Source organism: Phyllostomus discolor, chromosome 6 (genome assembly GCF_004126475.2).
Source record: "Phyllostomus discolor isolate MPI-MPIP mPhyDis1 chromosome 6, mPhyDis1.pri.v3, whole genome shotgun sequence".
Lineage (NCBI taxonomy): Eukaryota > Metazoa > Chordata > Mammalia > Chiroptera > Phyllostomidae > Phyllostomus > Phyllostomus discolor.
The window spans coordinates 109,751,972-109,896,150 of record NC_040908.2 but is presented as its reverse complement, the minus strand read 5'-3'; the positions used below and the strand labels follow the sequence as shown (position 1 = coordinate 109,896,150).

General features: G+C 37.7%; 2 protein-coding genes across 4 annotated transcripts; both read left to right on the top strand.

Moving 5' to 3' along the window:
- The first annotated feature begins 50,209 nt into the window (after positions 1–50,209).
- Positions 50,210–82,112, top strand: EED (embryonic ectoderm development). Of its 3 annotated transcripts, XM_028515575.2 has the most exons (13): positions 50,210–50,864; positions 56,737–56,889; positions 58,835–58,927; positions 61,968–62,033; positions 63,363–63,488; positions 64,290–64,371; positions 67,199–67,290; positions 68,896–69,029; positions 71,762–71,867; positions 73,032–73,106; positions 80,485–80,643; positions 81,375–81,448; positions 81,781–82,112. In XM_028515575.2, the coding sequence occupies exons 1-13, from the start codon at positions 50,751–50,753 to the stop codon at positions 81,905–81,907; spliced, it is 1,401 nt and encodes a 466-aa protein (XP_028371376.1). In that variant the 5' UTR covers positions 50,210–50,750; the 3' UTR covers positions 81,908–82,112. The 3 variants fall into 3 exon arrangements, with proteins under 3 accessions (XP_028371376.1, XP_028371375.1, XP_028371374.1); XM_028515573.2 differs by lacking the exon at positions 73,032–73,106 and having other exon boundaries at positions 50,223–50,864; XM_028515574.2 differs by lacking the exons at positions 68,896–69,029; positions 71,762–71,867; positions 73,032–73,106 and having other exon boundaries at positions 50,216–50,864.
- Positions 82,113–97,734: 15,622 nt separating this feature from the next.
- On the top strand, positions 97,735–140,715 carry HIKESHI (heat shock protein nuclear import factor hikeshi). Its single transcript, XM_028517344.2, has 5 exons — positions 97,735–97,956; positions 102,253–102,490; positions 129,561–129,712; positions 133,196–133,314; positions 134,504–140,715. The coding sequence occupies exons 1-5, from the start codon at positions 97,927–97,929 to the stop codon at positions 134,556–134,558; spliced, it is 594 nt and encodes a 197-aa protein (XP_028373145.1). The 5' UTR covers positions 97,735–97,926; the 3' UTR covers positions 134,559–140,715.
- The last annotated feature ends 3,464 nt before the right edge of the window (positions 140,716–144,179 follow it).

Here is a 144,179-nt window from a genome sequence, read left to right as displayed (position 1 = left end):
AAAAAATGACAGGTGTCAGATCTAAAAGGGGCTTGTGTGCTAAGCTAAGGCATTTTAACTTCAAAGCTATGGCACATGCCTGAACTCTCCCAGTGGAATACAGTAGGCCATCCTGGGATATAGTTCCAGAAGCTGGGTCTGGTTATGGATAGGGTGAGACTTCCCCATAAGGTGCAGGGAATGGAACTAAGATTATCTGAATGTGAAGGCCCAGGGGCAAACCCAAGATTTATTCAAAGTTGAGAGGAAAAATCAGGAATAATGAATATGAAACATAAACCACAGGACAGAGCAAGGAGGCTGAAACAGAGGGCCAGAGGTGTGATTTCTTTTTTTAAGATTTTATTTATTTATTTTTAGAGAGAAGGGAAGGAGGGAAAAGGAGGGGGAGAGAAATGTTGATGTGCAAAAGATATATCAATTCATTGCCTCTTGTACTCCCCCAACTGTGGACCTGGCCTGCAACCCAGGCATGTCCCTTGACTGGGAATCCAACCAGAGGCCTTTCAGTTCATAGGCTGGCACTCAGTCCACTGAGCCACACCAGCCAGGGCCAGAGGCATGATCTCTGAGAGCCTCCTTTCCCCCTTCTAGGCTCCTTAAACCAGGTCTCTCAGTGGAAGAAGAATATTCTGAACTACTTTGGACCTGAGGCCCTCCAAAGGTTTTAAGCAGAAGAGTGACAGGGACTCTCACTCTCTTCTTAATTCTAAGCACACAGCATCTTGCTCTGTCCTATGAACCCTCCCCACCATGCATCAGGATCAGACTAAATCCCCAAGAAATATTTGGTGAATGGTATGCACTTGCTGCTAATTGGTAAGTACAAGAAAGCTTTTGTTTAGTCTATTCATATGTTTTGTGAGTATAATGCCACAGGAAAATTAATTTCATATAAACCCACAAGAACTCACTCTTTTGTTTATTTTTAATAAATGTCAGCTGGAATCATATGATTTAACCAGTCATTCAAATGTAACACTAACCTCTTTTTTCAACAGTGTCCCAGGCATGCAAATTTAAATCATATGCATTAAGAAAGAAAACAATATAAAAGAAACCCCCTCAAGAAGAACTAAGTAAAATATAAGGACAATATAACACAACTAGTTTGGTCGTTGTGTGGTATAAATCACTATAACAACAGGAACCCAGAAACAGTGGCTGAGATGATTGTAAAACATGAGCTGAAACAACACAAAGCTGCTCACAAATCTCGTGAGGATGTGTGTGAGTTGCCAGTCATAACCGAGTTGGGTGACTACAAGTCATGATGGCAATAGCAGAAGCTAAATCTCCTCCGGAGAAGCTTCACTGTTTGCCTGCCACTCTAAAACTGGGGGAAACGTGCACTTTGGCACAGTCCCCAAGGAGAGAAGGCTTTCTAAATAAATATCACTTGAACAGGGTGTGACCAGCTTGTACACATGTCACAATGGTGCCATCATGAGACAAGTCCATGTAATGTAAAAAGCAAAGGAGGAAATACAAAATGGTAAGAGCTACAGAGCCTCCCAGATGACATTTTTCCCAGCACAGGCATCAAATACACCTCTCAGGTATGTGCATTGTAGGTTGTGTCAACAGGCATTTAAACCCATATAATGATTTCAGTTATTTATGTGAACTTCCTGCCTAGGATTTCAGGATAATTTTTTTTATATTTAACATCAGCAGAAAACAGAAAGCAACATTATTTTTCTGCAAAGATAAGCCTTGTGGTATCATAACAAATAAGTGTTTGGCCCTGGCTGGTGTAGCTCAGTGAAATGAGCACTGGCCTGCTCACCAAAGGGTCACTGGTTTTATTCCCAGTCTAGGGCATATGCCTGGGTTGCAGGCCAGGTTCCTGGTTGGGGGTGCATGAGAGGCAACCACACATTGATATTTCTCTCCCTCTCTTTCTCCCTCCTTTCCCCTCTCTCTAAAAATGAATAAAATATTTTTTTTAAATGAGTGTTTGGTTTTTGTTCTGGGTTCCTGCCACAGAGCTCCTAGAGCCCTTAGAGTGATCAGTGTCTTTTGTACACTGATAAGATGACTGGTGGCCCTGTAGGTAACTACAGGATAGAGGTGGTGGCCAGAAAGACCAGGCCTTGATCAGAAGTCTGAAATTTTCAGGTTTACCCTCCCCCCTTCCTCCCCCTCACTGGCAACCTCCAGACAGGAGAGAGAGGCTGAAGATTGAGTTCCATCACCAGTGGCCAGTGATTTAATTAATTATACCTTTGTAATGAGCCCTCCATAACCACCCCTAAATTGTGGGTTTGAATAGCTTGAAGGATGGTGAACACGTTGAAGGTCTGGGAGGGTGGCATAGTCTCACTCCATGGAGACAGAGGCTCCTGCACTCAGGACCCTTTCAGACTTTGCACTATGTACCTCTTCACCTGGCTGTTCATTTGTATCCTTTATAATAAACCAGTAAACATAAGTGACTCCCTGGGTTCTGTGAGCTATCCTAGCAAGTTATTGAACCTGAGGAGAAGATAATGGGAATCCCTGATTTACTGCTGGTTGTTTAGAAGTACAGGTGATCTAATTCTTGTGTCTGATATCCAAAGTGAGGAGTCTCCTGGGACTGAGCCCTTAACCCTATGGAGCCTGCCCTGGCTGATGTGACTCAGTGGACTGAGTGCTGGCCTGCAAACTGAAGGGTAACCCGTTCAAATCCCAATCAGGGCATATGCCTGGGTTGTGGGCCAGATTCCCCTGTAGGGGGCGCTCGAGAGGCAACCACACATTGATGTTTCTCTTCCTTTTTCTCCTTCCCTTCCCCTCTCTAAAAATAAATAAATAAATAAATTTTTAAAAAGAATGAGTAGTTTTCATGGGGAGAGAAGAGCATTCTAAGAAAAGGAAAAGTATAAATTCTAAACTTAAGGTCTTTGAATTTATCAGTATAATTATTATTAATACACTAGTGCAGGGGTGTCAAACTCATTTTCACCAAGGGCCACATCAGCCTCACAGTTGCCTTTAAAGGGCCAAATGTAATTTTAGGACTGTATAAATATAACTACTCCTTAACTATGGGCAAGGAGTTCAGCTCTGCCTCCAGGTAGAAACAAAGCACCGGGCCAGATAAAACAAGGTGGAGGACATGATTCGGCCCATGGGCCTTGTGTTTGCCACCTGTGCATGAGTGGAAAAATGTTAGAAGACTCACTTATGAATAATACTCATGCATTTTTACTACAAATTTCTAGGGGAAATGCCCTTAATTTTGTCCATTGATGGGTAAACATATAGTAACATATAGTATAGTAACCATTTTGTTTTTATGATTATTTCTTCTACAAATTACAGATCTTTTCAGGAGAATGACATGTGACTTAGTTTGTAATCCCACAATTTGTACACAGTAGGTTTCTCAATTCATTGTGATGAATGAATGAATGATCATCTCTGTGTCATGATCTGAATAACACAATTTTCAAGCCAAGTGAGATAGGAAATACTTGGGAGCAAGCTCACCTATCAATTCCACTTGCAAAGCATGAAGGTGATTACCACAATAAAGATTACCTTTAAAAAAGAAAGTTATTACTTCTTCTTTGTCTTTCTTGTAATTCTGTTTTTGAAATATCCCAAATTTGTCCATTTACTGTATTTTTCAGACTATAAGACGCACCCCCCCCCAAATTTGGGAGGAAAATGGGGGTGTGTCTTTTAGTCCTAAAGTAGCTTACCTGGATCAGTCTGGTGGGGGGTGGTGGGTAGTGGAGCGGGGTCACAGGTTAATCTTGCTTCTAAACATCATGACCTAGAGTGTTGACAACAAATGGTTAATTTGGTCAATCCAAACAACTAACTTGGATAAGAATACTAAATTGACAACCAGAAAGTAAATCAGGATCAAATTCAAAATTAAATTCCCGGGTTGTTAGATTATGCTAAAACTAGGCCAAAAGTCTTCAGAAACTTATCAAGGTAATTCCCAAATATCATAAGTAGATATGGGAGTGGAGGAGGAGGATGGGATGGAAAACTATCCTGTAACCATCTCAGGAATGAGAGGATTGTATGATACACACCCTATTCTGTACAGGACCTGCAAATCTCCCAAGGGCAGCACCACACAGCAGCACTGGCTGAGCTGAGGTCCTTAAATGGTTCTGGCAATTCACAGATGGATTCAAAACACTGGAGTGCATGTGGAGTAATTTCTTTGGACTCCTCTTCCTTAGAGCCTGCTCTTTAAACCCTTCTCTTGGCTCCATTTGCTATCCAGGAGCACGTTAGACACAAGTGCAAGGTTTCTGTATGTATGAAATCATGACTCCCTACCTTGGGGAGTTAGCAGCAGGACATGTTAGAAGCAGTGAAAGGTCTTACCTCTAGGGAATGACCCAGATAGAAGCATTCTACTCAGGATTGGAAAGGCATCAGATATTCCAGCTCAGTCCCAGGACAGTAGTTGAACATTAATGAACAGATAATCTCTTCAGTCAGATACTCAGTAGTGCAACTCAAATGTTCCCTAACTCAGGCTGTTGGGAAGGCCACACAAGTTCCTTGACAAAGTTCTTTAAGAAACTGAGGAAATGGACCTAATAAAAATTTAACTATAGGAAGACTACAAAAGCCAAAAAGCAGGATTAGCCTATTTGGGAGACTAGTAGTCATGGCTCGCCCTGCTCAGTCCTCCCCACTACTTCAGGGCAAGCAGCCTCAGCAAGCAGGACAATATGGTTGAAGACAGGAGGCCTGAACACAATTGGTCTGTGGTACACCCCACAGTCCGAGAGCATCCCTGGGAGCCACAGCAGGGAAAGGGGGCTGAGTCTGTGAAATGAAGAGGTGGGCACTCTAGCTCCCGGGCATTTCATGGAAATCTGGGATGGGAGAGGCCACCCTAGGACTGCCTGAAAGGAAGGGACCTGGGTGGGGCCAGGATTCCTGATTGTAGACTGGGTACCATTTTGCTTCCTTACAGTGACTTTGCATTGATTTGTTCTCATCCTTTGCATACTGGGTTGTTGTTACTGTTGTTTTTAATTGAATCTTATTTCTGATGGTATCTGTGTTTTATCTATATTTACTCATAGGTGATAAGGTTGAAAACAGTATAGCAAAATGGTTAATAATTTGGACTCTGGAGCTAAAAGAGTTCAAATCCTGACTCTATCATTTACTAATTTATATGTCCTTGAGCAAGCTCCTTAAACTTGATTTTCCTAAGCTTTGATTTTCTCATCAGTAAAATTGGAATAATAAAATTTGTCACAAAATTGCTATGAGGATTAAATGAGATAATGCACATAAAGTGCTTAGATCATTATGTACAGTAATTCTCAATAAATGTTCTTTATTACTATTATTATTGTGTCTATAAAGTTAAAGTATAATCATATGTATCCCCTCATTGGAAGTATTTAGTGTTGACATACAATGCAAGTACAGACGCAAAAAAAATGAATTGATAAGGGAAGAGAGAGACTGGTAAAGCAGAGGTTCTTCCCTTGTCCTTTCTCTGGTATCTAATGTTACATGAACTTTATAAGCCATCCCCAAACTCTGGATTTTGTGTGTTCTCCTCATCTCAGCCCTCCAAGAGTTATCAACTCCCCACTCTCAACTTCTCTGTTGGAAAGTCCCACCACAAGGCCCATCACTGTTCCAGCACAGCCCTGTCTCCATTTCACTTAGTCATCAAATCTTTTTCTATTTTACTCGGAAAACAGTTGAGCCCCTTGAGGGCAGCAAAAGCACAGCCGATGGTGCTCACTCCCTAAGCAGGGACTCTCTCTGGAGGAAATGCCTAGTGCCATGTTGGCAAGCACGGGCAAATGCCTCGAAGTCACCCACAGTGTTTCCACCACTCCTCCTCCTTGCGGCCTCTCCTGTATGTGGCTGGGAAAGTCCAGTTCAGTCATCTCTGAAGACCTTTGCTACAAGAGCTCAATCTTCCACTGGTTGCTTTTGGTGGGGAGAGGTGGCTGAAATAACTGTCCCCACCCACACCCAATATTTCATACCCCTTTACTCAAACCCTCCAAAATGCTCTATCACCTTGGAGAAAAATACACCATCCCCACCCCGACCCTGTCCTGTGTGGCTCAGTGGGTTGGGTATTAGTCCAGAAAAGTGAAAGGTCACTGTTCCATTCCAGGTCAGGACACATGCCTGGATTTTGGGCCAGGTCTGGGTTGGGATTTGCAAAAAGCAACCAATTGATGTTTCTGCCCCTCTCTTTTTCCCTCCCTTCTCTCATCCCTGAAATCCCCCAAACTAATCAGAATGACAGACTCAGCCTGCAGAAGGGTGTGCACAAGGAACACTTATTTTTGGTGTACTCTTCCAAAAAGGTCCTCTACGCACCAGTCATCTATTAAAGACGATCATCCCATCAGCGTACTTCCCCTCCCACACTCCTGAGAATAGCACATGAAGAGACAGGCATGCCTGGCTTGAACATTTGCTAAGCCACTTAAAACAAGATTATTACAAACTTAATCAGTAGAATATAATCAGTAACTAGCATTAAATGAGCAGATAGATTTTAAATTTTCTAAATATTTTCTGTGCTACCAAAGTCCTTATCTTTTGAATGCCCTCCACCTCACTCATGTCTGGTGAAAAAATTAGGAATCTTTCTTTCTACAGCCTCTACCAGTGTCCTCTGATTCGTTTTTGCTTCCGGCTCTAGCCTTGGAGTACAGCTATGGGCTCCACTTCTAGTTCCGCCATTTTCAGCTGCATGTTTAGCAACTTAACATTTCGGAAATCCAGTCTACATGTCAAACACTCAAACTCCTAGCTGACAGGAAATCCAAAGCTATAGTTCAATTCCCTCAGCATAGTTGTCTTTTTCTTCTCACTGATCCAGTATATTGGCCCTGGTTACCAAGATTTTTTCCCTGCTGCCCCCAACCCAGAAATGGAACTGACTTTAGGGTTGGTGCCCTTAGAAGATCCTCCCCTAGCGCTTCTTCATTGCTTCACAGAATTTCCATCTCTTCCCAGGGATGGCAGCTGCAATATGCTGAATAATGGCCCCAAAATATCCCCGGAACCCAAAAATGTTACCTTATTTGGAAAAAGGAGCTTTGCAGCTGCGATTTAGCCAAGAATCTTGAGATGGGAAAATTATGCTGGATGATGTGGGTGGGCCCAAAGTGCAATCACAGCCTGGCCAGGATGGAGGCGTAGGTAGATATACTCTGCCTCCTCACACAACCAAAAGAAGGACAACAACAAATTTAAAAACAAAAAATAACCAGAACTGCCAGAAAAATCAAATTGTATGCAAGGCCAACAGCCAAGGAGTTGAAGAAGAAACATTCATCCACACTGGTAGAAGGGACAGAGACAGGCAGCTGAGATGGAGAGGACTCACAGCAAGGTGGCAGCTGGAGGACCAGGGCAGGCAAGGAGGTGGCTGGTGGACCAGTTATCCCACATTTGTGTGAGGATAAACCAGGAGGAACAACTGGGGAGTGAGACAGACCACGCAACCCAGGGTTTCAGCATGGAGCAATAAAGCTTCAAAATCTCTGATTGAAAAAAAACCTGTGGGGGCTGAGGCAGTGGGAGAAACTCCTAGACTCATAGGAGTTCACTGGAGAGACCCACAGGGTCCTAGAATGAAAACAAGACTTGGGAATCACCCACCTGGGAATCAGCACCAAAAGGGCCTAATTTGCTCATGGATAGCGAGAGAAGTGACTGAAAGCCGGCAGAGAGCTGAGCAAGCAGTATTGTTCCCTCTCAGACCCCTCCCGCATACACAGCATCACAACACATTCACATGGGTTGCCCCACCCTGGCAAATAACTAAGGCTCTGCCCCTTGCTCCATAACAGGCATGCCAAGACGAAAAAATATAGCCCAAATGAAAAAACAGATAAAAAATCCAGAAAAAATACAACTAAGCAATAAAGAGATAGCCACCTATAAGATGCAGAGTTCAAAACACTGGTAATCAGGATGCTCACAGAAATGGTTTAGTATGTTCACAAAATAGAGGAAAAGTGAAGGCCATGAAAAGTGAAATAAAGGAAAACATACAGGGAATCAACAGTGAAGGTAAGGAAATTGAGACTCAAATCAACAGTTTGGAGCAGAAGGAAGAAATAAACATTCAACTAGAACAGAATGAAGAAACAAGAAGTCAAAAAAATGGGGAGAGGCTGAGGAACCTTGAGGATAATTTTAAATGTTCCAACATCCAAATCATAGGGGTGCCAGAAGGAGAAGAGGGAGAGCAAGAAACTGAAAACTTATCTGAAAAAATAATGAAGGAGAACTTCCCCAATCTGGCAAAAGAAATAGACTTCCAGGAAGTTCAAGAAGCTCAGAGTTCCAAAGAAGTTGGACCCAAGGAAGCACACACCAAGGCACATCATAATTACATTAGCCAAGATTAAAATTAAGGAGAGAATCTTCAAAGCAGAAAGGCAAAAGGAGACAGTTACATACAAAGGAGTTCCCATAAGACTATCAGCTGATTTCTAAAAAAAAAAAAAAAACCTTACAGGAAAGAAGGGGCTGGAGAGAAGTATTTGAAGTTATGAAAGAAGGCAAGGACCTACATCCTAGATTGCTCTATCCAGCAAAGCTTTCATTTAGAATGGAAGGGCAGATAAAGTGCTTCCCAGATAAGGTCAAGTTAAAGGACTTCATCATCATCAAGCCCTTATTATATGCAATGTGAAAGGGGCTTATCTAAGAAAAAGAAGTAGATCAAAAATATGAACAATAAAATGACTACAAACTCACAGTTATCAACAACTGAACCTAAAAAAAAAAACAAAAACAAAAACAAAAATGAACTAAGCAAACAACTAGAACAGGAAGAGATTCACAGAAATAGAGATCAAGTGGAGGCTTATCTGCAGGGAGGGGGAGGTGGGAAAATGGGGGAAAAGTTACAGGGAATAAGAAGCAAAAATGGTAGGTACAAAATAGACAGAGGGAGGTTAAGAATAATATGGAAAATGGAGAAGCCAAAGAACTTATATGTACAACCAATGGACATGACCTAAGGTGGGGGAATGATGGTGGGAAGGGGGGTACAGGTCAGAGGGAAATAAAGGGGAAAAAATAGGACAACTGTAATAGCATAATCAATAAAGTATGTATTTTTTAATTTTTTTATTCATTTTTTTTTTAGAGAGAGGAAGGGAGGGAGAAAGAGAGGGAGAGGAACATCAATGTGTGCTTGCATGCCCCCTACTGGGGACCTAGTCCGCAATCCAGGCATGTGCCCTGACTGGGAATCAAACCCACAACCTTTTGATTCACAGGCCATCACTCAACCACTGAGCCACAGCAGCTAGGGCTAATAAAGTATATTTTTTAAAAAAGCAAAATACAATCACAAGTGTCCTCAAAAGGAGAGGCAAAGGAAGATTTGACCCAGAGAGAATATGATGTGAAGCTAGATAGAACAGAAAGATTGGAAGATGCTGGCATTGTGGATTGGAGCCACACAGCCACAGCTCAGGAATGCTGGAAGCCATCAGACACTGGAAAAAGCATGGAACAGATTCTCCCATAGAACCTTCTCCTGAGGGACAGTGACCTTGCTGACACTTTGATATCATCAGTGATATTGATTTCAGGCTTCAGGCCACCAGGGCAGCAGAGGATAAACCTCTTTCTGGTGGTTGTTTTAAGCCACCCAGATTGTGGTGGTAATTTTTTGTAGTAGCCACAGGAAACGAGCACAACTGCCATACCCCAAACATCTTTCTATGGCCTTTCACTCACTGTTGCATACTCAACTTAATTTCAAGTAATTCGAATTACCATCTGTCTCCTTCCTCTCTTTTCCAGGAAAGGAAGCCATTTTTGCAAACAGCAGCATATGACGCTTTTCAAAAGTTCTTTAGAAGATTTAGGCTTCTGAGGTAATGCTGTCTCTTTTCTCTTTTCTTTTACTCTCTCTCAGTAATTAATGGAAAAGAAAGTATTATAAAACCTAGTATGCTTGGTATTCTGTCAACCAAAAGTCTATTTTAATTAACCAATACTTCTGAGATCTTCAGTACAATAGTGGTCTTCATAAGGATGCCCTTAGGACTTGCAAAACCCTGAAAAGTTCTTTTAAGACACTGAAAGAAAGGTTAAATTTACCAATTTTTCTATATCTTTAGAAAAGGCATAGCTATTTAACCAGTCTAGATCACTGAATTGTCTATATGCTACAGATAGAGCGTCTTAAAGCCAGGAGACTGACAAACTGGTGAGAAGCGGGAGGATCAAGAGGCTGGAGATCTCAATGAGATCATGGTAAAGGCTAAGGAATGGAATAGCTGGGATGGGAAGGGACTGATTAGAGGAGTTTAAGAGGTGACACAGTGTAAGGGTCGGGGCTGTTGTGGGTGACGTCAAGGTCCCCAGGGAGGACTCCACTAGGTTAAGGAGGAGGATGGCAAAGGGCATTGGTGTCAGGAGGTCATAGAAGTGGGAGCTCTGTGTCGGGTTGGTCTTCTATGTGTGTGCAGAGTTTGTCTAGGATGCACAAATTCAGGACAGAGGGGAGACAGGCAAGAGAAGCACTGTGAACAGGACAAAAAAGTCTCAGTAAAGGAAGACTAATAACGTTGAAGGATGTCGAAGGACACCGAAAGGATGTATGTGGGCGGGGAGAGTTCAAGAAGTGTTTTGTTTTGTTTTTAATGAGGTGAAATGAATTAGAGGAGTGAAACATGGGGAATTATAAAAAGAGGCCGCTGAAATTGTGGTAAAGGAGTTACTACTGAACTTCAAAAAAAAGCAATTATCCCGTAATGACAAAAGCCAGTATTCTAGAGGCTGTTCTCTAAATCTTTCCCCTTTCCTTTCCATTTTTAAAGTGGATTGAGCCTTCATTGCCTTGAGTGCAGATGGGTTTTCCTGATTTGAACTTTATTCCATTCCAGTCCTCCTGCATTCCACCACCAGATAGACATCCCTTAAATGAATGTCACTGCATTGGTCAAAATCTTATCAGTGGAAAGTTAAAAGCATTGCCCAAAAGAAAGTGACCCAGACAGGGGGGTTTCCACAGATGCAGGGCTTTTAGGGCTGAAACTGGGAAAGTCTCAGGCAAACCAGGATGAGTTGGTTAACCAAGATAATTCATTTTAAGGGAAAAGAAGTCTCTATTGTTGTCCAAAGATCCAGTGAGTTAGATCAGAATACCTCCAAATACATATCACCAGTAAATGTAAGACCAAAACATAAACACAAGGAAACCGAAGGACCAAATCACTGACAACTGTAATATCTTATAAATAGAATTTCCAAAGCGAAAGCTGAAGCCCCAACCAAAACATCAAATTGTACGTGTAAAGTTTGTTCACTTCACTATATGTCAATGTTACTTCTAAAACAAAAAACCCAAAACAGAAAAACCAACCAAACAAAAAAAGCCGAACCCCCAAAATCTGATATACAGTCTAGAACCACATTGCTGGTATGAGTCACAGGGTGACCAGCTGTCTCAGTTATAGCATGAAAAGTCTCACGTCCCAGGTACCCCAGGTTGGTTGATTGTCCATGACCTTACTAGCTTTTGTGGGAAGTATAATAGAAAAGAGGAATCCTTTATTGACTTAGCTTCTCCAGATTTTCCATCAATCTATCATAATTGTTTAGATTTCATCTTCTGTGAACCAAAAGAGTATTTCTATCAAGAAATCACTTATGATGATGTTAAGCTAACTGGTTTATGAAATAGAAAAATATTAACCATAAAAACTTTAATCAAAATGATAAGGTAAATTTTGCAAAATTAAACACACTCTTACCATAAGATTCAGCACTCACAGTCCTTGATATTTATTCAAATGAGTTGAAAACTCATACCTACACAAAAACCTAACATGAATATTTATGGAAGTTTTTTTTATTCACAATTGCCAAAATTCAGGAGCACACCAAAATGCCCTTCAGTAGGTAAGTGGATAAATAAATTATGTTACATCAAGACAGTGGAATATTTACTATCCAGCAATAAAAACAGATGAGCTATCAAGACACAGAAAAGACATGGAGGAATCTTAAGTACACATTGCTAAGTGAAAGAAATCAATCGGTAATGGCCATATATGCATGATTCCAACTAAATAACATTCTGAAAAACACTAAACTACAGAGACAATAAAGAAATTGGTAGTTGCTAGGGGTTACAGGGAAGGGAGAGATGTATAAGTACAGGGAGATTTTTAGGCCAGTGAAACTATTCTTTATGATACTATAATTGTTCATACATGCCATTGTACTTTTGTCAAAGCCCATAAAATGTGCAACACAAAAAGAGAACTGTAAAGTAAAGTATGAACTTAAGCTAATAGTAATATATCAATACTGGCATATCAATTGTAACAAATGTACCACTATGATGCAAGGTAATACCTAATAGGGAAAATGGGTTGGGATGGTGGTGAGGGAATATATGCAAACTTGCAGCTAAATCTATCTACAAACTAAAAACGGCTCAAAAAACTAGTCTATTAATCAAGTTAAATACCAGGTTTTTTCCCCAACAGAATATTAAGCATAAATAAGAGAATTTTACAATTAAATTATCCATTAAATGAAAAAATTGAGTGATAAGTATATTTTTACAGTATATTAAAAGTGAAATAACATCAATATATCAACTCTTTTATTTTTTTAATTTTTAATTCTTATTGATTTTTAAAGAGAGAAGAAAGGGAGAGAGAGAGGAACATCAATTTGTTGTTCCACTTATTTATGTATTCATTGATTGATTCTTGTATGTGCCCTGACCCCGGATCGAACCCGCAAGTTTGGCGGATCTGGACAGTGCTCTAACCAACTGAGTACCTGTCCATGGCTCAAATGTCTTTTAAAAGATAAAATTATAAGGTAAAAAGTAAGAAACTAAAGAAAAAATGCAACAATATGACAATTGAAGGGTTGATAATTTTATTGTAAAATGAGCTATTATACTCTGATGAAATAAGCAAACATCCTAATAGAAAACTAGGCAATGAATATGAACAGAGGATTCACCAAAAAAAAAAACAACAACAAAAAACAAATGGCCAATTAACATTCAAAAGCATTCACACTGAAGAGCAATCAAATAGATTAAGAAGAAATGCCCACATTCACTTATGTAGAGAAACTGAGCACTTTCCTACAGAAGTTATCCATGTATAAATGACTATGACCTTTCATGGGGAAATTTATCAATGTACATCAAAATCCTTAAAATATGTATACTCTTTGACTAGCAATTCTACTCCCAAGGATTTATTCTTTGGAAATAATCCAGAGGAACTAGCAAATAAATAAAGGTACAGCAATGTATATTGCAGTCTTACTTATAATAGGAAAAACCCAGAAATAATCTAAATGTAGGAGATTGATTAAATAAATGTTAGGATACCATGCAATGAAATACTATAAAGCTAACAAATGGTAATGAAATATTTTATGATTCATTGACATGAAAAGATCTCTACAACATAATGTTAAATTGTAAAGTTACAAGACAACGTGTGTCAGTCAGGTGAGCTGTCAGATACAAGGGCAGTGTTACACAGTGGGTCAAGGACAAAGCTTCAGCATCAGTCACCTGTGCTCGGCGCTGTGGGCTCAGACACTTACTGACTGTGGAAACTTGGGCACTTCATGTAATTTCCCCTAAGCCTTAGTTCCTCATCTATAAATTCAAGGTAATAGCAGTATCCACCCCTTAGTGATGTAAAAATTCAATGAAATAATTTAAGCAAAGTTATCAGTAATGCCAAAGAAAATTATGTGAAAAGTTACTAAAACTTTAATAATAGTTACCTCCAGATGGTGGATTTTAGTGTAATTTATGCCTTCTATACATTTCTGTATTTAATTAAAATATATATGAATATAGTAAAATTTTTTATAGAAATGATGAGGTGATCTTTATTCATTATATGCAAAGAAAAAAGAATAAAATATTTTTGTATTATTTGAAATTTTATAGTGAGAATACATTTACTTCCTATTTATGAAACTTTAAAAAATGGATTGCCAGAGAAAACACAGATTGCCAGCATATAAACTAAAATATCAAAACCAATTAATATCTGAATGATAGAAGTCTAGTTGCCAGTTTCTTTGGTACAATTTTTCTACATTTTCTAAGCACACAACAAAGATAACACTTGTGTAATAAAAAAATTAAAAAAGAATTATAATGTAGATTATTTATTGACATTGAAATAGTCCTACAGACTATGAAGTGAAAAAAAAGCTACAAAACAGAATGCTATGATTTTAATGTTAAAATATGCTCATATTTAGTAAGAATCAGTGAAAGCACATGCACCAAAATGTTAATAGTACTTATCTTTGAGTCATAGAATTATGGCTAATTTTTGTTTTGCATTGTATTTTTTGTGTGTTTTCAAATATTCTCATTAATCATGAATTTTATAATGAAATTTTAAAACAAATATTGTTAAATAAACTTAGAAAAGTTAGAAGTACATAAATGATAGAAGAAGAGATTGTTTGAGTTGAAACCCATAGACCTTCGTATTAGAAAATCAGATAGTATGCTAGGATAATAATTTGGCTCCTATAACTGGAACGTAGGAGAGACCACAGAAAAAATGTCCTCTGAATGTAAATAGAAAAAAATAAGGCTAGGGTAAGTGCCACACCTGTGTAGGCTGTCTGCCATCCCAGGAACCTGCACCTAAATGCTGCTGCAAATTAGCAAAACTAAGAATTCACAATGCCAACATCTGTCTTCTCTAGGTCATTGACAGGACACCTTCCTTCCTGCAGCTCAAATGCCTGTCCAGAGCCTTAGATACATGCCACGACTCTTGACATTTCCATCTCCTGACTCCCAAGTTAAGTGAGAGACAGCTCTACTCATCAAGACAGGCTTCTTTTTAAAGAAGGTGTGTGCCCCCTGTTTGGCTTGGCATTTCTTCAAATTCCAGGCTTCTGCTGCTGAGACTATTCTAGTCCAAGAAGTGAGTGCCAGCCAAGGCCAGATACTGATCCCACCATGAGTATGGAGCTGCACCAATATGCACCTAAGTGCCTTTGTAGTGTTGGGTATCTCAAGGGTACTTCTGGTGCCCGAAATAGTTCTCCGCCTCCACCTATTGGTAATCACTACCTGAAGCTTTGAGCAAGATTCCCTCTCAGCAAGAGTCCCAGCCCTGAAGTCCTGCCTCCATAATCCTAGTCCCCTGTGTGACCACACCAGGTACTAATCATGCACAATTACACAGGAACTATCTGACCAGGGTCCTGAATCATGCGTGTAGCTGCACAAGCTTCTCACCAAACACATGCAAAAAGGGCAGCCAGTCCTGGCAAGTGCCCATTTTGTACTGCCAGCTCACGCTGGCCCCAAATCCTATCAGATCACTTGCTCCAGCAGCTGGGCTAGAAAATGTGGACTCCCCAAGGAAATACATTTGTCCTTCTGACTTCAGAATATCCCAAGCACTAATAATAAAGCAGAGAAGAGGTGAAAAAATAAGACCATTACAGAAGCTAACCAAAGAAAATGTTCCCAGAGATAACTGACAGGGGTAAAAATCTCTCAGCCCACTTCCATTTATTGTATGATGACTTCATTCTTCCAACAGAATTTCCTGCAGAATCAGTATTTCTATAAAATATCCATTTTGTTCTAGATGCACTTCTGAATTCCTTTTTCTTTGCCATGAAGGATAGAAACCTTGAGCTCCCCCTGGAGGTAGGAGTATGCCTAGTAAGAGTCTGGACTGTGGTTCTTGGCTAATCCCATCCAGTTCATCCCAGCAGCAACATTAGTGAACTTGGTTGCTGACTTTCCCCCATTTCCAGTCAGCTTCTAGGTGGCCTCTCTACAGCCTCCACGACACCTGATTTGGCGATTCCATCCTATTTATATTTTAGCTACTTTAGGCTTGCTAATACAAAGGGTCCCTTCTCCTGCTGCATAAACAGCACAATCTGTATTATCAGTTTTTTCTTCCATTTCCTACTTGACATCTCTTAACGTGTTCCCTTCCTCCATTTCCTCATTATTGCTCTCCATATTACCTAGAATTATTTTCCTCCCCTCAGCCCTTAGCTCTTTATGAAAATCTTTTCCATTCCTTTAAAGCCCCAAGTCCCAGGCCAGCTGTCCCACACCCACCTCTGAAATCCTACAGAAGTCATTCACAAAGCACTTATGTATACTGCTTTCTATTTTCATTATCTCTGTGTAGCTTATCTTCCTGTGTCCAACCAAATATCCACCACGTCATGTCTAACTTGCTCAAGATAATCATTCGATAAATGTTGAATTAAGATGTGGAAGGATGATTTCAAACCTCCCATTTTCTTTTTTTTTTAATTGATTTTAGAGAAAGAGAAACAGAGAGAGAAATATTGATTTGTTGTTCCACTTATTTATGTATTCGTTGACTGATTTTTGTATGTGCCCTTACTGGGGATAGAACCCACAATCTTGGCGATTATCTGGACATTGCTCTAACCAAGTGAACTACCCAGCTAGGGCCTCAAACATCCCATTTTCAAACAATAAAGATAACTACTGTGTTTTTTTTAAGAAAGAAATTATGGAACTGTGCACCTGAAACTGTTATAATTTTGTTAACCAGTGTCACCCCAATAAATATGATTAAAAAGAAAAAAAGCAAAAACAAAAAAAGAAAGAAAGAGGGGAGGAAGGAGAAACAAGAAAAAAATGACAAGAAGATAAGCGTCACGAAATTCACAATGTGTTGGCGAAAGAGCACTGGACTGAGGAGAAGGAACTTGGACTCCCAGCTCACTTGGCTATTAATGAACTAGATGACCACTAAACTCTCCCTAAGAAACCTAGGCAGTGGGTTATGTGAAGTCTGAAGCTTGTTGCCACGCTAAAATTGTACAGCCATCTCCCCATTTGGGCACACCGACAGCTGACTAAACAAGATAGCATCAGACGGCACCTGCCACAGAGCCTAGCATGAGATGTATGTTAATAAATGTTAGTTCCTCTTTTCTTCACACATACTAAAAATGTGCTGCAACATTCTCAACTTTAAGAAAGGGAAAAGTTTGTCTTTATCCACTGAAGACAGATGCATATAGGAATATTTGTCTCATAATATAGCAATAGAGAACTATACAACTTGTTTAATCAAAAGTATTGCAGAAACATTTGTTTTTCCCTCTGGATGTGTACTTTGTGAAAGAACCTTTTGGTAATTGGGTTTCTCAGTAGGCTGAAAATGTCTTCTTATCATTTTTTCCTTCAACTCTTGCCATATAACATTTCAGATATAAGTTTCTGTTCTAGCAACTGGAGGGAAACTGAAAAAGAGGTATGGTAAAACAAATTCTTAGTCAACCACGTCATGGTGTAGAGGAGCAAGAAACTTTCCTCTATCTACAATGGCTAACTAATTATCAAATAATTTTGGCTAGTCTAATTGTTGAATAGACATAAAACAGATTAGCAAGAGAAAATAACCAAATTTACACACACATTTGTATAGGAACCACACACATGAGAGTCAGAGAGCTCACATGTGTAAAAGGTTCAGAGATAGAAAGAGGGATTGAGGTACATAGAACACCCTGAGCTAGGGACAAGGCAGTGCTAGGGACTGTAGGGGCTTCAAAGGGTCATTGCAGAAGAGCAGATGTTGAGGAAGCAGAAGTTTGCCCTGCCCTGTAGATATGTCAAAAGAGGTTATCTCTTATAATCTCTTATTACAGACAAATCCCTTAATTCAAGTTCTTCTAAGTAGTTAAGGGAGGGAGAGAAGTTTCTTGAGCCCTTCAGATCAAAATGACCCCTAAACTACAGAAGCACATCTTGGGGTGATTCATTCTGAACCCCCACAACAGCCTGGGAGGATGATTTTTACAATGACATGACAAAGACCATTCTATACAGTAAACAAGAAAGAAGGGTAACTCCTAGAAGTCAATAAAATTGGGAAAGAATTTAAATAAAGTATGCCAGTATGAGGGTCGAGGACAGGTCACCCCAAGATGTACTTCTGTGATACTCATATTGTTTTGAGCTAAAGGCAGGGTCAAGAGAAAATTTAGCCCTGCCCTTCACCTAGAAGAATTTGACTTAGATTCTTGCCCATGAGAGATTCTCAGAGATAACTTCTTTTAACCTTTCTGTAAGGCAAGGCAAACTTCTTTTTTTCTAAAGGTCTGCTCTTAGCATTCCGGAAGGCACCTTTCTTCATCCCTAGCTCAGGATGTCTTGTACACACCCACATTCCCTTTCTGCAACATTTCTGAACCTCTCCTGCACGTGGGGTCTGACTCCCCTGTATGTGGGATTCCATGCATATGTATGTATTAAGTGTGGCTATTTTCTCTTGCTAATCTGTCTCGTGTCTATTTGATTATTAGATCAGCCAGAAGAACATTGAAGATAGAGGAAAATTTGTTCCTCCCCCACACTGGGAAAATAAACAGATTCCAAGGAATTAAAGTTTCTAGAACCTAGGACAGTTGCAGATGTTCAGATTAATACATGTAGTAACAATTCATTTATCAAGGGTTTCAGACAAATGAAGAGTTCTATGTGTGGGACTTGGCATGTTAACTAAAGTTTAGTTCTTCCTATTTATAAAAACCTCATTTAACTGCATCATTTATTATAATGTCTTCCTGACTTATTTAAGAGATTTCCGAAGTGCTTCCTGCTCCTGGCCCTGCAAATATGTGGTGTTCTCTTACAACTTTTTGCCTTTGTGGGTGCAGTTCCTGACCAGGTAAAGCCAGAGCCATTTGCCACTGTGGCACCATTTGCAGAGCAGGCCTGCAACCAACCTCGTTAGACAGGACTGTCGTTTTACTCTTTTGAGCTTGTCCCCAGGACTAGAAATAACTGGAAAGCAAGAACAGAATTAACCATGCTACCTACAAACACAGCAGAAGACAACACTGGAACAAACTGCAGCCTCACGTCACAACGCCCCAACAGCCCAGGGGCCATACAATAGTAATCCCTGGCCCTTTCTTAATCTGATTATAATCCAATAAAAGATCAAAGCTCCCACCCCTCAGGACTGGTGTATCTCTCCACACCATGCCCCTCTCCTTTCTTGGAGAGTGAATAAAAATTTTATTCTCTACACTTTCTTCTCTTTGTGAATTTTTTTCAGAGCCTGCATCACCGACCACCCTAACAGTTCCCTCTTCCTAGAGTCCTCCTCCTCCTCCATCATCCTGTGTTATAGAACAGATGGGGGTTGGTGAATGATATACTGTTAACCGAAGGGACCCACCCCTGTGTTCTGGGGGTTCCCTTCCCATACTAGGTTCTCCTTGCCTGCCACCAGAGAAAGACATCTCTCAGTGCCAGAGGTTGGTGGAAAGGAAAGGGATTATTTATTTTAAAAGTTATACAGACTTAGAGTAATGACTTAATGTCTTTATTAAAAATACTAAAGTCTACAGAATACCCACAAATGCACAGTCCTTCCTAATCCCCTTTGCCTAGTCTGGGGTACTGTATCCCAGGAAAAGAAGTAGAAGTCCATGATTCAGGCAGCCCCTCAGTTCTGGCACCATCAGCTGTGTCGCCACCACAATCTCCAGTTAATCCAAAACCACTTGGCACCTTCTCATGGCCCACCAGCAAGAACCCTTTCACCACTTTTCTTCCAGACAAAGTCTCTCCTGCTTTCTAAGCCATGTGGCAAAAAGGGAGCATCCTAAAGCTGCACAGTCCCAACTTTCATCAAAGCCAAGTGGTCCCAAAAAGCCCCCAAGGCTACTGCACCTGGGTTTAAATCCCAGCACCAATCTTCCCTTGCAGCCCCATTTCCGACTCCTCCCACAATCAGTTACACCTGCCAGCATTCTGTATCGTCCAGCTCTACTGGGCTACCATAGTGCATCTCGGCAGGCACGGTTCCATGGCGTGGAGCCAATCATCCAAGCTCTCACGCAGACGCTGTAACCAGGGGGAGTACCCTCCCAGTTACCTCATGGGTGGAAGTCACTCCCACCTCCCTGGCTCAAAGCAGGGCGACAGCTTTTTAACATATCCATGAAACCAGTTAAAAGCTATAGATATGTTAGATGACCATTCCAGAGGTTAGCTGCAAAACTAACCTTTAGAATGGGTTGCCATTCAAAACAATTCTCAATGGCCCTGCTCCATGCATCCCATCCCCCAGCTCAGACTTGTGGGGGTGAGGACATCATATACAATATTTCCTGGAAACCCTGAGTTCTGGACCCCATTAGAAATCCCCATTTGGGCCCCCCAGTCTTGACCACACCCTGTTACAGTCCTTTAAAACCTATGTTAAATCTCGGCAAAGACATCCCTAACTCTAGTCAGCAAAGTAAGTTGCTTTCACTGTCACCCAACAGTCTTGGCTCATAACTCTAGTATTGTCAAAACTACTGGGGCCCTGGCTACGTGAGTGCCAGGTGCACCCACTGGGGGTCATCCTGGGAAGGGAGGAGGAAACTGATTAGGACAGCAGTACTCAGTTATGAGAAGTTAGGGGCCTTTATTATCTGACACTATTACCCGTTTTTTTTTTAATTATGAAGTGTTTTCTTCTGTTGCTGTTCTGAGTATATTCTGAGAGGCTCTTAATAGAAACCAAATTGTGGGAGGGGGTGGAAATATAGAAGAGGAGGGTACTGAAACAGGAGAGTGAAGATAAAGAATTCTCACACTCAGAAGACTGCAAGAAATAAGGTCTAAGTTTACCCACTCCCACATTCTTCACTTAGTTATCCTCCTACAGTTCTTCAGATTTCAGCTTCCTCAGGAAAGTGTGTCATGCTCTTTCCGATGAGAACAATCATAGCATATTAAACCTCCCATTCACAGCAGTTATCTATCGGTACATGGGGTTCTTTGTCAGATGTCTGTTTCCATGGCCAGACTTACAGGAGTAGGTACTTACATCTAGTTTTGCTAATCACTGTACTCTAGGTCCTAGCATAGTGCCTGGTACACATGAGATTTCAATATTTGTAGAACAAATTAATATTGTGGCATAAAAGGCAATAGGGTGAAGGGAACTAAAACAAGTTTCAAGGGGCTAACAATATCGCTAATAATCAGTGTGATGTTGACAGGGGCCTTGAAAGTTAGAAAAAATTAGTTTAAATAATAGCTAATAAGCTTAGTAATCAATGATGCATGTAACAGCTGTTGTCCTAGGAACTGAAGGTATGTCCCACCCTGACTCCAGGAGTCCACAAGCTGTTCCACTTTGTGCCCCAGGAGGACTGCAAGCAATTCAGCACGGTGTCTGAGCCATGGTGCTCCAGAGTGAGATGCCCACCACCCAGGACACAGCTAAAGACCACCGCCCAGAGCAAGGATGCTATAGTTTTTTCATCCAATTAACTTTTCCCTGAATTCTAAACCCTTTACCTATACTTTGTTCTCCTTATAAAAAGGGCCATTTTAAAATGGAATTGAAGGTGATCTGTTAGGATACGAACCCACTGTCTTCTCAGATCACCGAGCATCTGAATAAAGCATTCACAAAGATCCAATCCCTGTCTCTGCTTATTGGGCCTGGTAGGTGACAGGAAGCACAAACACCAGTTTTTCCCATTACAATGTGATCTCTAGAACGAATAAGTGTGTAAGGGTTTTTTTTCCTCCTGACACCATATATGGGGATGGCTTTTCTAAAACTACTTCCCTAACTCTCTGACACCAACTGAGTGTCCAACAATTCAATTCATTTGACACTAACTACCTGGAGTTAGCATCAGATTCTGAAGTTAACCGGCTCACTCCATAAGACTTCCCCATTACATACCAATTACAAGTCCCAGACCACTCAGGATTCTGACCCTCCAGATGTAAATCAAGCATTCTCAAAACACTCCTCAGGTTCAATATTTGCTGCAAATGGTTCCCAGACCTTAAGAAGGCACTTTACTTATTTTTACTGGTTATAAAGAACACGAGTGAACAGTCAGATGAAGAGGTACACAAGCCAAGGTCTGGAAAGGTACCAAGTGCAGCAGCTCCTTGTCCCCATGGATTTGGGAGGGATGATACCCACCCAGCACCTCAATATGTTCACCATCTGGAAGCTCTCTGGCCCCTGTCATTTAGGGGCTTTTATGGAGTTGTCCGTTATATGGGCATCGTTGATTTGCATCACTGGCCATTGGTGGTTAAACTCAATCTCCAGCCTCTTTCCTTCCCCAGGAAGTGGGACCGAAAGTTCTAAGCTTCTAATCAAGTTTCGGTCTTTCTGTCATCCAGCACCCATCCTGAAGCTATCTACAGGCTCATCAAGAGTGGCCTCATTAAAAGACATTCCTATCACCCTTGTCACTCAGGAAATTCCAAAGGTTCTAGGATCAAGGAACAAAGACAAAAACAAATGTTTCTATAATACCACAGAGTAGGAATGAATTTAAGGGTATATACAGTTAATAAGTAGATTGTAATGATGATGCCAACAATGTTGTTGACCAGCTTTTCAAAGGTAATACTACATCCTTAGGTTACCCTTGCATTTCATTGAAATTTATTTTCCACCATTTTCTTAAATAGGCAAATGAATGACATTAGCAGGCCTCCACTCTGTAATTACAGCACTCTCCTCCCCACTTCATCTAGCCTCAATGCCATTTTACTCTGAGTCATATATTTGATAATTAGTCATCACAGACACTCATGAGAATGTGTGACTGAATTAAATATTCTGGCACTGTGATAGCTTTCTTAGGCAGAAAGAAGTAAGATGTCTTTTAACAACGTTAGGCTCCACAGGAAACTGCTTCTTCTCTTCTCACTTAACACAACACTTAACACTTAACAAATAATACTTTTCAGTACAAATTGTAAATAAGTTGATAATATAAGGGAATAAATCAAGACTTGTCAATATATGCAGTTCAGCTCAAAGTAGTTACTGATAGGATAATAGATAGCAAATCATACATAATATATTGATTGAGACTTCTTTTCTTTTTATTTTTTATTTTTTATGCTATTACAGTTTTCCCAATTTTTCCTCCTTTATCCCCCCTCCACCCTGCCCCCCCAACCCTCCAGCATTCCCCCCTTAGTTCATGTCCATGGGTTACACATATAAGTTCTTTGGGTCCTCTGTTTCCTATAGCATTTCTTATCTCTCCCCATCCATTTTATGCCTATTAATTATGCTTCTTCTTACCTGTACCTTTTCCCCTCTACTCCTGCCTTCCCCCTCCCCACTGAACTCCCTCTGTGTGATATCCATTTCTCTGATTCTGTTTCTGTTCTGGCTGTTTGCTTAGTTTTTGTTTTTGTTGTTTTTCTCTTCTTTTAGGTTCATTTGTTGATAGTTATGAGTTTGTTGTCATTTTATTGTTCATATTTTTTATCTTCTTTTTCTTAAATTAAGTCCCTTTAACATTTCATATAGTAAGGGCTTGGTGATGATGAACTCCTTTAACTTGACCTTATCTGGGAAGCACTTTATCTGCCCTTCCATTCTAAATGATAGCTTTGCTGGATAGGGTAATCTTGGATGTAGGTTCTTGCCTTTCATGACTTCAAATACTTCTTTCCAGCCCCTTCTTGCCTGCAAGGTTTCTTTGGAGAAATCAGCTGACAGTCTGATGGGAACTCCTTTGTAGGTAACTGTCTCCTTATCTCTTACTGCTCTTAGGATTTTCTCTTTGTCTTTAATCTTGGGTAACTTAATGATGATGTGTCTTGGTGTGTTTTTCTTTGGGTCTAACTTCTTTGGGACTCTCTGGGCTTCCTGGACTTCCTGGAAATCTATTTCCTTTGGCAGATTGGGGAAGTTTTCCTTCATTATTTGTTGAAATAAGTTTTCAATTTCTTGCTGTTGCTCTTCTCCTTCTGGCACCTCTATAATTCAGATATTGGAATGTTTCAGGTTGTCCCAGAGAGTTCTCAACCTCTCTTCATTTTTTTGGATTCTTGTTTCTTGGTTCTGATCCAGTTGGATGTTTATTTCTTCCTTTTGTTCCAAATTGTTGCTTTGAGTCCTGGTTTCCTTCCTGTCACTGTTGGTTCCCTGAATATTTTGCTTTATTTCATTTTGGGTATCTTTCATTTGTTCTTTCATTTTTCGACCAAGCTCAATCAGTTCTGTGAGCATTTTGATTACCAGGGCTTTAATTTCTCCATCAGTTAGGTTGGCAATGTCCTCGTGACTTAGTTTTGAGGTTTTGCTGTGTTCTTTCATTTGAACCATATTTCTTTGTCTTGGCACAGCTAAGTTGTAAGGGGCGGGGCCTTAGGTATTCACCTGGCCAGGGCAACCCTCTTTGCTGTGCTGCCTGTGGGGGAGGGGCCAGAGAGGGAATAATGCAGCTTTCCAACAGACTCTCATGTCAGACTGGAAGTATCTCCCACTGAGGCAACCTCAGGTCTGACTCTGTTTCCTGCTTAAGTCAGTCCTCCCCAGTGGCAGTCAGGCCCGCCTCTCAGCTGCCATGCTCTGGTTTTTCTGAGTCGCCCACCCTGTGGGATCCGCCTTACTGGTCTGGTTGTTCTGGTTGATTTTTCTTTAATTCCTTGGTTGTCGGAGTCCCATGCAATTTGATTTTCTGGTGCTTCTGGTTGTTTATTGATTTTAGATTGGTTGTTATCCTCCTTTTAGTTGTGAGAGGAGGAAAAGGGTTTCTACCTATACCTCCACCTTGGCCAGAACTCTGATTGAGACTTTATTTCCTCAAGCATTTGTTGAAAGCCTTCTCTATTCATACAGAAGGCCTCTATAATAAAGTGAAAATAGGAGACCTACATGATTAAAATGAACTCAAAATACAACTACCCTCAAGAAGTTCCCATCTTGTTATAACAAAAGATTAAAGAACATATTATAGAACAAAATGTATAATGAAATATTAAGATAAAAGAAACAGCCCTGACTAGTGTGGCTCAGTGGGTTCGTGTCATCCTGAGAACTTTAAGGCCGCCGGTTCGATTCCCAGTCAAGGCACAAGCCCGGGTTGCGGTCCAGGTCCCTGGTTGGGAGTATGAGGCAACTGATCTATGTTTCTCTCTCACACATAGATGTTTCTCTTCCTCTCTTTCTCCCTCCCTTTCTCTCTCTAAAAATAAATAAAATCCTCTTTTAAAAAAAGAAGAAATATTCTACACAGGGGTAGAGAAAAAGGCAAATCAGATTGGGGGATTAGGAAAGAGTTCCTGGAAGCTAAATTTTAAAGGTTGAGTTAAATGAGAAAGAAGGTCAAGATAGAAAGGAGAGGATATTTTAAACAAAAGGAAAAATATATATATGTGTGTGTGTATATACGTGTATATATGTATTAAAAATAGCTCACAATCAGGAGACTACAAGTAATTCACTACAAATCTTTACTTAAACATTTTCAACTTAGCTCTGCTCCCAAACAAAGGTGTATCAACACCTTTAAACTTGCCAGAAGGATTTGGTGGTCAGGTGAGGCCATTTTAGTCCCAACCACATGCCGACGGGATTATTCCTTAATACATTTAATTATTCCATTGGGTTATTCCATAATCAATTTAATCAATTCCTTAATTTGCAGCTCGGCAAACTCAATTGTCTCCTGAAGCTGGCAGGGCAGGGGTCCAGGTGAACCAGTCCGTGAGATGGGAGGTAAACTGCCTGTCCATCGACCAGGCTGAGCAGCCCAAGGCACCAGCTGATTTGCTTTGGCCAAAAGTAGCCCCATTGCTGCCATGCCTTTCCTCTCTCAAGGCAAACCAGAAACCTCCTTCGATTTTGAAATGTTGATGCCAAATTCAAATTTTAAAATTTTTATGCAGGCCAAACAAGCATAAAAACTTAAGCAGGCTGAATTCAGCCTTCTGGCTGCCACTTTGTGATCTTTAATCTTTGGATATTTGATATGTTTGCTTTTAGCTTTCAATGTTTTACAAAAATACAAATGTTATTGGCCCTTCCTGTTCAGTAAGAACAAACGCAGCTACAGTGTTAACAGTGTTCGTAGAAAGAGACAAACAAAAATAAATGTAGTAAAAAATTCAGTGCAGCATTTAATCCATTTGCACTTAAAAGTAACATTACTTTTAAAGTAACATACCTAGGTTGCAGTTTCCATCCCCGGATGGGGCACATACAAGAAGTAACTGTTCTATGTTTCTCTCTCACAGCAATGTTTCTGTTTCTGTTTCTCTTCCTTCCCCTCTCTCCAAAATCATAAGCATGTCATCTGGTGAGGATTAGATAAAAAGACTAGGTGGTGCATATATCCAATGGAATATGACTCAGCCATAGAAAAAATGAAATCTTGCCACCTGCAACAACATGGATGAACCTTGAGGGTCTTGTGCTGGGTGAAGTAAGTCAGACAGAGAAAGACAAATGCCATGTGATTTCACTCACATGTGGAATTTAAAAGGAAAAAAAAAAAAAGAACAAGCAGACCAGAAACAGACTCATAGATACAGAAAACATTTTGATGGTTGCTAGATGGGAAGGGTGTTGGGGGAAGGGGTGAAAAGGGTGCTGGGATTAAAAAGTACAAATTGGTAGTTACAGAACAGTCCATGGGGATATAAAATGCAGCATAGGGAATAGAGTCCATTATATTGTTATAACTATGTATCATGTCAGATGGGTACTAGATTTAGCAGGGTGATTATTTCATAAGTTAAACAAATGTCTAATTATTGTGTTGTACACCTGAAACTAATATAATATTGTATGTCAACTGAATCAAAAAATAAAATTATTTTTAAAAAATTGAAAACCGAAAACGTATCTATTATAGGATAAACTATTCAGTAATAAAGACAATTCTGAAGAACAAAGATCCAGTCATGAATATATATCTATGCTGTCAATGATAATAAGCAAGAAGGATGAAAAGTGATTGTCAAGATGAAAGGCTTTAAGAATGTGCAGTGTCAACAAAAGAAGCATCCAAACCTGCAGAGAATTTACTTTTTTGATGGACCAAAGGATATTGTGTGGGACAGGCTGAAGGACTTTAGGACACAGAGTGGAACAGGAGAATGGGCCATGGGACACTGGAGAATGAGCTTGACCCTGGCTGGGTAACTCATTTAGTTAGAGTGTTGTCCCCTACACCAAGGTTGCAGGTCAGATCCGCTGTCAGGGCACACCCAAGAATTAACAGATGAATGCATAAATAAGTGGAAAAACAAATCGATGTTTCTCTCTCTGTTTCTCTGTCCCTCTGTCTCTCTCTCAAATCAATTAAAACAATCAAAATAAAAAAGAAATGGATTCTGCTAATGAATAATTTAGCTTGGGGTACAGGTGTGGCACAGCTGCTCAGCTGGGTGAAGGCTGACATCTCTGTTGAGAACTTCCAGTGCAGGCATTTCGTGTTGGTGATCCATGGATTGGGGGTATAAACCAATAAACAGGTGGTATGTGGCAAAGTTGCCACTTTGGCATGAAAATGGAAAGGCTTGGTTGGTGTTTTCTCATGGCTGCCTAGAACCACTGCTCTTCCTGTTCCCAGAGGAGGGATCTTTTGCCGCAGTTCTGGCCACCTTTTCCTGATCCAGTCCCTGAGTGATTCTAAATCTTTCAGGCATCAGATGGTAATCCAGCACTGAGAGTGTTAACTGGTACACCTTAACTAGGGTAAAATGTAACTTAAAGCAGTGATTTAGCTCCCGTCTCCACTCTCTCTCCTAAGGAAACAATGCACATGTATGTACGTATATATGAAAAGATCAAAAAAATTTAAATACCGAACAATTGGGATGTGGTTAAATAGGGAGTTATTTATTTAATACAATGTAATATAATGCCACCATTAAAATGATGTTTTAGGGGGAAAAGGAAAATATTCACCACATGGTATTGTTAAAATTGTGTACAAAACTGTAACATGGTATCAATTATATTTTCCAAATATATATGTATTCATGTTTATGTGTGCAGACAGAAAACCAGAAGAGCAAAAGACTCAAATAATAATTGTGGTCATCTCTGGGTAGTAGGACAGGAGATCTTTTTCTCTGTGGTTTTCTTGTATTTTCCAATTTATCCAAAATGTACATGTGTTACTTTCATTATCTGAAACGAATTTTATTTTTTGAAAGAAAGATCAAAAAGTGGTCTAGCTCTTCCTATTTCGTAGTTCCTTTTGACAAAAAAAAAGTTTTACCAAATTCCCCAAGGGCTGGCTCAGAAAGCTATTTTCGTGGTACCAACTGTGCCAACTCAAAACATGACTCACAGAACTGGTGTGCAGACCCAAAGGGTCACTTCCCATCCTTTATGGGGCACATTCACAAGAGGCCACACAGTCTTCTTACATTTTTTTTTCTTATTGTTCAAGGGTTGTTAATTGTGGTATCCCTGGGGTCTCACAAGCAATGCCACAGCCTTTGCCATCTTTTCCAGTATACTAGGTGGCCATGTGCAAACAGAATTATTTTTTTAAAGGTTTTATTTATTTACTTTTTTAGAGAGAAGGGAAGGGAGGGAGAAAGAGAGGGAAAGAAACATGAATGTGTGAGGGATACATGGGTGCCTCTTGCACAGCCCCAACTGGGGACCTGGCCCATGACCCAGGCATGTGCCCTGACTGGGAATCGAACCAGCAACCTTCAGTTCACAGGCCAGCACTCAATCCACTTAGCCACACCAGCCAGGGCATAAACAGAATTATTGATGGCCTTCAGTAATATCCTAGAGTTTCTTAGAGAGGCTGGCAAAATAGACCCTGTTTGGAGATAAAACAGCCTATCAGTTAGGAACACAGACTCTGTAGTCCAACAGACCCTAGTTAGTGAAAGACAAATACCACATGATATCACCTTTAACAGGAATCTAAACAACAAAACAAAAAAAACTAGCAAAATATAACCAAAGACACTGAAATAGGGGATAGTCTGACAGTGACCAGAGGGGAGAGAAGAGGGAATTTCAGGGGGGAATGGGTAGGGTTTACAGGAACAAATTTGGAGGATACATGGACAAAAACTGGGGGTGGGGGGTAATTGGGGGGAAGGGGGGAGGGTTGGGTGGGTGAGCTGGAATGGGAGTAGGGGGGAGAAAACTGTACTTGAACAATGATTAAAATAAAAAAAATTTAAAAAAAGATAAAATTTTAATGTTCAAAAAAAAAAAAAAGAATCCTAACACTGAAATGTACTAACTATGTGACCTTGGGTACATTACCTTCTTTCTTTGTGTCTCAATTTCCTCACATGTCAATTAGATCACAATAATATCTACCTTAAAATGTTTTCTGATGATTAAAAATGATAACGCAAAGATACTTAACTTGGGACAGTGAACACAATACAATATACAGATGATGTATTATAGAATTGTATACCTTAAACCTATATAATTTTATTAACCAATGTCACCCCAATAAATTCAATTAAAAAAGAAGAAATGATAATGTACAATGAGTACTGAGCACAGTGTCTGGCACATAGTAAGTAATCAATAATGTAAGCTACTATATTATTATGATAAATACAATAAAGAATTAAAAATAAGCATTTGGGGTATCTAAAAGGGCACACTCTCTCCTGGTTGAGAAAATTACAAAAGGCTCTGTAGAAAGAGAAAATTTAGATATTCTAAGATAAGGGGTAGAGGTATTTCAGTTGATGGCAACATCAGTGTGTAGAAGTGAGGAAGCCATAGAACACAGGTGCTAAACAGTTTTCCTAGGCATTTTATATATATATATATATATATATATATATATATAGAGAGAGAGAGAGAGAGAGAGAGAGAGAGAGAGAGAGAGAGAGAGATAAAGTCTTTAGGAGATAAGAATGCCAGGTAAAGAAATTTAGATTTAGCTATGAAAGAAATTTAGATTTAGATAGACATTTCATCTATTTATTATAATTTTTATCCCCAAGTAAGTTTATGATATCATACAGGAATCTCTTTTTGCAACTCACCTGAGCATGTGTAAACTACCCTCCGCCCATCTCACGTCCCCCACGTTCTCTAGTTGAAATAAAGCTCTAGCCATCACTAAGGCAAAGAACCTCCTGGCCAGAACATAAAGTGGTCTTCTGGGGCAGAGGAAGAAACTAGAAATAGCAGAGTAAGAAAAGCATAACCCTTTCTTTTTATAGCTATATAGACACTTTGCAGCATCAGGGAAGATGAAAGTTAGCAAGGTTATGCTTGGTCTTGGTGAGTAGGATCACTTCTGGGATAAACATTTAAATGACATAAAAATATATGTAGAAAATAACAAAAGTTCAGGATGAGTAACAACAGATTTCAAGATTCCTATCAAGCTACAGTAATCAGTATACTGTTCTGACCAGAGCTTGTGGCATCAGTGGGCCCTCCATGTCTGTGGAGAGAGGCTGAGGTGGCCAAGCTCTGGGCCCAAAGCACCAGGGCACCAGGACCCTGAGGATGTTGCTTCCAGCCACTGTCTGGGCTGTAAGCAGGAGGAAGCTGCAGCCCACCTGGGCCACCCTCACCCTGATATGTTCAGCAGTAAACAAGATAAAACAACTTGTTGGCCCTGGCTGGGTAGCTCAGTTGGTTAGAGCACCACCCTGATGTGCCAGGGCTGTGGGTTCGACCCTGGGTCAGGGCACATAAAAGAACCAACCAATGAATGCATAAATAACTGGAACAACAAATTGATGTCTCTCTCTCTCTCTTTCAAATCAATAAAATAAAATCAAACAAAACCTTGAAGATAAGCCTGGCCCTGACCCATGTGGCTCAGTTGGTTGGGCATCATCCAGCAAGGCGGAGGATCAGAGGGAAGCTCCTGGTAGAGGGATGCATGCCTGGGTTGCGGGTTCAGTCCCTGGTCGGGTAGGGGGATGTGGGGGAGGCAGCCAATCAGTGTTTCTCCCACAACAATGTTTCTTTCCCTCTCTTCCTCCCTTCCTATCTCTCTCAAAAAATGTTTAATTTAAAGTTAAATAAAAATTTAATTTTTAATTAAAAATTTTTTATTAAAAAAATATATATAAGCCTAAACATGTAGGCGTGAAAGTTGGCATCTGAGCCAGAGGTTGCAGTGGCCTTTTTTTTTTTTTGAAGATTTTATTTATTTATTGTAGAGAGATGGGGAAGGGAGGGAGAAAGAGATGGAGTAAAACATCAGTGTGTGGTTGCCTCTAGCACACCCCATATTAGGGATATGGCCTGCAACCCAGGCATGTGCCCTGACTGGGAATCAAACCAGCGATGCTTTGGTTCACAGGCCTGTGCTCAATCTACTGAGCTACACCAGCCAGGGTCACAATGGCCTTTCTTATACTCTAGAATATACGAAGACAAGTGGGGATTCTGATGAAGCTGTTTGAGATGGGGTCTGAGTGTTCATGGAAAAGAAAGCACAGCTGACACTTTTAGGAACAGAAATGGACTATGTTGAAGACAACTTATCCACTGAGTCTGTGCTCAATAATCCAACATCAAAGGAACTGGCGGCTGTGGAGAAAACTTTACTAATTGACTCCTCAGGCTGCTCTGACTGGGAGCTGCAGGAAAGCGTGTGGAAGCCCTGGACTCTCGGAAGAAACCATGTGCCTGTCACATGCTTGAGGTTCCTGATGCATGGCTGCCTTGTGAGGGAAATGAAGTGATGCCTTTTGAAAATGACTCCAGTGTGCTTAAAAAAAAAAAACAGATACTGTTCTATTGGTGGAAGAATAGACATATAGATCTATGAAATATAATAGAGAGCCCAGAAGTAAAACCACACATGTATGGTAAGTTGATTTCTAACAAAGGTATCACAACATTCAGTAGGGAAAGGAAAGTTTTTCCAACAAATGGTATCATAATCACTAGATACACACATGAAAAAACTTAAACTTTAATCATTATCTCACACCATACATAAAGATCAGAATGTCCTACAGAGAGACACAGGGAGACCACCAGGAAGACAGGTGTTATGCTGCCACTGTCAAGGGACAGCAGAGCATCAGCAAACCACCCAGCACCAGGAGGGAGTCTGGGAGCAGATCCTCCCTCACAGCCTGTAGAAGGAACCAACTCTGCCAACACCTTGATTTCAGACCGCTACCCTCCAGAATATGGGACAATAAATTTGGGGGGAGAGGGGGCAGGTTTAGGAAAAAAAAATGACGCTGACACCGGCCTGCAGTGTCCGCAGCATTATGGGTGAGATATGAGACAAATTCACACGGAGTCCAAGTCCTGTGGAGGAAAAGGGACGGCGCGGCCACTCTCTCTAGGGGAGAGTGTCTGACTCTTGCCTTGACAAGCTTTTATTGGGTTCAATTTGTACAGGAATACAGGGTGTATACCAAAGCTCATCATTGTATACATTAATCATTGTCAGGCAGAAATGATTAAACAATAGATAACATTCAAAGAACTCTGAGGGCTTATTCTGAGTCAGGGTCAGATAGTTAAAAGACCATAAAACTTTAGGGAACAAACTCACTTCCTGCTTAGTCCCTTATTATTTAAATTGAGGGTATTAGCAAAGTAGGCTTCACAGGATTTTATGCATCCTTTCTTAGGCCTGATCACCCCGGGTAACTCACCCTTTCCAGCACAGGACTGCACCACTCTCTGTCATTGTTTCAGGCTTAAATCAGGCAAGGGAAGTAAGGCAGCCAAGAGATTAGGAGACTTCTTGTAGACAGAATGAGGATGCCTATGTCAAAGCCGAGGGGCGAGAGTCCATCATCCCCTTTTTCTGTAGCCCCCAAGTCCTTCCCTGGGGGCCCCCCCATGATCGTCCCTCCCTTGAGAAATCTTACCCGTCATTGGCTAACCAATCAAGCATTGGGGGCCAGGCAGGGTGAAGTAAAAGGAGCAGAGGCCACACCCCTGCCAGGGAAATAAGCTTTGTCTCCTCAGTGGCTTATGGTCCCAAGTTGGCTCACTCAGCCTTAGCCATGGGGGCGGTCACAGTTTCTGAAACAAGGCAGGGTGGTTCCCAACAAAAAATCATATACATGTAAATTTAAAAGCTATAAAACTTAGAAGAAAAATTTTGTGACCTTGGGTTAGGATTTGATATAGACAGAAAAAAGAAGAAATTATTTTAATATGGAATTTCATCAAAATTTAAAACTTTTGCTATTTTAGAGACATCGTTAAGAAAGCTGAAAAGACAGTCAGACTAGAGAATACATTTTTTAAATATACTTTATTGATTATGCTATTACAGTTGTTTCATTTCCCCCCTTCACTCCCCTCCACCCTATACACCCTCTCCCACCCACATTCCCCCCCTTTAGTTCATGTCCATGTGTCATAAGTTCGTTTGCTTCTACATTTCCCATACTATTCTTGCCCTCCTCCTGTCTATTTTCAACCTACCATCTATGCTACTTATTCTCTGTACCTGTTCTCTCCTCCTCCCACTCCCCTGTTGCTAACCCTCCATGTGATCTCCATTTCTGTGGGTTCGTTCCTGTTCTAGTTGTTGGCTTAGCTTTTTGGGGGTTTGTTTTAGGCGTGGTTGTTAATAATTGTGAGTTTGCTATCATTTTACTATACATGTTTTTTCTGTATCTTCTTTTCTTAGATAAGTCTCTTTAACATTTCATAAAATAAGGGCTTGGTGATGATGAACTCCTTTAACTTGACCTTATCTGAGAAGCCCTTTATCTGCCCTTCCATTCTTAATGAAAGCTTTGCTGCAAAGAGCAACCTGGGATGTAGGTCCTTGCCTTTCATGACTTGGAATACTTCTTTCCAGCCCCTTCTTGCCTTCAAGATCTCTTTTGAGAAATCAGCTGACAGTCTGATGGGCACGCCTTTGTAGGTCACTGTCTCCTTATCTCTTCCTGCTTCTAGGGTTCTCTCCTTCATTTTTACCTTGGCTAATGTAATTTTGATGTGCCTTGGTGTGTTCCTTCTTGGGTCCAACTTCTTTGGGACTCTCTGAGCTTCCTGGACTTCCTGGAAGTCCATTTCCTTTGCCAGAATGGGGAAGTTCTCCTTTATTATTTGTTCAAAGAACTTTTCTATTTGTTGCTCTTCCTCTTCTCCTTCTGGTACCCCTATAATTCTGATGTTGGAACGTTTAAAGATGTCCTGGAGGTTTCTAAGCTTCTCCTCATTTTTTGAATTCTTATTTCTCCATTCTTTCCTGTTTGGTTGTTTCTTTCTTCCTTCTGGCCCACTCTATTGTTTTGAGTCCCAGTTTCCTTCCCATCACTATTGGTTCCCTATGCATTTTCCTTCATTTCTCTTATCATAGCCTGAATTTGTTCATCTAATTTGCGACCAAAATCAACCAATTCTGTGAGCATCCTGATCACCAGTGTTTTAAACTGTGCATCTGATAGGTTGGCTATCTCTCAGTCGCTTAAAATGATGGATTCTGGGGCTTTGATTTGTTCTTCTGTTTGAGCCATCTCTCTCTCTTTCTTTTTTTTTGAGGGGGGGGGGTCTGGTCGCACCTGTTACAGTAAGGGGCGGAGCCTTAGGTGTTCACCAGGGCAGGGCACTCCAGTGGCTGGGTTGTGACGTTGTATGTGGGGGCGGGGTCCAGAGGGAATAATGGTGGTTGTTCTGTTCTCCATGGGACCTCAGTCCCCTCTGCTGCTTCCCCCAAGCAAACTGGGCCCCTCTGGTGCCAGTTCCCATGTGGGTGGGCTTGTGCACACCATGGGACCCTCCAAGGACCTCCCCTGTGAGTCTGGGTATCTCTCTGTGAGCCTCAACTCCCATAGGTGACCTCAATCAATGTCCCAAGGCTCTATTTCCCAGTCTGTGATCCTAGGTTGTGTGCACTGCCTTGCTTTACAATCACCGCCTCACTGGGTCTGCCGGTTGCCAGTTGCCACCCCTGGGCTGGGGTCTGCTAGCTGCCACCTGTGCACTCAGGGTCCACCTGCTGTGGTCTTGCATGCCCTGGATACCTTATGCGCCCCCAGATGCCTTACACGCCCGGTCCCACCACTCTCTGCTCTCCACGCTACGACTTGCGCCTGGCTACTCGTCTCTGCCCTCCTACCGATCTGGATGAATGGGTCTAATTCAACTTCTTGGTTGTCCAACTTCCATTCAGATCAATTTTCTGTCATTCCTGGATGTTATTCTGTTTCTAAATTGTTGTCCCTATTTTGGTTGTGCATGGAGGTATGGTGCATCCACCTATGCCTCCATCTTGGCTGGAAGTCCATCGAGAATACATTTTATATACCATATACTAACCAAAGGACTTGTATCCAGAACATATGAAGAACTCTTAATCCCCCCCCCCACCCCCGCCAAAATAGGCAAACAATCCAAAGGGGAAAAAATGGACTGAAGACTTGGACAGATACTTCACCAGAGGAGATATATGGACAATCAAGAAGTAATCAACATTATGAGTCATCAGGTAACTGCACATTAAAATCATAATAAGGTACCACTGCCCCCCTACCTAAATGGCTAAAATTAAAAAGACTGACAATATCAAGTGCTGAGAAGGATGTAGGACAAATGGCACTCTCACATATCGCTGGTGGTAACAAAAATATGATACAACCACTTAGAAAATGGTTTGATAGCTTTTTAAAATATTCTTTAATTTTTTAAGAGAAAAAATTAAAATTTATTTTTTTATTGATTTTTAGAGAAAGAGGAAAGTAGAGAGAGAGAAAGAGAAAGAAACATCAGTTTGTTGTTCCACTTATTTACGCATTCATTGGTTTAATCTTGTATCTACCCTGACCCTGGATCAAACCTGCAACCTTGGCCTATTGGGATAACATTCCAAATCAACTGAGTTACTAGGCCAAGGTTTTGATAGCTTCTTATAATTAAACATACACTTGACATACAATCCAGAATGCCTCTCCTATGCATTTACCCAAGGGAAATTAACACATGTCGACACAAATACTTGTCCATGAATGTCCATAACAGCTTTATTCAAAATAGCCCCAAACTGTAAATAATCTAATTGGTCATCAATGGGTAACCAAATTATTATATATCTATACAATGAAATACCCAGAAATAAAAAGGAACAAACTACATATGCATGCAACATGGATGAGTCTCCAGAGGTATGTATGTATAAAAGAGTGCATACTGTGTGACTCCATTTATATACCAGTCTAGAAAATTTAAATTAATCTATAGGGGTAGAGAATAAACCAGTGATTGCTGAGGGTGGAGGTGGAGGGTACCCCAGAGGACTGCAAAGGGGCACTTAGGGAAAACTCACTGAACTATATATTTTAAACAAGTGTATTTTATTGTATATAAATTAAACCTCAATACACTGTGAGACATACTATGTACACCAGGTACAATGCTGAAGATGTGTGGAACACACAGACAATAAGATATTTCTGTTCCCAAGCTTCACAATTGTAAATAATATCTTAAGTGCTTTCAGTAAAGAGAGAGTTGTTATTATTGTTTTTTATGCTGCCCTCTCCCAGCTCACCTATCCAACACAAACTTACTGAGCTCCTACTGTGTGCTAGACATTTAGCTCCATGTTAGGAGTACAGAGAGAGGCAGACAACCTTCACAAGGTGCCTGGCCTCACAGGATCTACAGCTCATTGGGGGAGACAGCAAAGCCAATTGCAAACCATGATGACGACTTCTGTGAGGGAGACAACATACAGAATGTTAACGAAGGGCATTTGTGTGGTTGGCCATGGTTTCCTGGAGCAAGTAACATCTAAGCTCCTATCTAAAGAGTGAGTTTTAGTTAACCCAAACACAGCTAATTGTCACCCCACAAACTCTCCCTTTCAATAAACACAGGGTCTTTCAGTAAGTTCACATATACTTTTTCAGACTAAAGTTTCCCCAACTAATCAGTTTCTCCAAATGGGTGCAGTTTATCCTTATGTTTAGTTTAATACCAGAAACATGTATGTGTGTGAACCAAAACCCTGGTACGTTTTATGACTGACACCCTTACCCAACTTTGTACATTCTAGCTTGTTATACTATTCATAGCTTATATTTTAGGTAGTTTTAATTATAGATTTATGAATTATTTATTGAAAAATAATCTGATACAATTAATTTCATTGTCAAATCAGGAAAAAAGAGGGAAAGTAATAGTCTATGCATAAGACATGGTAAACAGCAATCTTTTTAAATCTATCTCTTCCTCTAAAAGAGAATAGGGGGTAGTTTTTAATGCAGAGTGTTAGCTGCACCCTAAGGTGTTTGGAAATTGAGAAATGGTTTTGTAGTTACTAATGATGATGGTTGGGAAAACTATTTGCATTCAGAGACTAGGGCCAGAGATGCTAAATATCCTACAATGCTCAAGACAATCCCCCATATGCAAAAGTTTCTCCTCTCCCAATGCTAATAGCATCCCCTTTGAAAAGTACCATTAGGTAGTCTCCAGTGGTCTTTCCAGCTCTGGATGTTTGTTAGTGAATTCTGTTTATTCATTTGAACTGGCATTGCTTTACTTTAGTCTTTTAAATGTCAATTTTATGTTTTATTTTTATTTATATATATATATATATATATTTTTTAGAGAGAGAGAGAGTACGAGAGAGAGACATGAGTTTCTTGTCCCATGTATTTATGTATTCATTGGTTGATTCTTGTATGTGCCCTGACCAGGGATCAAACCTGCAACCTTGGCGTATCTGGACAACATTCCAGCCAAATGAGCTACTCAACCAGGGCCTTAAATGTCAATTTTAATAAGCAGACAATATCAGTCAACTAGGTATCTGTGATGATTAATTTTATGCGTTAACTTTGCTGGGTCACAGTGATAGGATATATGGGCAAACACTCTGGGTATTTATGTGAAGGTGTTTTGGGTAAGATCAACATTTAAATCAGTAGATGTTTAGTAAAGCAGATTGCCCTCATAATGTGTCTTGGTCTTATCTAATCAATAGAATGTCTTAATAGAACAAAAGATTGACCTTCCCTAAGCAAGAAAAATTCTGCCAGCAGAATTTGCCTTTAAATTTTAACTGCAGAATTTCATTCTAACCTCCATAATTGAGTGAACCAATTCCTTAAAATAAACCTATCTATCTATCCATACACCCTACTTGTTCTGTTTCTCCAGAGAACCCTGACTAGTATGGTAACCTTATTCTTGGCCATAAGATTAGAAAATATGGGATGCAGAAATGCAGTTAATGCATATTATTACATATACCCTAGATATGTATAGCCATGGTCTCATTAAGTGTACGACTTAAATCTTAGACATGTCATGCACCTGAGTTTTACAATGCCGTTGAGTGTTTTGCTGAGCCTGTTGTCCTCTGCACTTTTATTTTTAAATTATTTTTAGTTTTTCTTTATTATTATTTCTTTTTCTTTTTTTCTTCTTTTCTTCTCTGCACTTTTAAGCTCATGTACAATTTGAAGAGCATAATCCATATGCTTATGATTCATTTACACTTAATTCATCAATATTTTTCAGTTATCACTCTGAGCCTTATGGATGCTTGAGTTAGCTTTATTAAGTCTTTGTTCCAAAAAAGAAGTCACCTTTTGCTCTCTCAAAGAAATGAAATAAAGTAGGAATCCAAGCTGAAGTGAATTTAAAATGCATGATTTCTAATTTAGTTCTTTACTTCCTTTTTAAAGCACAATTACTTTTACTTATCACATCTTCATTTGGAAAAAAAAACTATCTTGGATCTGAAATCTACTCAAAGTTCTCTCTCAGATACACATACACACAAACACACACTCACAGAGTCTTCAAACCAAAAGCAGGAAGTAATTTTTGTAAAAAATATATTAAGTATACTTATTTTGTTGCCTTGGCTGTATGTAACCAAGGTTACAGTGTGGTGAATTAGTGTCAAGGTCAGTAGATCAAAATGCAACTTTTTTAGAGGTCGTGTGTATGTGTGTGTGTGTGTGTGTTTCCCTTCGAGTGCCTCATGTTGCTTTGCAAAGTCTGTGTAATTTAATACATGTAATCACCCTTTCAACATACAAATTTCCCTGATGTGGCCTTATTCCAGCAAAAATAATGCTATCCGATCCAACACACTAATGCTCCTGAGACATCATGCAATAACAAACCAATATGAACACTGGGAGAAAGGAAAACCAAATATTGACAAAGAAATTAAAGTGCAGTTTTGCACTCTTAAGGGCCTGACCTCACAGTTCTAAGTTAAACTTAAGAGCTCAGTGCTTTTTGGGCACTGACTTTTAACTATATAGAGGAGTAAATTTCTTATAATTGAATAACAATCTTTCAAATACTAATTTAAAGATTATAATTTTTTTAAAAAACTCTTATTTCTCCAGCTTTGATAGCTCAAGTTTTATTTCAGAATTGTGCATTTACTAATAATATTCCATACTCTGAGATAACAACAGTTAATTAACCTGGCAACAATTGCAGTCTATTTTTTTTCAGAGAAATAAGAACATAATGTGAACCATGCATCATACAAAACTTTGCCTTCGAACAACAATATACTTAATACTTGAAATCAAATTTAGATACAGAGGTGTTCTTTTGAGGGAATGGATGAGAATGAGCTATTTACAATAAATTTATTTATCTGAATTATTTTTAAATTATGAGAACTCTTTTTTTAACCCCAAAGTAATATATACTTATTACAAAAAATGCAAAGAAGAAAAGAAAGAGAGAGAGGGAAAGAAAGAAAGAAACAAAGGAAGGAAGGAAGGAAGGAAGGAAGGAAGGAAGGAAGGAAGGAAGAAAGGAAGAAAAAAAGAAATCACAGACCTACCTGGGGAGCTCCGTTTGTCGTAGCTTCATCCTGATACACCAGGGTTGCGGGTTCCATCCCTGGAGGGGCACACGCAGGAATGAACCCACGGATGCGTGGACGGTTGGAACAACAAATCGGTTTCTCCTTCCCACCCACCCCCCAACCCGGCCGCATCCTCTCTCTCTCTAAGATTTAAAAAGGAAAAAGAAAAAAGAATATACTCAGGTCCACCTACCCAGAGACACACATGTAGATAACACATTTCGAAGCCATATGGTTCAGGAGTGAAGAGCTCAGGTCCCAGAGTCAGGCTGTGTGCATTCAGACCTAGCTCCACAACTTACCACCTCTGTGAATTTGAACTAGTAATTTAACCTGTCTGTCTCAGCTCTCTCATCTGTAAAAAAGAAGTCCAAGGATGTTGTGAAGATTGAGTTAGATAAATTGATGAATGAGCCTAGCATAAAGCAACTCATCAATGAATGTTAACTCTTTTCAGTTCAACTTCCCAAATCCTTATTAGTGTTTTCAAATAGAAATGTTGCTAGTTTTGATTTACATTTGAAAAGAGCACTGAGAGTCTTAGAAAATAGTCACATAATCAAAATATTTTTTCTTACTTTTTAAAGTATTGTGTAAGAGGAAAATTGTAGATAAAATATTCCTAAAATCAAGACTGGAGCCCTAGCTAGTGTGGCTCAGTGGGTTGAGCACCGAAGTGTGAACCAAAAGGTCACTGGTTCGATTCCAAGTCAGGGCACACGCCTGGGTTGCAGACCAGGTCCCCGATGGGGGGTGCACAAGACGCAGCCACACGTTTATGTTTCTCTCCCTCTCCCTCCCTCTCCCTCCCTTTTCCTCTCTCTAAAAAAATAAATAAAATCTTTTTAAAAAAATATCAAGACTGGTGATTTTAAAGCAAGAACTAGCTTTTATTTTAAAAATCAAAATAAATTTATCATTCAATAATTTTTTAATGCACTGTGGAAGAAAAGGGGTCACGTACTAAACCTGACAAGCTCAGAGGCCTCTGTGGTGGCCTTATGAACTCAGAAACCCAAAGTAACCACAGAGGATGATCTGAAATTAAAACTTTCTAAGTAAAAGCAGGTCATGGCAGGTAGTCATGTCCCAGGCCAGCATTTTTCCCTAACAAAGGTCAAATTTTCCCTTAACTGAGCCCATCTACAGATAACACACTTTTGGAATGTCAAATTCCTTTTTTCCAGACCCCTCCAAGCACAAGCACCACACCTGGGGGAGGCCACAAATCCCCTCATTGTTATTGTTATCATGTTAATTGTTGACTGTTACTATCCTGTACACACCTAGGTAAAAGATACGTCTATCACTTTACTTTTTATCCAATCCCAGAGGTTTCCCTGCTTGGTTTTCTCCTGCTTCCCTAATCTATCACCAAAGGATTTCATGTAACCCCCTTACGCCTCCTCTTTTGACTCTAATGTATAAAATAAGGTGAAAATGTGCTATTTTCTGGAGTATTAACTCAACTTATTGAGGTTTTCCTTCCTGGCAATTATCATCAGTCTAGCTCAAATAAACTCATAGAAATTCTTACAGGTTTGGATGGTTCTTACATTGACCTACTCATTGTGGGGCGTTTGGCTAGGTCTTAAACTCTCTAAACAATAGTTCCCTCATCTACAAAATGTGGATAATATGGTATCAGCTTCAGAGAATTATTGAGAGGATAAAATGACATGCTGCATGGAAAGCACTTTGCACAGGACTGGGCATGTGGAAAACATTCAATAAAATACACCTTACGGCTAATCTTTGCATTCATCGTGGCACTGAGCAACCCTATGTCCAGGATGGCATCCATTATGCAGCCTTGCTTTTACTCTTAGTGGTTTATCTACTATGGATAGCAAGAGTACTTTCTCCTTTTTTAAAGCTTTTTGTCCATTATTTAGTGACTTTATAAGGCAACTAGAAACACTCATAACCAGAAAAGCTGGCATTCGTGCTGCCTGTCACCTACCAGACCCAATGAGCAGAGACAGGTTGAATCTTTGCAAACACTTTATTCAGATGTCTGGTGATCTGAGAGGATGGTGGGTTTGTACCCTAACAGACTGTCTTAAATTTTCATTTTAAGATGGCCCTTTTTATAAGGAGAACAAAGGGTAGGCAAGGGGTTTGGAATTCAGAGAAAGTTAATTGGCTTAAAAAAAACTGCAACATTCTTGCCCTGGGTGGTGGTCTTTAGCTGTGTCCTGGGCGGCAGGTGTCTCACTCTGGAGCACCATTGCTCAGACACCGTGCTGAATTGCTAGCCGTCCTTCTTGCAGTCTTCCTGGGGCACAAGGGTGGAACTGCTTGTGGACTCCTGGAATCAGGGTGGGTCATATCTTCAGTTCCCGGAACAATAAATAGCTTTTACACACACTTTTTTTCTGTTTTACTAAGCTTAGACCTATTACTTAAACTAAAATTTTTCAACTTTCAGTCCCCCATTAATTTGCTTTAGCTCTGTCCTCCCTTCCAGATTACAAGTTACTAGAGGAGAGGCATGCTGTTTTCATTATTTTTTTAAAGGTTTGTTTATTTTATTATCATTCAAGAGAGAAGGGAAGGGAGAGAGAGAGAGAAAATCGATGTGAGAGAGAAACACCAATTGGCTGCCTTCTGCACGCGCCCCAATCAGGGATCAAGCCCAGCCTGCAACCTGGACATGTGCCCTGACCAGGAATTGAACTGGTGACATTTTGGTTACACAGGATGACACTCCAACCAACTGAGCCATGCCAGCCAGGGCTCTTCTTTTTTTTTTTTTTTAACCCTCAGCCCCTAGAAAGTGCCTGGCACATACTACATACTACTTAAAAAAGTTTATTGAATAAACAAATTCATAACACATTTCTGATTTTGTCATCTAAACCAATGGTTTTCAAAGCATGGACCTTAAATCAGCAGCATGGGCATCAACCTGAGTTTGTTAGAAACGCACATGCAACCTCGTATACCTGGGTATAAGGCACAGCAAACTATGTATGATCTACTTAGCTATTCTGATGATTCTAATGCCTGTTATGCTTTGAGAACCACTGACCTAGACAGTATTAACACCATTTTCTAAATCTAAAAAACATTACACTGAACAAAAGAAGCCAGAGACAAAAGAGCACATGTGAATTATTCAAAACGAGAATAGTGGCCCTGGCCAGTAGCTCAGTTGTTTAGAAAGTCCTCCCAATACTCCAAAGCTGAGGGTTCAGTCCCAGTCAAGGCACATCCGAGAGTCAACCAATGAATGCATAAATAAGTGGAACAATAAACTGATGTTTCTCTCTTTCTAAAATCAATCAATCAATCAATCAGTCAATCAAAAAGAAACCAGACTAGTGGTTGCTTGGGATGGAGAGAGGTCTGAATGGAAAAAGGCATGAGGAAAATTTCCGAAGTATTGAAAAGTTTTATCTAAATCTTGATGGGATGTAGACTAGGGTGTATACCTATGTCAAAACTTATCAAAATGTATACTTAAGATCTGTGAATTTCGCTATTTATAATAAAATACCAACAAAAATTAAAGTAAAATACATTAATGCCATTCTAATTATTTCTTTGTGAGGTTTATCAGCAAGAGGTATATTTTTACATAACAATCTTAAGATGGCCTGCAAGGTGCTACATGACCTGAGCCCTACTTACTTCCCTAGTATTACCTGTTACCAAGCCTCTGTCCCTTTGTACACCTTCGCCAGCACAAAGCCTGCAGTTTCCCAATGATACTCATACCTGTCCTGCTACAAGGCCTTCGCTCATGCTGTTTCTGCTCCCTAAAATGTTTCTCTTTCTTTCTTTTCACTGCTTAACTCCCATTCTTTTTTCAGTTCTAATTCTTCTGATTGTTCCTCAGGGAAACCCTCCCAAATCTGTATCCACGGACCTTTTGTAGGGCTGCTGTGTACACGTGTGCAGATTTTGCCTCTAAACAAGGTTTCCCAGCTGAGGTGATAACAGCTGAAATCCAGTGTGTGCTCCACTCACAAAGCCTTGTACATAGACCAGGGCTGTGCCAACCTGTTGGAAACTACCCTGCCTGGTTTCAGAAGCTGTAACCCCCTGCCAAGGCTAAGGCTGAGGGAGCGACCTTGGACTGTAAGCCACTAAGGAGACAAAAGCTTATCTCCCTGGCAGGAGCACCGCTTCTGCTCCTTTTTCTTCATCCACACCTGGCCACCAGTGCTTGGTCGGTTAGCCAATGACAGGCAAGATTCCCCAAGGGGAGAATGACTGAAGACAGGCACGATCACGTGGAAGGCCCCCAAGGAAGGACTTTGGGGGCTACAGCAAAAGGGGGTGATGGGCCCTCCTCCCTCGGCTTTGACAAAGCCTGAGCCCTCACTCTGTCTGCGAGAAGTCTCCTAATCTCTTGGCTGCCTTACTTCCCTTGCTCCACCTAAGCCTGAAACAATGACGGAGGGTGGTGCAGCCCTGTGCTGGAAAGGGCCACTTCCCTGGGTTTCATCACAATGATGTTTCTCTCTCTCTCTCTATCTCCCTCCCTTCCTTCTCTAAAAATAAATAAATACAATCTTAAAAAAAAAGAAGTTTGTTCCTCAAAGTTTTACAGCTCTTTAGCTATCTGACCCTGACTCAAAATAGGCCCTCAGAGCTCTTTGCTATCTATTGTTTGATCCTTACTGCCTGACAATGATTAATGAGTTTTACCTGTATTCCTGTGCAAATGAACCCAACAAAAACCCATTGAGGAATAGGCTCCTGGCCCTTCTCCTTTGAGAGATAGGCCACCTTTCCTCCCCAAGAAGATCATGTCTTGGTAGACTCATTCTCATCCATGATGGCCGGTGGGGGGGCCTGTGGGTGGAGCCCCCCAACACCAACCTGGAAGAAGGGCTGCCTTGTTCTGATTCATCATCAGAGGCATAGTCTACTTGCCAAACACTGCTATTCTCGGTTATTTCTGTCTTTGGGGACGCTTTTTATTTTTTGATTGATTGATTGATTGATTGATTTTTAGAGAAGAGCATAATGGGGGAGAGAGAAAGAGACGGAGACAGAGACAGAGACAGACATTGATTTGTTGTTCCACTTATTTCTGCATTAATTAGTGTTTCTTGTATGTGCCCTGACCACGGGTCAAACCTACAACCTTGGCACATCAAAACAATGCTCTTACCAACTGAGCTACCCAATCAGGGCATATGGACACCTTTTTTTTTTTAAAGATTGTATTTATTTATTTTTAGAGAGGGAAGGGAGGGAGAAAGAGAGAGAGAGAAACATCAATGTGAGGTTGCTGGAGGTCATGGCCTGCAACCCAGGCATGTACCCTGACTGGGAATTGAACCTGCAACACTTTGGTTTGAAGTCTGCACTCAATCCACTGAGCTACCCCAGCCAGGGCACACCTTTTAAAAAATAACACAAAAATACAATGTTGGCAAGCAGTAGCCCTGACCTTGTACTTCCCCTTCACAGTACTTATCATAGTTGTAATTTTACCTATATTTGTGTGAATGTTTGTTTCCCCCACTTAGACAGTAAGCTCTATGACAGTCAGAAACTGTCTGGTTTTGCTTATTGTCAAGAATGTCCAGTTCCTAACACAATGCCTGGTACATAGTGGGTATTCAGTGAACATTTATTAAATGCATTAGACTTCTAAAAAAGTTATTGATTGACTAGAGAGAGAGAGAGAGAGAGGGAAGGAGAGAGAGAAACATTGATTTGTTGTCCCATTTGTTTATGCATTCATTGGTTGATTCTTGTGTGTGCCCTGACAGGGTGTGAAACTTGCAAGTTTGGCATATCTGAACAATGCTCTAACCAACTGAACTACCCAGCCAGTGCCTGCATGAGACATTTTTTTTTTTAAAGAGAGAGGGGAAGGGAAAAAGAAAGAGGAGGGGAGAAACATCAATGTGCAAGAGAAACATCGATGGGTTGCCTTTCACAGGCCCCCAACCAGGGCCTTGCCCCGAAATCCAGATAGGTGCCCTGACCAAGGATCAAACTGGTGATCTTTCAGTTTGTGGAATGACACCCAACCTGCTAAGCCACACCAATCAGGACAAAACATTTTTTAATGATTGGAAAATATTAGGCTTTTTGAAGGTACAGACTGTATCTAATTTTCCGTTTTTATCTCCTCCTCCCTTTTGCAATTACCATACTGCTTTGCACATAAATGGCATTCAGTAAATTCCTCCTGATTGATTTAAAAATGTTCAAAGAAGCCATATGATGTTTTGTTCATACAAAACTGGATCTGGAAGCATATGATTACACACTGCATCAGTGATGATGAACAGCTGCTATTTATGAAGCCAAAAAGACAAAAAATGTTCAATGGATGAGAAATAGACTTCAATTGAAATGGGAAGGATTTAATTTAGCTTTTCAAACTCATTTCCTGACATGAAGCTTATAAGACACTATAAGACAATACCAAGGGAGGCTGTGAATTTTCATTTCCTTTATATATAAATGATCTGTGAAAAGTTTCCAAGATAGAACAACCACTTATTTGAAGGCTAAGGGGTATTTCTGACTAGGGTTCTCAACACTCTAATAGGAGATCAAATTTTTTTTTAAATAACAGTTTTTGGTTTTTTAAAGATTTTATTTATTTTTTAGAGAAGGGAAGGGAGGGAAAAAGAGAGGGAGCAAAGCATCAATGTGTGGTTGCCTATCACACGCCCCCTACTGGGGACCTGGCCTACAACACAGGCATGTGCCCTAGACTGAGAATTGAACCCACGACCCTTTGATTCACAGGTTGGCACTCAGCCACTGAGCCACACCAACCAAAGGGAAGGGGAAGAATTTTACAGAAAAGTTGCAAAAATAGTGAAGAGAGTTTACTATTAGTGTATACCTCTCACCTAGTTTCCCTTTGTTAACAACTTACATTATCATGGTACATTGTCAAAATTAAGAAATTGAAATATACATAACTATTAACTAAACTACAGACTTTCTATCCCAAGTGAGATTTTTTTTATTTCAACAGTGTATAAAAACACAAAAAAGAACAACAACAAAATGTGGACAAAAACAAAACAAAAAATTAAAAATAAAAAGAAACCCAAAGAAGTAAAACAAGAAAAAACAAAACAAAAAAAGGAAGAAAAAAAGGTCTATGAAAGATTATATCTTTCATATACATTTGGTCTAAACTCAGAGTAGAATTACATAAGTCTAGAGCTGAGTGAATCCTTCATCTCGAGGCAAAAGTACAATATCTTGGCTTTCTAAGAAAATTTAAATAACATCCCTAGCTCTGCCACTTTAAAGAGCTGTGTGTCTTTGAACTGTTTAATTACACTTAGCCTTGCTTCTCACATTTGTAAAATAAGGGTGGTGAGACCTCTCCAACTATGATGGCTCCTGAAATCCTTCACAGTAGAATTCAATGTTAAAAATGTAAGATTTTAAATAGGTAATTAGGCTTTTATAGTTATTAAATTAATACCATAAAGATAATACTCTAAATTTAAAAACTGTGGTATTTTATATATGTTAAATTAGTGACAAAGGCCCTGGCTGGTGTGGCTCAGTGGATTGAGTACTGGCCTGCAAATCAAAAGGTCACCAGTTTGATTCCCAGTCAGGGCACGTGCCTGGGTTGCAGGCAAGGTCTCCCCCAGTAAGGGGTGCACCAGAGGCAACCACACAATAATGTTTCTCTCTCTCTCTTTCTCCCTCCCTTCTCCTCTATGTAAAACTAATTTTTAAAATCTCTTAAAAAATTAGTGACAAAGTTGAACAACACATAAATAAATAAATAAATAAATAAATAGTGACAGAGACTGTCTTTGAAAAAACTTTAGTCAGTCTCCCCTGAGCCCTCCTCCTCTACAGGGGGTTTTGTCCTTGGGTCTTTGGTGTGCCTAGTCAAGTTGTAGCAAGCTCACTATGTAGTGAAATTCTGCTAAGTCAGTTAGAGAGAATCCTCCACCCTTGATATCTGATCACTCTGGATATTTGATCAAATTCCTTATCTCCCACCCTTGATATATGTCATCACCCTGGCAAGTTAGTTGAGGAAGAATTCCCCTCATCCTTGGTGTCTCCAGTAGGATTCCTTCCACCCCTCTAGCTATCCCCCCATCCTACCCTGTAGGAATGTAAAGACTTCCCTCTACCACCCCTGGTTTGATAGCTGGGTCTATGAAATAAACTGACAACAGGCAGGTTAACAGAAGAAAAGGTGTACACCTTTACTCATTTTTAGTACTACATGTGTAAGGGCATCATAGGAGAAAAAAGTGAATACCCCCCAAAGCAGTGGGATTTGAGAGCTTATACCACCTCAATAGGGGAGGGGGAGAGGGGATATATGCCACAAAGGGAGAGTAAACATTTTGGTAAGATGAATGGGCCCTTAGAATAGATAGGAAATATAATAGTCACAAGCCATTATATTTTGGGTATGGTGTGGACTTCTCATCTCCTTTTCTGTGATAAAAGTCAGTCTTCCCTAGCTGATGAAACTCCTGGGAAGAGGATTAATGACAGTTGAATTTCTTTTGGAGGATCTGTCTTGAAGCAGATAAGGGGAGTTTATAGAAAACCCGTTTTTCAAGTGCCTTCAGCTCAAAACAATTAATATACTAAAGCAGCATATTGTGGATAGCATGTCCCAAACTCCTTCACTCCCACTCTGCTCCTCGATTATAATCCCTTCCTGTACTTGTTGACCCCTAGCTCTCTCTTACTGCAATAGTCCTGACACCTATTACGATTGCCTTGAATAAAGTTCCTCAGTGTTTTTAACAAGTCTCAGAATAATTTTTAACATTAGTAATAATAAATATTAACTAATTTCTATTATCCCTGACTCATCAGAAAATTTTTAAAATATTCTTCCAAGTTTTAATAAAAGTCTTTAAAAATATTTTTGCTTTGTTATGGATAACATACATGCTGAAAGGCATTACACTTCCATGTGTCTTTTGCCCAAATATTTAGCACTTTTCTAATTTTATGACCAATAGTTCACTACTACGTCTTAGCTCCCACTGATCTCAGACATGTAGATTAATTTGGCTTGGAAATGCTTTAGTTGATTATCTTTTATTTGTAGAGCTATATCTCACAAATATGCTTCTCAAAAGAAAAGGGGAGACTGTTTATCTCTGCCTATGAAAATGTCATAGGAAAGCACATTCTTACTTTTTCAGTGGCTGACCTCGTCAAGAGTCTCATCTATCACCAGATGAAGAATGCTTAACAATGCCTGGCACATTAGAAGAGTTCAACAAATAACTGTAATTAATAATATTTTTTTTTGCACTGGCTGGTGTGGCTCAGTGGATTGAGTGCTGACCTGCAAACCGAAAGGTCATGGGTTCAACTCCTGGTCAAGGCACCTGCCTAGGCTGCGGACCAGGTCCCTGGGTGGGGGCATGTGAGAGGCAACCATGTATTTGTCGCATATTGCTATTTCTCTCTCTCTCTTTCTCCCTTCCTTCTTTTCTATCTAAAAGTAAATACATAAAATCTTTAAAAATAATTATAATTTTTAGCTTCCTTATTCTTCTTGAGTCTTCACTGCAAAAACTTATTCTGTCCTGCCTTTGCTTTACCTTCTTTTTCTCATTCCCAACTGAGTTCTCTCTTATCTTTAAAACAGTGACTTGCAATCTGCGGATAATGAAAGAGATAATGATATTTTGTCTGTTAAGGCATCATGCAAAAGTAATTCTGTACACCAGAATACGGGGGCAATATATACCGGTTATCCATTGGACAGTGTAATGAGGTCTAAAAGAGAAAATATTTCTATCAAGTCGTTGCTCACAAAAGTTTAGGTTCTTTCCTATCCCATTTTTACACATGAGGATGAGTCCCGCGCCACCCCCCCATAAGAAGTTATAACCAAGTTCTAAAGAAAAAAAGAAAAAGAGGGTCTGTGTGTAGCTGTTGCCGTTTTCCTTTTCCTGTTGCTCATTTGGTTTTGTGGCTTAATGACCCATGTAACAAATCCACCGGGCTCACCAATGTATGTGGTATCTGTCAAGTACCTAAACATGGTCACATTTACAGAGATAAACATTTTGGTGAAGTTTAATAGCTTTGTTGCCTTCCCCTAAAATTGTATTGTATCTGGTGTGCCAAAAAATCGTGTCCGTCGTTTATGTCTCAGACTCATACGAGTTGGAGATGACCATTGCTTTTGGGCATTGGCGTTGTACAGAGACTTGATAATGCTTTCACAGTTAAAAAACAGAGCACTTTGGGCCATAAATCAGAGGGTCTAAAATCATCATTTTAGGATATTCCTACTTAAACCTTACCCAATATTGGCATCAATTGGATGAGGATAATCATTCATTGCAATAAATATCCATCAAGAATTCAGGACGTGTCCATAAAATATAATTTGGTAGCACTTTCATATCCAACCTGAGCTACTGATACCAGATGAAGACTACCTAGTTGAGCAAACAAGACTTCGAGGAGGAGGAGCTTGAAGGAGGAGGGCCCGGGTAACCCAGCGCGAGAATACACCCCGGCGCATGCGTACTTCTTAGGCGGTAACTTCCATTTGCTAGATGGGGGAGATAAGTGAAATGCAGTCTACAATTTTCGAATTTCTGGTCTTAACCAAAAATTAAATTGTGAACAGTATTGTGGGTAACTTGAGAGCTTTATCCTCTGAGTTCAAAATTAAGAACAGTTGACATACACCGCTAACCCAAAAGGTTACTTCTCATATCTTCCCCGTCCCCTGGGACATAGGTGGTCTAGTCCATTCCACAGACTTTCGAGTCCTTGCAGCGGGTCGTTGATCGAAGGATTGGGCTAATTGCGACTGAAACGTCTTTGGAAGGAGAAAGGGGGTGAGGGAGCATCCCTTTGAGTTCCGCCTCTTATTTTTCAAGGCGGTAGTGGGAAAGGGGGGCGTAGGAAATACTGCCCTCGAGAGCCAACGGATCACACCTCTCCGTGCAAACTGCCCGGAGGGCGGCGGGAAGAGGGCAAGACGGGAGTAAGGAGAGGGAAGGAGCCAGGAAGCCGCGCAGGAGGGCGCGCGCGCGCGCCCCTTTTTCAGCAGTGTGGCGGGGTCGCACGCACGCCCGCCTCGGCGGCTGGGCGCGGTTTGCGACGGTGGGGGAAGCGGTGGAGGTGGCGGCGGCAGTGGCAACTTTGCGGCAAGCTCCGGCCGGGCTTGCTTGACGGCGGTGTGGCGGAGGCCCCGCCCTAGGCGGCAGGAACCTGGAGGGAGGCGGAGGAATATGTCCGAGAGGGAAGTGTCTACAGCCCCGGCGGGAACAGACATGCCTGCGGCCAAGAAGCAAAAGCTGAGCAGCGACGAGAACAGCAACCCGGACCTTTCTGGAGACGAGAATGTGAGTGGACCCCGGAGCAGTCCAGACGGGACTATGTAGTGAAAGTTTTAAATTCTTTTTAAAGTGTAGGAGCGGGGGCGGGCGCGCGGGCTGTTGGGGGAGGGAGAGGTGTCACGCTCAGGAAAACGCGGGCGTGGAAGAGAAAATCGAACTTGTCTCTATGGGGATTTTGAGCTGGGGCAGAGAGCAAGCAGAAACTTGACGGAGTGTGGTTTAGGAGATAGCGCCAAGGGTCTGCTCAGATCCCTTTGCGTGGATGAGGCGTGTTTGGGCCTTTGGAGGATTTGGGGAGAGTGCGGGGCTGAGATTCGGTTGTTTAAAAGGCAAGTTAGAGGTTTTTCTAAAAGTTGGAAGGAGAGGTCAGCGTGCAAAACGGACCGTTTTGAAGGAATTTAGAGACCATGTCACTCCTAGACTCTTACAGACAGCTGGATGGGAAGAATAGATCTTAATTTAAGGGGTTTTGGTGACTCGTAAAAGGGGGTTTTGTGTCTGCTTCTGTCCTGTCCGTGGAGATGGGGAATGCCGGACAGTCAGCTTTTCTTAAGGAGGAGCCGAATGAAAGGGTCGTCTTCTGACTTGAAGGGGAAAACCACCCTTGAGGAAGGACTGGGAAGGGATAGTTAATTTTTTGTACGTTTTTACTAATAAAGGAGACAACCTAGAAGGTTTTAGGTGACAGTGGTAAAGGTAGGTGTGGGCTCATGGCCTCGCAAGTGTATTGTGTTTTGGAATTAGATTAACAAAACAGCTGTGCAATGGATCTACTCCCAACTGTGTTTAGGTGAGATGCCAGTAGTAACTGAACTGACCATTAATTTTCAGTTTCTTGTTTCAATATATCCAATAAGGTCAGCAAAATGTCTTGACAGTCCATTCAAAGACAGTACTCAAAAATGCGAACCCCTTTTCATGCTTATATGGCAATGACATCTGAATACCTTTAAAAAACCTTTCAAGTGTTAAAGGAAAGTGGTGTAAATTCTTCATTTTCTCACATTGGTTAGTTTTAGGAATAAATAGATCATCTTACACATCCAGTTCTTAAATTCTACACCTCCCTACATCACTGATTGAAATGTATATATATACTTCTATATAGAGAGATACATATCTATATCTCTCTATGTATAGGTATATATATCATGGTGTCATGACCAAAATTTTCACTGAAGAGGTGGGGAAAGGAACTCGTTGTAGATAGAAGAAAGATATTTAGGGGCTTGTCAGTTTGGAATTTGGACATAAAATTTCTGGAAAGCTTAGTAGTTGAATGGTACTTTAAATCTCTTTTTTTTTCTGTTTGTTCTTCCCAATCTCATTATATATATACTGTATAAATAACTTACTTTTTTGTTCCAGTTGTTGGAGTCTGTTTTATTTCTGCCTTAAATTTCTTTAGGCAGATTAGGTTAGTAATAGGGGCACAGTATGGCTCCAAATGTTAGGTTAAAAATCTTCACTCTACTACTTACTGGATGCTTGACCTTGAGCAAGGCTAGTTGCCTCAGTTTCTTAATTTTAAGAATGGAGATAATAATGGTATTTACCTTCAGGAGCATTTGTAAGGATTAAGTGAATGTGCTTGAAGCTTGCCTCGTAGCAAATACTGTTTCAGTGTTATTTAATTACTGTTACTTATTTCATGATCATGTAGTGTAAATTGATGTTTTTGACCCTTCCACATATTAAATAATGCAGAAATGTAATGAAAATACCAATAATTTAGACTGAGGAAAATTTCAGGAGACCAAATGAATTGAAAGCCTACTTTCATTTTGCAGCCTCTTAGGGAATATATTTGCACATAAAGCTATTCACAAGCAAATGATGGGATTAAGCCATTGTTTTGGTCCCTCCATCCTGATGGGAACTTGAACCTTTTTTGTTTTCTTGGACACCTTAATGAATCCTGTGAAGCCTTCTCAGAATATCATTTTTTAATGTATAAAATACAGTGAAAAAGTTACAAACAAATTAATGATAAAAATCATAAAATGTTATAATAATGTTGAGGTTTGTTTTAATAAAATATTTTTCTAATTTTTTAGATTTATAGTAAATATTTTTTTATCAAATCAAAACAAACATTTTTTTTCTGTCACAACTACTCTGAGCCTTATTCTGTCTACTACACCCTCTGGTTTTGCTGGATTTCTCACTTTTTTTTTTAATTGAGTTTATCGGGTAACATTGAATAAAACCATACAGATTTCAAGTGTACAACTCAAATATTTGCACACTTCATTGTGAGACCATCGCCCAAAGCCAAATCTCTTTTTGTTCCCTTTTATCCCCACTTTGCTCTCCCTACACCGCCCGCCTTCTCTCTGGCTATCACCACAGTGTTCATATTCTGTGTTATATGTTTTTTGCTTAAGTGCTTCTTTTTTATTTTATTTAATTTTTATTGTATTTTTTTCCGTTTAATCCCCTTATACCCTCCTCCACCCAGCAATCACACTGTTGTCAATGTGCTTAAGTGCTTCTTTATTAGCACAATAAGTAACTAGATGTAGCAGCAGGTCTGATAGTTATGGTGGGCATAGACAATTTTCTGAGGTATACAACAACTATAAAGTGATATAACAATGAATACCAAGTCTTCATTGGTGAGACTAACTCCTATAGTAACATCAGCATGTATGTTACTTGCCTGTAATAGAAGGAAGGACTAAATTTCAGGTAAAGGTGGTGAAAACTAAAATGCTTCTTTTTGGCCATTTCAATTCACAGGCTCTCTTAATTTATCCATGGACCCCAGATTTAGGACATAGGTTAAGGGAAAGCAGTAAAGGAAGGGAATAGAAAACCCTATAAAAATAAGGTTAGAAAAAGCTAACAAGGGCAGTGGTTTTACTCTTGAGGGAGCTGAATAATGACAAGAAGGCCAAAAGCAAGTGGAGAAAGGATGGTGTTTCTGAGTTGGAATTAAAGTAGCCTGAGCAGTTGGTACTAAAAATTTTATTTATTTATTTTTTAGCGAGAGAGGAAAGGAGGGGAAAAGAGGGAGACAGACATCTATTGGTTGCCACTTGCACACCCCCAACTGGGGACCTGGCCTGTCCTGGCCCGCAGCCTAGGCATGAGTGCTGACCAGAATCGAACCTAAAAGAGGAAAAAAATGTAATGTACCCTATTATTGACAGTGTTTTGTGTGGCTTCTTGATTAGCAGTTTTATTATTTCATTTCTCTAGTGTTAAAAGATAATTTTCACAAAAAGGTAAGTGAATACATTTTTTACTTAATTTTTAAAGATTTTATTTATTTACTTTTAAAGAGAGGGAGAGAAACATCAATGTGTGAGAGACATAAGGATCAATTGGTTGCCTCTTGCAAGCCCCCAGCTGGGGACCTGGTCTGCAACCTAGGCATGTGCCATGACTGAGAATCAAACCCGTCGTGACCTTTCAGTTCCCCGGAGAGACACTCAATTTCACGGGGCACACCAGCCAAGATTGTATTTATTCATTTTTTAGAGAGAGGGGAAGAGAGGGAGAGAAACATCTATGTGGGAGAAACACATCAATTGATCAGTTGCTTCTGGCATGCCTCCAACTGGGGACCTGACCCACACAGCCTAAGCATGTGCCTGACTGGGAATCAAACCTGTGACTTTTTTTTCAGTTCGCAGGCCAGCACTCAGCCCACTGAGCCACACCAGCCAGGGCATGCATACATTATTTTTAAATCATGTTTTAGAGAGAGGGGAAGGGAGAAATAGAGAAACATTGATTTGTTGTTGTTCTTATTTATGCATTCATTGGTTGATGCTTGTGTGTGCCCTGACCTGAGATCAGACCTGCAACCTTGGTGTATTAAGGCTCTTACCAACTGAGCTACCTGGCCAGAGCAACATGTTAAACATTGTTTTTTAAGATTTTATTTATTTACTTTCAGAGAGAGGGGAAAGAGAGGGAGAGAAACGTCAACAGATGAAAGAGATACATCTCTCGCACATTGATAGGTTGCTTCTGACATGCTCCCAAATGGGGACTTGGCCCGCAACCCAGGCATGTGCCCTGACTGGGGATTGAACCAGTAACCTTTAGGTTCACAGGCTGGCACTCAATTCACTGAGCTCACCAGCCAGGGCTAAACATTTTATTTTACTCATGTGAGGGACTGGGCAAGTATTAAGTCAAACAGTCCAGATTTATAAGGATTAAAACAATGTTGAGGTAACATTGCAAATGGAGACAAAAACTTTTGTTTCAGAGGAGAAGGGAAGACATTTGAACCTCCTCTTTAAAGACAGAATTAGCACTGTTTTCTACACTAGAAAAGTTTTCTACACTAGATTTTAACTGTGTAAATACAACTGAAATGTGGGGAGAAATTGGGGGAGAGGAAAAGGGTAATTTCAGTCTAGGAATTGAACTTAAAAGTTCTACTTTTTTATATCTGTAAAGGCTGATTATACTTACATTAAAGTACAACTCAAGTTTTTATTAAGCACTTACTGTGCAATCTCTCCGCTTCATTCCTTTTCCTTTCACCCCAGATAATCAGTATATTCCATAATAACTATATTTAAAACGCATGTCATTTTGGGAGGAACCATTTGCAGTTTTGCAAACCACCCCCAAGAACTACTGTATAATGCCTTTTAGTTTCTAAGTGAAATTTTAATATACTTTTTGACATTCTGGTTAATTTTACCCTTTACAGTATAAAACCAGCTTTAGAAAGCAATAATTTAGAAATATCCCCTAAGGTAGTGGTTCCTAGACTGTGTTCTCATAGACATTTAATATGCACTCCGTGAAAAAAGATTTCCTGTGGAATGTATTTAGAAACTACTGCCCTAAGGTGATAGGTTTAAATAAATCTCTATTCCTAAGAACACATTGGAATATGTAATCAAAGGAGGTAGTGAAATCTTCTGAGATGAGTGGGCCATTAATATACACCAAGAACTGGAGATTAGGTATAAATTAGTTGAATTTTCAAGGTTTTCTCCCGCCATTCCTTGATTTAGAAGGAACTTACTTGGTAAGAGTTTCTGGAGTTCTAACATATAGGGTGGGGTAAAAGCAGGTTTACAGTTGAGTACTATGTAAAACGTTTTATTCTTGTATCATTATTAATTATTGTATTGTTTTCCATAAGAACAACTGTAAACCTATTTTATTATTTTAGAGCTATGAATCAAATTTCACTGTACAGTATATGTAGGGTTTTTAAAAAATTTTGAATGGTTTGTATTATTAAATAAGCATAATTTGAATAACAGGATTTTCAGAAACTAGATCTAAAGCTGGAAGTAATAATACTACAGCTTCAGATGGCCACTCCCTTTTCCTAAGTCTCAAAGCTGAGCAACAGTCAAGTAAATATATTGTAAATAAGACACGCAGTTAAGACAGCTTTAGGAGTCATACCCGTGGGTTTGAACCCCAGCAACCCTAACATGCAAAAGACTTCTTAGGCTCTCTTTTTTGTCATTGTTTTTCTTTTTGTATTTAGTTCTCTATTTGTTTTATTTCCTCTTACTTAAACTTTCTTGCACTTATTTTATTTTTTAATCTTTTTGGAGATTTTATTTATTTTTAGCGAGAGGTGAAGGAGGGAGAAAAAGAGGGAGAGAAACATCGATGTGTGGTTTCCTCTCACGTGTGCCTTCAACTGGGGACCTGGCCTGCAACTCAGGCATGTGCCCTGACCGGGAATCAAACCAGCAACCTTTCGATTTGCTGGCTGACACTCAGTCCACAGAGCCACACCAGCTAGGGCAGCGTCTCTTTAACTTCTTATCTAACGGTACCTTCTGTGAAGAGCTAAAAAAGACCAGTGTGTTGTTGTAAAGTCATTTGCTGCCGAAGTACAGTATTGCTGTTTCATGTGATTTTTTTTCACTTATGCCTACAGGATGATGCTGTCAGTATTGAAAGTGGTACAAACACTGAACGCCCTGATACACCTACAAACACGCCAAATGCACCTGGAAGAAAAAGTTGGGGAAAGGGAAAATGGAAGTCAAAGAAATGCAAATATTCTTTTAAATGTGTAAATAGTCTCAAGGTAATGTGCAGAATACAAATCCTGTTGACTGAATACTAGGCTGCAGAATTATTTATTAGTGGTAAAGTTTTTATGCTCAAGATACTCTGTCAAGTTAAAAACATTTTAAAATTATAGTACTTTGAAATTTTGATTTTGTAGTGCAGATTGAATACTGCATAGTTATAATCCATTCTACATTTGTTTAGCTTTTTTTGTTTTGTCTCAAATGGGTAAAAACACATGCTACTTTCAGGTACCTGTTACTAAAGAGAACTCATTGACTTTGAGATAGCATAAATTGAAAGAGATGCCTTAGTTTCTGCAGTTTAAAAAAAATTTAACTCTTTTTAAAAATGTTTTTTAAAGATTTTGTTTATTTACTTAGAAGAAAAACATCAATGTGTGAGAGAGACATCAATCTATCTGTTGCTTCTCTCATGTCCCCTACTGGGGCTCTCGCCCCCAACCCAGGCATGTGCCCTGAGAATGAAACCATGACCTTTTGGTTTCCTGTACACCCATTCCACCGAGCCACACCAGTCAGGGCTGTTCCATTTATTTATGCATTGATTGCTGTTTCTCGATCCCTGATGAGGGAACAAACCCACAACCTTGGTTTATCTGATGATGCTCTACCCCTGACCTACCCAACCAGAGCCTTTAAAAATTGTTTGACTATTCAATATTTGTAGAAGACAAGTAATTGGGGTTATTTAAATTACTTCTTCCTCATTTATAAAAGGGATTACTGCTATTTATTTAAAATGTTTTTCTTTACATATATTCATTTTTGTTGTAAATTTGGAGTTATTGTCCATAATGCTGAGCAGAACTTTGCATTACATTATCTTATACATATGTAAGTTAGAATCTATTCTAAACATACAAGTATACTTTCAGGTAAAGTCTTCAGAAAGCATAAACAATTATGAGTATGTGCAAATTATTTGTGTAACAAAATTCATTGTTCAGTGTGTGTCAAATTATACTCTTAAAAGAAGGGGATAAATCTCAGTATATATTTTTTGAAAGGTAAAGTGTTATGGTTTCATGTTAAATTTTAGTTATATCAACCTATTTTTAGATAGTGTGTCTGGAAGGTTGCTTTAAGTGTCAGTTAAATATTTTGATTAAATATTTCAAAGCTTAAAGCTATGGCCTTTCAAAGGGTAAGAAGTGAAAGTTGTTAGACTTTTAAAGTGGAAACAGTATCTTTAAGTGAAATGAAAGTTACTGTTATGCCAAGAGATTGCCAGTAAAATCCTGAGACTGAAAAATAACTGAACAGAAGTGAGTACTTTTTTGTATACACCTCCTTATAGCCAGCCTCCTGGTAGCTGAAGGTGTAGTCCATTGTCTTCTCTGGCCTCCACTGTTCAATTACCAAACTTGTTTATTACAGAACTTGGGATTTTTTTCTTTTAGGACCCAAATTTAAGGTTATTTAAAACTGTTTTTCTAGCACTAATGGAAAGCAATGATTTTAGTGGTGTCTGACATGTTTCATTTTACAAGGGAAAAATTAAACCTAATCAAGTTTAGCCAGTGCTAAAGAATTTGTAGCAACTCTTACTTAGGTCACTTGTTGGTTTCCAATTTCAGAAAAATAAATTGTGTTCTTACATCCTGAGAAATGCATCTGCCACAATAATCCAGTTTTGATTTAGAAAAATATGGTTGAATATAAGAAAATAGAAGGCAAATATCTATTTTCATAGGTCAGTGCTTGTTACCTAACTTCTGATTTAAGCCTTTGACTATTATAAATTTTATCATATACTGATATTTTAAATTTGAAAACTGGACAAATGGATGTTTTCAGAGTCAAAAGTCAGTTTATGTGTTCTACCACAAAACAATGGCTTCCATTTTTGAAAACTGTTGTAAGGGGGATGGCCAGTTTACTACCACTTTTTGGTTTCTAAAATATATTGATTTTTCTTATTTCATGGTTATTTTATAGGAGGATCATAATCAGCCATTGTTTGGAGTTCAGTTCAACTGGCACAGTAAAGAAGGGGATCCACTAGTGTTTGCAACTGTGGGAAGCAACAGAGTGAGTATTAAGGGATCTGTTTGGCATTTGGTTAGATTATTACAGTAGATTCTGGTGTTAATGTAATAAATGTAATGATTTTTTTAAAGGGTACTTCTTATTTTTAAATTTTATGTATGGATTGATTTTAGAGAGAGAGAGAAACAGCCACTTCATTTATGCATTCATTGGTTAATTTCTTGTATGTGCCCTGACTAGAGATTGAACTTGCAACCTTGGCATATTGGGATAATACTGTAACCAGCTAACCTACCTGGCCAGGGCTTAACAGTAATGATTTTGAGATAAATTTTGTGGACATGGCCAGTTGGACATTATTATTCCTTTCTGTAAGAATGAAGCATTCTAGATGTTGTCTAATTAAACCTAGAATTCATGACTGAAAATACATCTTTATTTTGCATATTATTTATTCCCAATTGTTCACAAAACAGGTTTCTGTTTATACTTTGTGTTAATAATTTGTTTTTGAGTTGTTGAAAGAATTGACATTGCTCTTTTGGAAGTGATTGTAATAACTTGTCATTCTAATTTGTACAAGAAGTCTGATTTCTTTTTTTTTTTTAAGATTGTATTTATTTATTTATTTATTTTTAGAGAGGGGGGGGGGAGAGAGAGAGAGAAAAAGAAAGAGAAAGAGAGGGAGAGAAACATCATTGTGCGGTTGCTGGGGGTCATGGCCTGCAACCCAGGCATGTACCCTGGCTGGGAATCGAACCTGCGACACTTTGGTTCACAGCCCGTGCTCAATCCACTGAGCTACACCAACCAGGGCAGAAGTCTGATTTCTTAATCCTCTATATAAATGCAAAGCATAAATCCAGGGAATATACATAGTAATTATTGAAAGTATTTTAATTATTTGCAGTAAACATTTGATTTGTTTTATTTGAGGAAGCCAAGAGTTATCTTGAACTGAGAAAAGTACATGGAAAAAAAGCATGCTGGCCACTTTTTTCTTTAACTGTGCATTTATTTATTTATTTATTTATTACTTTATTTACTTATTTTAAAGTGAGACAGGAAAAGAGGGAGAGAAACATTGATCAGCTGCCTCTAGCACACACCCCAACCAGGGACTGGATTCACAATCCTGGCATGTTCCCTGATTGGGAATTGAACCAGTGACCTGTCACTTTGCAGTACGATGCCTAGCCAACTGATCCACACTGATCAGGGTGCTAGGCACATTTTTAATGTAAATCCTTATTTAACTTTTTAGTTGAACCAGGGGCTTAGCATGTGGATTCTAAGATTTATTAATAAGTAAATAAGTGGAGAACAGGAGACTTTCTAAGTGCTTTCTAGAGAGTCTCAGGAGTTTTCTATTAAATTGAAATCACTTAAGGGAAAAATTATTCTAAGTTTTTATTAGGTAACATTCTGGGTATTCATCAGTATTCTAGTAGGTGGGAGGAGGAATAATGTGGAACTAGATTGGTGTATTCAGAAAGATGGGAGAATGGACTAGTTTGAAAATGGGTTGACAACAAATACAAGTTACGTCGTCTACCTTCAGGTCAAGGGAAAGTGAGGTGAATCTGAGAAATGTTCCATAAGTTATTTTAGTAGAGTAAAATAAAATATTATGCTGCTTTAGTATTGTGCTTAAGTTCTTAAAGAAATAAAAGAACATAGCCAAGGTTGGTGTGGCTCAGTGGATTGAGTGCCGGCCTATAAAACAAAAGGTCACCAGTTCCATTCCTAATCAGGGCACATGCCTGGTTTGGGAAGCATGTGAGGAGCAACCTTTTACCTCTTACACATTGATGTTTCTCTCCCTCTCTTTCTCCCTCCCTTCCCCTCTCTCTAAAAAAAGTAAATAAATAAAACATTTGAACAAAAAAGAAATAAGAGAATGTGACCCTTTTTTAAAGATTTTATTTATTTTTAGAGCAAGGGAAAGAGAGGGAGAGAAACGTCAGTGTGTCCTTGGCTCTCATGAGCCATCCACTGGGGACCTGGCGCACAACCCAGGCATGTGCTCTGACTTTGGTTCAGGCCAGCACTCAATCCATTGAGTCACATTAGGCAGGGCAAGAGGATGTAATTTTTAATGTGCACCGTTTCCTATTGTCTGTGGTGAATTTTTAATGCACAGTTTCTTTGTCTAACGGCCACCGTAATGGGAAGGCATCTTCAGACCAAAAGAGGATGCAGAATTAATAGAATGAAACAATTTATTATAGGGTAATTTACTTATGGGAAGATTGGGCCTGAGTAGACAGACTGCCCAGTTTTGAACAATTCTCCACTAAAGACTCCTATTTCTGTACTGTTTTTATAATACAACTCAGGTACTGTTAATTGCAAGACAGAGGGACAAAGAATGCAGTAGCACCTGTGCTCATACTTCCGGTGGTCAATACTGTCACCAGTTTGATATTCATCCTGGCCATTACTAACAAAAGTATTAGGTTTACATTTTAGGGAACACAGACAATCATTAACTGGAAAGCTTTCATATGCTTACTAAGGACATTGAGGTTAGTCAAAGGTCACAGCATAAATGATGGGGATGGGTTTTGTTCATATCTACAAAGGTGTAGATATAGGTGTATATACACCTATATTTGTTTCCCTTTTTTTTTATTGAATTTATTGAGGTGACATTGGTTCACAAAATGTTTTTTCTTGGTGTTGATATTCTGTTCTCAATCAAAATTAACTTGCTAACAGGGAATTAGTCTTATAATATTTAATATATTCTGGAAATTATGTAACGCCTTAGACTTTATAATGTCTTCCTTAAATTAAAGGAGCTATTTTCTTTTGCTTTTTGCTTTAAGAGGAAGGGAAGGAAAAGGGTGGAGAGAAACATCTATTGGTTGCCTCTTGTATATGCCCTGACCAGGTGTCCTTTTGTTTTGCAGGATTATGCCCAACCAACTGAGTCATAGTAGTTAGTGCTTAAAGGAGCTATTTTAAAAGAATAGTTTCTGTAGTATCTTAAAGATACAGTTGTGACTAAAATATGTTTAAAAGCTAAAAATGTGTTTCTGTGTTTGAGATAAAATTTATTGTATTTTGTTTTCATTAGGTTACTTTATATGAATGTCACTCACAAGGAGAAATCCGGCTATTGCAATCCTATGTAGATGCTGATGTATCCTTTCCTGAGTTTTCAATATCTTTGGGTAAAGAAATTGACTTTTCATAAGTACACTGAACCTTTTCTAAATTAATTAGACCCCTAAAGTTATATTGTTCTTTCTTAACCTTAACTAATACTGTTCCTTCACAGCCATCCAGGAAATTTCTGGTATCTAGTTATGTAGTTTTCCTAATCTCTAGAAATTCACTGTAGAGTAGATATAAGGGAGGATGGTACAGGTGGCTAGAGTTGAGTGTTGGAAATCCAGTAACAGACAAATGTTGAAAGAGTAGCTAAAAAACCTCCTGTTTTCTTGTTGTTTTGTTTTCAGATTATAAGAGAAAGTTTATTCAGAAAGTTGCAGAGGTAGTAGAAGTGAGCCAGGAGGGCTCTATAGGCTCAGAAAACAAGGTACAGAAGCAGAAGAAGGGCCCTTGGCCCTTAGGAAAGGGAATGCCAAAGGTTCCACACCTGGGAGGAAGGAGAGGGGGCAGGGAAAGGCATGGGCGTACTTCTGGGTTTTTTTGTGGGGGGGGGATTTAGTGGGGTTTTTTTGCTTGTTTTACCTTGTCTAGAATGGTATCATTTCAGAGTAGTTACATTGATGAACTTGGGTTGATCAGAAGGAGGTCATATCAAGTATTTGATCCACAAAGCCTACAGGGAAAAAACACACATGTCCAGTTTGTTTAGGAAACAAAATATCGCAAAACATGAGTTCATAAAGAAAAAAATTAAAAAAGCCAAAGGGTTGGATGAAAAATAAGATGTTCCATCTAGATCTATTTGAAAACTTAGCAAACAAGAAAAGACAAGGACTTTCAGTCTTTCCTAGGTAATATGGAATGAAGTGACCTGCAGCCATATTGGGAAGGTCTCACAGAGGAAAAAGTGGAAAACTGAATAGTTAATCATCTTTGTTTAGAGGCACATAGTTAGAAGTATTAGCATAGAGCAAAAGTCTGCAAAGAATAGTCCCTGGGGCTGGCCATCTGTTTGTTTTTGGTTTCTTAATTGAGGTAATGGGCTACCCACCTGTTCTTGTAAATCAGATTTTGTTTGGACACAGCCATGCCCATCTCTTACATATTATCTAGCTGCTTTCAAAACAGTTATACAAAGAGCTAAATAATAATCAAAATTGAGTGGAAGACTGGTTTTGTTTGATCATTTGATAGAGATTTTAAACCTAAAAGTCACCATTGTTTAAATGTAGTGGCGTAAAGAATAAGAACTTCTGTGTCAAAACTCTAGCAGTTCTTTGGAGGATTCCATGTATTGTAATCGTTGACCTGTTTACTTATCAAAAACAAACTATATTTCTTAACCAGCATTTTGTAGGCTGATGAAAACTTTTATACTTGTGCATGGACATATGATAGCAATACAAGCCATCCTCTGCTGGCTGTGGCTGGATCTAGAGGCATAATCAGGATAATTAATCCCATAACAATGCAGTGCATAAAGGTGGGTTTTCTGGTTAAATTGTACATCTGCTTTCTTTTGAATGCAGATCTGTGAAAACATGTCATGTTGAATTTAAAACTAAAGGAATTAAGTGACTACAATTTCTAATTTAATTTGTACTTTGCTTATTTCATCCTTTAGATGAGTCTTAATCATTTAAAAATTTATTTATTGATTTGAAAGAGGGAAGAAGGAGGAGAGGAAGAGAGAGCAACATTAATCTGTTCCATTTATTTATGCATTCATTGGTTGATTCTTGTATGTACCCTGACTGGGGATGGAACCCGCAATTTTGGGGAATGTGATGACACTCTAACATTTGCGCTACCTGACCAGGGCAATTTGCATTAATTTCTTTCCTTCTGCCTTGCCTTATTTTTAGAACCTCTAAATGAATAATAATAGAAGAGTGAGTCCACCTTTCAAGGCACGCTAACTAGTATTAAAAGGTTGGAAGTTGATACTAAGTGTGTCACTTGAAAAGTTTTTTTACCCCGAGGACACAGAATTACCTGAGAATCTTTCAAATCTTTGCCTTGCCTCTGCTAATCCAATCAAATTAGATTATCTGCATGTGGTATTTGAGCATCTTGTTATTTTTTTCTTCAGGTTTGTTGGGTGATTTAATATGTAGCCAAGGTTGAGAACCATTACTTTAAGTGAAACTTTTTTCATTCTCTTAGCATTAATGAAAAACAATTTATAATCATTTTTCTTAGCAAAGATTTACTTACAGATTAGCTATTTTACAATAGAATTTTATTTTTATATGAAAGCTGATATGTTTTAAATTTATTATAGCACTATGTTGGCCATGGAAATGCTATTAATGAGCTGAAATTCCACCCAAGAGATCCAAATCTTCTCCTTTCAGTCAGTAAAGGTAAGAGAAGGGAATAGTTACTTTTTGTTTTAAGGGACAAACTGTTCTAAGGGGAAAAAGCCATATTTAAAAGTAATTTAGAACAGTAAGTTTTAATACAAAAACAAAATCATAGGCTATATTAGCATCCCCAAACCAAGAATTGGGGAAAGGGACCATGAAATATACTGTGATATCATATAGAAATAAAATAATTGGTACTGAGGGTTAGTTTTGTTTCCATTATTTGCTGTATTGCATTTTAAAGATAGGTTTGCAACTATCACTCTCTCCAGTAATATAATAAGAAATAATGCATCTGAAAATCCTTATTGCATTTATATATAAAAGCTTTTGTTTTATAAAGGATTCCCTTTAGAATTTCTTAAAAAGCAAAGTTCTACAGAATAAGCTCTTTGAGATATTTTTCATATATTTAGCATTGCCTCTCTGTATTCCTGTATCAGCATTATAAGTTTATTTTGATTTAGACAGGCTTCTTAATTTTTTCTGAGCTCTCTGAAATGATTTGGGTTGTTATTGCTACATTCTGTTCTTGATTGTCCTTTCTCTTCTAAATTATTACTCTAGTCAAGTTTCTTTTCTTTATTTTTAATTTTTAATTATTGATTTTAGAGGGAGAGGAAGGTGGGGAGAGAGACATCGATTTATTATTCCACTTATTTATGCATTCATCGATTGATTCACAAGAATCACAACTGCACCCCGACCAGGGATTGAACCTGCAATCTTGGCGTATGGGATGACACTCTAACCAACTGAGCTACTGGGCCAAGGTTTCATTTATTTTCCAAAAGGCTTGTCATATATATAACCCCTCCTCTCCAGTTTGTTCAAATTAAAACTCTTAGGAAATTATTTATTTTTGGAAATTGACACCTAAGAACTGATAACTTTTAAAAAAAAAGATTTTATTTATATTTAGAGAGAGACGAAGGGAAGAAGAAAGAAAAACATCATTCAGCTGCCTCTTACACATGGCCCTCACACCAGGCATGTGCCCTGACCCAGAATCTAACTGGTGACCTTTCACTTGGTGAGATGCCAACCAACTGAACTTCCCTGTTCAGGGCCTGATAACTTTCTTGATAACAGTAGTTGGGTTGGGTGTTATTTTACAAGTGATAGAGGCTATAATACCTCATTTGTTCTAAATATTCTAACTTTTAACCCTGTTCTTCCTCCAGTGTGTCAGTAAGAGCATTTTTCAATCAGCTTTTCAACTAACTAGGAATTTTGCTGCACACAAAACCACCATGAAAGTGAAAGAACTAACCTACAAAATAGGAGAAAATTTTTTAAAGATTTTATTTATTTATTTTTAGAGAGGGGAAGGGAAGGAGAAAGAGAGGGAGAGAAATATCAGTGTGTGATTGCCTCTTAACCCCTACTGGGAACTTGGCCTACAACCTAGGCATGTGCCCTGACTGGGAATTGAACCTGCGACCCTTTGGTTCACAGGCCGGCACTCAGTCCATTGAGCCACACCAGCCAGGGCTGGAGAAAATGTTCCTAAATCATATATCTAATAAGGGCTGTTATTGGTAAATAATAATGAGACATTCAAATTTAAAAATGGGTAAAAGTTTTGAATGACATCTTTCAAAGAACTACACAAATGTTTGATGAGCACATGAAAAGGCATTCAGTATCTCATTAATCATTGGGGAAATACAAATCAAAAACACAATGAAATACTACCTCACACCTACTAGAATGGTTATAACCAAAAAGATACAATAAAGTGTGTAGGATAGGATGTGGAGATACTCTCCTCCCCCATATTGCTGGTGGGAATGTAAATGTAGCCACATTGAAAAACAGTCTTGCAGTTCCTCAAATAGTTAAACAGAATTACCATTCCTGGCAGGGAGGGGGTTGTATATAACAAATGCCTATGTAAAAATTTGTGGACTATTGGAATGAAGTCATTTTTATGACAGTATTAAATTCCATTATGTACCAACATAATGTATCAAGGTATTAACATAATACGTATATTTTAATTAGTTATAAGTACATTATAATTATTAATTTGTACATTGTACAGTGTAATGTATACATTGTAAGTAGTGTAATATGAGGTCTGGCAAAAGTAATACCCATTGTTTATGAGGTTTTATGATTTTTATTACAAAATCATAAGCATGTAATTCTATAACATAATATCACACTCAAGCACTCCATATGACATTTTGGGTGAAATGTTCAAATTGTTGCCCATCTCACACAAGACATTCATGTGCCCTACCAATCTCAGGGTCTAGTGTTACTTCTGCCAGACTTTGTATGTTAATATTTGTTTACAACATGAACATTGTTACAGTTCAGGCTTTGCTTGACATTTATATTATTATTGTACTCTATTTTGTTAGTAGTATTTAGTGGAAAATAAGATGGCTTGAATTAGTTATAACCTTTTATTTTTATTTTTTCTTGCTGTGAGTATGCTTTATTTAAATTTGCAAGAAATAGAATGCCAGCTGTCGTTTTATCAGTTTTTTGAGGACTTCAGTAAAGAATTTTAGTTGTTTTTTTCTTTTTTATTGATTTTATTGGGGTGACACTGGTTAACAAAATGATATAGGTTTCAGGCACATAATTCCATGACACACGTTCTGTACACTGTGCTGTGTGTTCACCGCCCCATACAGTTACAATTTTTAAAAGGTCTGTAAACTACAAAATTGTCATGTGTAAGGATTCCATGCTTAGGCTTTACTGTGCGTAAGTCCAAACTTTTATAACTTTTACTTTAAAGAGGTTTTGAATGTCCACAGTAAATGAATGATAAAAATTTATCTTAATTTTTTTATGTCTGCACTAGATCACGCTTTACGGTTATGGAATATCCAAACGGACACTCTGGTGGCAATATTTGGAGGTGTCGAAGGGCACAGAGATGAAGTTCTAAGTGCTGTAAGTTGAAAGCTGCAGGCAGTGACTTTGAGGTGCACATAGTTGTGAACAATCTCCCCCTTCCTGCAACTCTTCCCTTAAAAGAAGACATATGGTTTCTTTTCATATAGCCTGCCAGAAGTCCTGCCATTTACTTGTGAAATGCAAGGTTTTTCTCTTACAGGTGAAGAAATAAAATAAGTAAGGGTCTTTGTGTTTTACCTGTACTCAATGCACTGTTTCATATCAGGGCCAGGTTCTTCTGGAGGAATACCATGAACTTGTTTTTTTCTTTTATTGATCTAAAATCGCCAAGTTAACTTTTGCTGTTTCTTAGTTATTGAAAGAAAAGGTTAAATTAGTTAGCAATTAAGAAACTTCATCTTTTATTTGCAGGCAGTGTTTTATTGTGCTCACACTGAGTTTTAAATAACTCTTGTTGATGGCATGGTGCTATCTGATGATGTACGTGTTTTTAATCAGGTTTCAGATTTTGACATTATAATTGGAAGTACTAAGTATTCCTGTAGTTGCAGTTTGTATGTTTTTGTGAGAATCATGCCTACTTGAAGATAACCTGCCAACCAGGCTTTTCTAGAAGTCGAAGTAGTCTTCTTCGTTTGGTTCCATATGTGAAAAAGCCAAGGCTAGCATTCTTTATTAAGAATTTTAAATTAGAGCTACTGGCTTTATTGGTGCTTTGTTGCTTTTGACAAGTGAGATAATTAGGAAAAGTAGTAGCAGCCAGGTTTATGAATTCATTAGTTAATAAAATTATATCGGCTTCAGGTGTACAATTCCATAATATATCATCTGTATATTGTATTCTGTGTTCACCCATCTAAAGTCATCTCCTTTCATCACCATATACTGTGTTTTCTTTTTTGTTTCTTTTTTATTTATTAAAACGAGAACAGGTGACAGTCTGTATTTCTTCTCTGTGATATAGAATTCAGTGTTAGAAGCATAGATGTATGAAATTTTCATTAGCGCATGTACCATGCACTAAATAGCATATCTGTGCCACAAGGTCTTATCCATGAAATAAAGTGGAATAAGGTTGTTATAATAGATCATCTGCTAGATGCGTATTAAGAATTTATAAATTACAGATGATAAACTTATTTTCAATTTTAGGCACTTTTAAAAAGTCATTTAAAAGTGAGCTCTAAGATCAGTATAACTGAAGTTTTTGACTTAGATGTACAGATGAAATTTCATTTGTTTAGGGACTTATTGTAGCTTCACAGACAGAAGTCAGTTTCATTGCTTGATTAGGGTTGGACAAAGAAAAGAAAACTTCAGGTTTTTGTGTCATACCTCAGCATTCAGTTTATTTTCAAAATCAAGCAAAGGAAATATTTTAAAGTTCGTTGAAGATAAAATGAAATTCAAATACTGTGCTTTCTTTGCCTTTCCTATTGAATAAACTCATTCACTGTGGTGGTGACAAATCACATAAAACTAAATCTTAAAAGCAGTAAAAACTCTTTTATTTCCTACATAGGTGCAACCCAAAATGTTAGTGTTATGGTTTCATAATACTCTGCATCAGGTAAAAATTGAGTAGTGTAATTAGAAAAATAATTTAAATAGTTAACTTAAGCTTTTCTGTTTTACATACAGGATTATGATCTTTTGGGTGAGAAAATAATGTCCTGTGGTATGGATCACTCTCTTAAACTTTGGAGGATTAATTCAAAGAGAATGATTAATGCAATTAAGGAATCTTATGATTATAACCCAAATAAAACTAACAGGTAACATTCGTGGCATTGAAAACAAGTATTTTTCTCATGCTGTTGAATTGATGAGTTTTACCTTTTCCAAATTTGTTATGTAAGTCCCCAGTACTGAGCTGAGGAGCCCCTTTTTAAGAATACTTTACATACCATAAATTCACTGATTTAATCTAATGTATTTGTGGTTTTATTTTTCAAAATCCCCTTTAAATTGTGTCTTCTCTAATTTTGTAGCACATTATACTTACAATGTATTTAGGTTATATGCGGTGGGCCTTTTAATTTATAAAGATTTTAAGCCTATTAAAATAATTGTGGAATACAGCAAAGGACCCTTCAGAATGTTACTAGCATTATTAACTGTAAAATTTAATTCAAGATAGTAAATCTTGTCTTTTATTTTTTTAAATATTTTATTTATGTTTAGAGAGGGGGTAGGGGAGAGAGGGAGACAAACCTCCATGTGCAAGAGATAATGTCAATTAGTTGCCTCTCACAAATCCTCCCAAGTGTGGACCTGGCCCTGCAATCCAGGCATGTGCCCTGACTGTGAATTAAACTGGTGACCTTTTGGTTCACAGGCTGGTACCCATTCCACTGAGCCACACCAGCCACGGCAAATACTGTTTTTTAAATGGGGTTCTTAGCTTTAATTCATGTTAATATAATGCTTCCCTTGTTTAATTAAATGGAAAAAAATTCAAAAGTGGGAGCCTTTCTCCATAGGACGAAGAGGTGGGAACTTTGCTATTTTTTATATATACAGGGTCTAGCAGAAGTAATGTCTGCTTGAATGTCATTGGTAAGATAATAATTTGGGTGTATTAATTTATAGTTTTAATTTGAACATTTCACCTAAAATGTCATATGGTGTGCTCGAGTGTGATATTGTTTTGTTACAGAATTACATGCTTATGACTTTGTAAAAAAAAAAAATTGTAATAAAGGGATGCTATTTGTGCCAGACCCTGTGTATATATTTAATTTTTTTAATTTATTGTTTTTTAGAGAGGAATGGAGAAAGAGGGAGAGAAAAACATTAATTTGTTGTTCCACTCAGTTATGTATTCATTGGTTGATTCTTGTATGTCCCCTGACCGGGGATCAAACCAGCAACCTTGGTGTATTGGGATATGCTCTCACCAACTGAGCTACCCAACCAGGACCTTCTTAATATATTTTTGAAATGCTAATACTTTAATTATAACTGTCATTTGTCTGTATGTTAACATTGTTTGCATTTTTGTTTTTAGCAAAGAGCTGGAATTTATATTTTGTTTATAAAGACAGACTATTAATAGATGTTGGTTAAATTTGTAGCCATCAGAAAATATTTCAATGCACTACATTCATCAAACCTCAGTGGCCTCTAAGGATTCATATAACTTTCAGATACTTATTTTAAAACACCAAGAGTTAGTACAGTACTATATTTATGCTTTTATATTTTTTGAAACTCTGGAATACATAGAAATTATATTTCACAGTTCACAGAAAATAACAGTGAGTTATGTTCTTCTCCTTGAGAAGTTTAACCGTAGATAATATGTATTTGATTTAAAAATAATTAACATAATTATAGCAGAGTTAAGAACTTACATGAGATCATTAATAACATTTTAATGTTTTAATAAAGAAAAGATGCCAGAATTTGTACTGGAAGAAATGTTAGAAATGATTTCAGCCCAACATTCCTTTTTATATACATGAGAAAAGTAAAGAGAGGACCTGTGACTTACCCAAGACATAACTAATTCATGGCATGTCAATCTTTTAGAGTTATTTCAGTACAAAAAATGAATCATTACATTAGAAATGTTGGGTATACTTTTCATTAACTATAGAATTGGTAGCAACTTCTAGTTAATGGTCTTAATGCACCCTTTTTAAAAATTTTTATTTATTGATTTTAATTTTAGAGAGGGGAAGGAAAAGAATAGTATTGGTTTGTTGTTTCACTTATTTATGCATTTATCTGTTGGTTCTTGTATGTGTGCTGACCAGGGATCGAATCAAAACCTTGACATATCGATGCTTTAATCAGCTAAGCTACCTGGCCAGGGGCTTCACACAAACATTTTAAAGGGAAAAAATGGCAGCATACTTTGTTTTCCTAAATACAGGCAAAGTCCTAACTAATAAGTGTCAAGTTCCTCTCAGTAACCATTTTCAGAAATTATTGCATGAGGCAGGACTCTCATGTAATCTTAATTTTAGCAGACTTTGGAATATATCATTGTTCCTAGAAAAATGACTATCTTTTGAAATAATGCAGATGTGTTCACTCTCATAGACTGATATTAAAGGACTGAGTAGGTGTTTTCTGTGAAAAACTTTCAGTTCTGTGATCAGATGTCTTTGCTTATCATTCGTTAAATAGCCAGAATTGATTAAATGTGGCCTATAGATTATATATAGGAAGGTAGGAAGCTGCAAATATTTTTTATTGTATTTTTTTTTTCATTACTGTTTATCCCCCTTACACCCTGGAAGCTCCAGTTTTTGTAAATGAAATTTCATAGAGTAAAAACAAAACTGAATTAAGACCTGATAATATAATAAAATATAGAAACAAAAAAAGAGTAAGACTTGAGCTCTGAATAAACAGACAAGAAGGTATTCAGTTTTCTAGGAACAAAGAAAAATCAAGTCATATATTTTATTTTTCAAAATTTTATAACTCCAAAAATAAAAATTAGTGTAATTCTACTATACTTTTTTTCTCTTAACTTTTGACATTTCCATTTCAGGCCATTTATTTCTCAGAAAATTCACTTTCCTGACTTTTCTACCAGAGACATACATAGGAATTATGTTGATTGTGTGCGATGGTTAGGTGATTTGATACTTTCCAAGGTATGGTAATTGCTGTTAAGCTGTACTTCCATTGTTCGTGTGAGTTGGATCTTTTTAGGGAGCACAGCTTTTTATGAATTTTGGTAAATTGGATGGCAGATGGGAAATTGCTCTTTTGTTTTTTTCTTTTTAAGTCTCATATTTTGATAGGGTTGGAAAGTTGCTGGCTTAAAACATCCCAATGAATTATTATAATTTGTGCTCCAATAAAATGAAAAATGTTAATTTGTATGATGATACTGTTGTGATTCCCAGTGTTACTATAAAATAACCAGTATTTAAAGCCAATACTAGTAGGGTTTTGTTTTTTTTGTTTTTTTTTTTGTTTTTTTTTTTATGTTTGTGTCCATTTCAGCAATCTTTTACATATAAACACAGACAGCTGGAGTTGGCTCATGGGCTGTATAGTTTGCCAACCCATTCTCTAGAATGTTGATATGTATATATATTTAAATTTTGCTGCTAATTTAGAGAAGTTGTTGGTGATGTCATCTGAACATTTAGGATTGTCAAATTTGGAGAAATTGCTATCCAGTTTCTTTTCTTGTGTGGATTTTAGGGCACTTCACATTTTCTTGGACAGAGCCTTATTTTTTTTCTTGACCTTGCAGATAGTTTTACCTGTTTTTTTTTTTCTTTTTAAGTTTTAATCTTTAAATTAGATTCACAGGAAGTTTCAAAGATAGTGCAGAGAGGCCCCATATTGCCCTTCCCCCAATGATTTTATAATTATAACACAATATCAAATCTAGGAAATTGACATTGTATAATGTGTATGTCATTTTATCACATGTGATTTTGTCATGTCAAGAATGTTACAGCATGGGACCTTTTAAGATTGGTGTTTTGTTTTGTTTTTCCACTCATTATAATGCCATCCAACTTGTTGTGTGTATCAGTACTTCTCCCTTTTTATTGCTCAGTAGTATTCCTTGGTATGGGATGTACCACAGTTTATTTAGCCATTCATTTGTTGTAGGACATTTTGGTCCTTTCCAGATTGGGGCTACTACAAATAAAGCTACCAATGAACAATCGTGTACAGGTTTTGTGTGGACTGACTTTTAAGTTTTCATTTCTCTGGGATAAATGCCTAGAAGGGCAATTGCTGGGTCATGGTTAAGTTTATTTAGTTTTTTAAGAAACTGCCAAACTATTTTCCAGAGTGGCCGTCCCATTTTACATTCCCACCAGAAATGTAAGAGAGCTCGAGTGTCTCGGAATCTTCGCCGGCATTTGGTATTGTCACTATTTTTTATTTTAGCTGTTCTGATAGGTGTGTAGTGATATCTCATCGTGGTCTTAATTTGCATTTCCCTGATGGCTAGTGATGTTGAACATCTTTCATGTGCTTATTTACCATCCATATATCCTTTTCGATGATGTCTCTTCATATCTTTTGCTCATTTTCTAATTGGATTGGTTTTTATTTTTACTGTTGAGTTTTGAGAATTCTTAATATATTCTAAATATGAATCCTGTGTCAGATATGTAGTTTCCAAATATTTTCTTCCAGTTTGTAGCTTGTCTTTTCATCCTCTTAACAAGGTCTTTTGCAGAGCACGTTTCTCATTTTGATGAAGTTCAATTTATTGATTTTTTAAATTATTATTTTATGGATCATGCTTTTGATGTTATGTTTAAATACTCTTTACTAAGCCAAAGATGCTAAAGATTTTTCCTGTGTTTTCTTCAAAAAATCTTAAACTGTTACATTTTATATTAAATATATGATCCATTTAAAGTTAATTTTTATATGAGGTTTAGGTAGAAGTTTATTTTTGTCTATAGATATCCAATTGTTTTAGCACCGTTTATTGAAAGACTGTTCTTTTTCCTTTTAATTGCTTTCGTAACTTTGTCAAAATTGTTTGGCCATACTTGTGTGAGGCTGTTTCTGGTTTTTCTTTTTCATTCCAGTACTCCACCAGTACAACACACACAGTTTTGATTATTCTAGCTCTGTAATAAGTCTTGGAATGGATAGAATGATTTCTTCCATTTTATTATTCTTTTTCAAAATTATTTTAGTTATTCTAGTTGCTTTGCCTTTCCAAATCTTGTCTGCATTTATTAAAAATCCTGCAGGAGTTATTTGGGGGGGGGGAGGCTTTTGATCAGAATTATGTTAAATCTATACATCAATTTGGTGGGGAGTTAGTATCTTTACTCTACTTTGTCTTCTACTCCATGAACATGGTATCTTCATTTATGTAGGTCTTTGATTTTTATGATCAGCATTTTGTAGTTTTAGCATGCAAGTTCTGTACCTGCTTTGTTAGATTTAGACCCAAGTATTTTTCCTTTTTTTGAGTAATTACAAATGGTATTTCTGTGTGTTCATTGTTACTATATATATTAATACATTTGATTTTTGCATATTAGTCTTGAATCCTGTGAGCTGTTAGACCTTATTCTATCTAAGAGTGGTGTTGTTAATTACTTGGGAATTTCCATGTAGACCATCTTATCTGCAAATAGGGACAGTTTTTTATATATTTTCCTTTCTGATCTGGATGCTATATTTCCTTTTCTGGCCTTATTGTACTGGCATAGGTCCAATACTTTGTTGATTAGCAGTGTTAAGAGCAGACATCCTTGACTTATTTCTTATATTAAGGGGAAAAATTTAGTCTTTCACAATTATGTGTATTAGCTGTTTCTCTTTTGTAGATAGTCCCTATCAAGTTGAGAACTGTCCCCTTTTTAATTTGTTGAGTTTTATCATGAATGGGCGTTGAATTTTGTTAAATGCTTTTTCTTCATCAGTTGATGTGATCATGTACTTTCTTCAGTCTATTAATGCAGTAGATTTCATTGATTGGTCATTGATTATTGATATAGCCTTGTATTCCTAGAATAAGTTTATTTGGTCATGCTGTACAATTATTTTTATAAGTTGCTGACTTCTCCTTGCTAATATTTTGTTAAAGATTTCTGTGCCTGTATTCATGAGGTTATGATGCTGATCTGAAGTTTTCTTTCTATGTTGTTTCTGTCTGGTTTTGGTATCAAGAATACTGTTTTCATAAAATCAGTTGCAAATCTACACTTGTATTTTCTTGAAGAAATTGGTGTTAATTCTTTAAATGGTTGTTAGGATTTTCCAATTAAATCGTCTAGGCCTAGAAAATTTTGAAGGGGAGTTTTAAAATCACAAGTTTAATTTTCTTAATAGTTAAAAGTGTATTCAGATGAACTTATTTCACATTTATAAGTTGTGGTAGTCTTTTATAAATCTTTTGTTTGCTATGGGTATACTTGTTTTTTGTTAGCTTCTTAAGGTGGGAGCTTAGGTTATTGATTTGACTTTTCTTAGGTTATTTTCTGTCAGCACTGCTTTAGCTGTTATCTCAGAAATTTTGACATGTAGTGTGTTGTTTAGTTACTAGACGATCTCTTATCTTTGTTGATTTTCTGCTTGTTTTATTATTGAGAGACTGCTGTTGAAGTCTGCAGCTGTAACTGTGGATTTCTCCCTTTCAGTTCTTCATATCTTGCAGCTCTGTTGGTTGGTGTTTATTCACTCACTATTGGCTATGTCTTGGTGGCTTGATCCTTTTACCATAATCTAAAGTCCATCTTAGTCCTTTTTACTTTCTTTTGATTGATGTTTGCATGGTATATCCTTTTCCAACTTTTTACTTTGAATGTACATGTATCATTATATCTGAAGTGAATTTTTTTGTAGGCAGGGTATAGTTGGGTCATGTTTTTTTAATCCACATTTTCTAACTTTTAGTTGCTGTATTTAGACCATTTATATTTGAGCTTTAACATGTCAATTATCACATTGTCTGCCATTTAAATTTTTTTTTAATTTTTAATTTTGCTGGGTTTTTTCTCCTAACTTCGGATAAGTTATGTGAACATAATAATTCCTTTTGATTTGCTTATATTTTTTTAGTATATTTCTTTGTTCAGCCTTTCTGATGTTTGCCCTAGGCGTTACTATATATACGATATACATGTGGCACATACATTTGACCGTTGAACAGCATGATGGTTTCACTCAGGTGTGTGCAGCCTTTTGGTGTCTCTGGGCCACACATTAAATACACAAACACCAATGAAAATGATGAACAAAAAAAGGGGGTTTTAAGTAAAATTATGATTTTGTGTTGGGCCATATTCATAGCCATCCTGGGCTGCATGTGGTCCATGGGCCACAGGTTGGACACCCGGGGAAGGGTTCTGACCCCCCCACACAGTCAGAAATCTGTGTAGAACTACAGTTGGCCCGCTATATATATGGATGTGGATTTTCAGCTGTGGATCACAAATAACCATTTTTCCCCCCAACAGAAAGTCCATGAGTTGGTGGACCTGCACAGTTCGACAAACCCCTGTTGTTCAAGGGTCAACTTATGTAAATCAGTCTACTTAACTTTGTATCAGTATTTTATTTGCCCTTTTGGGTGAGGTGTGGAAACCTTACTTTTCTTTACTTCACTTTGTCTTCTATTTATATAATTGTCTTAAATATTTCCTTTACAATGAAGAACTGCCTCAAATACTATTACAATTTTTGCTTCAACCATCAAACATAACTCAAGAGGGAAAAGTTAATATTGTATTTACTCATTTTACTTTTTTTGTTCTTCCTGATGTTTGATGTTTCAGGATCCCTTCTTACATCATTTCCAATATGTTCATAAAACTTCCTAGAGCCATTCTTCTAGTGTGGGTCTGCTGGTAACAAATTCTCTTAATTTTTCGTAGCTTGAGAATGTTTTCATTTCCCCTTAATTCCGTAAAGGTATATTTACTGTATATGGGATTTTGTGTAGCAGTTCTTAATCATTTGAAAAATGTTGTGCCCCCTCTTTCTGGTCTCCATGGTTTCCAATGAGAAACCTGCCATCCCTGAAGTGGTCCTTTTTGTTTAACTGCTTTCAGGATTTCTTTATTTGTATTTAGTTTTTTGTAAGTTTGTGACTTGTCTTAATACAGATTTCTTTGAATTTATCTTTTTTTTAAGATTGTATTTATTTATTTTTAGAGAGGGAAGGGTAGGAGAGAGAGAGAGAGAGAGAGAGAGAAATATCAATGTGAGGTTGCTGGGGGCTGTGGCCTGCAACCCAGGTATGTGGCCTGACTGGGAATTGAACCTGCGACACTGTGGTTCGCAGCTTGCACACAATCCACTGAGCTACGCCAGCCAGGCCAGATTTCTTTGAGTTTATCTTTTTGGGGTTCATCAAACTTCCTGAATCTGTAGTAGGTTTATTTCTTGTTTATAAATTGCTCATTGAAGCATTTTTATGATGGCTGCTTTCAAATCCTTGTCAGATAGTTCATTAAAGTTAAGATGTTCATGTTTCTTTCAGTTAACTAACTTATTTTATTTGATTTTATTTGAGACTACATTTATTAAAGCTGGGGACAGTGAAACAAAGGAAGGGCTCAGGGTAGAAGCAACAATAGGAGAGAGCCTGGGTGGGGTTGCTTTGGCTCTCTGGAAACATTCAGGAAGTGAGCCAAGATGAGTCTGCTGTTGACTCACTGAAAAGTCAGAGAAAAGAGGCCTTGGAGACAAGTTTGTGGGTTTTGTTGCCCACCGTCCCCCTGGTTGCAAATCCCTTAGGGGCCCCCAAAGAAGGGCATCGGTGCACTCCAAGGAGGGCACTGAGATTTGTTTTTAGATATGACAAGTGATTTTTTATTAAGGTCTTAATATTTTGGATATTATGTTACAAACTGTGGATCTTACTTGGATCTTCTACAGCAGGTTTGCTCTGATAAATTTCAGCTGTGGAAGAGGAGTACTGCCTCGTGATTGGCAGGGGGCAAGGGAAGTTTAGGTTCCCCACTCCGCTGACTTGGCAATGATGTTTCATTAGTGATGAGGTGTGAGTTCAGGCTTTCCACTGCACCTCAGGTGACGCTACTCTTAGCAGAAGGGGCTGACATGACTCATTACTGCTTCTTGGGTGGTCTCCACTGACACTGCAGGTGGTGGGTGGTTGTGAACATCCTGTCTCTTCTAGGCTTCCTCTGATACCACCCCAGCCAGAGAGGAGGAGTCACCTCATTACCATGAAGGGTAGAAGGAGTCAGGATTAATATGTACTAAGATGGTTAGTTATCACCTGAGAAGGGATTCCCACTGGGTCTTTGCTGGTTCTTATGGGGGCAGGTCCACTGTTGTTGTTGTTGTTGTTGTTGTTGTTGTTGTTGTTTTCTATGGAATTTAGCTATAGTAGAGCATTTGTCTGAAAATACTCTCTCTTGCTGGGTTGCCATTTTGTTCTCGTAGAGAGCAGGCTTTTGGGGGTGAAGGGTTGGTTTTGTTTGTCACTTCACTCGTTAGAATTGTTGAGTTGCTGGCTTTTCTAGCATCAAGCCTGAGATTCATAAATGGGGGGGTGGAACCCAGGAAACTCAGTTTCCTGCATGTTCTAGAATTCCTCATTAGTCTATCTCCTCTCTTCCTTTCAAACTTTTAAGTTGTACTCAGTGGGACAAATAGAGAAAAAGTATATCTATTCTCTCATTTTGGAAGTAAAAAAGCTATAAAATTTCTGCTCTTAGAACTTAGATGATAAGAAAGGATTTCTGCATTTTAGGTGGGAGGCTAAATAAACTCAATGAACTATTGGTTGCCTAAAAAGTCCATTAGATTTTTCCGTAAAATAAAGACACATTTTTCATTTTCACCAATAACTATATTGATTTGGATATTTTGAGTATGTCAGCTATCTCCTGCTATTGACTTCTAGTGGGTAGAGGCCAGGGGGCCTGCTAAACATCTTCCAATGCATAAGACCAGCCCCACGGCAAAAAATTAATTTGGCCAGAATGGCAGTAGTACCAAGAAACTTCGCAAACTACTTTTGATACATTCAGTCAGTCACAACACCTTCTTCATACACTGCACAAATCTTTTTTTCTTGTTTCAGTTGCATTTTTACCTTTCTTGAAAAAATAAAGCATACAGTGAAAGTGTTGCTTATTCCATCTTCACTATTAAATGGCTGCACAAAAATTCATCAATTATGATAAGTTTTTTTTCTTAATGCATGCTGACATGACAGCTGTCACAATACAGTCTAACAAAATATAGACAACTAAGCACTATTAGAGCCATTGTATGGAAAAAAACATAATGGATTTTTTTGGCAAACCACTATATTGATGGTTCTCACATCTGGCTCTGCATTGGAATCATTAAAGAACATTGGAAAAATAGATTCCTAGATGCCACAAATTTTAAGTCTGACATGACCTAGGAATGTGTAAGTTTTAAAAGCTCTCTAGGTGATTTGAAGTGCACCCGTTCGTTAGCATAGGTAAATGCTCTCTATCTCCCTATGCTTTAGTTCTCCATGGAAAGACTCTGCTAGGATCCTTTATCCATGTAGTCAGTAAGAAGCACTTGAATAGCCATTTTACACTTCTGCTTCAGCCTCCTATATCAGAGATTCTGACTCAGTAGGGCTGGGGCCAAGATGTTTTGAGAAAACTAAAGGCTATCAACCCAGTTGTACGCTTAGGATTGTTCAGACCAAGTGATTTGTCTGGTACTTTACAGTAAGGAACTTGTAAATATATAGCCCTGGGGTTTTTATATAATGTAAAAAAGGCAGAGAAGGGAAAAAAGCATATTGACCCCACCCTAATCCTCCTCTAGCTGTACTGTTCAGCTGTTTAAATACCAGTCAGTACCTCAGGATTGCCACATGTGATTGTGTAGGCTGTTTCCTATGGACCTTCAGGAGGCAGTCTTCACCTACACCAGCAGTTTTTTAGTCCTGGCAACTATTGAGGTACTTTGTGAGATGTTCAGCAGCATCTCTGGCCTATATTCAGTAGAGGCCAGAGACATTGCCAGATGTCTCTTAACTGGTAAGCCTTGGACTTACCCTGTAATCTGAGTAGTGCCCCCTGTTTTGCAAGTTATCTTCCATTATGTTCTCTACCATTTGCTGCTTAAGTACAGTGTGTGCAAAGATTCAAAGTTAGAGATGATAGGGGAGGTATAATAACTCAGTGTATTTCAATTCCATCCCCATATCATCTCTTAATGTTAAATCACTGCTTTTATGCCTTTTATATAATCTGATCTCTAAGGTACTTTCTGTGAATTCATTAGCTTTCCTGTTGAATACCTACCATGTAGCATGGACACTGGGGATGGACACTGAGGGATTAAGAGTTAACCCAATAGAGGGAACCATGTGGGGTTAGAAGTAAAGTGAGCAGTTGGATAGGGAGAGATTAAACTAGTGAAGCAAGCAGAGCCACATTGAAGAGCCATATAGTCTAATACAGTGTTTGTAATTTTACCTTTCCTATAAAACACTTCAAGTCTCTAGATGCTGAAATGTCTAGAGCTGAGTTTGGTTTGTTTTCGAAGAGAAATTATGACTTCCAAAATGAATAACCCCCAGACAATGTAATGCTTTTGTATTGTCAGAAATATGTTGATAGTTGGACTTTTTGTTCTCAAATGTGGACTCTATAAATAGAAATGATTGTATATCACTGTACTTAGTAGATGGATAACCAGATTCTATGAGCTGTCAGTTCTACAATGATAATAGAGAAAGGCTTTGTTTCAATATTTATAGTTCAGTTCTACAAATAATATTTTTTCTCACCTCTTTTTTTAAAGTCTTGTGAAAATGCCATTGTATGCTGGAAACCTGGCAAAATGGAAGATGATATAGATAAAATTAAGCCCAGTGAGTCTAATGTGACTATTCTTGGGCGATTTGATTACAGCCAGTGTGACATTTGGTACATGAGGTTTTCTATGGATTTCTGGCAAAAGGTAACATTTTTACATTTTGAAATTATTTGACTTAAAGCCATGGTAACTTTAGTTTTCTTTGTTGTGCACCTGTAATTCTGTTTCTTTTAAGAAACCATCTTGATGTTTTGTATTAACTGCTTTAGCCTTTGATGTTATTCTGTCCTTGTGATGCTGAATACCATCTGCGGTGCTTATACATGAAATTGACCGATGTCAGTGGTGGCAGTTAGGTATTTATTTTCTACAACATCTGTGGCTGAGATTTCATGTTTGGTGATTAGAGTTAATATTTTTATGTTGCTTTTTCCCGAAGAACTTAAAAAAAAAACAAAAACCCACATGGGAAGAGACAAAATACTGGTTATCTAAAATTTTAAATAAATCTAGTATTAGGATTTTCCGTTAATGAATTACCTGCATATTTATAAGAAAGTTTTTGCTATAGCTTTCTTACAGCTTTTGCTGTAATTCTTTAAGGCAGAAAAAAAGAATATGTATAGTGTAACTCGTAAAGCCCTTTATAAACTTGCAACATGCCTTCTTATTTATTCAAGATGCCTCTTTGAAGCATTAGTTGCTTATCCCCACTTACATTTCAGAAATGTAAAATGCAAAGAAACAATCCAGAGCATAGCCAGAGGCTAGGTGTGAGGTTTACCCCAAATAAGAAAGACGTCTTAGAATTACTTGAAATCTTTACAGCTTATTTTAATTTTAATTACTTGGTGTTTTAAAAAATGTTTATACAGATGCTTGCATTGGGCAATCAGGTTGGCAAACTTTATGTTTGGGATTTAGAAGTGGAAGATCCTCATAAAGCCAAGTAAGTATTTAAAAGTTCCTATTTATAATTTCTGTCTTCATAGTTATGCGAAATAATAGAGGAAGTAATTTACACTTGCAATGTCATCTTTAACTCATTTGTAAATTTACATGTCTCAGAGTATTTATAAGTTATATGGTGCCTCTTGAATTTAAAATATACCCAAATTTTATGAAATTTGAGATTAAGATATTAGTGAAGCGTATTCTGGTTTCAAATGCTTTCTGTATAATTTGGAACATCTTTTCATTCTCTCATTCATTGTTTTAAGTCAGATGCTGACAACATTACATATGTATGATATTTAACCTGTTGTCATGTTTTCTCCATAGATGTACAACACTGACTCATCAAAAATGTGCCGCCGCAATTCGACAAACCAGTTTTAGCAGGGATAGCAGCATTCTTATAGCTGTTTGTGATGATGCCAGTATTTGGCGATGGGACCGACTTCGATAAAATGCTTCTCTTAATCAAATTAGAGTGTGTTTTCTATGTACAATAGGATTAATGTATCTTGCTAGTAACGGCACATAGAGCATCTAGAGTTGTCTTTCAGCATTCAATCAGGCTGAGCTGAATGTAGTGATGTTTACATTGTTTACACTTTGTACTGTCTCCTGCTCAGACTCTACTGCTTTTAATAAAAATTTATTTTTATAAATCCATGTGTTATTTTACTTTCATTGTGATGAAAAGAAATGTTTAAAGTAATAAAATTATGCCTTATCTTTTTGTAACGATCATTTTTGCTTAACTGGAGAAACCTATACTGTATAAAGTAATAATTATGTCAAAAATTTTATAGAGTTGTAACAGTAATGTTTTAATAACTTCTCTTTACAGTTAAAAAAAAATCCTGCTTTCAATTTACAACTTGCCCATTAGTAATTTTAGCGGAAATAGTATCATTAGAGCAAGGGAGGGTAAGACGTGGAAGCTTAAATATAGTGGGTTGAAGAATCAAAGAAATGGGAAGTATGTTCATACAGTGAGTTTCTGTCCCCTTCTTGTCCCCTATTGGTTAAGAGAAATAAATAGATTGAAGAGGTCATAGAGTTGAAACTAGTTGGCTATTTTGTCCTGAATATAGGATGTTTTGCTTATTTATGGAGAAGAAACCATAGCAAGAATGAAATTAAGATATAAAGTCGAGAAAAATCCCAAAAGAGTTAGGACCAAGATGACATGTGAAAGGCTTAACCTAAAGCAGAGGGAATGAAGAAAGCTCAGGTGATCATGAAGGTAAATAGGTAAGATGAGGGGAGCCAAGGTGACATATGAAAGAGTGAATTTTTCAAGTTTTTAGAATCATGAGTGTTTTTCTATAAATTTTTTCCTACCATTTAATACCTTCCTGGATAATTGGTTAACAGCCTAGTACACAAGTCTTTGTGTACCTCTCTGATTATTAAGTTTATTTGTCCGAATTAGTTACGAAATGAAAGTGTATTTTTGCCCTGGCCCCTGTGGCTCAGTTGGAGTGTTGTCCTGTAACTAAAGTCAGGCATGTACGGTAGGCAACCAATCGATGTTTACCTTTCTCATCAATGTTTCTCACCCTTTCTCTCTAAAAGCATGAAAAAAATGTACCCAACTGAGATGGGATGGGAGTATCTATTTAGTATATCTTATCAATTGTGCTATTACAGTTGTCCCATTTATTTCCTCCCTTTTAGTCCCCTCCGCCCTGTACCACTCCTCCCTCCAGTATTCCCCACCCCTTAGGTCATGTCCATGCGTCATACATACAAGTTCTTTGACTTCTTCATTTCCTATACTAAACCTCCTCCTGTCTCTTTTATACCTACCAATTATGCTTATTCCCTGTACTGTCCCCCTATTCTCCCTTTCCCTGCTGAGAGCCCTCCATGTGATCTCAATTTCTGTGATTCTGTTTCTGTTTTAGTTGTTTTTTTGTTGGTTTGTTTTTTATAGGTTCAGTTGTTTCTAGTAGTGAGTTTGTTGTCATTTTACTGTTTATATTTTTTTATCTTCTTTTTCTTAGATGAGTCCCTTTAACATTTTATATAATAAGGGCTTGCTGATGATGAACTCCTTTAACTTGACTTTATCTGGGAAGCACTTTATCTGCCCTTCCATTCTAAATGAGAGCTTTGCTGGATAGAGTAATCTTGGATGTAGGTCCTTGCCTTTCACAACTTGGAATATTTCTTTCCAGCCCCTTCTTGCCTGCAAGGTTTCTTTGGAGAAGTCAGCTGGTAGTTTTATGCGAACTCCTTTGTAGGTAACTGTCTCCTTTTCTTGTGCTGCTTTTAAGATTCCTTAATTTTAATCTTGGCTAATGTCATTATGATGTGCCTTGGTGTGTGCTTCCTTGAATCCAACTCTTTTGGGACTCTGAGCTTGATAATTTTTCAATTTCTTGCTCTTCGTCGTCTTCTGGCAACCCTATGATTTGGATGTTGGAACATCTAAAGTTGTCCCGGAGGTTCCTAAGCCTCTCCTCATTTTTTTTGACTTTTTGTTTCTTCATTCTGTTCCAGTTGAATGTTTATTTCTTCCTTCTGCTCTAAACCATTGATTTGAGTTCCAGTTTCCTTCCCTTTACTGTTGGTTCCCGTACATTTTCCTTTGTTTCACTTTGCATAGCCTTCAGTTTTTATTCTATTTTGTGACCATACTCAATCATTTCTCTGAGCATCCTGATTACCAGTGTTTTGAACTGTGCATCTGATAGGTTGGCTATCTCTTCATCGCTTAGTTGTATTTTTGGAGCTTTGATCTGTTCTTTCATTTGGGCCACATTTTTTGTCTGGGGCACCTGTTCCGTAGTCAGGGGTGGAGCCTTAGATATTCACCAGGGCTGCACCACTTTGCTGCATTTGGTGCTGTACATGGGGGAGGGATCAGAGAGGGAACAATGCTGCTTAGCTCACCCCACCGAGAAAGTATCTTTGGTAAGTTTGTGCCACTTGTTCCAACAGTATATGTTAATGCCTATTTCAGTTTGGTTTTTAGTTTCTGTGTAGATCAGAGGTTAACAAACTTATTAAGCAGCCAGATAGCTAATATTTTAGGTTTTGTGAACCGTATAATCTGTTTCACATCAACTCAACTCTGCTACTGTAGCATGAAAGCAGCCACAATATGTAAAAGAATTGGCTTGGCTTTGTTCCAATAAAACAGATTATGAAAACAAGGATAGTAGCTATTAAAGAACCCTTAAGGATACTCCCAAAATTGCTGAAACTTTGATCAACCAAATAGCTCATAGTCAATGATCACCAGACAGACAAACTGCTCTGACAGTTGAAGCAATATGTAATATACAGAGACCACTAAAGACCAGATTTTGGAATTACCAGAGAATATAAAAGAACCTTATTGGTTTGTGGCAGTTCTTCCAATGGGATTAGCTTTGTTTGACATATAACTCCAGCACCTAGAACATTGCCTTGCACATAATAGGTGCTCAAATGTTTGAACGACTGAAACAAAACATGGTAATCACAAAAATGAGCAAGCAGAGGCTACCAAGACTGATAAAGACTTGAAAAACAACTTGTAGAAATGAAAAATACAATTTCTGAAATAAACTCAGTGGACTGGTCAGATGATTAGATACAGTGAATAGAGTTAGTGAATTGGAAGAGATCCTGAGAATTACTCGAATGTGGCATAGAGAATCAAATGGAGGATATGAGGTTTTAGAACAATAAGGGTAAGATAAAAAGGCTTAGTGATACATTTGGAGAACCAGGAAATAAGGAAAGGCAATATTGGAGAATTATTTTGCTTGCTACCATGATAACAGTACCACCTGAGCATATGTGATAGAGCTAGAGATGGTTGGTGGTTCTGGCATCTTATAATGTCTCCCACCTTCTATTGCAGTTGTCACTAATGTGCCAATCACTTCAGTCTCTGATCTATATCATGTCCTGAGAAAAAGCTTCCACAGTTTGTTTCAAGTTGGACCAAGGGCCAACTGATACCATATCCCTAATACATACTGCATTTGTGGTGAGACAAAGTGTTTACCAGGAGAGCAGATTTTTTAAAGGCTACCTATAATTTGTAGGACAGTTAGATGTGGGAGTCTGGGTGGTTTTTGTTTCTTGAACAATGGGAACCGTTGGCATCCCTGTATTATGGATCTACCCAGTGCCCAATGCTCGAGCTAAACTTCCTCTGCCAGTTCTTTACTGTGAGTATTCCAGTGCTTTGAGTGAGCCTTGAGTTTTCCATTTAATTCCATATCATGGAGCCCATTTTTTTCCTGAATTACAATTGCACTTTGGATAGTGAGGACACTTCCAAAAGTGTACAGTTAGCTCATCAGGACCTCCAGCCCTAAATTGGACAACAAACCCTGTTCAGTGGAGGTGTTAAGCACTGTGACATTTTTCTGTGCAGACCAAGATCATTCTTACTGCCCCCAAGGGAGCTAGAGTCATGATAGAAGTCAGAGTTTGGTTGTGTAAGGGACACGGTTCTCACCTATGGATTTCAGAACAAAGTCTTTCTGGAGCCTCCTGTGCTTCATGAACCCCACACTGAGCTCTTTAGGAAAGAAATGTCGATTAATTCAAAAGGAACAGGATGCTATTGGTCTTATTTCTAGCCCTGAAGAGGATCAGCTTCATAATTTGTAGGGCCCAGTGCAAAATGAAAATGCAAGCATCTTGTTTAAAAAGCAGGGAAAAGGTGGCATTAAAAAGTACTGAAATAAAGCTTTTCTGTTCTGCGATTTCTTTTGCAACTTACGGTATTTTCAAATTTGCTTTTTAATATCATTGTAAGTAAAGTTAAATTTTAAGTTATTAACACCAATTTTGATGTTCATCTTATTGTATAATGACAATGTTCAATGCAAACCTAAAAAATAACTGCCATGTGGAATCACTGAAATTACATAATTGGTATTTTGCAACTGGAAGCAGCTGGAAGCCTCTCCTCATTTTTTTGACTTCTTGTTTCTTCATTCTGTTCTGGTTGAATGTTTATTTTTTCCTTCTGCTCCAAACCATTGATTTGAGTCCCAGTTTCCTTCCCACAATTGTTGGTTTCCTGTAGATTTTTCTTTATTTCACATAATGCAACCTTCATTGCTGCCTGGGTCTTTTCTATGCTGTTGAAGTACCCTTGAGTTCCTGGAGCATCCTGATTACCAGTGTTTTGAATTGTGCATCTGATAGGTTGACTATCTCTTCATCACTTAGTTGTATTTTTTCCAGAGCTTTGAACTGTTCTTCCATTTGGGCCCTTTTTTTCTCTTGACATGCCTGTTACGTAGTAAGGGGTGGAGGCTTAGGTGTTCAGCAGGGCGGAGCACCCATGTAGCTGTGTTGTGATGCTGTATGTGGGGGAGGGGTCCAAGAGGGAACAGTGTTGTTTGCTCCGCTCTCCACCAGCTTTCAGTCACTGCCTCTACCCACAAGCAAATTGGGCCCTTCTGGTGCTGATTCCCGAGTGGGTTGGCTTGTGTATGTTATAGGATCCTGTGGGTTTCCCCAACAGAGTCTCCTGTGAGGCTGGGAATTTCTCCTGCTGCCGCCTCAACCCCCACAGGAGTTTTCAGTCAGAGGCTTTGAGGATTTATTTCCCCCGTGCTGGGTCCCTGGTTTGTGCGGTCTGTCAGTTTCCCCAGTTGTTCCTGCCAGTTTATCTGCATGAGAATGTGGAGTCTGCCAGCTGCTGCCTCTCCTCCAGTCCTCTCTGCCAGGTTACTTGTCTCCGCCCTTCCTACGGGTCTGGATGAATGTTTCTTTAACCCCTTGGTTGTCGGACTTCCATACAGTTTGAATTTCTGTCAGTTCTGGTTGTTTTTTGTTTTTAAATTTGTCCTTTTGGTTGTGCGAGGAGGCGTGGTGTGTCTACCTATGCCTCCATCTTGGCCGGAAGTCCCTATTTTGTTCTTATCAATACAATGGTAATGCTGGACAAAAGTAACTCAACTTTTTACCTCACTTTAAAAAAAAAGACTTAATGGTTTTAAAAAGATTTTATTGCCCTGGCTGGTATAGCTCAGTGGATTGAGTGCAGGCTGCGAACCAAAGCATCGCAGGTTCGATTCCCAGTCAGGGCACATGCCTGGGTTGCAGGCCATGGCCCCCAGCAACCGCACATTGATGTTTCTCTCTCTCTCTCTTTCTCCCTTCCCTCTCTAAAAATAAATAAAATCTTAAAACTAAAATGAGGAAATTCTAAAAAAAAAAAAAGATTTTACTTATTTTTAGAGACAAGAAGGGATGGAGGAAGAGGGTGAGAAACATTGATTGATGTTTGGTTCTTGTACACATCCCAGTGGAGACTGAACCTGCAACCCAGGCATGTGCCCTGACTGGAAATCGAACTGGCCATCTTTTGTTTAATGGGATGACACCCAACCAAGTCCCACCAGTCAGGGCTGTTTTACTTCTTGATATCACACATTCTACCAACATTCTCTGCATTTGACTTACTGATGTATAAGGACAAACTGAAAGGAAAAATTGTCACTTGCCTTCCCTTTCCCTTTACTTCTTTGTCACTATCTTCAGTGTAAGTGGTTTGCTAATACAAAGAAGTAGTGTAAGTAAGGATAAGGTTTCTTGGTTGGTTCAGTTTCTTAAAATGTCCTGTCCAAACCAAGTTCTGGTTCAAACGGAAAACGGTGCTTTGGGGCTGTCAGCACCCTTGCCTACTTCCATTCTAGGTGTGGCACACTTGTTTTGAGTCTTACTGAAAATTCCACACATTATGAGTCCATTAGAATTCTGTGTTCACAGGGAATTGCAAAGCTGTATGTGACCAAGAGGCAAGGTCCGCAGACATGTGTACTGAACCTATCTCCTTTATGCATATGTGCTGCATTGTTTCATTGGACTTTTCTTAACAACATAAAAGTTCAAAAATAAAATTATTAAGAATGTCGAGTCAAAAAGCAGAACATTAAACCAAGCATGGAGTTTCTGAATTTAGTGCCCTGTACTATGCCATAGGTTACAAGCCCATGAAGCTGACCCTGTCTTGGCCTGACCTGAGGTCCTGTGCCTTCCTTTCCCCAGCAGCTCCCATCTGGCACTGACATCTCTGTTGATAGGTTCTCATTTCTCTCCTAAACTGTTTAACCTTATTGGTCTCTTTGTGGCTCTATCTTGGTTTCTTTGGTCCATTTAAGTAAAATGAATATAATGATTCATCTCCCCACATTTTCCCCCAAAAGAAATACAATTTAGTGTTTGTTTCAACAAATAGGAAATAGGGGGGACTCTGTGGGGAGGGGACTTGGGTCTGAAGAATTCTCTGAGGCAGAGAAAGTACATGGTTGCTGTTGCAGGGGTGATAAGTACAATGAATTCTCAGGGCATTCAGAAGGGGCAAAAAAAAAAAAAAAATGGCTAAGAAGAGCCTCGGATGTGGCTTTGTGGTTTGGGGCTTTGGAAAAGAACTAAATAGAAGTTAGGTGATTTTAAAGTTGCTTTTTAAGCTAATGCCTGAGAAGAGTGGAAGTCTAAAGAATTAATGGTTGCCTTGTCCAGAAATGCGTAGAGAATTAAAGTGCTCATTGAGGCAAAAGGGAGAGTCATTTGACTTAACTGCATCTTCACATTTGGATGAGGTATCATCTAGAACAGTAATTGTTAAACTTAAAAAAAATGCTACCCACAATAAGGAGTAGACTGCATATATTATATGCCAATCTTGCACATATACGTAAACAAAATGTTCCATGAAACAATATGCTTATGTTTGATGTAATCTGAAATTTTATGGGGGTTTTTTTTTGTATGCATAATGCAGTATGACTCACTAAGTTGATTTCAAAACCCAGTAATGAATCTCAACCAGCAATCTGAAACACACTGGTCTAGGGGAAATTAGTCTAGATGGCTTTTACCAAGGACCCACACTGTCAGAAATACAGCGTACATAAAAAATGCTACGTGGCCTCTTTAACCACAGGACATAGCTCTAACACTGTCAAGTGCATAACTTCTCCACTTTCATTTATCACCTGTGGGTTTCCCCTGTTGTGATTTGTAGAAGATGACTATCGTTTTCGAATTGAACTGGTGGATTTCAAAAAGATTCTTGGTATTTTGTGGTTATTTTCTGATGCAGAGCAAGACTTCAGGTGAATGAAAGCAGACTCATTTCACCTCTTGCTCCATTTACCCCAGCATGGTGTGAAGTGTAAAAAGTTGCACGATTTCTGTTATATTTTGTGTAATGAGTGAGGGGGTGTGTATTTGTGTTTAATTTTAAAGTCATTAAATTGTGAATTGTCATAAAATCACTGGTTGTGAGAAGTGTATAGTACTGTATTGGCCATTATTTTTTTTTCTTTTAATTTGGTGGAAAATTACTTTTTAAACTGCTAAAAGTTTGTATTAAAAAGCGTTTGGTTTATCTTTCTGAAAGGCTGGGAATCAAAGCTTAATAATCCCAGTCCTGAGTAAGTGTTCTGCATTGTTTTCCTCAAATCCCTGAATAAAACTGCCTGTAACAGTATTTGTAAGCCTTGAAGGTCAAAACCCTTTGTGAAGCGCCCTCCAAAATAATAATTTCTTGTCTCTGCCATAAAATGTGAGCTCCAAGTAGCCCAAAGAGAATCATTTATAATTTCACTGGCCAGATACACAAAATACTGCATTACTTGGGTTCCTGTATAAGCCTGTGCCATGCAGTCGCTCCCAAATGTGGGTCTGTGGAAAAAGAATCAGTTAGGGAACATAAGACAGATCTCTGAACCCCAACCTAAAAGATCTGGATTCAGGTGTTTTGTTTTTTTAAGATTTTATTTATTTATCTTTTTAGAGAAGGAAGGGAGGGAGAGAGAGAGCGAGAGAAACATCAATGTGTGGTTGCTGGGGGCCATGGCCTGCAACCCAGGCATGTGCCCTGACTGGGAATCGAACCTGCGATGCTTTGGTTCGCAGCCTGCACTCAGTCCACTGAGCTACGCCAGCCAGGACAGGTGTTTTGTTTTTTTTTAAAAGTTTGACTAGATGATTCCAATAGATTAAATTTATCTTAGCCCAGCCCAACCCAACATTCCAGTCATTTGAAATGGCTAATTAGTGTGCCTCCCAAACTCATGGTCAGGGGTACTTACTGGTGGGAGTGGTGAATTATTAATAGTTCTGCTGTCTTTTGGATCACCTCTGTGTCTGGGAGTTGGCATTGTTTCCATCCCAGGTCCTGTATCTGGACCTGATTCAGCTTCCCGCCAGGCCTCCTTTCTATGGCTTTGCCCTCTAGTCTTTCGGGCCACAACCAAGATTAGGCCATACAAGAGAGGCAGCTGCAAATGGAGACTGTGCAAGGTTTCAAGGTACCACATAGAGTAGAGTGTCTTCCTCCTGGCCAGGGCCCCTCACTGGTCGATGCCCCTGTGTCTTTCCTTCTGGCAGCCTTGGGACTAGTTCCTGGCTTCCTATGCTAGTGACAGATAAAGGGCTCTTGAAGCCTTTATTCTTTTAATCCCTTTGGTTTGCAGGCCAGGGCTTGATCCACTGAGCCTCACCAGCTAGGGTTGAAGTTCAATGTTTAACACACTGGTTCATAGTAAGTATTTGATGAAATGTTGAGAACAAAAAATAAGCTAAGAAATCTGTTTAAATGAACTTTTGATGAGTTTCAGGCTGTAAGGACTGTGCATGTGTGTAGAGGTGAATACCACTAGGCCTACTCCCTTATGTAGAGCTGTCCTGGGAAAACAAAAGGAAGATTGTAACGCATAGGCTTTGATGTCCTTAGCCCCCAGCTTGCATAGAGCCTAGCTTCCTACATTTTCTTTAACAGTGTTTTCAAAATTTTAGCATACATTAGAATCATCTTGAGGTCTTGTTAAATCACACATTGCTATGCCCCATCCCAGAATGTCTGATTCAGTAGGTTTGGCATGGGGGCCAGAGAATTTGCATTTTAACAAGTTCATGGGCCTCTTGGTGCTGCTGACCCAGGGACCACACATTGAGAACCACTGAATTTTCAATAGTAGTAGCTATACTTCAGTACTGTTTTATTCCCTATCATGTACTGTGCTAAGGTCCTTATATGTTGTTTTATTTATTATTCAACAACCCCAGGAAGTACAAATTATTATCACCATTTAACAGATGAGGAATCTGAGGACTAAGGTTTTAAAATAACTTATCCAAAAATAAAGATTAAAAAATAAAAATAAAATAACATCCAGTGTCATAAGTGGCAGGGCTGAGATTTGAACTGATTTCTAACATCAAGATCCATGTTTACAACCATAGTAATACACAACATAGTTTGTGTGTCTTAAGTAAATACCTGACAACATGCAGAACAGTAACTCCTCAGATGAATGCCCAGTCATATTCATCCCTAAGCAACCACCAAATGTCACCTCAAGAAGAAAAAGGGGCTTGAACATCTTTATTTTTTGTGTTATCTCAGGAGCCTAGAAGACAGCTCACACACCATAGGGGTACAATAAGTAAATAAATGTTACAAAGTAATGCATATTTAAAGTATCTAATTTGGGGGGGAAAACCCCTTTGAGAATGATATAATTAAGTAGGAACATGTTCACCTATACAGACTGAGTGTTCGGATTCTTAAGTTGGGAAGGTGGCTAAATATTTTACTTCTGTTCAAGACCTCTGAGCTAGCAAAGCTCCTACATACATGAGATTACATAGGCCAGTATTTCTCAAAGTTGGTTCCTGGACCAGCAGCATCAGCATCACCTGGGAACTTATTTAGGGCTGCTAGACTTAGCAAATAAAATATAAGATGCCAAATTAAATTTGAATTTCAGAGAGATAATGAAATACTTGGACCACACTTAACAATTAAAAATAATTCATCATTTATTTGAAATTCAAATTTAAGACCTATGTGGCATTCTGCATTTTATTTGACAACTCTTACTTCTTGGAAATTAAAGTTCTTGGGCCTCTCTCTAGACCTGCTGAACCAGACACTCAGGTGAGGCCAAGCCATCAGTGTTCCAACATGCATACAGGTGATTCTGATGAACCTTAAAAGTTCATCAGAACCTTTAAACCACTGTGTTAGGCAGTGCCTCATGTACCTGAAGCAGGGCTTAACCCAAACTGGCCAGCTGTTAAAGTTTTTGGAACAAAGCCACACCCATTTCTTTACTTACTCTTATTTATATACTTACTAAGATTCCTGTCCTCTTAGAGCTTATATTTTCATTATGGGTTGTGTTAATTATATCTTCAGCTATAAAGGAAGGAATATGAGGGGAGAACCACCCCCAAAAACCTAGAATTTATTTATAAAAAATTGGCCCTGGCTGGTGTGGATCAGTGGATTGAGCGCCAGCCTGCAAACCAAAGGGTCACTGGTTTAATTCCCAGTCAGGGCACATGCCTGGGTTGTGGGCCAGGTCCCCAGTAGGGGGTGAGTGAGAAGCAACCACACATTAATGTTTCTCTTCTTTTTCTCCCTCCCTTCCCCTCTGTCTAAAAATAAATAAATAAAATCTTTTAAAAAACTGTGTATTTATTCTTACTTGTTTACACTTCAGTCACCTTCAAAGTACTCTCCATTTGTTGCAATACACCTATCAAGATTTTTTTTCCCACTGTTCAAAATGGCTTTTGAACTCATTGATTTTGATACCTTTTAGTGCTCCTGCCATTTTTTGTTTCACGTCTTCCACATTGGCAAAACATTTTCCTTTGAGGACTTTTTTTCATCCAGGAAAACAACAACAACAAAAAAATTGCTTTGGGCAAGATCAAATGAGTAGGGAGGGTGGGGCATGGTTTTTGGTCAAAAACTGCTGAACAGCCAGCGTGGGGTACCATAAGGGCAGATGCACTTGTAAATCACTGATTATGAAATGGGCAAGCACATTAAAAGTCTTAAAAAAATTCACTGAAGCCTAACGCAGCCTCTCCTGACAATGCCAGCTGGTGTACTGATACAAATGGGTTCCTAGAACACTCACCTAGTGGGGAAACCTGTACTACAAGGGGCCCACCTCCAGAAGATAATTCTGGTTTTTGGGGGTGCCCCTCATACATATATTATCTTGCTTAACTGGAAGTACAGAGGTAGAGTAGGCTCCATGCCTGGTTGATTCCACAGTTCTTGGTGTTATAAGGGTGTGATAGAACAGAAACCTTATGGCTCAGAAAGCCTAAAATATTTACTTTTATTACTAAAAGTAATAATATTACTTTTAATAAAGTAATATTACTTTATTAATAATAATAAAGTAATATTTATTACTAAATATTTGTCTTTTACACAAAATATTTGCTTGACCCTGATCTGAAGGGAATTTCCTCTGATGACTGAAGTGTGTTCTCAGCCTTCTCTAACAGGCACTAGAAGCTGGGACATGATGCACAGAGGTTCTGAAAATGGAAAAGTTTCTTTCCCCGAGTTCCCCATAGGCACTGCTGGGGTCTCTGGCTCCAAATAAGGAAGATGGAGGGGAAGACAGCAAAGGAGAGGCCAATGATGAAGGGAAGTTCCTAGGGCCCAGAACACCTGATTTGTGTGCAACACCCCCGCTGGAGAGTTAGCAGAATTCTGTGACACAGAACATTTATTCAACAAATGTGTGGAGATCTACTGTATGCAGGGTACTGAGGGGCAAAGATTGAGTTCTATTCCTGAAGGGCTCACAGCCAAGAGTAGTCAGGCTCCCTAATTATATCTTTATACTATCAAGTCACAATTATAGATGTACTTAATAAATGATTATTGATACAATATACTTTCATTTATTCATTCAATAAATAACTATTAAATGTCTGCTAGGGGATGCATGCTGGACTAGGCACTGCTAATATAATGGTAAACAAAAGAGACACATTCCCTGCCTTCTTGGAACTTATATTTTAGTGAGAGTTGTTCATTACAACATCAGCTTTAAGTAGCAATAGTCAATTAAAATTGGTTTAAGCAATAGATAAATATATTATTTTGTGTAACCATTAAGTACAGGGGTAGAATAGGCTCCAAGGCTGGTGGTTTCAATGGCACAAGACATTAAAAAGACTCAAGTCATTTTCATGTCTTAGCTCTGCCTTCCTGGTTGTGCTGGCTTTTTTTTCAGGCTGTTCTTTGAAGTTTCAAGGTGGTTGCCACAACTCCAGGTGTCACTTTCAGATATGTCAGTGTACAGAAAAAGAAAGTGATCATCTCTTCATGTAACTTACATGTTTTTTTAAATTTTTCAATTATAGTTGATGTACATTATTATATTAATTTCAGTGTACATCCCAGTGATTAGACAGTACATAACTTAAGTGATCATCCACCCTGCACCACCCTTCCCTCCAGCCTTCCCTAGTTCATGTCCATGGATCGTATGTATAAGTTCTTCGGTTTCTCCATTTCCCATACTATTCTTAACCTCCCCCTGTCTATTTTGTACCTACCATTTATGCTTCTTATTTCCTGTACCTTTTCTGCCATTCTCCTCCCTGCACCCTCCCCACTGATAACCCTTCATGTGATCTCCATTTCTGTAATTGTGTTTCTGTTCTAGTTGTTGCTTAGTTTGTTTTTGTTTTTTTAGGTTCAGTTGCAGACTTCTCTTTCTTAAATAAGTCCCTTTAACATTTTATATAATAAGGGCTGGGTGATGATGAACTCCTTTAACTTGACCTTATCTGGGAATCACTTTATCTGCCCTTCCATTCTAAGTGATAGCTTTGCTGGATAGAGCAATCTTGGATGTAGGTTCTTGCCTTGGATGTAGGTTCTTGCCTTTGACTTGGAATACTTCTTTCCAGCCCCTTCTTGCCTGTAAGGTTTCTTTGGAGAAATCATCTGACAGTCTGATAGAACTCCTTTGTAGGTAACTGTCTCCTTTTCTTGTGCTTCTTTTAAGATTATCTCCTTAATTTTAATCTTGGCTAATGTCATTATTATGTGCCTTGGTGTGTGCTTCCTTGGGTCCAACTTCTTTGGGACTCTCTGAGCTTCCTGGACTTCCTGGAAGTCTGTTTTGTTGTTGTTGTTGTTGTTGTTGTTGTTGTTGTTTTGGCAGATTGGGAAAGTTCTCCATTATTTTTTCAGATAAGTTTTCAGTTTCTTGCTCTTCCTCTTCTTCTTCTGGCAACTCTATGATTCAAATGTTGAAACATTTAAAGTTGTCCCAGAGGTTCCTAAGCCTCTCCTCATTTTTTTTTGACTTCTTGTTTCTTCATTCTATTCTATTTGAATCTTTATTTCTTCCCTATGCTCCAATTAATTGGTTTGAGTCCATGTTTTCTTCCAGTCACTGTTGGTTGCCTATACATTTTCCTTTATTTCACTTTGCAGGGCCTTCACTTTTTTCTCTATTTTGTGACCATACTCAACCATTTCTGTGAACATCCTGATTACCAGTGTTTTGAACCCTGCATCTGATAGGTTGGCTATCTCTTCATCACTTAGTTGTATTTTTTCTGGAGCTTTGATCTGTTCTTTCATTTGGGCCATATATATATTTTTTTGTTTCAGTGGGCATGTTACATAGTAAAGGGCAGAGTCTTAGGTATTCACCAGGGCAGGGCATCTCACTTGGCTGCATAGTGTCACTGTGTGTGTGTGTGTGGGGGGGGGGTCTGAGAAGGAACAGTGCTGCTTTGTTGGCTCTTGTCCGGCTTTCAGTCACTTCAGTCAACCTGCTACCCACAAGCAAATTGGGCTCTTCTGGTGCTGATTCCTGGGTGGGTGGGCTTGTATACATTCTAGGACCCTGTGGATCTCTCCAGAGAACTCTCCAATGAGGCTGGGAGTTTCTCCTGACACTCTAACCTCCATAGATTTTTACAGCCAGAGGTTTTGAGTCTTTGTTTTCCTGTGCTGGGACCCTGGCTGTGTGGACTGTCTCATTCCCCAGTTGTTCCTCCTGGCTTATCTGCATGCAAATGTGGGACCGCCCAGTCCTACAGCTGCTGCCTTTCCAGGAGTCCTGTCCTCCTGGCTGCCCATTTCTGCCCCTCCTACCAGTCTAGATGAATGTTTATTTAACTCCTTGGTTGTCCAACTTCCATACGGTTTGATTTTCTGGCAGCTCTGGTTATTTTTTTGTTTTTAAATTTGTTGTCCAACTTTTGGTTGTGAGAGGAGGCAAAATGTATCCACTATGCCTTTATCTTGGCTCGAAGTCTGTTTTGCAATTTTCATGGTGTCAATTTTACACTTTTTTTGTTAAATTTATTCCTGTGTATTTTACTCTTTTTGATGCTATTGTAGATGGAATTGTCTTTTTAATTTCATTTTTTGATTATTCACTGTAAATGTTTAAAAATACAATAAATACAATTGAATTTTGTATATTGACCTTGTATTCTGCAATGTTGCTGAATTTCATTAGTTCTAATTTATTTTTTTTAACTGGATCCCTTAGGATTTTCTTTTTAAAAAGATTTTTATTTCCTTACTTTTAGAGAGAGGGGAAGGGAGGGAGGAAAAGAGGGAAAAAAACATCAATGTGTGGTTGCCTTTTGTGTGCCCCCAACTGGAGACTTGGTCTATAAACCCAGGCATGTGCCCTGACCAGGAATCAAACTGGCAGTCCTCCGGTTCACAGGCCAGCACTCAATCCACTGAGCCACACCAGCCAGGGCAGGATTTTCTACATAAAAGATCATGTCACAAATAGGTAGTTTTATTTCTTAGTTTCACATCTGGATACCTTTTATTTCTTTTTCTTGCCTAATTGCTTTGACTGGAAGCTCAAGAACATGTAATTCATTTAATCCTCACAGCAATCCCTGAGAGGCACAAGTAATCTTATTTTACAAATGGGGACATTAAAGCCTAAATATATAACTTGCTTAAAGTTTTACAGTAAATAAGTGGGAGAGCTGGGGGAAGCTGGAAAGAACCACAAAAGTTATCAATAAGTACAAAACAACTGGCTGACAATTAGAACTGAGTTATTGCATAGCAGAAAAAACAAAACAAACAAAAAAAAAACCATGATTTGGGTCCGGACTGGGATTCGGTCTCCAATACCTAAGTGCTGTGTAAAGATTTGGGGCTGGTCACTCTAGGCAATTTTCTCGCCTACAAAATGGAGATAATAATGCCCACCTTTAAAAATTTTTGTAAGGCTCTAGTAAAGTGATAATTTTAGTAATTATCTAGTAGTAAAACCTAGTAAAGCGCACTGTGAGAAACAGGTCCCATTGGCATTAGATCAGGAAATTTGGAAACAGTACCACTAACTCCAATGGGTAAAAAACTCCCGGGGGCCTTCCCGGAAATCCGCGCAGGGCCCTCTGGGACGTGTAGTCTTGCCCTGGCTCCGGTCCGCCTCTCTCCTTTAATTGGGGCGGCGGTGTGTAAGCCCCGGAAGTACTTAGAGCCCGGGAGGTGCTCTGGTTGGGCAGGGGAGGTCAGAGGTCGGGGCTAGGAGGCGTTCCGCTGGCATAGATGCTATGTAGCGGTGTGGCTTGCGCTCTCCTTCATGTTCTGGAGGGTTTTTGGGCTCCCGTAGTGTAGTAGTCCCAGGACCTCTAGTCCCCGGCTTCCGTACCTGCCGGCTGTGCGGAGTTGACGCCGCCGCCATGTTTGGCTGCTTGGTGGCGGGGAGGCTGGTGAGGATGGGGCCGGGTGATATCAGACAGGGGGCTGGACCCCGAGGGCGAGCCTCTGGGAAGGGGAGGGTGCTCGGGATCCAGTGGTGCGGGGAAAACCCCCTCAGGTCTACTTTCCAGCTTAGAGTGTGGAGTGGCGAATAGGCACTGGGTGTTCATTCTGCCTTGCCCCCCGCCCCCTCGGTCATTTGAGTAATCACACATTAGCTGCCATTTATCGAGTGGGGAATGCTCGCCTTTTGTCCAGTCATTTTAGCTTTCTATCTAGTGCTTATTTGGTAACCCAGATTTAACCCTCACTATTTGTGAGGTGGTTATTATTCGATCCATTTTGCAGTGAGGAATTGAAGCCCAGTCTGCAGTATAAGCCCTCGCCTAAGCTCAGAGTGAATTACACGTAAATTTGGAATTTTAATCGAGACTAGCGTCCTGGTTATCAGAGATTAAGGTGTTGGGCAGTGTTTATCTGCTGGGTCTTTTTGGAAGGGGCCTAGTAAAAATATGTTTAAAGGTAATTGGAAGTTGGCCGATAGAAATGCCTGAAATTTAAGTGTGAGCCAAAATCTGAGATGACTCGGGAACGATGTGAGCAGCGAGTTTCCTTATTGGTCAGAAGAGAGAAACTCACTTGCTGGAGTATTAGAATTAAGTAAAACCAGCACCGGGAATTGCTCAGGAATAATCCGAAAGGTGTACGGTATTTGGCTTGAATCACCTAGAGATTCATTTCAGACCTGACTCCTTCCACCTGGAGTTCTTTTTCTTACTCTTGTCATTCAGCTTTGTTAAATGTCGCAGCTCCTTTGCTGAATGTTAAGATTTTCATAAGTTTTTGATAATGTATTCTGTATATGGTTATAAGGAATCACAAAGATAGGTTGGAGATGACTGGCCTCGGAAAGTTTTTTGTCTCTTCAGTGATTGGGCGGCTTCTTTTGGTGATGGTGATAATTGGTACCGTATTTTGCTGTGTATAATGTGCACTTTTGCGGGGGAGGCCCAAACTTTTCAGGGAAAATAAGGGTGCATGTTATACGTGGGTAGTACTAATTCTGTATCTATAGAAATGTTTTTAATTCTTTTATTTATGCTTATGGGTTAAAAGTGTAACTCTAGGAAGCAATAACAATATCCTTATGCAAAATAATACCCTGGAATACCACAGTCGGTTTTGTTTCTTAATATAAATAAATAATTGAATTAAAAAGTTAAAACGAAAGGGTTTTTTTCTTGAAAGTTTGGGCCAAAAAGGTGGCGCATACTATACATGGGAGCACATCATTCACTGCAAAATATGGTAGTACTAGTGCGACAACTTTTGATTGTCCTTGTTTTGATTAAAAAAAAAAAAAAGACCAGTCAGAGATGACTTACTTTTGTCATTCTGCTTTGTTATCATTAGTGTCATTAGTGAGTGGCTTTTAAAAAATGTGTATTTTCTTAAAAAGGATAAAAAGGCCATATGGAATCCATGTATCTCTCATGTTGTCACCTAATTTGGAAGTTTTGTTATGGCAATACCTGTTTATTTACCTAGTATTTTTGTAATGAATATCCAGTAGAAGTTATTTTAAGGTTTTTGGGGGGTTGTAAATTATAATTCTGGAGTATTAGAACATGTTAAAATGAAGGGCAAATAGATCCAGCAATACCTCAAGACTTACTTATGTTATTCTTCTATTACAAAAATTCACTTATCTACATTTTCCTTCCTCGAAAAAAAATTTAAGTAAAAGAGATACCCTTTCTCTATTTTTTTTTAAGTTTGACCTGCCCTATACATAGTAGTTAAAGGGAGGGGCCTAAGTTTCTCTTTTTCATTTATTTATTTGTTTGTTTTTAGAGAGAGGGGAAGGGAGGAAGAACATCGATTGGCTGCCTCTTGCACGTACCCCAACCAGGGACTGAGCTCACAACCCAGGCATGTGCCCTAACTGGGAATTGAACTGGCAACTTTTCAGTTCATAGGCCAGTGCTCAATCCACTGAGCCACACCAGCCAGGGCTTTTTAACAAAAAATTTTTTAAAAATTGATTTTAGGGGGAAAGAAACATCAATTTGTTGTTTCACTTATTTATGTGTTCATTGATTGCTTCTTATATGTGCTCTTACCAGGGATTGAACCCACAACCTTGATATATGGGGATGGTGCTCTTACCAACTGAATTATTGGGCTATAGCAAGAGATACGTACCACCTGTTTTCTTAAGGTCAATGATTAGAGTGTTGTAATCCACATTTACAGAATGTCTGGTTCCTTATACAGAGTTGACATTTAAGGAATATTTGCTTTGCCAAATTATTTTAGGACTTGTATCATAATTTCATATGCCTTTTAATATGTGCATGTCAAAGCCTGGTGAAATTGAATTTAATACTGATACAGGCAGTTTAGTTTATATTTACGTTCCTTCTGTGTTTCTCTGTATTTAAACCAGAGTTTTTAATTGTGTTGAAAACTTCAGAACAGGGAACCAGAGCTTGACTTTAAGAATGCTCATCCTTGGTCTCTTGGGAATAAATTTAGGGTAATTGATATTTCTTTATCATTGATACATATATGCAGTTACATAGCAGTATATTGGTGACCAGAAAGGCAATAGCATTTAAAAAACAATAAAAACCTCAGGGAAGGTAAACTCTTCACAGCCTATTGACCACAGTGCACTCAAATTGATACTTCTTTTTGCTGGGTGTTTATAGGAATTAGCAATAAATTTCTTAAAATTTTTTTGTAAAAATGAATTAGTGAAAGATTTCTTAGACTTCAAAATGAGATCTCATTTTATAAATTGAGGTTCAATTCTAGGACAGAAAAATAGATTAGCAAATGAGTCGAGGAAACTTTTAAAATACCCAGTTAGCACATTCAAGGTAGAACTTTTAGATTTTATATAGTTTGTTTTTGTTATTTGGAATAGTTTTGCTCTATAAAGTTTGTGTGAGCGCTAAATGGGTAAATACTGAATTATTGCCCCTAGGGAAAATACAGGGTTAGGGTCCTGCAAGCATCTGGTCTCAATTTTATCAATTTTGTTTTATGTGTGTTTCTGTTTAAAGACATCTTATTTAATATGTATTATTGATTTGTTAACATTGGACTCTGCCATTAGCACTATAACTCATATCTGAATGAAAGTTATGTAACACATATTTTCTCAGTAAGGCACCTGCCAGCCTTGTTGGGTTTAGGAGCACTATTTCAGCCTGGCCATTTAAAACAGTCAAATCACCAACAAAAATGCAAACAAACATGGCACTAAATAGACTGTGAAAAGGACATTTGTTTACAGTATGAAAGCTGAAACCAGAAGGCACAATATAGTTTTGTTCCACAGCTGGGAACATGTCCATCAGGCAACTCAAACTTTTTGCAGCTTTAAAAGTGCAACAAGTAATGGTTTTGGGGTTATAAATATATTTTAGTGAGTAGACAAATTAGCAAGTATGGAATCTGCAAATAATGAAGATTGAGTAAATACCTCTGGTTGCTTACCTATTTTAATTACCTGAGGTTCTTTACCTTCAAATTAGAGGATCATGGTTTGGTAGTATATTTTGAACAAACTTTAGTTAAAAAAATTTTATTATTTTTAAAAATCCTCACCTGAGGATATATTTCTTGATTTTAGAGAGAGAGGAGGGAGGGAGAGAACATCAATTGGTTGTCTCCTATAGGCCCCGAGCACCCCAACAGACCAGGGGTTGAATTGCAACTTAGTTATGTTCCCAGACCAGGAATCAGTGGAACCTCAACCTTTTGGTGTATGGGATGATACTCCAGCCAGCTGAGCCACCTGGCCAGGGTGAACAGTCTTTCATTTTTATAACATTTTGAAGCTGTAGTGATTTACTTTTGTAAGTAGAATCCTTCCAGGGGACTTCTGAAATAATTTAGTTACATTTTTAAAAAATTACATTAATGAAGTTATTTTAATGCTATTTTTTGATTCCTTATTTTTAAAAATATTTCTAAGTTTTCAATTACAGTTGACATACTATATTATATTAGTTTTAGATGTACAACATAGTGACACCATATATAGTTATTATAATATTATAGACTATGTTCCCTTTGCTGTACTTTATATCCCATGTTTTAATAGGATTCACTATTAATATTAGCATTCTATCTGATATATTTGGTAATTCTATAATTAGAATCTCAGATTAACCCCAAGTTTTACTTGGTATATGACTATAATTGACTGTGCTTGGTAACAGCTTATAGCAGTACTATAAGGGTTATAAAAGCTCATCAAACTATTGCACTGAGACAAGTTTCTTATTTTCTAGGTGCAAACAGTTGCACAGCAAGTGGCAGAAGATAAATTTGTTTTTGACTTGCCTGATTATGAAAATATCAACCATGTTGTGGTTTTTATGCTGGGAACAATCCCATTTCCTGAGGGAATGGGAGGATCTGTCTACTTTTCCTATCCTGATTCAAATGGAATGCCAGTATGGCAGCTCCTAGGATTTCTCACGAATGGGAAACCAAGTGCCATCTTCAAAATTTCAGGTCTTAAATCTGGTAAGAATAATGTATTGAAATAGTTTCATAATTAAACTGTTTACTTAAACAACATACTATAGAATATGACTTTTTAAAAACTTCATTATATTTTTTCAGGTTGCTAAAGTAATATATAACATATTTTTAAAAAGGTGATCTTGAAACATTTGAAAAATAGTAAGTAAAAGGCCTTAGCTCCTCATACTCCTATTCTCTGTCCCTGGAGAGAATCACTCACTGTTCTTCTCTTTGTGTGGTATATACGGTTGTGAAGGAATTTTTCTGAATTAATGGGTATTTTAATAAAGAGGGGAATCTTGGCATAATTTGTAACATGCACATCTGTGTTTTAACTAAACAGATAAACCAAATAGACTCATACAGGAAATAAAATGAGAGTCTTTTTTTTCTATGAGGATGTTTGAACGCTTAGATTTGATTACCCCTTCAGCGTTCTTCTGCTGGTTGTATTGCTGTTGCATATTTTAAATCTTAGAGGGACATAATCCTTGCTTTGATGCTTTCGAATTACTTTGTGAAGAAATGTGAAAATAAAATTAGGTACCATTTACTCCCATTGAATCTCTGGTTCCTTTGACAATCTAGATGAAAACAGACAGAGATTCTTAAGAATATAAATATATATTCTCCTAGAGATTGTCTATAGAGTCCAAGGAAAAAATATATTTAGGTAACATTTGTTTGTTTAACAAACATATGGGTATCTGTTGGGGGGATTTAAAGATACTAAGTTCTTGCCTGAGATAACTCATGTTCTTACAAAGGAAGATTGCTCTGTAGACCAGTAATTAGAAGAGTGTAAAGTACTAACGGACATTTGTGCAAAGTGCTGAGAGAATAGGAAAGAGAACAATTAACTCTTAAGTGTGTTAGGAAAGGCTTCCTGGAGGAGGTGATATTGGACCTCTTCAAACATAAGTAGGAGTTTGTAAGGCCTGTTGAGCATTCTTTTCTAGGTGGAGGAAATACGGATATAATGTTGAAAGTTTGAAAGCATGGGTGTGCTCAGAAATGTCACAGGCAGGGCGTATAAAGGGAGGAAATAGGCAGGCGTGGATCATGAAAAGCTTTATGTGTCATACTGACTCATTAGAATTTAATAAGTCAGCAATTTTTAACATGTCTAGGTCACAGGCTTATTTGATAGTGTTATAAAATGTATGTTTAACATGATAAACACACTAAAAATTGTGCAAGTACTCTGAAGCCCATCCTTGTAGCTCTCCCTGTAAAGAAGTGCTCTTTTAGGTATAGAGGAGGCAATAAACAGTTTTGGGTAGGAGAGTGATATGATCAAATTCTCTTTTTAGTCTGAGGACCATGTGGAGAATGAACTGGAGCAGTTCTGGCCAGATAATGGATTGTTAGCTGCTGTTATTTTATGTCGTTGAAATTGTACAGGAAGAAATGGGAGAGGGCAATATTTAAAGCTAAAAATTGTTTAGGATTGGTCATGAATACTAAACTCTAGATTTCAGATGCAGGACAAGTCCCTACAGTCCTTCTCAATGACTGCTCCCTGAGATTAGTATTCTTAATCCCTAAGAAAGTTGTTCTTGAAGCCTGATTGCCTAAACAGCAGCATCAACACAAGCAGTGCCTGGAATCTTATGAAAAATGTATACTCCTGGTAGGACCCCAGATATACTGAATCAGAAACTGTGAAGTCCAGTTGTCTGTATTTAAATAAGTTCCATAAGTGTTTGTGTTGCATGCTAACATTTGAGAACTACTGCCCTAGGGCATCCACTGTATATAATGAATTAATGCCTCTTTATATATAGTATATGTAATACTATACATATTGCATAGTATTAGTTCTGAACAAACTTTAGGGAAATTAACAAAACAGTCTCAAATCACTTTTTTCCTTCTCTGTGATTATGTCTAGAAATACTACATAGAAAAAAGTAGAAAAAAATACTAAGTAGAAAAAACAGACAATTCAATACATTCTTGTGAAATTACTGGATGTTACACGTGAAGGGAGAGTAATAAAGGAACCACAGAAGACAAGTCATTTATAACTGAACAGCAATTAGTTTAGCAGATATATCAAGAGCATGAATAGAGACAAAAAAAATAGATTACTATTCTCAAAGTGCAAAGGAAAAATAAAATAATTCTGAAAACTGTCATTTTAAGGATTTTATTTATTTACTTTTAGAGAGAGGGGAACAAAGGGAGAGAAACATTGATGTGCAAGAGATAAATCTATCAGTTGCCTCTCTCACACCCCCAAGTGGCGATCTGACCTGCAACCCTGGCATGTGCCCTGACTGGGAATCCACTGGCAACTTTTTGGTTCACTGGTGGGCACTCAGTCCACTGAGCAATACCAGCCACAGCAAGAAAACTGTCATTTTTTACATAAAGGAGAAATAAATGTATTTTCAAATGGAGGTAAAGAGTTTACTACTCATCGACCATTACTGAAAGAAATTACTGAAGGTATTTGTACTTATAGGAGGAAATTGAACCCAGAATGTAGAAGAGGATGCAAGACACAAAGATAGCAAAGAAATTGATAAACATGTAGACAGGTCTGGACAACCTGATTTTATAAAACTAAATGCACAGAATTAAATACTGTACTAGAAAACAGCACATATGACAGAAGGGGTAGTGATCTGAGTTAAAGCTTTCTGAGGTGCTTTCATTTAGAAAGAGCAATAATATTGTAGTTCTGTTAAAATTTTAAGGAGAACTAAAAAAGGGGAAATAGCATAATAGTAAAACCAAAATAAGGTCATGGAAATAATTTCAACTATGTCAGTTATCAAAATAAATGTAAAGAGACTAAATTTACCAGAGAAAAGATGGAGACCATAGGGTGGGATGATTTTTTTTTTTAAGGCAGCAAGCAAATAATTACAGTGGTACCTTGGTACTTGTCGTTAATTTGTTCTGGACCTCGTGATGAGTGCCTAAACCAATGAGTACTGAACAAGCAGAGAATGATGAAGCTTTCTGTTGTTGGTGGGGGGCAGGCAGCATTGTGGCATTGTGAGACATACAAGCCCAAGCAAGTGCGATCAGTCCTGAGTAGAGTCCCAAGCAAGCACCATGTGCTGAAACATTTTTTTCTCTTCAAAATGTTTAAGTAGCCATGGCTGGTGTGGCTCCATGGATTGAGCGCTGGCCTGAAAACCAAAGAGTTGCCAGTTCAATTGCCAGTCAGGGCACATGCCTGGTTTGCAGACCAACTCCCTGGTGAGGGGCGTGGGAGAGGCAAGCACACATGGATGGTTCTCTCCCTTTCTTCCTCCCTTCTCCTTTGTCTAAAAGTAAATAAATAGAATGTTTAAAAGAGTGCACAGGTACAGGGTTTGATGAGTTCTGAAGCTGATGAGTATGATGAATACCGAGATGACTGTATATTGGTCTTAGGAGTAATGGGTCTAAAACATTGTAACATAAGGAACCAAAAAATCTATGTGTATATAGACTTACATATATTAGTCTAAAGAAAACTTAGAATAAGGCAAAAAGCATTATAAAGAATTAAGAGATTTATTCACTAGGAATAAGAATTCACTAGGAAGATTTAAATATTTCTGGGAAAAGGTGAATGTCATGAGTTTGTGTCTATATATATAACATAACTTCAAATATATAAAGGAAAAATATTGACATAATGATAAATGGACAGCCCTAATGTTAATATTTTTTTTAAATTTGCACATTAGGTGTATGTTTAAAGCACCCACCTTTTTTTTTTTTTTAAGAGTTATTTATGTATTTTTCGAGAGGGAAGGGAGGGAGAAAGAGAAAGAGAGAAACATCAATGTGGGGTTGCTGGGGGCCATGGCCTGCAACCCAGGCATGTGCCCTTGCTGGGAATCGAACCTGCGGTGCTTTGGTTCGCAGCCCATGCTCAATCCACTGAGCTACACCAGCCAGGGCTAATGTTAATATTTTAATAAACCTTTTGATAATTAATATATCAAGTAAATCAGTAATAAAGAAGGAATGTTTGAATAAAAGAATTAACAGGCTTGAGCTAATGGACATTTATGAAACCCTGCAACTGATAGGTCATGCATGCATTATGAGGCAAAGGGGTTTATAGTTGTTTGTATGTAAAGTAATATAATAATTAATAAATAATATAAGAATAAACACTTTCACGTATTCAAAACTGTAAATGTACTTTTGCCCCACTCCAACTACATGGTTTTAAAAGATTTTATTTATTTTTATAGAGAGAGTGGAAGAGAAGGAGAAAGGGAGAGAAATATCAATCGGTTGCCCCTCACACACCCTCAACTAGGGACCCGGCCAGCAACCTAGGCATGTGCCCTGACTGGGAATCCAACCAGTGACCTTTGGTTTTCAGGCCAGCACTCAGCCCACTGAGCCACACTAGCCAGGACTATATACATTTTTAATACACAGATTTATGAAATTTCACCACATACCAACCAAGTCACAAAGTAAGCTGTAGCAAATAGCAGACAGTCATACAATGCACAATGCGATGTAATTACAAATCAAAAGACAAAACATTGTCATGTTTAGAAATTTAAAAATATTTACAAATAATTCATGGGTCATAGAAAAAATGATTGTGGAAAATAAACTTGTACAGAACAAAGAAAAAACAAAGAAAAACAAAAAGCCCCATCACAAATCAAACCTTTTGAATGCAGGTTAAGGTAATACTAAAGAGATTGATTCATAGGCTTAACTATATATATAAATATGTAAAAGAGATTGAAATGAGTGAGCTAAGTATTTAACTTAAGCAGCCTAAAGAAACGAGAAGAAAATAACAATGCTAAGAATAGGAATTGCCCTGGCTGGCGTAGCTCAGTGGATTGAGTGCAGGCTGTGGACCAGGCATCGCAGGTTCAATTCCCAGTCAGGGCACATGCCTGGGTTGCAGGCCATGACCCCCAGCAACCGCACATTGATGTTTCTCTCTCTCTCCTTCCCTTCCCTCTCTAAAAATAAATAAATAAGATCTTTTAAAAAATTGTAAAAATTAAAAAAAAAAAGAATAGGAATTAATGACAGAAAGCAAAGAAACAACAGAAGGGCTTAAATAAAAATGTGGTTCTTTGAAAAGACTAATAAAATGATGAGCTACCAAAAAGATGTATTGAGGGAAAAAAAGGTACAAATAATATTAAAAATACAAAAATGGGGACATAACTATAAATATAGTAGAGATTAATTTTTATGAGGAATTTTATGCTAATACATTTGAGAATGATGAACAGATGAGATTGGCTACTTTTTCAGAAAAATACACTAAAAACTGAATAAACAGTAAATTAAAATCCTGAATAGTGTGATATTAATAAAGTTAAAATCAATAATTGAAAATATACCTCTCCCTTCCACAAGTAGCTATCAAGCCCAGATTTTGTATAAAGTTCAAGTAAAGCCCTGGCTGGCATAGCTCAGTGGATTGAGTGCGAGCTGCGAACCAAAGTGTCGCAGGTTCGATTCCCAGCCAGGGTACATGTCTGGGTTGCAGGCCATGAGCCCCAGCAACTGCACATTGATATTTCTCTCTCTCTCTCTCCCTCCCTCCCTCCCTTCCCTCTCTAAAATAAATAAATAAATAAATAAATAAAATCTTTAAAATAGCTTTCAACATTTAAAAAAAAAGTTCAAGTAAACCTTTATGAAACAAATTGTTATATTTTATAAACTGTCAGAAAATAGGAAAAGAGGCAAAGTTACCCAGTTTGTATTCTGAAGCTAATATAACCTTCATATCAAAAAGGACAAAGGCAGCTCTAGCTGGTGTGCCTTAGTGGATTGAGTGCTGGCCTGTGAATCAAAGGGTTGCTGGTGTGATTTCCAGTCAGGGCACATGCCTGGGGTGTGGGCCAGGTCCCTGGTAGGGAGCGTGTGAGAGGCAACCACACATTGATGTTTCTCTCCCTCTCTTTCTCCCTCCCTTCCCCTCTCCAAAATAAATAAATAAAATCTTAAAAAAAAAAAAAAAAGGACAAAGGTAATGTGAGAGGAAATTTGGCCTAAGCCGATTTTATTTATTTTGGCTTTTTACATCTATTTACATTAAAAAGTTACAAAGTAAATTTAACAAAGTATCTTATTTTTAAAAACTTTTCAGTATAGAAAATTCAAGCATATATAAGAGCAGATGAAATGGAATATTACACCCATCTCTAATCATCCAGCTTTATAAATGCCCTACTCATGGATAATGTTATTTCATTTATATTTTCACACACTTCTTCTTTCTTATGTTATTTAGAAGGAGATTCCAGAATCACAACATGTAATCTGTAAATATATTAATATGTGTTTATAAAAGAGCAGATCTTTTTAAAAAACATAAATGTAATACTGTTATCACACCTAAAAGCAAACAATAATTCCTTAATATTGATTATCTAATCAGTGTTTAGATTTCCAATGGTCTCAGAGGCTTTATATAAAACTTTCAGTACTTTCAGTCAGCATCTGTAAGGTCCTTGCATTGCAATTGGTTGATAGCTCTCTCAGTATTGTTTATAAAAAAGATATATTCTCTGATTTCTCTTTTCAGTAAATTAGTTGGATTTAAAGGTTTGATCAGATTTTATTTTGATTTAAAAACTTTTTGGGAGGGTTATATGTAGTGGTGTATTTTTTAATCAGTAAGTACATTTATGGTTCTCTGTCAAATTAGCCATTTATGTACAATGCCTACATTCATTAATTCAATGATAACATTAGAATGTTATCATTTCATTTACTAACTCTAAAGAGACTTGTATATCTAGTCTTTGGTTACATAGGGGAAGAGCTATTAAGGAAAGGCGGGATAAATGCATGATTCTTTCTCTTTATGTACCACTGTTCAAACAAGTGAGTTGATCTCTGACCTTCAGAAGCAATAAATATTTTTTAAAGAATTATGAAATAATGGATATATATGTACGTGTATTTATTTATATTGAGGTATTCTTACCATTGGTACACCATCAGGATCCATTGGACCTAATTTTCACTTTTCATCTTCTTTTATAGGCAGATATTGATATTTCATGACTTATCTTCTCTAAAGAAATCTTCCAAAGGACAGAGAAAATTAACTTTTTTGTTTTTTAACAGTTTAACAGCTTTTTTGAATTATAATTGAATAAAATGCACATATATTTAAAGTGTGTAGAGTTTGAAAATTTTGATATGTGTATACACCTGGAAAACCATCACCACAATCAAGAGAGGTGAATGTATCGGTGGCTCCTAAATGTTTCCTGGGCTCTTTTGTAATTCCCTCTGCTGTCTCTGCCTTCATCCTGAGTAACTATTGATCTATTTTCTGTCATTATAAAATACTTAGCATTTTCTAGATTTTTATATAAATAAAATACAGTATGTATTCTTTTTTACTTGGCTTCTTTCACCCAGCATAGTTATTTTAGAGTCATGTTGTATTGTGTATCAATAATTCACTCCTTTTTATTGTTGGGTAGTATTCTATTGTTGGATCTACTACAACTCGTTTATCCATTTACCTGTTAATGGACATTTAGATTCTTTACAGTTTTGGCTCATAAAACAAAGCTGCTAGAAACATCTGTGCTCAGATTTTTGTATGAACATATGCTTTCATTTCTCTTGGATAAATACCTAGGAGGGCAGTGGCTGGATCATACAGTACTTTCACGTGTAACTTAAGAAACTGCCAAAGTATTTTGTAGCATGGTTGTTTGATTTTTACATTTAACCAGCCAGTGTGTGTGAGTTGTAAGTTCCTCTTTGTCCTTACCAACACTTGTTTTGTTAACTTTAGGTGTTCAAGTAGGTATGTAGTAGAATCCCATTGTGTTTTAAATTTGTATTTCCCTAATGACTAACGATCTTGAGCTTTTTTTCCATATGTTTATTTGCTTTCTCCATAGCTTCCTTGATGTAGTATCTGTTCAGATCTTTTGCCTGTTTTTTTAAATTGGATTGTGTTGTTATTATTGAGTTTTGAGAGTTCTATACATATTCTCAAAACAAGTTATTTGTAAGATACATGAATTGAAAATATTTTTTTCTAGTCTTTTTTTTTAAAGATTTATTTATTTTTAGACAGAGGGAAAGGTGGGAGAAAGAGAGGGAGAGAAACAAACATCAATGTGTTGATGTTTCACGCATCCCCTACTGGAGACCTGGCCTGCATCCCAGGCATGTGCCCTGACTGGGAATTGAATCAGCGATCCTTTGGTTCCCAGGCTGGTGCTCAATCCATTGAGCCACACCAGCCAGGGCTTTTTTCTAGTCTTTTGTTTATCTTTTAACAGTGTCTTTTGTAGGGCAGAAGTGTTTAATTTTGATGAAGTCCAGTGTTTCAATTTATTATTTTCTGGGTTGTGGCTTTGGTGTTTTAAGAAATCTGCCTAATGCAAGGTCACAAGGGTTTTCTTGTAGAAATTTTTTAGTCTTAGATTTTACATTTATACCTGGAATACAATTTGAATTTTTAGTGGAAGGTGTGGACTGAAGTTCAATTTTATTTTATTTTTTTTGCAAATGGATATCAAACTGTTCCAATATCATTTGTTGAAAAAAATGATACATTTTTCTGCATCTGTCATCAAGCATGTTCACTTATTATTCATTTGGGAGCTCTTAAACTGCTCTGTGTAGGTGTAAAATACAAACATATACAAGGGAATGTTTATGAGTATTTATTATAAACTTATACAAATGGATATTTATATAAGAGTTTATGTAATGACTTAAAAAGGAAAGAAAGAAATGGAAATAGATACAACAATTTTTTTAAACACTAAATCACTAGTTGAAAACATGCTGGTAGACTACATGGATACAGGAAAATATAGTAATAAGCAGTACAGGAAGAGGAGCAACTAATTTGAGGGAAGAGAGAGAGAGATGTTTTTATTATGGGTTTGAGGATCCTGTGGAACATGCTAGTAGTGCCTTAAATATAAAGTGGTTGATTTGTTTGTATAGCAATGGGCCAGTAGTCAGCTGTTAACATAGTTGGAAAATATAGGCTCATTTTGTACATAGCCTTATATGCACTGATTAAGGTTAATACTGGCTACCAGCTGGTAGACCAGGACCCATTGGTTGGTTTTGGAGATGAACCAATGAAGTTGTCAATTTAATGGTCCCTACCTTACCCTTTCTTGCTTTTCCCTAGCTCTGCCAACATTTTGAGTTGGGAAAGGGGTACAATGTCTCTATTATTTATGATCATCACTATATGTTCTGCAGAAGATGTTTTGGGAATAGTGAAAAGGGTTTTTTCCTATTCTTTTTGCATTGTGCTTGTCTTTTTCCTTTTTTCTTGGGATACCAAAAAGGTTAGGGTTTGTGGAGGTGGGCATTCTGAGGTCATAAAAAGATTCATCCAATCTGGAGAAAATTCAGCAATCAAAAATGAGTTAATCAGCTCTGGCTGGTGTGGCTCAGTGGATTGAGTGCTGGCCTACATGTCAGAGAAATTTAATCTTTTTTGTTTAGAAAAGAAAGTCTGCTAACTTTTAGGCAGTGTATATATATATATATAGATAGATCTATCTATCTATCTATATATATATATATCTGCCTCTTTCAAACAGTTTTATATTATTTGGTAATCCAAAATTTAATACCTCTTGATGAAAATTTGGGTTGTTTCCATATTTTTTATCATTTTACTAGCAATGCTATAATAAATATTCTTATACATATCTTTGTACATATTTGTTAGCACTTTGTTTCTGTAATAGAAACTCCTAGAAGTGGAACTGAATTCCTGAATTAATATGGCCTTTAAAACAAATGGTGTAGGAGGCCTGGAGAAAGGGAAGTGAATGTTGGATAATCAATCATAATTGTCATGGCAGTTTTTAGAAAGTCCTAATAAAGGTACAGTGTATTGGTACTATATAAAACCCTAATAGAGCATATTCTGTTTTTTTAAAGATTTTATTTATTTTTAGAGAGAGGGGAAAGGGAGGGAGAAACAGAGGGAGAGAAACATCCATACGTTGCCTCCCACATGCCCCCAACTGGTGACTTGGCCTGCAGCCCAGGCATGTGCCCTGACTGGGAATCAAACCAGCAACATTTTGGTTCGCAGACTGGTACTCAGTCCACTGGGCAACACCAGCCAGGGCTGATAGAGCATGCTTGCTAAGTATGTTAACAGAGTAAGCCATTGAGTATTAGAATGGAAGCCTCTAAAAATAATTTAATCTAATCCTTAATTTTACTGTTGAGACTCTTGAGATCTAGAAAGTTTTAGAGTGTTTTCCTAAAATAGAGCAGGGATTAGGATCTGGATACTCATTTTTAGTTTACTTTCTAAATTAGATTTTTTTCTACTTCCAAAGTGAGTTTAAGGCCCTGGCTGGTGTGGCTCAATGGATTGAGAACTGGCCTGTGAACTGAAGGGTTGCAGGTTCAATTCCCAGGCAGAGCACATACCTGGGTTGTGGGCCAAGTCCCCAGTTGGGGACATGCTAGAGTCAATGTGTGTTTCTCACATTGATGTTTCTCTCCCTCCCCTTTTCTCTCCCTTCCCTTCTCTCTACCAAAACAAACAAAGGAAAACAACACAGTGAGTTTACAGCGAAAACTATATTCAGATTGCTTTCCACTGTTCTATGTGTATACCTCCCATTTTTACTTAATACTATTTCATAATGGATTATGAAATTTTGATATGTTTAAAAGGTATTTAATTTTAGTGTTCTCTCCTTTCCTTCCTTTACTATTAATTGGAAATAGAAGATGAGATTTTTATTTTTATTTAAAAGAAAAGGAATTTATTTTTATTTAATGACATGAGCTTCAGAAACATTGATGTAGACTGTCCTTTTTTCTATTGGTATAGTATAGTATAGTATAGTATAGTATTTTGTTGATAAATTATTTTTTGATTACCTATTCCTTGTCAGGCATTTGGTCTTTTCCACCCAATCTCTGAACATACTTTATCTTATTAGTTGTTTGTTGCTAGTACATAGAAGTACAATTGATTTTTTTTTTTTTTTGGTTTTCACATTTTTATTGGGGTCCACATCAAGGGAAGTGTTTGCAGTTTCTTTAGCCACTCCAGGCTTGGGCCCCGGGGGTCCTGGGGGTGGCTGGGTACGATGGGTATGTTCCTATTGTCTTGGACGGGCACTGGGTAATTTAGGGTGTGACCTGGCTGATCATGGCAACATACCTGGTGTAGGGGCTGAAGGTGGCAGAATTACAGTGAGGCCCCTGATGGTGAAGGAAACAACCAGCACTGGCTTCTTGGCCCAGGCATTCTTGAATAAGGTGGTGAGTCTCCTGTCCATCTTGGTCTTGGCAGTGGCAGTGGCTACAGTTGATTTTTTTTTATATTTTACTTTTTGTATTTTTTGAATAAGTAATATTTCAAAATATATTTTATTAATTATACTATTAGAGTCGTCCCATTTTTTTCTCCCTTTTATTCCCTTCCACCCTGCAATCCCTCCTATCAGCAATCCTTCACCTTAGTTCATGTCTATGGGTCATGCATATAAGTTTTTTCACTTCTCCATTTCCTGTATTATTCTTAACCTCTCTCTATTTTGTACCTTCCATTTATACTTCTTATTCCCTGAAGCCTTTTCCCCCTTCTCCCATGTATCCCTCCCTACTGATAAACCTCCATGGGATCTCTGTTCCTGTTCTAGTTGTTTGCTTAGTTTGTTTTTGTTTTTGTTTTTAGGTTCAGTTGTTGATAGTTGTGAGTTTGTGGTCATTTTATTGTTCATTTTTTATCTTTTTCTTAGATAAGTCCCTTTAACATTTCATATAATAAGGGCTGGGTGATGATGAACTCTTTAACTTGACCTTATCTGAGAAGCACTTCATCTGCCTTCCCATTCTAAATGATAGCTTTGCTGGATAGAGTAATCTTGGTTATAGGTCCTTGCCTTTCATGACTTGGAATACTTTTTTCCAGCCCCTTCTTGCCTGTAAGGGTTCTTTTGAGAAATCAGCTGATGGTCTGATGGGAACTCCTTTGTAGGTAACTGTCTTCTTTTCTCTTACTGTTTTTAAGATTCTCTCCTTAATTTTAATCTTGGCTAATGTCATTATGATGTGCCTTGGTGTGTGTTTCCTTGGGTCCAACTCCTTTTGGACTCTGAGCTTCCTGAACTTCCTAGAAGTCTGTTTCCTTTCCTTCCTAGAAGTTCTCCTTCATTATTTTTTCAGATAAGTTTTCAGTTTCTTGCTGTTCCTCTTCTTCTGGCAACCCTATGATTAGGATGTTGGAATGTTTAAAGATATCTTGGAGGTTCCTAAGCCTCTCCTCATTTTTTTGACTTGTTTCTTCATTCTGTTCTGGTTGAATGTTTATTTCTTCCTTCTGCTCCAAATCATTGATTTGAATTCTGTTTCCTTCCCATCACTGTTGGTTCCCTGTATATTTTTTGTTAAATCACTTTTTGATAGCCCTCACTTTTACCTCTATTTTGTCACAATACTCAACCATTTCTGTGAACATCCTGATATACCAGTGTTTTGGACTATGCATCTGATAGGTTGACTATCTTTTCATCACTTAGTTCTGTTTTTGGAGCTTTGATCTGTTCTTTCATTTGGGCCATATTTTTTTCTCCTGGCACAGCTGTTACATAATAAGGGGCGGAGCTTTAGGTAATCGCTGGGGTGACACATCCCATATCCCTGTGTTGTGGTGTTATGTATGGGGGAGGGGTCTGAGAGGGAACAGTGCTGCTTTATTGGCTCTTGGCTGGCTTTCAGTCACTTTCTGTATTATCCACAAGCAAATTGGGCCCTTCTGGTACTGATTCCTAGTGTGGCTAGTTTTGTGTACATTGTAGGACCCTGTTGTTCTCTCCAGTGAACTCTCCTGTGAGGCTGGGAGTTTCTCCCGCCGTCACAACCCTCCTAGATTTTTACAGTTAGAGGTTTGGGGCTTTATTTCCCTGCACTGGAACCCTGGGTTGCGTGGTCTATCTGGCTCCCCATTTGTTCCTCTTGGTTTATTCACACACAAATGTGGGACTACCCGGTTTGTCAGCCACCTCTTTCCCCAGAGTCCTGTCTTCAGGCTGCCTGTCTCTACCCCTCCTACCAGTTTGGATGAATGTTTCTTTAACTCCTTGGCTTTTAGACTTCCATACAGTTCAATTTTCTGGCAGTTCTGTTTATTTTTTTGTTTTTAAATTTGCTGTCCTTTCGGTTGTGCAAGGAGGCAAAGTGTATCTACCTACACCTCCATCTTGGCCAGAAGTCTGAATTGATTTTTTTAGACTTTACTTCTTCTTAGAGCAGTTTTAAATTTACAAACACAATTGAGAGAAAGGCACATAGATTTCCATTATACCCCTGTTCTCACACATTTATAGCCTCTTTTATCATCAACATCATTTATCACAGTGATACATTATTTTGCCAAGGGTGAATGAATCTACATTGACACATTGTAATTACCCATAGTCCACCGTTAAGGTTCACTCTTGCTGTTGTAGATTCTGTGGGTTTGGACAAATGTGTAATGTATGCAGAATTATAGTATCATAGAGTATTATCACTGCCCTAACAGCCCTCTGTGCTCTTCCTGTTCACTGCCTCACCCTATCCTTACTACCAGCAACCACTGATTCTTTTGTTTTGACTCCATAGTTTTGCCATTTCCTGCATGTCATGGCATCATGCAATAGGAAGGCTTTTCAGATTGGCTACTTTCACTTAGTAAAATGCATTTAAGGTTCTTCCATGTCTTTTCATAGCTTGATAACTCATTTCATTTTACTATTTAATAATATTCTAATGTCTGGATATACCAGTTTATCCATTCACCTACTAAGGGAGGTCTTTGTTGCTTTCAAGTTTTGACAATTATAAATAAGGCTACTCTAAAGATCCATGTGAAGGTTTTTGTGTGTGCAGATGTTTTTCAACTCCTCTGGGTAAATACCAAGTAGTACAATTGCTGGATCGTATGGTAAGGGTGTGTTTTCTAAGAAACTGCTAAAATGGCTGTACCATTTTGCATTTCTGCCAGCAATGTTTGAGAGTTCCTGTTGCTCCACATACTTGCCAGCATTTGGTGTTGTTGAACAGTTGGTTTTTGTATATTGACTGTATCCTGAAGGATGAAGAAACAACGGGTGGGAAAAAGTAGGTTTACAGTTGTGAGTACATGAAATGCATTGTTTATACTTGTATTATTAATTAATTGTGTTTTTTCCCCATGAGAACAACTGTAAACTTATTTTTCTGTATGTAGAATATCTTGCTAAACTCCTTTATTCTAGTACCTCCCTAGGGTTTTCTATAATCATAATGCTTGTGGAAAAGACTTGACTTCTTTCCTTCAAATTTTTATGCCTTCTATTTCATATTTTATAAAGATTTTGTTTATTTTTAGGGAGAGGGGGAGGAAGGTAGAAAGAAAGAGAAACATCGATGTGTGAGAGAAACATCAGTAGGTTGCCTCTCACGCGCCCCCAACTGAGGAGCTGGCCTGCAACTCAGATGTGTGTTCCCTGATCTGGAATCAAACCAGTGACCTTTCAGTTTTCAGGATGACACCCAACCCACTGAGCCACACCAGTGAGGGCTCTTTTATTTCTTTTTATTGAATTGTCTTGGCCTTCTTCAAGCACCATGCTGAATACAAATAATAAAAGACATAGCAATTGTTCTCTCTTTCTCTATTTTATGAGTGGGCAAGATTGATAAATTGGCCTTTTCATCAATATGAAATGCCTTTTACTCTGGTAGTGGCTCTGACTTGAAGTCTGCTTTGTCTAATTTTTATATAGCTTTTCCAGCATTCTTATGATTAGTGGCCACAGTATATAGTTAGGTGCTGCCTCTTTTTTTAACCTCTTCTTACAGTCTCTGCCTTTTAAATGAAGTGCTTAGTCCATAAATATTTGATGTTATCAGTATGGTAATTTTAAAATTACCTTTTTGAAAATTCTCTTTTTACTTCTTTCGAGGGCTTCTTTTGGATTAGTTTTAAATTCTTATTTCTTCTGTTGGATTTTTAGTTATCTACCTTTGCACTAGCTTTTTCGTGGTTTCTCTGGGAATTATGGTAAATTATACTACATTGTTAACTTTCCACAATGTACTGTGAATTAATATTAACAAACATCTATGTTTGCAGTTAAAACCCTGGATTTGGTCATTTTTATAGGGCTTCGTCTTCAGTTTTTCTTGCTATGTCAATCTACTTAGTGAAATTCTGAATATTATGACAAAAACCTTAGGCAAAAACCACATCTTGGTCATTTATTTTGGATTAAAGATACTTATCTCCATTCTCATTATCTTCATGCCAGTGTTAAATAATGTAACTCTTAATAGCATGTGAAAGAGTTAGATATGGACAATAGGAAGCCAAAAGGACTGTTACAAACACTCTGCTATGTTCCTCAAAGTTCAGAATTTTCACATTCTTCAGCACAGAGGCAAGGATTGTTTATTCACCTTTGCTTTGACTTTATTTGGTCTGAAGAAGCATTTTATAATCAGCATCAGGTTTTACTGGGAATTTTCTCAGTAGATTGCATTTTCAGTGATGTTCTTTGGGAGATAGGCTGCTTTTTTGATGTTTGTCCATCTCATTAACACAGAGGTATCTATAATTAGAATTAGAAGTCTATTTACCACAAACACTTAAGTATTTCTAGTTCTATGATATTAGTATTGTCAGATTTTGTAGTACTTCTTGAAATTTTTTCTTACACTGTCTTACCCAACTTCTGAAAGTGGTATCTATTCTTAGTAATATCATTAAACTGTAAGATTCATCAGAATACTCAACATTCATATAGCAGATCACCTGAGTGCTGGTGTCTACTTATAGTCACTTAAACATCTGATAAAATCTGTAACACCTATGAATTATGAGATGTCATGTAATGTTAACTTGAAGAAGTTTTGGTTCATGGTGTATAAGAAACATGAGTACAGTTATCTTTTAAATTAAGGTTTGAAATTTTGATTCTGAAATTGGAAGATGGAAGCAGTTTCTTATGCTTCCAAAAATATGTAACTGAATTTATATTATATACATTTATATGCATATGTGTGTCAAAGGTAAATATTTGTAGAGTTCATATGCTATTCAAAGAATTTGTTAAAGCCACACAGCATATTTTTTCATATACACAAAGTTCAACTTAAAACCTTCCTTTTCTCTGTAGGTTAAATAATTGTAAAGTGTTTCAAGAGCCAATGAGGAAATGGCTCAATGCCTCAGTCAGGGAGAATTCCAGTAACATCTGCAATGGAGAATTATGTGGAGATGGGAAACAGAAGAGGCCAAGATTGGAAGAGCAGGTGGGGGAGTAGGATGTTAGGTCAGATAAAATAAAAACACTTACGTGGAACTTAACAAATTTTTTTTATTGTATGTATAGCACTTTAATATGTGATAATATTTAAGAATACGAAATAGTTGATCAAATTACCTGTGGTCTGAAGAAGAGGGATGATATATATTCATGTCAATAATGAAATGAATGTGGCAGAGCTTTATAGAATATTCTTGTTCTGAGAAAAGACTAGTTAGTATTTTATGGTTCAGGCCTGCAGAGTAAATGAGGCATCTTATGGTAGAGTTTTACCTTATTTTTTCAGGCTAACCTACTGTGAGGTTGTGTTTGGAATGAAATTGTAGAAGAATCAGTTCTGCTATTTAAAGTTATTTTTTTTGCATTAGGGATTTAAAACAGCTTTATTTTGAAATAATTTTATAATTAGAGAAAAATGGTAAGAGTAGTATAAAGAATTTTTTACATTGTTCTCCCACATTCATTAGTTTTTCTGTTATTTAGTCTTTGGAGTTGTGTGTGTGTGTGTATTTTTTTCTCCCTGAAACTTTTGAGAATTACTTGTAAACATCATGCCCCTTTACTTTTAAATACATTAGCATGTATTTCCCAGAACAAGTGTATTCTCTTATACAGTGACAGTGTAATTATCATATTCAGCAAATTTAATACAATATTCTTGTGTAATATACAGTGTGCATTAAAGTTTTTTTGCCAGTTTTATAACAATTCTCCCTCTCCCTTCATCTAGGATCCAGTCAGAATCATGCATTACATTTAATTGTCATATTTCTTTAGTCTTCAGTCTGCCACAGTTGCCCAGTCATTCTTTGTATTTCATGATACTGATGAAAAAAAGCTTAGCTTTTTTTAATTTTAACATTTTAAGGAATGTTAAAATTAAAATTTCTTTTAAATCATTGTTTGAATTTCTTTTTTATAATTCTCTTTTCTTTTTGGACTTGCTGCCATATTTTAATGTACTGCTTTGGCTTTCTCTGCCTATAAATATATGGTTCCTTTTGTTTCATTTCACTTAGTTGCCAGGGAGATACAGGGTTGGCCAAAAAGTTCCTTTGTTTTTTTCTGTAAGATGGCTCTAGTAGCACTTAGTTGTCTTTAACTTTATTGGAAACAATTTTGTTAGATTGGGTTGTGACAGCTGTCTATCAGCCTGCATTTAAAAAAACTTATCAGCCCTGGCTGGTGGCTCAGTGGATTGAGTTCTGGACTAAAAACCAAAGGGCTTCTGGTTCGATTCCCAGTCAGGGCACATGCCTCGGTTGTGGGCCAGGTCTTTACTGGGGGGGCACATGAGAGGCAACCACACACTGATGTCTCTTCCTCTCTTTCTCCGCCTTTCTCTTCTCTCTAAAAATAATTAATTAAAAATTTTTGAAAAAACATCAAAATTGGTGAATTTTTGTGTAGCCATTTTAATATTGAAATTGGAAGAAAATAAGCAACATTTTTGGCATATTATGCTTTATTTTTTCAAGAAAGGTAAAAATACAACTGAAACTCAAAAAATGATTTGTGCAGTGTATGGAGAAGGTGCTCTGACTGATTGAATGTGTCAAAAGTAGTTTGCGAAGTTTAATGCTGGAGATTGCTAGATGATGCTACATGGTGAGGTAGACCAGCTGAAGTTGATAGCGATGAAATCAAGACATTAACTGAGGACAGTCAACATTCTATCATACGGCAGATAGCCAACATACTCGAAATATCCAAATAAATAAAGTTATTGGTGAAAAATGTGTCTTTTATTTTATGGGAAAAAGTAAACGGACTTTTGAGGCCAACCCAATACTTTTAAACTTATTCGAGTTTTCATTTCAAAAATGGGTTGAGTTTTTTAAGGGGATCAGAAAGGACAGAACAAAGCTCAAGATATTACTATTACTTCATTGATAGGAAGCGGAGCTAGTGAGCCAGAATAGGAACCTTTTACCTCCTGACATTTCTTGACTTGCTTTCTTGAATGATTTATTGTGAAGTAAGTAATGAGTTACAATCAATTAAGAGTTTGTACCATAAATTTTGGTATAAACAGGCAGGATAATGAACTATAATGAGCATCAGTTTTGGGGCTTGGCAGAGACCTCTTTTGAATCTGGGTGATACTTGTTACTAGCTGGGTCGTCTTGACCAAGTTATTTGTACCTTAGAGAAGAATTCAGGCAAAATGTACATACAGTGCAGGTGTTTCTGCGAGCATTAGAGATAATGAATGCAAACATAGAATAGTTGCTTGCACATAGGTAGTACGCATGGTTACTTTGTTTTTACAAAATTATAGGAGATAGCTCTAGGAGGGATCTTAAAAATCACCCTGATAATGAAACCTCTGCAGGAAGGTTCACTGACTGTTACTGCCCTATTAGAGTGTAAATTCCTTGAGGATAGAGACTGTGTATTTTATGTTCTTTAGAGTATATAGAACACAGTGATGGACTTCAGATACTTGGAAAATATGGCTTGTGTACAATGTCAAGTAAATCATTTTATGTAATTTTAAATATTGCCAGTAAACCTTTGAGAGTCACATAGCTCTTAGAATTTGAAAAGTGTAATTTCGGGCTTTTCAGGCTGTCAATGGAAATACGGAAAGAGGTTTTAGAAATATAGTGTGAGGCAAAAGTAGGTTTATGGTTGTGAGTATGTGAAACATTTTATTGTATTGTTATTTATTAATTGTATTATTTTCTGTATGAACAGCCATAAATTTACTTTTGCCCTATCCTGCATATGTAGTTTCTAAATATTTATAATATATTCAATACTAAGAATGCTTTTAAGCAGATATAATTAAGCTGTTTTTATATAGCTTTTTAGTATATGTATGTTCAAGTGCCTCTTCAGAGTGAATGACTTATTTTTGGCATAACTGTTTGTATTAGCCTTCCTTTCTTTGCTGCTTTGTACACCTACAATATCCTAATGAGTAGACTTGCTTTTTAGTTCCTTCTTTTGGGGCACTTAAAACTCTTAGAAAGATTGACACTTCATGAGTTTTATTCTTTTGTGGAGGTCTTCCAAAGAACAAAGAGAATGTTTACTTATGTATTTTATTTTATTTTTTGATATATTTTATTGATTATGCTATTACAGTTGTCCCATTTTCCCCCCTTTATTCTCCTCTGCCCTGCACCGCCCCTTCCACCACCATTCCCCCACCTTAGTTCATGTCCATGAGTTGTACATATAATTTCTTTGACTTCTTCCTTTCCCATACTGTTTTTAACCATCCCATCTATTTTATAGCTATATTTTTTACATAAGTACAATATAATAGGTACTTACATATTTTAAAAACTCATTTTATCTTACCAATTACTATATGGGTCCACCGGACAATTTTATTTATAATCCTAAGGTGCATTTGGGGCTATTAGTGATCTTATTTTTCCTATATTTTGCTTTTTCATCCAAGGAATTATTTTATCATTACTCATCAGTTATTCTCAACTGTGAAAAAAAAGAGGTTGAAATAATAAGAAATAAGATGGATGGTGAATTACTTAGAGCAGAAGTTGACCAACGTTTTTGTAAAGGGTAAGACTAAATAAATATTTTAGGCTGTGTGGTCCACATATAGTCTCTGTGTCATGTTCTTGTTTAAACAACCCTTTAAAAATATAAAAACCTTTCTTATTCTTAGCTCTCACCATACAGAACATATTCAATTAATGTTGGTATTATACAAAAATAGTTCATGGGTCAGATGTAGCCTGTGTACCAGAGTTTGCCATTGCATTTTCCCATAGTTTTCATATTGTGTTGTCCAAAGGGTTATGTCATCTTTCAAGAAATATACAAGGAGACTGGGGACATCATCTTAATTGTATACTGTTTACTTTATTGAACAGAATTGGGAATTCAAAATTTTTCATATTTGGTTTATAATGGCTAAGAAAAGAAAATTGACAGAAAAACAAGTTTCACAATCATTGCATGAATCAAAAAATAAATACAAAGAGGAGAATAGCAGCTTTCTAGGCTCTAATGATGACGAAGTTGACAATAGAGAAGTAAAATCTCAGACTGTGGACCTTCAGGTGATGATCTCTTAGGAGAATTTTCTCCAACTGAAAAGAAAAGGGAGAGAGATGATTGAGCAGTATATTTCTAAGGACCAAAAGAAAATGGTATTCTTACCTATTTTATTATTCAACAAGGAGGAAGTGATCATCAGTATTTTGTGACAAAATCTTGGACATGTGGTAAAAGGATGTATTCTTTTATCTTATGTTTGTGCTCTAAAATTGACTGGATACAGCGTGTAAGTGGATATTGATGAAAGTTGGTATTTATATGATGGCAATAGGTGTATAATGAAAAAAATTAATTGGATGATTCTAAACAGTGTTTATAAATCTAAAAGTGACAATGTTTTGCAAATTATGGGTCAAAGAAGATGGCCATCCTTTTAATAACAAATCATGAGCCCTTAAAAGTTTGGTTACATTTACACTATGGAATACAACTTGGCTGTAAAAAAGAAGACAACTTTACCCTTTACGACAGCATCTATGGACCTGGAGAACATTATACTAAGTGAAGTAAGCCAGTCAGAGAAAGACAAATACCATATGGTTTCGCTCATATGTGGAATCTAATGAACAAACTAAACAACAGGTAAAATAGAGACAAACTCATTGAGAGCAGTTGACAACTCTGGGTGGGGGGGATAGTTAGGGGATGGAGGGATCAAGCAAAAACGAAAAAGGACTCATGGAAATGGACAATAGTGTGGTGACTGTGGGGTGGTGAGGGGGTGGAAGTGGAAGAGTGTATAAGGGGGACAAATGGTAATAGGAAAAAAACAACTAAAAAATGTTTAAAGAACACTAAGAAAAAAATGTTTCAAAATTTCAGGGTTTCAGGTATTGCATATTGATAATGCAATTGCCAGAAAAAGAACCAGAAGTAATGATAAGCGAGAATCTATTTTAGAGATGTGTTTAAAATCAGGAGTCAGATTTTTAAGATGGATGTATTCTACATTTAGCCATGACAGTTGCTGAACAGTTGTTTTCAGAGAACTTCACTCATTTTGGGTATGTATAATTTGAACCCTAGGGAAATGTGGAATGAATATTTGCGTTCACTTATTAAAAATTCTAATTATTTTTTACTCTATTCTTCTGAACTTTTATTAAAATATATGTGTGTATATGTATATATTGATGCATCGTAGTAATTTATTACTGAATGTCAGTAAGAATTATAGGTCTTGCTCCCACCTCGCACACTTTAACACTCATTTTTAAAATTGAAACCCAGCATTCTTTGGGATGGATTGTGTTGTACTGGGGTGTTTTCCCCAATAATTAAACACAGTTAATACATGGCTCTTATGAAGAGTTTAATATTTGTTGTTTTCATTTTTATTCTAGAAAATGTTTGTTTAATGGGATAGGTAAATATTTGAGTAGACTGGGGTATTATTTTAAATCACCAAAACTGCGGTAGGATGTTTTGAGATCATCTACTTCAACTGCCTCATTTTACAGATGAGAAAACAAACAGTATAAAGGCCAGTTAATGTCAAGACAGAAATAAAACCCAAGTGTCTTGGATGTTAGCTTCATGGCTTTGTTTTTAAATCTTGTGTTGTTTTTTGGAAAATGTATATATGGTTAAAAAGAGTCCCTTTGGTCTCAGATAGTAAATGATCATGGCTGCTTTTTGTTGTTGTTACCAATAATAAAGAACTAGTTTCTTGCAGGTTTCCTTTCTCTGAGTTGTGCCTTGTAGTAGGCTCTTGACTGTTACTGAGGAAGGACACTTTGAGAATAGCCTTAAAAAATTTGCTGCTGCTTTTATTATTAGAATGTTATGAAGAATTTTATCTAATATGTTATTTCTAAAGACCGGCTCACATGTTTTACTTTCTCAGCTGTTTTAGGTGTTTTTTTATTTTTTATTTTTTATTTTTTGACAGTACTACTCAGTGTAACTGATCATCTGATCATAGTTGGGTTGTTTTTTTTTATGTTTTTAACTCTGGCTGTCATGAATTCAGATCCAAAATTAAACATGTAAATTTGTATATTATGTTCCAGGGTTTCTTCTCAGTATTTTATTTTATGGTTTGCAAATAAGAACCTTTGCACTTGGAAGGTATCAACTACTGTGTCAAGCCCATTTTGAGAATAAGAGTCACTAAAGGAATGATACAGTTGCACAGTGGATCTCTCTTTTTTTTTTTTTAATTTCATTTATTTATTTTTAGGGAGAGAGAGAGAGACAGAGAGAGAGAGAGAGACAGAGAGAGAGACATCAATGTGCGGTTGCTGGGGGTTCTGGCCTGCAACCCAGGAATGTACCCTGGCTGGGAATCGAACCTGGGACACTTTGGTTCCCAGCCCGCGCTCAATCCACTGAGCTATGCCAGCCAGGGCTCTGGATCTCTTGACAATATAAAGATTGCAAAGACTTTTGAGTCATTTGTTTTTTCTTAAATTGTCTTAGTCCCAGAGAGCTTTAAAGTGAAAAAGTCAGAATATTTACTTAGTCCCATCTTTTACAGTGGGTCTTACTCAGTTTTACTTAGAAGCCTTACTCATTTGCCAAGAGCTTGTGTGTGATGAAAGATGGAGGTCGGGGATGACAAGGCTCTCTGGGCAGATGACTTCTTGTATAGTTATGAGTAAGACAATAAAAGGTCATATCGAACTACTTCCTCTTGATTGAGATCCTCGGAGTCTGTAATGCAGACAAATAGCAGTGTGTTTTCTGAACTTAGCATAATTCTGGACTTAAGACAATTGGTGGAATAAGGAACACCAGAAGTCCATCCCTCTATAAAAAAACAACAACAACAACAAAAAGTGGCCAAAACTCTCAGAATCTACTTTTTCAGGATTCTGGAAACTAACCAAAAGATCATAGCATCCAGGGGAACATTTAGTCCAGAAAAATCACTGACTCTTGGTTAGAACAGTGAACTTTATGGCATTTTAACTTACTCTGGTCCCATCCCCTTGCCCTTCAGCTTAGTGGTAGCCTTGTAAATAACAACCCATGTACTTGGTACTGATACTAGTATAGAGGGAGCAGAATGGACCACATCCACAGTGAACTGTAATTAATTTGATTTGATCTGTCTGGTGGCTCCCTGGAAGACTTATACAAAAGACCTGTATCTCACCTAACTTGAAACTCTTCCTGTGCTAAAGTGGCTTTGCTGGGAGTGTTTGTCAGAAATATTTAGAAGCAGATGTACTAAGTCATTGCTGTTTGAAGAAGGGACAGCAGTTGAGGCCAAAAAAAAAAAATACACTAACTAAAAGCTTGGTAGGAAAGGGAATAAGGGCTTTGAAATTCTCCAACCTGGTAATCTAAAAGACTACACACTTGACCAGGGCTGTGCATGTGCTTGGGAAATAACAGAAGGTCCTCTGATCTCACCTCTGGCTGACCTTGAGGTTCAGTATAAGCAGGAAGTGAAGGCAAAGGCAGAGCTGTGAACTGCCTGTCTGAGAGTTGAAGGCATGTCCCAACATGTGGAGCTCATCTGCAAAGACTGGGAGAAGTTTTTAGTTCCAGGCTTTTAAGGAAATCTCTTTCCAATCACTATCTGACCACTAAGCTAATAGAACAGAGACTTCAGTGGTCACACATATCAAAAAATAACAAACCACAGTATTCGGAAGAGTCATTAAACAAGGAAACAACTACAACAAACAGTAATGATAAACCTTGAAGAAGGGAAAATGATTGCTAGAGTTGCCACATTATAATATTTGACACTCGGTTTTCAACAAAAACTGTGCAGGAAAGAAAGGCCATTTCCCAGGAGAAAGGAAAAGAAACTGCCCCTAGGAAGCACAGACATTGGACTTAATAGATAGACTTTAGGTAAACTGTCTCAGATATACTCAGAGAGCTAAAGGAAACCAGGAGAATTGAGGTATTTCCAAATAGAAAACATCAGAGAAATTATAAAAAGGAGCTAAATGTAAGTTATATAGCTGAAAGGTATAATAACTGAACTGAAAAAAATCACAAGTGTTTTAATCGCAGATTTGAGTAGGCAGAGGAAATAATCAGTGAAAACAGGCCAATTGAAATGTCTAGTTTGAAGAGTCGAAAGAAAAAAGGAAAGAAAAATGAACAGAGCTTTAAAGACCTATGAGATACCGTCACAGTGTACCAGCATATGTACAATGGGAGTCCAGGAGAGAAAACAGAAGGGGTGGAGAGGATATTGAAGAAATAATGCCTGAAAACTTTATAAATTTGATGAAAACCATTCATCTACATATTTAACAAGCTCAGTGAACTCCCAAGTAGGATAAATTCCAAGTGAAGACATACAATCAAACTGTTAAAGACAAACAACATCATAACAGCAAGAGAAGCAACTCATCACATAAAAGGATCCTTAAGATTATAGCTGATTTCTTACCAGAAACATGTGTCAAACCTATCCCTACAAGAAATGTTAAAGGAGTCCTTCAGGTGGAAAAGAGGGTATGAAACAGTCATTCAAAATCACAGTAGGGAAAAACACAGGTAAAGGTAACTACATAGGTAATTATAAAAGTCAGTATTGTACATTTCATTTGTAGTAATAATTTCTCCTTTTTTCCTTCATATAAAAGACAACTGCATAAAACAAAAGCTGCAAGCCTATGTTTATGGGCATATTATATATAAAGGTATAATTTGTGACAATAACAATGTAAGGAACAGGAGTTATCCACAAACAACATTTTTCTATACTATTGGAAGTAAATTGATATTAATCCAAACTAGGTTGTTATAAATTAAGATGCTAGTTGTAATTTCCAGTGCAGACACTAAGAAAACAACAAAAAATAGATAGTAAAAGAAATGGCATAATAGCAAGTTTGTGTTTAACATGATAACAAACTTAATTAAAAGGCAGAGATTTGCAGAGTGGATAAATAATGATCTAACTATTGATGCAAGTGTACAAATTGTTAAAAGTAAAAGATTAAAAAAAGGTATATGCAAACAGAAACCAAAGGGAGCTGGAGTTGTAAAACAAGGTTAAATAGACTTAAGATGAACATTGTTAATGGGAGATACAAGGGCATTGTATAATGATAAAATGGTCTGTCCATAGAAGGAAATAAAACAATTATAAACTTGTGTGCACATAACAACAGAGCCTCAAAATACATAAAGCAGAAACTGACAATTAAAGGAAGAAAGTTCAGCAATAGAAGTTGGAAACTTCAATACCCTATTTTCAACAAAGAATAGAACCAGTAGATAGAAAATTATCAGGGAAATAGAAGACTTGAACAACACTATAAGCTAACTAGACCTAACAGACTTAAATAGAACATTCTACCTAGCAATAGCAGAATACACATTTTAAGTGCATGTGGAACATTTCCTTGTATAGACCATATATTAGTCCACAAAACAAGTTTCAGTATATTTTAAAAATATATTTTAAAATATTCAATATTCAATATATTTTAAAAATATATTGAAATCATACAAAGTATTTTGTCCAACCACATTGATAGAAATTAGAAACAGAGTTAAATGGGAAAATTCACAAAGGTGTGGAAATTAAAGCAACTGAAAAATATTGAAAATATCTAAGCCAGTCTTAGTGAGTGATGTGTGTGTGCAGTTTTTAAGCACAGTATATATACATTAATAAGTTTTTATTCATGTACTTGGAAATTTAAGAAGAGTTTTGATAGTTGCAATGAGTTCTAGTTTTAGGAATGTATTGTTCCAGAGTTTTATTCTTTATTATTTGTTTAAATATTTTACAGTCATAAGAAATATTAGATAATCCCCAAATCTATCTATTGTATGGTTTTTTCCCCTCTCATCAGATTTTTTCTGATTATGTTTTATGTGAATTAATAAAATTGGCCTATATTTTCTGTGTATAAGTTAGCTGGCACTTACAGGATCAGATGTATACTTGATGTATTTTAAAGGGAAAAGGTTATCAAATATGTTTTGTGAATAAGTGGCAAATTTCTTTATTTCCTGTTTTGATTCCAGATCATCAGGTGTTAAAGGTGGGATGATCCATGATATTTAGTAAAATATGCTATGTTGTTTATTAGTAATAATGGCAGTTTAAAGATCTTTAGTGGAGTAATCAGAAAATGTTAAAGCTAATTCTGAAACTCTTAAAAATTATTCTCCCCTGAGAGTTGGCATTGAGAGTCTTATTTCTAATTAATGCTCATTTGTTTCTCTCTCATTCTATTTATTTCTAATGGAAATTTAATCAAAATATTTTCCCCACCACTAAAGGTTAACATTTTTTAAAACTTTATTTTTACTGTCGACACTATTACAGATGTTCCTATTTCCCCCACTTTGCCCACTTCCACACAACGCCCCCCACGACCTTCTCTCTGGCCATCACTACACTGTTGTCTGTGTCTGCGTGTCATGCATACGTGTTCTTTGGCTGATCCCGTCATCACCCTCTTTCATCCAGTCCCCTCTCCTCGCTCTTCTTTACAGCTGTCAGTCTGTTCCATGTACACATGCCTCTGTTTCTATTTTGTTTCTCAGTTTATTTTGTTCATTAGATAAGTTTTTTAATAAGCCGCAGTAATTTTAATGTTTTAGAAAGGTAACAGCTATTTTTTGGTAGGGAAAATTTTAGTTTTCTTACTCTGTTAATATGTCAAAAGGCTAGATAGCTTTTTACATTTATCTGAAAAGACAAATTTTCATGTAGCAGAACTATTTTGAGCATGTAGATCAAAGGTTCTTCACATATTTACAAAGCTATTTGTATGGGATACAAGTTAAACTTGAAATATATGGCACATGTTAATTTCTTTCAGGAGAAGGAAGCCAACACCCTTTTGGAGCCATGAATATTGTCCGAACGCCATCTGTTGCTCAGATTGGAATTTCAGTGGAACTATTGGACAGTCTGGCTCAGCAGACGCCTGTAGGTAATGCTGCTGTATCCTCAGTTGACTCATTCACTCAGGTAATGTAATGCACATTTTCTTATGTTCTAAAATACTTAAAAATTATATTCTATACTTTAAAAATTATCCTGGTGTAGAAAACATACAACAATATAGGTAAACACATAGCGTGGGCAAAAGTAGGTTTCTAGTTGTTTGTATGGAAAATAATACAATAATTAATAAATAAGAAACTGTGTTTTGTGTATCCACAGCTATAAACCTAATTTTACTCCATCCTGTATATGACATAAGTTATTGGCTTCCATGGACATTTTCAGCTGGTCTGATTTCTCTATAGGTATTTTAAAATTTGTAAGTGCTTTTATGAGACAAAATGTTTGTATAGCAATAAATATGGGCTTAATTATAAGTTTTTCTCTTTCCTTCCCACAATTACTATGATAGACAGTGGGTACATAGTTGTGAACCTGTTAAGCAAAATCCTTGTGCTCGTGGAACTTAAAGGGTTATAATCCTGTAAGGGTTGACTTAACAGCTGTGTAGCAGAAGCCTGAGAAGGGGAGGAGGGTCTAGGCAAAGGCAGAACTAGTGCAAAGGCCCTGCACTAGAAATCTGTTACGTTTGAGGAATAACATGAAGGTGCTTGTGGCTGGAATAATGTGAGCGAAAGTGAGACATGGCAGATGAAGCTGGAGATAATGGGGGAGGTGGCTGCAGGATAGATCATATGGGACTTCATTGCCTTTTTTAAGGACTTTGGCTTATATTCTGTTTCGAGGAGAAAAACAAAGAGTTTTGAGCAGAAGAGTAATATGATTTAAATTGAATTTTGAAAGGATCACTTTTGCATGGATTTCTATTTTCATTTCTACTTTATGCCCAAACTCTTCCTAAGTGTAAATTCCCATTCAATATATTTAAACATAGCAATTTAAAATTTGTCTTTCCAAAGCATCTCTTTTGGAAATCTTTTTTTGTTGTTGTTCTAATGCTGACTTTTTGTCTTGCACAGCTGTCGTCAAGGTATTTTACGAAACTACCTTGAAAGATTTTACAAAATATTTCATTAAAAAATCATTAGCATGTAATTCTGTAACATAACAATATCACACTCAAACACACCATGTGACACACCATGAGGTGAAATGTTCAAGTTAAAACTGTAAATTATTACACCCATATTATTACCCTACCAGCCACACTGAAGCAGGTGTTACATCTGCTGGACCCTGTTTGTCATGTTGTCACATATGCTTAGGTTTGTTTCTGGGCTCTCCCTTTTATTCCAATTAGTTTATTTGCCTGTGCCTTTGCCAGTAACAGTCTTAATGCTTGATAAGCCAAGTCCCTTCTCCTAGTCATCAAAATAGGCTTAAGTATTCTGCAGAATAATTGTAATATCATATGGAGCTCCATGAAAAAAACCTTGTTGGAATTTAGATTGGAAATAACACTGGTTTTATAGGTTTGGGCAGAATCACTGCCGTTATTACATTGTTTCCTACCTGTGAACGTGTTTTATCTTTCCACTGAACATGGTATTAAGTCCTTTCATTTGTTTTCTTTTCAAGAGTGTTAGCACATTTTCCACAAGTGTTATCAGCTTGTTTTAACTTTTTTTTTCTAGGTATTTTAAAGACTTTGTTTCTATTCTGAATTGGATCCTTTAAAATTTAATGTATAAAGTTTTTTTGTTGCTAATGTGGAGGGTTGCCCTCCCTCCTTGCCCCCACCTCTTGCTGATACTGATCCTTTAGTGCTCTTACTGGACTCTGATATTATTGGGTTGGCCAAAAATTTTGTTTGTTTTTTTGTAAGATGGCTCTAGGAGGCTTGGTTGTCTTTAACTTTATTGGAAACAGTTTTGTTACATTGTATTGTGATAGTTGTCATATCAAAGTACATTTAAAAAAAAAACTTACTGACCTGGGTGGTATGGTCCAGTGCATTGAGTGCCTGCTTGCAAATCAGAAGGTCGCCAGTTCGATTCTCAGTTGGATCACATGTTTGGGTTGTGGGCTGGTCCCCAGTTGGAGGTGTGTGAGAGGCAACCAATTGATGTTTCTCTCGCACATTAATCCCTCTCTCTCTCTCTCTTTCTCCCTCCCTTCCCCTCTCTCTAAAGGTAAATAAATAAAATCTTTAAAAACATAACGAAAATATCAAAATAGGTGAATTTTTCATATTAAAGATGGAAGAAAATAAGTAACATTTTTGGCATATGTTGTTTTATTATTTCAAGAAAGGTAAAAATACAACTGGAATACAAAAAAAGATTAATCAGTGTACAGAGAAGGTTCTGTGACTGATTAAACTGTGTCAGAAGTGGTTTTCGAAGTTTCATGCTGGAGAGATCTCGCTGGTCTATACTCCACGGTCGGGTAGACTAGTTGAAGTCAGTAGCGATCAAATCAAGACATTCATTGAGAACAATCAACGTTCTACCATATGCGAGACAGCCACCATACTCAAAATATCCAAATCAATAAAGTTATCGGTGAAAAAAACATATCTTTCATCTTACGGAAAAAACTAAACAAATTTTTTGGCCAGCCTAATAGTCCAAGTGTTTTAATAGTAGTTTCTTTTGGATTAAAATACCTTGGTATTATTCAACAAAAACCCTAACGAGATATTTCCTCTCATGTTAGAAAAGAGAGAGCAGGAGACTTATTGGCTAGTTTTGTGTTCCTGAGAAAGTAATGTTAGGAAGATTATTTTTGAGTGAATTAAAGGTAGTATTATCTTTAGTAGTTCATTTACTTCTGGGCTTAGTGCTTAAACCAGATGTGAAGGATATGTGGATTTGCCCATTTGAAGGTCGATGAAAAGAAACAGGTGAGGAAATAGAAGAAATGGAACAGTGTTGCCTTTCTCTTTACATTTGATGGCAAGTAACCAGTTGTTCCTTTATTTAAGTTTTATCTTTCTGGCAAGAAAAACATTTCTTAGACATGGTTACTGCTTTATGTGAGAAAATAGGTTGGTTTGAGGAGGGTGATTTTTGAGGAGATGAACATAGTTGAGATAGACAGAGAGATACAAGAAGATACTTTGAAGGAAAAACATTTTCTCCCCAAAATAAATTGTTAGGAATATAAAATATTTGGTAACAGAAATTCTTTGAGATACAAAGAAAGTACTAAAGGCAGACTTTTATTTTTTTTGTGCCATAATGTCATTTTATAACCTCCCTTAACTTTCAGCATTAAATTGTCTTAGAACTCAGTTCTTAAAACTGAGTTAACGCAGGAATATCTTAAAGTTTTTATTTATTTATTTTTAGAGAGATGGGAAGGGAGGGAGAAAGAGAGGGAGAGAAACACACTGATCAGTTGCCTCTCGCTTGTCCCCAACTGGGGACCTGGCCCGCAACCCAGGCATGTGCCCTGACCTGGAATCTAACCGTCAATCTTTTGATTTGCAGGCTAGCACTCAATCCTCTGAGCCACACCAACCAGGGCAATATATTTAAAATATTAAGGTCTAAATGGAGTATTTAGTATAATACACTAACCTATTCATTATTAACTTTCCAGTTCACACAAAAGATGTTGGACAACTTCTACAATTTTGCTTCATCATTTGCTATCTCTCAGGCCCAGATGACACCAAGTCCATCTGAAATGTTTATTCCAGCAAATGTGGTTCTGAAATGGTATGGGGCATTTTTTGTGTCTAATATTTTCGTAACCATATGTGTTTTTTGCATGTGAACATGTTTCTTACATTTAAACATTCTTTTATTGTGGACATTATACATTATAATTTGCATGCCATTAAAAAGTATGTATTACAGATTTCAGAATACGAATGGTTCTTACCCTAAATAATTTCGTATAGTAGCCATTTTGAATTTATAAAGACAGGGCAATACAATTGTCTGTGTTTTAGAGACCACAGTTAAGGAGTATAATTATATATATGTATAAATACAGCATGTGTGTATGTGTATATATGTATCTATATATAATACAACTATATATTATTTTATAGCTTATATATATACTATACAGCTATATATGTATTTTAATGATTTTATTTATTTATGTTTAGAGGGGAAGGGAGGGAGAAAGAGAAGGGGGGAAATACCAATGTATGGTTGCCTCTTGTGCCACCCCCTACTGGGGACCTGGCCCGCAACCCAGGCATGTCCCCTGAATGGGAATGACCCCTTGCTTTGCAGGCCAGCACTCGAATCTACTGAGCCACACCAGCCAGGGCAATTTTTGTATTTTGAATTATAAGTACCATATATGAGGCTTGCGATGTCAATCAAAACTTAATTTTTTGTAAGTTTAGAATGATTTCACCTAAAGAAAATATATGTAAGTCATCAGGGTGGTTTATAGTGCACCCTGTACATGAATGGTTAATGAATGTATTTCCCCGGCTTTCCCATGTTTTCATTTTTACAGGTATTTCTGTTCACTTTGACTCTCCTAGTGGTGGGGGAGTGTATAGAGAAAGTTTATTGAGAAGCCATAGCATGGTGAAGCATGAATAGCACTGAAATACATGAGATTTGAGCTATATGACCTTGAGTCTATTACTCTCACGTATTTGGCTGTGAAATAGGGAAAGAAGAGTTAGATTTTTTTTTTCTTCAGGTCCCTTAATAAAATTTATTAAGATTTATGCTTTTTGATATGAGAAGCAGTTATACTTAAATCACTATGTTTGCTATCTTTTTATAAATTAGTAATTAAACTTTCAGATTAACTTTTTAGCTTTTTACATTCTTAGCTTTTGCGAAATGATGTAAAATTGTCTGCTTTTTAATAAATCATTTGAAAAATTATGAAAGACTTAATTTTCTTGTAAATGTGTTTTTCTTTCTTTTGTAGGTATGAAAACTTTCAAAGACGACTGGCACAGAACCCTCTTTTTTGGAAAACATAATTTGAATAAAATAATTTTTAATGGATTCTGAAATTTGTCATGTTTTGAAAATAAATGACTCCATTTAAAAGCATGAAATTAAAAGGGTCATGAAAGCTAAGTTTAAAAACTGCTTAGTGACTATGAAACATAACTAAAATATTTATAAAAAATTAAAGACATTGAAAATGAAAATATGTTTCTCATTCATGACTACTTCCCCTTAAGCTTAAAATATTCAGAGGCAAAACATTTTGTTTTGGCTGTGATTCATTTTATACTTAAAAATAAAGTATATTTACAATGATAGTGTTCCAAATAACATTGCATTTATAATCTTTTATTTATTTTTATACTAGTTTGTTAGAATAGTTAAAATCAACCATATCAAAATTTGGGGAAAATTTTTAAAATATCAAATATATAGTTTTACATATGAGAAAATAATTTTCAGGTAGGATTGCTTAGGATTATGGGTTTTTTTTTCTTTTTTTTTTTAACATTTTATTTTATTTTATTTTATTTTTAGAGAGGGAAGGGAGGGAGAAAGAGAGAGAGAGAGAAACACCAATGTGTGGTTGCTGGGGGCCATGGCCTGCAACCCAGGCATGTGCCCTGACTGGGAATCAAACCTGCGATGCTTTGGTTCGCAGCCCGCACTCAGTCCACTGAGCTATGCCAACCAGGGCGGTTTTTTTTCTTTTAATACAGGTTGGCTGTCAGTTTCTTATATCTGCAAATTCATATATATGTATTTATTTAACAAAATTGCCATGGTTAATACTGATGAGGTTTTATTTAATATTGGTAATGTTGTTAGACATTTTTGTTAAGAAAATAGGATTCATTATCTTGTGTGTGGAGATGAAGCTGGTATGTCATTCAGAAGGGAACTCGGACTCATTTGTGCTGGCGACTTCCATTGACCAAAACCATCAGGATCTCACCTGTAATCAAAGCTACATTTGTTAGCTTGCTTTACCAAGCGAGTGTATGTATAAGAACTGTGTGGTGACTCCAAAGGAAGAGCACATACAGGAGTTTGGGACCTGGAGTTGTTTTTGGATTGTCTCAGTAGAGATTGGTGAAAATTTAGAAAGTAGAAAGTTGCTGGTATAGTCACTCTCTTTAAGAACATTTGAACCTATGCAGAATTATTGTTAGATCAGTTTATGGTCTTGAAACATGCATCTGACTGAGCTGGTGTTAAGATTTTGAGGTTAGGTAATGTTTTGCATTGTTAAAGTTTGGTAGACTTACCAAACCTTTATTGCAAGTTGCACATTTTTGCAAATTGTACTTTCTCTTTCAATTCTCCATTCCCTTCAGGTCTTTCTTCAGCCTAAGTCAAAGGATAGCCCATTATCTTCTGGAGTTACAATCAGTTCAGATTCGTATTGCTATTTACTGTGTGTCAAGTATTCAATGATATGATTAGTTTCAAGCCTTTATGCTAACAATAGTTGATCATTGATGAATCATGTGACTTGATAGTGGGCTACACAGCAGTAGTTAAGACTGCACAAAATGTGTCAGCCAACTGTAATAAAATCAATAGAAGCAGAATGATTGTTTACTAGAATGCAAAGCCAGACCCTAGTTATAAAAACATGTCCTACAGTCCACCTGGGTATAGTCTAATTTTCCCTTAGCCTAGTCAGAGACTGTTCCATATGTCCAGTTATCTTTATAGAGTTGCAGCAGGAAGTGTTAAATACAAACTGCCACTTGGCTTGCAGAGAGGAAATAAAATGCTATGTGATTGTCCATAACAGTTCTAGGTAGTGAATGTAAAGGGGTTGGTTGGGCTTGCACAGCAGTGAGTCAAAACTAGAACCACTTGCTATAGCACAGGACGAGTCCTAAATTCGGACATCCTTTTCTAGTTGTATTCTTGCTGTTGAAGTAGGTAGTCTTGCATAGTGTGCATAGAGAGTCCCCTGAGTAACCAATATATGCTTCATTTTGGAACTTCCTGGTTATCCTTTTCAAGAAAACACTACACTGAAGAGAAAAGGGCTTTAAATATCTGAACGTCTCTTCATTATTTCAAGTATGTAAGATGTGTCTAAGTTTAGGAGGTAGATGAAAGCCTGGTGTTGACATAAGTAATCCCTGGTCAGTTACATATAATACTAGGAGTATAAATATATTTTATAGCAGGGATGAGCCAATAATTGTTTCCTTACGGTTGGGCACATTCTCGCAGTTTAGTTCTTGCATTGAAGTCTGAGAAATGTTAGGAGAAAATGACTAGCTCCAGCATTGCCCCCTCTCCTGGTGAGCTTGGTTCTGGAACAGTGCTATAATGATCATAGCATAAGCATTTTGTTGACTTGGAGAAAAGTTCCAGTTTTTACAAGAATGAAAGTTGGGACAAATAATGTGAAGAAAATTCAAATATCAGATGGGATCTTTGGGAGGGAATTGATCTCAGGAATTTAAAGGAATGAATATTAAATCTTTTATGGTGGAACTTGACAGATTCAGAATTGCTAGGGTCTGAGGAAACTGCTGAAAATTTTTGCATTTCCTTTTTTTAAGATTTTATTTGTTTTTAGAGAGAGGGGCAGGGAAGGAGAAAGGGAGAGAAACATCAGTGTGTGGTTGCCTCTTACGCGCCCCGCACTGGGCACCCGGCCCACAACCCAGGCATGTGCCCTGAGTGGAAATTGAACTGGTGACCCCTCATTTTGCAGGCCCGTGCTCAATCCACAGAGCCACAGCAGCCAGGGCAAATTTTTGCATTTCTTAAAGTAACCAATAAAGATGACAGAGGACTAAGAATACAATGAAAAAGATGTAAGAGTATATTAAGAAAACTGTTGGATGATTGATCTCCAGGAAGTGCCAAACCATAATAAGCAAAAGAAGGAAAAGGAGCAAAGGTATCAGAAAATTAACCTTTTTTTCCTGCTTTGACCAGAAGCTGTCTACTTTTTGTTGTCATCTGCTTGACTTGAGGGTCTTGGTGAATGGTCTTTGTCCAAAGATACTGGCTTCTGGAGGATTCCTAAGAATTATATGTTTAAAGACTCCTTCCAGAGCGGTGGTCCAACTGTCTGGAGAAAATATTTGTGATTTAGATGGGAAAATGAATCCAGAATCAGTGTCTTGGAGTTTTATTGCCACGGTAGTTGCGTAGTGTCTATTAGGCTAATTTTTGATTGAGGGCAGTTTTTCTCTGATGTCTCTTCCAGAAGACAGTTTGCTGAAGATTGAGGATGTTAAAGACAGTAATGTTTTTGTAGAATGGAGGAGAATGGAATCCGTGATTGAGGTATAGCACAATTAATTTGTAAGATTATTATACGTTATAATTACTACAAGACTCAAATGTATTATGGACAGTGATTGTCTTTAGGCTGTAAAGTATATCTATTTGTAGACAGTTATTGCATCAGTCTGTACATGAACATGACCTTCTTTTTTCTTTAAATATATTTTATTGATTATGCTATTAGATAGTTCCATTTCCCCCATTCACTCCTCTCTATCCTGCATGCCCTCTCCCACCCACATTCCCCGCCTTTAGTTCGTGTCCATGTGTCATAAGTTCTTTAGCTTCTACATTTTCCATACTATTCTTGCCCTCCCCCTGTCTATTTTCTACTTACCATTTATGCTACTTATTTTCTGTACCTTTTCCCTCTCTTTCCTCCTCCCACTCCCCTGTAAATAACCCTCCATGTGTTCTCCATTTCTGTGGTTCTGTTCCTGTTCTACTTATTTACTTAGTTTGTTTTTGTTTTTGGTGCAGTTGTTAATAATTGTGAGTTTGCTATCATTTTACTGTACATGTTTTTTATCTTCTTTTTCTTAGATAAGTCCCTTTAACATTTCATATAGTAAGGGCTTGGTGGTGATGAACTCTTTTAACTTGACCTTATCTGAGAAGCACTTTATCTGCCCTTCCATTCTAAATGAAAGCTTTGCTGGATAGAGCAATCTTGGATGTAGGTTCTTGCTTTTCATCAGTTGGAATACTTCTTTCCAGCCCCTTCTTGCCTGCAAGGTCTCTTTTGAGAAATCAGCTGACAGTCTGATGGGAACTCCTTTGTAGGTTACTGTCTCCTAATCTCTTGCTGCTTCTAGGATTCTCTCCTTCATTTTAATCTTGTGTAATGTAATTATGATGTGCCTTGGTATGTTCCTCCTTGGGTCCAACTTCTTTGGGACTCTCTGAGCTTCCTGGACCTCTCAGAAGTCTATTTCCTTTGCCAGATTGGGGAAGCTCTCCTTTATTATTTGTTCAGATAACTTTTCCACTTGTTGGTCTTTCTCTTCCCCTTCTGGTACCCTTATAATTTGGATGTTGGAATGTTTAAAAATGTCCTGGAGGTTCCTAAGCCTCTCCTCATTTTTTTGAATTTTTGTTTCTTCATTCTTTTCTGTTTGGTTGTTTCTTTCTTCCTTCTGGTCCACTCCATTGATTTGAGTCCCAGTTTCCTTCCCATCACTATTGATTCCCTGTACATTTTCCTTTATTTCACTTAGCGTAGCCTTCATTTTTTCCTCTAATTTGCGACCATATTTAGCCAATTCTGTGAGCATACTGATCACCAGTGCTTTGAACTGTGTATCTGATAGGCTGGCTATCTCTTTGTTGCTTAGTTGTATTTGTTCTGGAGCTTTGGTCTGTTCTTTAGTTTGGGCCATTTTTTTTTTTTATGTTGACATGCCTGTTAACGTAGTGAGGGGTAGAGCCTTAGGTGTTCACCCAGGTGGGGCAACCCACGTCGCTGCATTATGCTGCTGTATGTGGGGCAGGGGTCCGAGAGGGAACAATGGCGCTTGCTCCCCTTTCTGCTGGATTTCAGTCCCTCCTGCTGCTTCCCCCAAGCAGACTGGGCCCTTCTGATGCTGATTCATGTGTGGGTGGGTTTGTGTATGTTCTAGGACCCTGTGGGTCTCTCCAAAGAACTCCCCTGTGAGTCTGGGAATCTCCGGGCACCTCAACCCCCACAGGTATTTTCAATCAGTGTTTTGAGGCATTATTTCCCGGCTCTGGAGCTCTGGGTTGTGTGGTCTGTCTTGCTCCCCAGTTTCACCTGGTTTATCTGTACTCAAATGTGGGACCACCAGGTCTGCCAACCACCTTGCATGCCATGCACCTCCACATTCTGCCGTCTTGCTGGGTCTGCTCGCTGCCACCCGGTGCCCAGGGTGTGCTAGCCACCGCTTTTTTTTGCCACGACCCATCTCTGTCCTGCAGCCCTACTCCACCCCTCCTGTTGGTCTGGATGAATGTGTCTATTTTAACTCCTTGGTTGTCAGACTTCTATACAGTTCAATTTTCTGTCAGTACTGGTTGATTTTTGTTTCTAAATTGTTGTTGTCCTTATTTTGGTTGTGTGAGGAGGCACAGTGTGTCTACCTACATCTCCATCTTGGCCGGAAGTCCTGAACTTGTTTCTTTTTACCAGAAATGTACACTGTCATTTGCTATGGTCTTAATGTGTTATGTCCCCACAAAATCCATACATTGAAATTCTAATGCCCAGTGTGATGATATTAGGAATTGGGGCCTTTGGGCAGTGATTAGGTCATAAGGGTAAGCCCACATGAATGAAATTAATTTCTTAAGAGGACTGAGAGCTACCTTGCTTTTTAAACAATGTGAGGATACATGGAGAAGTCTGTGATAGATGGACGAGGGCCCTCACCTGACTATCCTGGCACCTTGATCTTGGACTACAGCCTCCAAAACTGTGAGAAACTAGTTTCTGTTGATTAGAAGCTACTCAGTCTGTGGTATTTTGTTATAGAAGCTTGAATGGGCTAAGATACATTGAAACATTTTTATTAACAAATTTTACTTGTGCATAGTTTATCTTAAGTCTGAACTGCACATTTGCCAAGATTTCTTAAGTTCATGTTTTTGAAGAGTTCTTACAATAGTTTTGAATTCAATAAACTTTGGAAAATGCCAAACTTAATTTCTCCTATTCTTTCATACAGGGAAGGAAGCCCAAAGTATTTAGACAGAGAAAGACATCTTAACATTTTTATATGCCTTAATTTCTGGGGGAAAGACAAAATTATGAGTTGTCAGAGGAGATAAGTACACATAAGTAAAAATGTTCAAAGGCAGGAAGTAGTCTCAGCCAGTGTCTATGTTTAGTATACTAAGAAGAATAATAACAGCATTTACTATCTGTGCCCAGTAGATCCATTACAAAGAATGTTTCTAAGTTACTTTTTTTAATAACTTACTGCAGAAAAAAACCATGAAAAGATAAGTCAGGAACTTTTTTAGAATTTAAAATAATGAGGAGGTAGTAAACCCAAATGTGTATTTCATATTTTCACAGTTGTGATGATGTATATATACCCAATAAGGGCATTGTCTTCTGAATGTTACTGTATCAATTGTCGTGTATGAACCTGGAACAGATCCTTATAAATGCTGTTTCTAGATTTCAAATACATTGCTAATAGGTTCTGCCTTATTACTTTCTGGTTCTTGTATTTGCATCATCAAAATACAATATGTGAATAATTAATTGAAGAAAGGACTGTGTTAACTCCATAGCTGTTAAGACTTTTATTTTTAGGTTTATAATCACTAAATAAAGTGATCAAATAATATTGCATTTCTGTACCTTCTATTTTCATAACTTACATACACACCTGCTTTTAGCTTTTGCCTATATTTTTAAAAAAGGCTTTATTGAAATATAATTCACATACCATCAAATTCATTCTGTACAATTCTGTTTTTTAATACATTCACAAGTTTCTGTAACCATCATCACAATCTAATTTTAGAATATTTTTATCCTCCTTAAAAGAAGCCCTGTACTCAGTAGTTAATCCCCAGCCCTCATAAGTGCAACCCCACCCCCAGCCCGAAGCAATTACCTACTTTTTGTCTCTGGATTTGCATTCTGGGGTATTATATAAATGGAATACATTTCGTGACTGGCTTTCTTCACTTTTCACGATTCATCCATGTCATAGCATGTGTCAGTACCCTTTCCTTTTTATTGCTGATGATACTCCATGTATGAATATACCACATTTTATATGTCAGTTAATGCACACTGGGCTATTTTCAGTTTTTAGCTATAATAAGTTAATGCTGCTGTGCATGCTCATGCACACATTTGTGGGGGTTTATGCTTCATTTCTGTTGGGTATATACTGAAAAGTGGAGTTAATTGGGTATGTGGTTACTCTATGTTTAAACTTTTTGAAGAACTGCTAAACTATTTTCCAAAACAATTGCACCATTTTACATTTCTATTAGTGTAGGAAGGTTTCAGTGTCTCCACCTACTTTCCCATGTTAGTTACTGTCTGTTGATGGCCATTCCATTTGGTATGAAGTGTTATTTCATTCTGGTCTTGATTAGCAACTTGCTCATAACTAATGATATTGAATATCTTCATGGACTTACTGGCCATTTGTTTATGTTCTTTGGAAAAATGTCTATTCAAATCCTTTGCCTATTTTTTAGTTGGATTTTGTCTTTTTATTGTTGAATTGTAAGAGTTCATGTATATTCTGGGTACAAGTTACTTATTAGGTAAGATTGATGGTTTGTGAATATTTTCTACCATTCTATAGATTGTCATTTTCTTGATGAGAGTTATTTGCAGCACAAAAGGTTTTAATTTTGGTGTAGTCCAATTCATCTAAGATGGGTTCACTGGTGAAATCTGCCAAACCTATAAGGAAGGAATTGTATTGATTATCTACAATCTTTACCAGAAAATAGAAGCAGAAGAAATACTTCCTAACTAATTCTGAGGCCAGCATCATCCAAATACCAAAACTAGGCAAAGGCATTACAAGAAAGTAAACTATAGACCAATATCTCATGAACACAGATGCACTTTTTTAAAATAAAATATTAGCAAATTGGATCAAACACTACAGCCAAGTCAGATTTATCCCAGTTGTGCAAGGCTGGTTCAACAGCTGAAAACCAGTGAATGTAATCCATCACATCAATAGGATGAAGAAGAAAACCACACAACTGTAGCAATGGATACAGAAAAAGCATTTGACAAAATCCAACAGTGATTCACAGTAAAGACTCTCATTAAACTAGGAATAGAGGGGAATATTCTCAGCCTGAAAAAGAGTATCTACAAAAATTCTATAGCTAAGATCATACATAATTGTAAGAAACTAGAAGTTTTTCTGCTAAGATCTGCAACAAGGCAAGGATATCTTGCCACTCCTTTTCAGTATTGTGCTGAAATCCTAGTTAATGTAACAAGAAAAGGAAATAAACAGCAGTAGATTGGGAAGAAAGAAATAAAACTGCAGATGACATGATTATATAGAAAACCTGAAAGAACTGGCAAACTGGAACTACTAAGTGATCATAAGTTTGCATGATACAAGGTTAGTACACAAAAGTCAGTTTTTTTCCTTATATATTAGCAGTGAGCAAATGGAATTTGAAATTAAAAACATTTCTACTTTAACACCCCAAAATGAAATATTTAGGTATGAGTCTAAGAAAATGTGTATAGTAATAGCTCTATGAGGAAAACTGGAAGAGTCCGAGGAAAGAAATCCAAGAACTAAATAAATGGAGAGAGATTCCATGTTCGTGGTTAGAAAGATGCAATTTTGACAAGATTTTATGCAATCCCATTAAAATCCTGGCAAGTTTGTGGATATCAACAGACTGATTCTAAATTTCATATGGAGAGGCAAAAGACCTAGGAGAACTCATTCAGTGTTGAAGGAAAAGAAAGTTGGAGGACTGGTAGTGCCCGATTTCAAGACTTACTCTAAAACTACAATAATTAAGACAGTGTGGTTTTGGCAAAAGAACAGAAAGATCAGTGAAACAGATTGGAGAGCCCAGAAATAGACTCTCATAAATACAGTCAACTGATTTTTAACAAAGCAGCAAATGCAATACAGTGGAGTCAAGATAGTCTTTTCAAATCATGCTAGAACAAAACATCAAAGTGCAAAAAAAAAAAAAAAAGGTCTATGCATAGACGTTACGTCCTTCACAAAAACCAACTTAAAGTAGATTATAGACCTAAATATAAAATGCAAAACTATAAACTTCTAGAAGATAACAGGAAAAAATCTTGACCTTGTGCTTAATAATGACTTTAGATACACCCAAATTAAGATCCATGAAAGAAATACTTGATAAGCTGTTAGCAGCTATCGAGTAGGGTTCTTTTCCAGAAAGGTTCTTTTCTCTGTATACACACTAGACTTTTATGTTGTTTTTACTAACAGATTAAACAAGTGTTCTAAAGATAGATAGGGAGCAGGCATTTGGCCTTTGGCCTAGTAAACTCTCTCCCCTGCCCTGCTCAGGAGCAGAGGATGACCTCACTGCATAAGCCATCAGATGACAGTATTTCAGGAGAGATTCTCCAAGTTCCTTTTTCTTTTGGACAAGAGACTCCAGCCCACAGAATAAAGAAGTTTTAGCCCTTATTTCTTTGGGGTCTCATAAATTCTCCTGCATGATGTTCTCACTGGATACATGCATGTGTTCTTTCTGTTCCCCCCACGTTTACCTCTGAAAGGAGGAAGTTTGCATAAAGTGGGGGAGTCCATAGAGTGCTTCCCTGCTGCAGATGCTATTCTCCAAAATACCTGAAATTTGTGTGCTATTATGAGGATTACTTTTCAGGCCAGGACTACCCAATC

What these genes read in the sequence shown, in the direction of transcription:
- EED (XM_028515575.2), top strand. Translation starts at nt 50,751, where the DNA reads ATGTCCGAGAGGGAAGTGTCTACAGCCCCGGCGGGAACAGACATGCCT. An exon ending in CAACTGTGGGAAGCAACAGA is followed by an intron (nt 58,928 to 61,967) that starts GTGAGTATTAAG and finishes TGTTTTCATTAG; the next exon opens with GTTACTTTATATGAATGTCA. An exon ending in GAAGATCCTCATAAAGCCAA is followed by an intron (nt 81,449 to 81,780) that starts GTAAGTATTTAA and finishes TTTTCTCCATAG; the next exon opens with ATGTACAACACTGACTCATC.
- HIKESHI (XM_028517344.2), top strand. Translation starts at nt 97,927, where the DNA reads ATGTTTGGCTGCTTGGTGGCGGGGAGGCTG. An exon ending in GCTTGGTGGCGGGGAGGCTG is followed by an intron (nt 97,957 to 102,252) that starts GTGAGGATGGGG and finishes CTTATTTTCTAG; the next exon opens with GTGCAAACAGTTGCACAGCA. An exon ending in AATTTCAGGTCTTAAATCTG is followed by an intron (nt 102,491 to 129,560) that starts GTAAGAATAATG and finishes AATTTCTTTCAG; the next exon opens with GAGAAGGAAGCCAACACCCT.